This window comes from Drosophila montana, unplaced genomic scaffold (assembly GCF_035044405.1).
Source record: "Drosophila montana isolate Dmon_TW-CO22-7 unplaced genomic scaffold, ASM3504440v1 contig_3541_1, whole genome shotgun sequence".
Taxonomy (NCBI): Eukaryota; Metazoa; Arthropoda; class Insecta; order Diptera; family Drosophilidae; genus Drosophila; species Drosophila montana.
In genome coordinates, this window is record NW_026998422.1 from 67,685 (window position 1) to 205,479 (window position 137,795).

Consider the following 137,795-nt stretch of genomic DNA (forward strand, 5'->3'; position numbering starts at 1 on the left):
ACGCTTAAACAAGTCATTTATCAATACTTTTATTCTTTTACTTTGCAAGTTATCAACATTCAAGATTGATAAGCGTATTCGTATGAGTAATGTTCGTAGCACTAGGAATTGATATTTGTGGCAGATAATTTAAGATTGGTTTTCCCTATGAAGGTCGGGTAGATAATGAATACTTGTAATTTTTGTTTATTTAATGAAATACACCCAATGTTTGTTACATATTAATTATCATTTTATTTATATGCATTTCCATTTGACTTAATATACATAAATATATTTTCATACAATTAGATTTACGTCTTTAAAGTTGCTTTGCCTGCATTCCATATATTCTTCTACACAAATTTCTTATAAAAGGTGTTACAAATTCATATTAGGTTTAAGCTTAAGAACAGTTGCAAATAAATTTCGTCTAATAAAATTAACTAGAATTTTGTTTTTATTTAGGAAAAATAAATGAAACAGTTAATTTATCATTCTTCTCTTTATAGGGATTATCGGGAAACTAAGTGTGATTAATCCGAAATGTGAACAAAATGCGTACAATATGTGGACGGATATGCGCAAGTATACAAGTAGATATTGGATATGGATGAAGCCAAATCAAGTTTAATTGAAAATAAATAAATATTTACATTGAACCCACTGAAAACACTCCCGGAATCGAAGGGTAGTTCCTTGTATGCCACTCAATCGTAACGCATTGTAAGTAATTTGTCTCGAAGTTATCTATGTTTTTTGTTTCTAGGTAGATGATTTTGTAAAACTTTCTAAATGTTGACTTTAAGTGTACGTTTGTATTCGGTTTCTGTATTCTATTTAATTTTTGTTTCATAATATTTTTGTTGTGGGTTTATACATTTCTCGAAAACAGTAAAATCGCTCCAAAACTTGTTTCTGGTTAGCTACGAAAGTTTGTTGCATTTGTAATCCATATTTAATAATTATATTTATTTACTGATATTTCTATCATATTTATATGTGTGTAAATACGCGCATCTGAGCAGATTGACATTGTTCTTTTTTTGTTTGTTTTGTTGTGAGTTAGTCTTAGTTAAAAACGAAAAGGAAAAAAAAACAAGATCTGTATCTACCTCAAATACCTCCAGCAAACAAGTCTGAAATATGAATTAGCATAACAAAGTATAGACGAAGGTTCCTCAAAAAAAAAGAAAACCAGAATGGGTCGGCAGATCGAGATTGAGTTGCACAGCGATTCTGGGTCTATGCTGATAAACTTTGCCAGACATACGTACATATATATATGTATATATATATATATATATATGGCTTATCAAGCTCCGAGTGCTCCGCGGTTATCAGCGCTGCGCTGCTTTATTTTAAATGGCAGTTCTTGAAGTGAACCAAAAATAAAAATAAAAATAAAAATAAAATAAAGTCAAGATGTGCCATGCTTTCAACTGAGATAAGTGCCAGCTGTTTGGGTTACCAAGTTTCGTAAGCCCCTTGATACTTGATAGGCGCACCAACAAAACTGTCCGCGTCTAAGCCGAACAGTGGCACAAAGTTGTCCAAAAGGAAGTACAGGAAAAGCACCATTAACGGTCAGCTACCTTGGTCTGATGTCTACTGATATTTCCAATTTTGTTTTTAGTCCCAATCTATTGTTTAATAAACTTTAACTGGTTTAGACTTTGCTAATGAAAATCGATTTTACTTTCTTAAACATGTAAATCGTGAAATACTGAGTAATTTTCAATTCTTTGGAACTTATTATGAAATAGAAAATATGAAATAATATTAAATATTCTTTTTGGAACAGACAGAAATATTTAAAATTGTGCTTGTTCGTTCAAGTGAGTTCTCACTGTATTTAGCGGTATCTGAATGCACTGCCCATAAATAGTGTGACCATAAAGTAAAAGTCAATAGATACACACAAATACATACGTACTTCTATCGATAATAATGACAATATGTAAATTTGTTGTGCATAAATAAAAAGTGTCGAGAGTTTTGGCAAAGTTCTTGCTCTATGTACATATGCATGTAGTATGCCTTTATGGAGTTCCAATATTGCGTGTATCTTTTTTTCTTTTTTTTTTTTTGGAAAAGGAAGAGTTCTGTGATATATCAATGCGCACACATACATTTACATAAACACACACATACAGCATAACGTTAAATGGCTTAAGAAACGAGTCTTACGTTAAAGAATATGCTATACATTTATCATAATTTGTTTATAGATTGTTTTTTCTTTCCTTTCCTTTCTGTTTTTTTTTTTGTATGTATTTTATATGTTTTTGCTTTTTTCTTTTGAGTTTTGCTGAAAAAATATGGTAATTTGTTTTGTCTTACGGGCTATATTACTTTTCTCTAAATATGCTTCCTTTTCTTTTTGTAAAATATACATACATATACAATATAGATATATCTTTATGTTCAGTTGTAGATAATAGAAAATGGCATCAGTAAGTATGCGTATTTCCCATACAGTATATATATATACTTAAGAGATTGGTGTGTTTGCTTTCCTAATTTACAGTTGAATTTTATTTCATTGCGTTAACTAAATCCCAAGTAGGAAGTAAAACCAAATACAACTAATGGAGATCTGAAGACCCTGTCGATAGGTAATCGCAAAATGGCAAGTGTATGGCAATGATATGGTAATTGTTATTACTTTAGTAAGTACTTTAAATAATTATATATAATTCATTGATTATTTTCGTGTGTGTGTGTGTGTGTGTGTGTGTCTGCCTGCAAGGAACATAATTACAAATGAATTGGGGAGAACCGTTTCCAACCCCAACACCTCAAAACATAATTAACTAAAATTCAAATAGTTCTATTTGCTCAAGAGGCGCAATGCTCTATCGATGCGAATGCAAATTACTTTCCACCCATTTATAGAGCGCCGTCTGGGATCTGGCCACCCATTCCACATTGGAGGCAACGCTGCTCAGCGTCATGTTCAGCACGGACATGCCCTGACCACGCCCAAAGCGATGTACCAACGACTTCAGCTGGGGGTGCAAATATTTATAAATCAATTTTAGACATATACATATATTAGTTCTCGCGTACCTCATCGTAATCGAATTTCGTTGCGCCATATTGCGTTATGGCCGATATCACTTTGGCGAAGCTAATGGTGCCCGGGCCCAGACGCTTCTCCAGCTCAAACCATTTGGCCTGCAGAAAGCGGCAGGCCATCGCACCGCCGGTGGGCGTGCCCGCAATGGCCTTGAGCACCTGGACCACCTCCTCGGTGGGCAGCATGGTGACATGCGACAGCAAGCGATTCTGCAGCCAGGCGTCCTTGGTGCGCCCCAAGGCGCGCAGCAACTGCATCCGCTCCACAAATGTCTCCGAGGTGCGCTGCAGGTTGACAAAGCGCTCCCAGCAATGCTGCCAATAGATGTACTCGCCGGACAGTATGGAACCGGTGTAGACCACCTGAATGAGAGTAGCGTGTTAAGGTAAATCCCAAAAGTGGCCTCTAATCGAGCTTACCTCACGCAAATTGGGCGCTATGGCGGATCCATTGTAGTACAGATATTGATTCAACATATTCTTCGCCTTCGTAATGCTGTCAATGTCCTCCCACAGCACCGAGGCCAGGAGCACCTCGGGCCGCATGAGCCTAACAGGCAGATATCGTTGATATTTCACTTTTATTGCAAATGTACATTCAGATTGTAGCTCACCTGCTGGCCACATCGCCCTCATCGGTCCAGCCCACCTTTTCCATGACCGTGGATAGTTTCATTTTGATAAACTCGCTGAGCATCAGGAAACATTCCGAGTACTTGAGTATGCGACGCCATTTCTCCAAATGTCGCACAGCCAATGCCATTGGACCGTAATGCGTCTCACTGGGCAAATATTGGATCATATTCATCGTAATCTCGCAGGGCAACAGATTCGCATGGCACAAGGTAAACGCGTCCGAGAGCAGCCCGAGACGATCCTACACGAAATTACATGAAATTACATTTGAATCCATATTTCATGGATATGTATACAAACCTCGCTGCTAAAACGATTCGGATTGTTGGAGAGCTCCTCGATGAGACTAGCCCAATTGTCATCGTTGTAGACGACGCGATAATAGCCATTCTGTATGGCATTCACCTTGATCCATTTCACATTCTCCGGCACATTGAAGGTTACTGAAAATGGAAAATTAGAAATTTCAAGATGGTTCTTGTTAGGCAATGCTTAGAACTAAATTATATCGGAATAAGAAGAAGAATTCTCTTCTTCTACTATAGGTATTATTTTGGCCAAGCCAAGATTTCTTCCATCGGAAAGATTTTCCAGACCCAAACCAATATAAACACTAAGATGAGTAACGCCATACAACAAAATGCTACTATGCTGCTTGATTTTTTGAAAATTGAGAACAAAAACGAAATCAGTATCATTGCGACCTCTCAACTGAAAGAGCGAAAAAGCTAAAAATAGAATGTACTCTCAGCTTCGGCTCTACGAATCGACGCCGAGCACCATCAAGGCAGGCTGGCGACTAACTTCGTCGTTCGTGTTAGCATCAACAAGCCGCGACTTCGGCTGGCATGTCGTGTGAAGTGGAAAAAGCCAGTTGAGAAGCCAGGCTAGAAATTTTGCGTCGCATTCAAATGTGTGGGCATTATTCATCTTAGTGTTTATATTGTCTTTGCCCAAACTGCGTCCCAACTGAATTAATTTCCACTATTCCGATTCACCATATTTCTGTTAATGAATCTCTTGATGAGAGAACTGAGCAGATTGCCAAGTAGATCGTTTGGGTCCCAGGCATATTGAGGCATATTACTGCAAAGCAGATGAACTACTGAAGCTGGCAAGTATGGTATCTCTTCTTCCATACAAGCAATATATCTGTATGCAAAACCAGAACCCTTTTTCAGAATAATACTTCCTCTCTGATCTATGATCTATCTACCAGGTTTGAACTCAGTCCGCCTAGATTACAACCAGGTCTTAGGGAGGACTTAGGTCCTTGAAATAACCCAACCAAACTTAATTCGGGCTACTCACCATCGATGTTTTGCATCCAGAGCGTCTCGCTGACATTGTTGATATCGGTGACATATGTAACCGGAAAAATCCATTTGAGATGTGGCACAGACTTGTGCTTGCTGGCATGGGTCGGCGCCACGGTGCTGGGCATATCGGTGGCATTCACTGTGGTCTTGTTGTAGTTGTTGCCATCGTAGGATTCATCGTGAATGGCCAGAAAGTCGGCTGGCTTGAAGGGTCGCTGCGATATGGATATGGTGTTGCCCATTTTGGTAACGGTAAGCAGCGGAAATCCGGGCTGATGTGTCCACAGCGTCATCATGTCCTTAATATTCTTCGAGCCGTTCGCCTTTTTCGTGCATATGGTCCAGAGATCCGTGGGTTCGGCGGTCTTGAAGCGGTTCAGCTTGAGGAAGGTGCCCAGGCAGCCGCGGAAGCGATCCTCGCCAATGGCCGTGTGCAGCATGGAGAATATAGCTGCCGTTTTCTGGACAAAAAACTCCTCGTTGTTGCCATCGTGTCGGGTGCCGTTCATGATGCTGTCCCAGCCCTGAATGGCGTCGATGTCCAGCGCCGCGTTGGCCATCTTCAGCAGGTACATCTCGCGCAGGGGCCAGCTGTCTTGGAGTGGAGCCAGCGCATGTATGCCCAGATATTGAATGAGACCCTCCCACAGCCAGACATCCTTGAGCACCTTGCGCGAGGTGATGCCGCCGAAGAACTGACGCACCATGGCCTCGGCAATGCGCAGCGCACTGAACTGATACTGCTCCGAGGTAATGGAATGGGGATCGGTCAGAAATGAAGTCTTCAGCGTGACCAGACCCAAGGAGGAGATCAAATTGCGGTCCAGCGAAGGCAGCGCCACAAAGTCCACCTTAGTCAGGGGATAACTGATGTCCAGCCAGGTCTGTAGATACTCCAACACATCTCGGGATGTGTGCAGAATGAATGAGGAGCGCGGCAGCAAATCTCTAGGCGCATAGAAGGTATACGACGGTGCACGCTTAATGGAGGACCCGGTGGACTGTGACAAGGAGGTCAGATTTGTGGGTTTGCCGTTCCCATTGATGGTCATGGGCAGCGCTGTGGTCGTCGAGCTGCTGATATTGTGGAAGGGCGTCAAATTCACGTTCAGCGAGTGCGTCAGAGCCGTAATGTTGCGCACCGGCGGATTTTTGCTCTTCAGCTGCGTGTAGTTGTTCAGCTGCGAGGGCTTCTTGCCGCTGCCGGCGGTGGCTGGAGCCACCGTGGTGGGTATGTACGCAGCCGAGGGCTGCAGCGATTCCCGCTGAAAGTCGCTGACTACCCAGGCAACGGCATCGGCGGGCAGCGGTGGCGTCTCGATGAAGTCATCACGCAGCTAAAATAAGATTAGCAATAATTGGTAAGACCCTACGAGATGATTGGGAGTGCACTTACCAGGCCTGTGCCCATGTAGAAGCCGACATCCTCTGTGGTATGCACTATGGAGTTGGATAGACCAATGTGGAAGCGGTCACGGAATACAGAGATGCGGAAAGGCGCACGCACGTGCGGCTCATCAAAACAGGGAAAGGCACGACGTGCGCCATTTGGCCTGAAGACTGTGGCTGCCAGCAGGCTGTAAGCGATTAAGGATTAAGGATTACTCTAGACGCTTTCCACTTGTGAGCAGAGCCTGAAGTTGAACCAGCTTCCACAACTAAGCTGGGCTCGAATCGAATCATAATTGAAATGCAATTGACTCTTACCGTTCCCGTCCATTAAAGCTTTCGTACTGATCCACATAGAAACCCTCCGGCTCGGGATTCAACTTGGAATACCAGCGTAAATTCAGCGTATAATTTGATTTCTTCTTGAGCTTCTCCTTAACCTCAATGTAAAATTGCTGACGTGGCGGAAATTCCAGCACCTTGACTATCTTCAAGGCATAACCCTTGGGACCGGGCGTAACCAGCGCCTGTGCGTAAAATGCAATTAGTTGGGAGTCCCCTAATTGGATCAACTCACTTCACTCACCTTCTCGGTAACATTGAGGTCCTGTATGTGCAGCACAATAAAGTTGGTTTCCCTCTCAATGAACAGATCGATGGTCACTTGACCTGCCGCAATCAAAGTTAAGTAAGAGAATTGCATTAAGGGGAAAGGTGGTTTACGGCTCACGGCTCACCTTTGACGTCGAGCGTTGTGAGATTGGGGTGTATCGTAACCATGTAGCGCAAGGGTCGCACACTGTTGGGCAGCATCTTTTCCAGCCAGGGGAAGGGCTCCCCGTTCGTTGCAATTGGATTGAATGGCTGTGTGTTGTTTTCTTCATCCGTTTCATAGTCAGACGCCGTTTTCGCCGCGCAGGAACAGTCTGCAAAGGTCAAACACACAAACGTAATGTTCAGATACGTGGATTGGAATGGGGCTTTATTTATTAATTCGTTTTTTTATATGGTTTGGGGATCTGTGGATTGTTGTTAATCAACTGCGTTTTACACGGTTAACAAAGAGAACAAACTTAAAAGGTAGGGCTTCAGAAACGCTAGGGTTAAGCAGGGTTAAGCAGAGGGTGGAAATAATAAAAAGCTAGCATACAATCTGATGACTGGCGGAGGAGTTCAAGACTTTTGACTGGGTTCGCTAGCACATTTAATGGGAGATAAACAGAAATATTATACAAAATTGTTCTATAAAAGATGGATGGCTTTTTGTAGGTCCAGCGCATGAGTTGGGAAATGATTCTTTAATGGAATGTTTTTTTTTTACTAATACCTTTTTTCATAATTTCTTAAAGTAGTAAAAATAAACTCAATCAAATTCTGTGAAATATTGATTTTGTCAAAAAAAAAATTGTCTTTCTAATTATACTACAACTCCATCTTATTATAGCTGGGCAAATAGATTTCGGTCTACTCTTCTTTCTTATAATTTATTTTTTTCTTGTTTCTGCCCTGAATATTTAGGGTTGGCATAAAGGAACGATCGGTAAAATATTTTTATAGGGTATTATGAAAATTAACTCAACAAGTATGATTTAATTTTTCAAATTTTCCGACTATGCATAAATGTGTATTTGCCTTTTGTGAATGGGTAAAAAATTTATGTTTCTAGTGTTTTAGCTAATGGTATTACTAAATATATATATCTTAAAATGTAGTATTACTTGTCAGGTATGAGAGAGTATATAATAGCTATGAGCTTGGAAATCGAAATGATATCTGTTTATGTAGATTCAAAGAATGTTCCTACTTTATAAAATACTACATCAAATACAAGCAAACAATTTTCGGAAAAAAGTAAGATACGATTGAATATGTTGATTTCAGTTTATTGGTGAATCGAAATAAAGAGAAAAGTCTTGGATTTAATTATTAGTTGCACGATAATTAAAAGTAGATCAAATACACTAAGTAACGAAACATATAGAAGGGGTATTTTAAGAACAACATTGGATGACAGCAACATGCCGACAGATTATATTATATATCATAAAAATACTATATATGAAGATATATATGTATGTACTAAATTTTCAGGGCTAGTTACCGGTTAGAAGAAGTGGGTTTTGGAAAATTTGTTACTCACATTTTTACCAATCAAACAAGCGTTTAAGAGAAATTTTCATAAATATGTATATAATATTTGGTTTTTACAAAAGACAACAAAAAAGAAACAACAATATGAAAAGAAAATGGTAAACAATTTATGTATACATATTTATTTATATATATTTATATATCTATGGCATATAGAAGACGTATTTTAATTAGATTATGCTTACGTAATTTTAAAAGTCAATTAAAAGCTGGCATTTTAAGTGTATTTCCGAAGTGTTGCATCAATTAATGCCAATACAAGTATGCTGGGGAGTAGGCAATGATAGACCTTAAAACTTTTATGCCGGCTGGCCACACCGTGTTGCATATTTCATTTGCAAACATGACACACACACGCACACACACACACGCGTGCGGACTACATGCATGTCTGGCTCCGGCTACGGCTCCGTAATGCAATTAGCCTTCAATGCATTTTGCCCCATTAAGTATGCAACACAAGGTTTATGTTTGTACTTTGCATACATTTTGCAACGTAATATGCAACACTGGAGCCACCAGCCTCCCCAGCCAACCGCCCCTTGCAACAGAAGCCTCCTCCTTGCAACCTTGCATGTGAGTGTGAGTGTGCCCAGCATATATTTTAATGGTATTTGGTTTGGGTTAATACTATTAAAGGCAAGTTACAACCGACTGCGACTAGGCGAAGGAGCAGAGAGTAGGATGTGTGAATGCAGCTGCTGCTGGCTGCAACCTTCATCAACTTAATGCGATTATATGGCTTCAATATGGATAATATGCTGTTTACTGCAGGCTCTAAAGAGGCACACCAAGCGCAAAGGCGTGCTGGCATGTTATAAAAAGCTTTGACTAGTATGGAAACATATAATGTAATTGATTAAAAGCATATTTATAATTGTCTAACAGCAACGAGATCTGCATACGTTGTGGAGGTAGCAGCTGAATATGTAGAGCTTCACATGTCCTGCTTTCATTTGGAGCAGGCTAGCATTTTTAGTAAGCTTTTTTGGAGGTCTGACTTGCCCAAGATCAGGTATGCACAGCTACACTGTGATAACCTGTTTTTGGCTTTTGACCTGGTCAAGATCAGCCCTCTCAAGGTTCACTTCACAAGCTGCAGCTACCTTATGAAAATCTTTCCCATTCGGATACATGAGTCTACCTTCTGTTCCTTAGAAATCGTATTACAAATAACTGCTTATTGATTGACAGACTCTTTAAACTATTAGGTCCAAGCTCGAGTCCACCATATCGAATTCCCTATAAAAACTTGAAGGAACTGCAGTTTTATAACATTGTGTCAAGTTTTGAAGGAGCCAGGACCTAGTTAGCAGAAGTGAAACAATCTTATTGAACACAATCACATAATATGACTTGTTTCTGGAACATATAAGATTAGTTTTCCTGCCTAGAAACACAATATAGTGTGTGTGTGTGTGTGTGTGTGTGTGTGTATCTTTGTTACAGAACCTGTCAAAACTGTTTCTCTCTTTGCAACATATCCGGCAAGCGGAAGCACAGCTCGCCGGTTGTCGCTGGCTTTGTTGTTGTTGCTTGTTGTGGTGGTAATAAAATTAAAAAAAAAAAAGAAGAAAACCAACAAAACGAAAAGAACGCAAAGAAATGCAACCGAAAGGCAAATATGCACAATGGAACCTACCATTTTGGGGTCCGGCGTAGGCAATGATAACGGCCGTCAGCAGCAGGGAGCCGAGCACGATGCCGGCGACGAGAAGGGCGCGTCGCTGCGAGCAGACGGCGACTCCGGTGCGCGTCTGGCGGCCTCCACTCGATTCGCCACCTGGAAAATGTAATTAAATGTCAGTCAGAGATAAAGGACGAAGTGAGAAGTAGCGCACAGAGTGGCCTGGGAGGGGCTGAGAGGTCATATTAAATTATGTAAATATTTGCACGCGAAATGTTTGCATTGCGCCCACTGTGTGGACGGATTGAACGTTGGATTTTATATATATGTATGTATATATGGATTACCTGATAGAAATGCACAATCATCCAAATCCGGATCATTTGTCATTTCGATGCGCTCGCGCCGCCAAATTTTTGAACCTTTACGACCACCGCCAACGACCGAAATCTTAACGGGGCCGATATCTTTTGGTCTTCCGGCCAATACGTTAACTTAATTGCGTTGCTTAAACGCCGCGTTCTTCAGTTATTTATATTAACTATATACTATTTAAACGACACATAAATTAACTATCACAAACGTAGATCAACTGCTGATATTTTGTTTAAATAGTTGGTATGATTATGAAAGCAGCATTTGATATGCCTCAATTTGTGTCCCTTTTTTTACCCTTGAATTATTCATAATGATATTTATAATTCATTATGATATATATATAGTGTATGATCTGTTCATGTTAACTAGTCTTACAGTTTTAAATCTACTATTATGAAACTTTCGGAATTGGCAGGGTCCGTCTACTATATCATATAGCTACCGTAGAAATGATTGAAATAAATTCTTTTAGAAAAACCTAATGGTTTTTCAAGACGTCTTGATCAAAATCGGCATTTTCTTGATTGGAAATACTCCTGACATATGTGCAAATTATTATTAGCATCGGACTACTATATCATACAGCTGCCATAGGAACGATCCATGAAAAATTAACTTCCTTTATGCAAATCTGTTTTTTTTGTCATGTCAAACTTGATATTTACTAGATTCCCTAAAAAAATTTTATTAACATCGGACTTCTATGTCAAATAGAAATAGAACTATTAATTAACTTCTTGTATGAAAATATTGCTTGTTTTTCAAGATATCTTAACCGAACTTGACATTTAATAGATTCCCTGACATATGTTCAAATTTGTAGTATGATCGGACAATTATATCATGTAACTGCTATATAAGCCAAAACTTAACTTCTTAGGTGAAAATCTTTTTTGATTCCCTAGGATTTCCAATGCTCCTACTATTATCATATAGTTAGAACCAATTCATCAAAAATTAAGGTCTCGTAAAAAAACTTATTTGTTTTTCAAGATATCTTGTGCAAATTTGACATTTACTCGATTCTCTATGCTCCTGCAATATGCGAAATAATCAGCCATAGGTAAAATCAATCCAAAATTAACTTCTTGTAAGAAACTCTTGTTCGTTTTTGAAGATATGTTAAGGAAACTTTTACATTTACTAGATTCCCTAAGCTCATGGCTTTATTGGAAGAATCAGTCAGTTTTTGGCTGTAAAACATTTCTATCATTCAAGACATCTCAATCAAACTCAGCATCTACGAGCTTTACTATTCGCATCACATATCTACAAAGCCGTAGGCCATATGTCTACAAGGGTATTTAACTTTGGCGTGCCGAAGATAGCGGCTTTTTTTGTGCCTCGCCCAGTCAAGCCACGTGCGCCTCATGCATATTTTATGCACTTGCCACATTTATATAGCCAACTTTGACTACGTTAGCCCCATAAAATTCTAAAGGTAAATCAGTTTGAAATTGACAGAGCCGAAAAACTCTCATCGACGCGACGAGTTGATAATCTGACGGACAAATAATCGTAATTTATGCGCCCCCTCAAAAGGCAGAGATGAAAAGTAAAAAAAAATAAAAAGGAAAATATGTGCGTCGACTTTCCACCCGCCTTTCTCGATATTATTTTCTCTTATTTTTCTTTTATTTTTTTGGGACAGGCGCCAAAAGCTGCCGCCCTTCCGGTCTCGACTCCTGCCGCCGCACAGCCGGCATCCCGTCTAGTCCATCGCCCATTTGGGCTTTGTCTGAGCCGGCGGCTGCGACGGCGGCAGCGGCCCTGTCCATGTCGTTGTCTGCGTCTGCACTTTTTGAATGTTGCTCGCAATTTCAATGTCGCATTGAATTAGTGAAAAGCGCTTTCAACGCCCCAAAAATCAACCCCCGAAAATGGTGAATGCTTTCTGTGTGTGTGTGTGTGTCCATGTCTGCTTTTGAGCAGCACTTGAGGTTCAAGTTGAGCATCCTTGGCGAATTTTATGCGGTTAAGACTTGGCAATAACAAAGTAAATATGCTATGCTTGATATTTGGGTAATTTACTTGCATTTGCTTTAAAAATCAAAACTTCTATTCAAAAATATAAATTAAGATTTTCAATTTGATATACATTAACAAAATATTTAAAAAATTAAATCTTCTGTTTACAGTCATACATTTGCGCAATATCAAATGCAATTTATCAGCCGATAAGGCGATAAAGCGAGAATATATTTTATGGTAGAAATTCGTAGTATTTAATTTTTTCCGCTTGATTAGATTCTACAGGTCGGCAACGGGCTATAAAAACCTGGGCATGCCTGTCTAAATTAAGAATAAATATTGCTTTTTTAAAGGTTCGATTAAGTCTTAATAAAAGCTTTTTACTATTTTCTTATCTGATGGATAATTTCGAAGAAATTATATTGTTTAAAAAATAATGTAACTATCTGACATTGTTATTTTTATTTAAGAATAAAATTCATAATTAAATGCTCTTAAAATTCTCTAAACATTGAAAAACACACTAAATATACGCCTGTTATCATTCTTTAAGACTTACAAAATGTCCATTAACTTTCTAATATGCACAATGCTTGACTATAACAATTTCTAAGGACCTGCAGTTGTTGCGGGAATGTAAAAATAGCCTTGTCACAGTTCCTGTTCTATTCTTTGACATGTCAAGGTCAACAGCCATGTAAATACAATACTATTAACTGCATTGTTAAGACGCTTTCTGCATTTGTTTACATTTTCATGCATGTGTTATTATTGTGAATTTGTTGTTGTTCAACAATTGGAAACAAAACTTTAGTGCTTACGCAGCCAGCGTCGCAAGAGCGCAAGAGAGCAAGAGAGAAACGAGCGATAGCAAGTGTAAGAGCGTATGCGTGGCACCTGGAATGCCAGCTGAGAGCGCGCGAGAGAGAGCAACACTTAACTGTGCGCTCGCATTGGAATCTGTGTTTTGAAAATGAAATGTCAGAAAGCAAAGCTCAACAGCGCGCATTTCCTCACATGCGTCAATTGAGTATCAGTGTTAGTGTGTGTGAGTGTGAGTGTAAGTCGGAGAGTATAAGTGAATTTCCGGCTTTGTCTTAGCTTTGATTATGCGGCGTTTTTCTTTGCGAGAAGCGAGCGCGTTTCTGAGTGCTTTCTGAATGCGCGTATATATGTCAATAGTGCGCTTTCCAGTCCAATTCGAGTTTTTTTTCTTTCGCATTTTGCTTTTGCTTTTTTACTTTGCTATCCTTTTTTTTTGCATCTGGTCCCTTTTTTGTTTGCCACTTGACTGAATTGGCGAGTGCATTTGCGTACAAAACGGCAGCGGCAGCGGCAGCGGCAGCAGCAGCACCTACTCCTCTTCCTCTATTGTTGGCTCTAGAAATTAATTCTGACATTTTGGTCGGACGCCCGACCCGTTTGTAGGCTATATAATAGTGCAAGCAAGCGTGTGTACATATTTGCTTTGGCTTGTTGCTGTTGGCTTTTGGCTGGCTATGAAAGGTCAAAATAGCAACAATTAATCAATGCATGTGACGGTTTCATTAGGCCAAAGCCAATTTATTTATATGGCTCGCCCACTTGGCCCAATATTGGCTTTTACTTTGTACACTTTGAACTTAAAGCTTTGCTTTCACAATCAAATTCACTAGTTTCACTTGAAGTACCGTTGAATTTCCGTTACCGAACTCGATTTGTTGCCAGAACTTTATTGCTAATTAGCTTCAATTAACAAAAAGCCGAATGAAATTGATTCGTTTCATCAGTTGCCTTCTCTTACTTTGCTCCTTTTCTTTCTTATTTTCTTTTCTTAATAATTTTTTTTGACAATTTCTATGCTCTTTTCGTTATAGACACGCACAGCGGGCAGGGGCAGTGTGTAAGGGCAGCACGCGACTCATCTGTGTGCGAGTGTGTGTGTTTGTGTGTGGGTTTATGAGGAGGTTTTTTTTTGTCAACACGGGCTTTCGTTTCGTTGTTCCGTTTGTTTGTTACGCGCTTTCTGATGCGTTTGACTGCGCGTACATTTTCCAACTGGATGCTGTTGTGGCTCGCCGTGGCGTCTCCGGCTGCGAAAAGCACTTTTGCAGCAACCCCTCCGACAATGGGCACTCTGAGCCCAGCCCCCGACCTGCCAGCCAACAACACAGCTGTGCAGCGCATGTCCACGCGCTCTCGCAAGCTCCCTCTCTCGCTCGCTCTCCTTGACGCTCTCTCGCTATTTGCAAATATTGGCTCTCACCTGCGAAAATGAAAATGAAATTTCTTTGGGCCCTTTTTGCCGGTCCCTTGCGCCAACAAACAGCATAAATAGTGGAGTGTTTTGGTGTTGCCAGGCACATCGGAATCAAGCGAGCATGCTGCAACCCTTAAGCACCACCCACCAGCAAACCCCACCCCCTCCCCCCTCCCTTCCCCCCTTCCCTCCCTTATCAGCCACACCATCATCCGTTTATTTCTCCCCAATATGCAGCATTATCTAGCTGCTGTTGTTGCCACTGCTTCTTTATCATGTGCTAGTCAAAGGTTCAATCGGCGAACAGTTCTTGTTGCTGCATGATTAGGGGATGGATTCCGGCTTTCAGCTATCGTTGCCTCGTTGCCTGGTTGCCATACATACATATATGAAGCGCATTCCGCTCGAGATTTACGAGCGCACGTATTTCTCGAATTGATGCTGCTTTTTATTGCCTACTTTGTGGCGCCTTTGGCAAGTCCAACACACACTCATTAGTTTCTAATGGAGGCTGCAACTGCAGCAAATAATTCCACAAAATTGGAACACATGCTGAGCGCCTGCAACTTCCAAGTGTTTATGATAGAAATAAACCCATTATTGCAATGTGAATTGCTCTGATTGAGTCTGACGCAGACTGAGGAGGATTCACCCTGCTGACCAGTTGGATTTGATTCCATTATTCTACATTTAGATATGACCATATTCATTTGTACATGCATGAAGTTGACTTCTAATTTACATTTTTTGTTTATATCAATATGCTTTGATTGCAAAATAAATAAAATTAAGGAATCGAGAAAAAATAAAAGACTTTTGGTACATTCTTTATATCAAAATTCGTACCCATAAAACACAAAGGAAAACTAGAATACAAAAAGAAAATTAGAATATTATACTTAAATTAGGCAGAAAGTTTGCCAAAACTGCGCAAAGTCAAAATTTTGTAAATTATGTTTAAATTTTAAGAAGGAAACGGTCTGAAATCTTTGATTGGGGGTATCCGAATTTGGAATATCATTTTTCTTATATAAGATTTCTTATATAAGATATATATAAGATGCATAAATACACTTCAATTAAGCAGGTATATATATACAGAATTCTTAAAAGGCGTCAAACTTCTAAGGATTTAAGAAAAAGAGCTATGCCATACATTTTCAAACAATTTATATATGAAAAAATTATAAAAATTCTTCCACTAATGAAAGAAAATCATTTTTCATAAGGTAAATTAAAGCAACAAGATGGCAGATAAAACATATACCGCTCAATTAAACCAGATTTCAAACTAAAAGGTGGGAAAATTAATGAAATTTTGGTAACATTTGGCACCTGTTTTGGACGTGCTCTAATTTGATTTGGGCATTTGCAGCCGCAAACAAAACGAACCGTACTTGTTTGTATATTTTTTATTTGTTGCGAACTTAAAAAAGTTACGCGTAAACTAAGTAAAAAAAACTTTTACAACGTATTGATGAGAATGGCAAAAGTTTTATTTGGGCGCAGCGCCTGGTCACGAAAACTTGTTTAATGTCAACACTCAAGGGGTGTGGGGGAGGTGGCAGGGTTGAGGTTTGAGCTGCTCGAACCCGAGCAGCGGGCTTAACTCAATGAAATCTTTGTCACGTCGTCGTATTGCCACAGAGAGCACACAATTAAATGATGGAATTGCTAATGGAAACACAGGGTGTTCATTAGAAAAGTCGCACCTCCCATTTACATGCCGCAGAGAATTGCCGACGAGGCGTTTTTTCAATGTCTATATAAGGTCGTCGCTGCGTACAATTCAGTTAACAGGGCTTTTCTTTTCAATTGTAATCGCAACCCAGCTTTTACCCCAAATCGTTCCGTCTGTTATTTAACGCATTGCACGGGCGTCGCCATCAGCGCACCATGGGATATTTTTAAGCTTTTTTCTGACAAATTGCCTGGGGCTTATACCTTAACATACCAAAACAGTTAACATAATCGTCAGCTGTTAAGCATAACAGTTCTGAGCAAAAATCCCAGGCTTCAAATTTATTAAATTGCATATACTTAACCCTTAAATGATGAAAAACCCGCTGACAATATTTTAAATATATTTTGATTTTTAAACTTGACTTTTATTTCTGTGACTTTTATTTAATATCTTCGGAATATATATGGAATTTTTTGAGTAAAATATATTCGACTGTTGATAAGGATAATTTATAGCCCACGCTTATTTATACTTATTCCGAGACTTTGAGTTTTACGACCAATCTTAAATGCTATTTTTAGAGCACAAAGTGTACATATTGCCCCATAGTACAGCGTGTCCAGCATTGAGTATTTGCTGTCGCTTGCAAATTTACAGCCCACAATTTGTGAAGAGCACACAGATGAATGCCGTGTGTGTGTATGTGTGTGAATGTGCGTGTGTGTGTGTGTGTGTGCTCCCACTTCAAGGGCTTTGACTGTCGTTGAACATGGCCACAAGTGTCTGTAATAGAGAGCGGGTGGCCCCTGGGCGCCAAATCGAAATGTGGTGGTTAAATAATCGCTGTTTATGAAACAATCAATAAATTTAAGCTGCTGCGATGGCAGTTACTGCGTCATGTGGCTGCTATTGCTCCTGCTGCTGCTGCCTTAGGCGTTGATATACTCCCCGACACACACACACACTCACACACACAAACATTCGCACAAAACTTGCGAACCTTGATGCCAAGAGTTGAACGGGGGGCTGCGGCTGCGACTTGAAACTCGTAATTGCTCGATTAAGTGCTTGTTAATCTCTGTACTTCATTACGTTTACATGAACGATAAGAGAACAACAATAGAAATAGCCCGAAATGGGCTGGATTTCATATAACATTCAATGGTTTTGTCGAGTGTCAAAGATAATGTTATGATGGGTCGAAAAAAGAGAGAGAACAGTGGAAAGTATTCTATAAATAGCAAGTCAGAGTGGTCCACTCAAGACTGTTCGAGTAGAAGACACACACAGACTATTAGTTATGAACTTTAAGGGTTGAATGAGGTAAGGAATCGAAAAGTGAAATATTTTAAACTGTGCAGAAGGGCGTACTTATTAAATTTGAAGCCTGTAGCTCTTATAGTGACTGCAAATCGATATTTGCCATTGTTGGATTAACCGGAGCATATTTATTAAAGTGTTCCTTATAAGCTCTGGCAACTGCCCAACATGGCCTATGCTTATTGCCTACTGTGTATTGCAGGAATATGTTATGAGAAAACTATTCGACACGTGTGCTTACATATGTTAACTTTAGCTGTTAACTTAAGCATGTTAAGCAATAACATCAGCCCCTCATATAAAATATAAAAGTAGGCTTGCAGATATCTTCTGCTCTGCGCCTAATTGATTGAGAACTCAATTATTATTATAATTCTTAACAGTTAGGACATATTTATAGGAGGATATACTGGTGTTGACTTCTTCTAGCATCTGCCAAAGCTTAGGGAATCTTAATAATATAAATATTTAAAAAAAATGATTAACTTTAAATTAAAGTCGTCTGACAAGCAAACACAAAAATATAGAAATTGACTGCTGACATAGCAAACAAACAAAGTTAATGCAAAGTAGAAGCTTTCCCAATTTTCCGCTTGAATGACAAATGTGCATTTGTGTTTTGCGCTCTTAAAGAACCGTGCCCCACCTCCCCCATCCCTCACTAAGTACAGTGGGCACTTGTGCAGTCAATTTGTGGAATGTTCAATAAATTCATTAATTGGCAGCTCGTGTTGAAGCGGCACTCCAAAAGGTCTCCATTGCCAGCATAGGCATCCTTGGCCCAAGTACTCGACTGTGTGTGGCAGCTGGTGCATGCAACAAATGCATTCGATGGCAGCCAGCTGCCATGAAATGAGCTTGCCAAAGGCCCCAACTAATTGTGCAGAAATTGGACTGAAAAAAAAAAATCATGAAGAAAATGCAAAAAAGGGAGCGAATGCCTGGAATGTTTTCAAGTGCTGCGAAAAGTGTGCTAGACCACAGCCAAGTTGCCAGCTACTTCTCCTCACCTCCGGCGGCTGGCATTGTTGTTTCCTGCCTGACTGACAGACAGATGGACGGACAGACGGGCCGACGGAAAGACGGACAGACTTGCCTTTGCGAGTCGCATTTTCCATTTTGCATTTTCCATTTAATTACGTGGGCCGCCTTAGGGGGGCGCACTGCGTGCTTTGTAGTTGCATTTAATTGTGTGTTTGCCTGTGTGCCTGTGTGCGTGTGTGTGTGTGTGTGTGTTTGTTTCGTTTGCGCCATTTTGCAACAATAATTTGTTGCACTGCGGCGCATCGCTTTGCCATTTGCATCGCCTTCCGTTGACTTCCTGCTCGCAATGCTTCAAGTGGCCTGACCCAAAAACACATTTTATCCATTTCTATATGTCTTCACTTTCACTCGCACACACACACACACACCCCACACACATTGCATTGTTTCTGTTAGCCCCATTTTTATGCTGCTATTTTTACTTGCAATATTTTTTTTTCATTTGCTTTTTTGCCGGGATGCGCAGGACTTCTTTATTTAAGTCAAGTTGCTTCAAGTATGCGTGTGTGTGGCTGAGCGTGTGAGCCCATTCAGAATGCAATCAACATCAACGCATCCTGCAATTATAAACGTCAGCGGCAGCAGGCATCGACAGCAACAACAGCTGCTGCCACAGACACTCAGTTGTTGCCTGCCACAAACCGTGTTGCTCGAGTGTTGAGCACATTCGTGCTGCCTGCGGCTGTCATTCGAGTGCTTACTCCAGTTTGTGCATTCTTAATTGCAACAGCGACAGGCACACACGTCCTGCTCCCGTGACACTGATTTTGCATAGGTTGCCATGCCACCGACCATTTTTCCCATTTTTCCCGGTGGCACACTTTAGGCGTTGCCTTGACGCGTCTCCCCACGTGCCCAAGAGCTCGCGATGTGTTGCACAGATAAAAACCAATTGGCTTTTATCATGTCACATGCAGTTCCACGGTTGATGAAGTCTTAAGACGCCAGCCGGGATTTCCACTATGTTTGCACTGTCAGCCTCAAACTGTTTAATAATTCATCAAGTATTCTGATGAGCTAAACGGGCTAAGCTTGAGATCTGCCTTAAAGGATACTTTTTCCACGAATTCTGCCAAACTTAGTCTTAGTTAGTCTAAACATTTCCTGCGGAAACCAGTTTCCGTTTGACGACTCCATAAAATGGTCTCCACGACGCAAATAGTTTGGGAAAATCAATTCGAACACCGGCCGCCTCCAACCCCAGGCTGAACATTTACTTACTTAACAGGAAATGAGCCAAAAGGCCTCAGGCTGTCGAGCTTAACTGAGTCAAGCCAACCTCCCAGCTAGAGTTGGGCGCGTGCTTTCTTGCGTGACACGAACACGCACGACCCGTTCTATATAACCCAATTTCAATACAGAAATACAATACAATCCGTGTTGCTTGAATAAATATAAATTCAAGAAAAATCTTAGAATTCGAAAAAGAAATTTTTTTAAGCATAAATATAAATTAGGGACAAATTAGTTAGGCATTGCAAATATTTATATAAATAACAGATTACAAGTGATAATTAAAAAATTAATTATGAAAATGAAGCATTGTTTGTATACATAATTATTGTTTATTGGCATAAATAATAAATCTATGAATAAAAGTTTATAAGTAGAACTTGCTAAATTATTAATTTTAAGCAGAAATATAAATTCAAGAAAATATATGCAGGGTTACAAAAAATATATAAATATAATTTAAAAACAAAATTTGTTTGCGCTCAAAAAAAAAATATATAAATAAAATATTACAAGCAGTTATTGTAATTAATATTATTATTATTATAATTATAATACAACATATAATTATAATTATTGAATATAAATTATGTTAAGCCCTCAAAAATATATTAATAAATATATAAAAATACGTGTTTCTCGTTTTGCTTCGCATTGACTTACAAAAAACCCGACCCCTCTCTAGCAGAAACCTTTTAAGCCTGATGTCACCCAGAGCTTTCGACGCATTTCCCTCGCTAATTAGCCTCAACTAAAGTCATTATCTAGTTCGTATTTAGAGGCCAGAACGTATTAGGCTTAAAAGATTGCTAAGTACCTGCTGTAATTATCGTGTGGTCATATTTGGTCTTAAATTTCTTGGTCATTTTTATTATTCTTAACTTTTAATGTTCTTGTCTTGAAGGTGTCGCTTATTCAGGCATAAGTTTATGCACAACATAATCTAAAATTAATATTCCCTGGGGCACATTTTCTATTACCACACGCACACTCACACACACACACATACACGTGCGAAAACAAACACAAGTCTGCATTGCAAATGGGAAAAGAAACAAAAACCGAGAATTCTAAATGTCTGAAATCTGAGCCAACTGAAGGCGTGCCTGGCTGCAAATGTCCGTCTGTGTTTCCAAGTTTATGTGTCCAACTGAATGCCCCCCGGGGAGGTGGTGGGCGTGGTTAGGAGCTGGTTTGTGGCATCTTTGAAAGCAGCAACACAGGCAAAACAAAAAATACAAAAATGAAATATGAGAGCATTGTGGTCCACAATAGAAAAATGCACAAAAAATGAAAAAGCAAACAAGAAAGTACAATTTACTTCGACCTGACGAAGATTAAATTCCCTCGAAAATATATAGCACATTTGCAATATACTTTCATATTCAGATATACAACAAGATTAATATATATATGTGCGCATATATACATATATATTTAATGTATATATGCAACATTTGATAAACTGTTTCTATTGTTGACAAGATTTTTTTATATGTATTAAGTAAAGGTTGGTCCTGTGTTTGTTCAGAATATCTTGAAAAACAGAATGGTTTTGACATGGGAAAATATGATAAAGTAGTAGGATATTGACAAGCTTTTAGTCATTATATAGTAGTCCGATATAGATAAGATTTTAGTTGCATATTAGGAAAGTTTGATATACTAGTCCGATATTGATATTATAATATTTAAGTTATGTGTTAAAGAACAAAAACGATTTAATAAGGCAAAATATGATATAGTAGTCCAATGTTGATAAAATTTTATCTTTATATGGGGTAAATATGATACAGTAGCTTGATATTGAAAAGATTTTAGCTACGTTTTTGGTACTTAGTAAGAAGATATCTTGAGACAGATTTCTTTAGAAGATATCTTGAAAAACATAAAAGTTTACCACACAAGAACTCTATTGTCGATCGATAGCTACAATTGGCAGCTATATTAAATAGTAGTCTGATCCAGAGGACTACGATATATGAATTATCTGCCATAAAACTTAAAGCTATATAGATTTTTCTTAGATAGACAAATATGGTAACATCGACTCGACTCTTGATACTGATCAAGCGTATCTTGTATATATACTTCATAGGTTCGCAAATGTCTCCGCCTATGCGTTACACAACACGTCAGCAAATAACAGTCCCCTCTGCTAGGGTATAGGGAGTAGAGAATTGCCGCAGCAACAGGCGAAGGCAACGACGAGACGGAGACATTGCTGACATTCATTATATTTACTTGCGGCTGGGCTCGGCTGTTGCTGCAGGTTCGGGCTTGGCCAACGGGGCGTATGAGCATATGACTAACGGTTTCCTGCAGGATGCAAAATTAACGCCACAGCTCAGACAGGGGGGAGGAGAGGGGAGGGGAGACGGGAACGGAAACGGGACGAGCCGGCATTTTGTCTTGCGCATTTTTTAATGCTTTTGTTTTGCATTTGGCGTAATTAAGAAAACAACCTGATGGATGACAGGCGGGGTAGGGGGCAGGTGACAGGTGGAGCAGCCGGGCGAAATTGGCAGCCGCCTGTGGCAACAGGAGCTTTAAACTACGTGTGGTGCGTCAAATTATGCACAAGTGCAATTATGCACTTTGCTTTGTACACAGGCGCCCAGCGGGATGGCTTTGATCATGTGCAGGGGCCTCGAGATGGCCCTGCTTGGCAGCTATTGCAATGCAAACAAACGGATTGGGTTGGGCTTGGTCTGGTTTGGGTAGGTCACTTACCGAAGGTGACGCCATTCGTTTGCTTCTCCTTGTCCTTATCCTTGTCCTTATCGCTCTTTTCGCCGCCCAACGGCTCCAGCTCGATGCCATCTGTGGTGGCCACTTTGTAGTCCCGTTTCGACATGTTGCCACAACAGAAGCCACAACATAACATCTGACCAAATTTGTAGGCTTGTGGCTTAAGCGGCGCCGTCTTGAATGGGTTTACTTAGCAGGTGGACGGGGGGAAAGTTGGAAGTGGAGCTTTGCTGCAATCACAGCACAGCAGCTCGTGCACCGTGTCCTCTGTGTCCTCTGTGCGTCCTTTGGCGATATGTGTGTGTATTCAATAGAATGACTTTATAAAGTACGGGTGTGTATAAGATTATAAGTCGGTGAGCAGAGTTCTAGATTGTTTGTTTAAAATTGGTCCAGTTACAGAAGAGAGACAATATGTGTTGTTCTTTATCGTAGAAACTATGAGAGAGAAAATAGATAAGGTTAGATTAAGTTTTATCAAAATGAACAGTAATGATAACAAATATTCTTGTATATAAAAAAAGCACAAAAATTGAGTCAATTTATGATTTGGATTTCGAGATATTGCAAAAGCTTTTCAGCCTTGAGCTATACCGACTAGGGGATACCCTGATACCCATAAAATAAAAGATACTTGATATGTATATAATATTCTAGAAGCTACATGTCAAGTTTGGTGACTTTACCTCTTAAAAGCTAAGTGGTTTTTTTAATAAAAAAAAACAGGATTTCGATAGTAATTTTTGTCGAATGGGCACGTTATCGATTATCGGAAACAAACTATTACTAACGCGGGAAGGTTCTGAGAACGACGCGTTCATACAGACGGACGGACAGATGGACAGAAAAACGGACATTGCTAGATTGATTCGGCTATTGACGCTGATCAATATATAAAGTCTATGGGGTCGGAGATGCTTCCTCCTACCTGTTACATAAATTTGCACAAAACCTCTCTTTTACACATTCTCAATGGGTTCAGGGTATAAAAAGGATAAAAACATATTATGCAGGAGGAGCCATCTACGACGTCTATATGCGTCTGTCAGTCTGGTCGGCCGTCTGTTTGGACGCGCAGATCAAGTTAAAGTTATCGATTACTAGCCAATCGATAAGTATCGACCTCTCAGCCGAGCTTTTTGGCTGTCTGCCATGAATGACGGATAACAGCAACTGCACCCAGTTAAAGGGTATTTCCTAGTCGGCCAAACTCGTTTGGAGCACTCTTGTTCTTTTCCAAATTACAAATATTTTATGCTTATGCTTTAATCAAAAATTAAACCTTTTTTAGAAAGTTGTAACTAAGTTGATTCATGTGTTAAGTAAATTATTTATTTATGTCAATCAATTTATATTTTTTCCTCCTATTTTTGCCGCCCTCGAGTCCTGCTGGAAAATACAGACACAGGCTTTAAGGTTTAGGCTCATTTCCCTTAATAATAATATATGTATATCCATAAATATATATATATTTTATTTAGTGCCCCACACACTTTCCGTATCGCAAAGAAACTGCATATTAAAAGATAGAGACTTTTGAATATATGGCCAAAAGTTATAAGACACGTTTAGTTTTTGTTGCAGCGAATGGCAAAAGAATCTGTGTGCGCACAGATTACAATCTGTTGTTGCATCCACTTGCATAATATTCATATATTTACATATAGTTAATGTATTCATGAAAATGGTCTCGACTGCAACTTTTTAGACTGGCACAATGAGCCCGTGGCCCGCTGTTGCCGACACTTTGGAGACCGGTGACGACATTGTTTGGGGGCAAACAAAACGAACTTTAATAAGAGCACTCACTGCTCTTAGGCAAACTCCAGCCTCTCCTTCTGCCGGCAGAAGTCATGCCTGCCATTTGTAGTCCAGCACTTATTGCTTGTCTTAGTTGTGGAACACTCCAGAGTGCTTTGTGTGTGGCAACATAAAGCGTTGGCAAAAAGGAGCAGCCGGCGCTGGCAACAATGACAATGCGCTGCATTCGATAGCCTTGGGGCAAAAATGGGGAGCCGGCAATAATTGCGAGCTGAACTCACAAAGCGCACAACGGGGCGCATACGTAATGCGGCTGGCATAAAAATATCGAAGAGGTGCGCCACGCGAACAGTTCAATGCACGCCCATGTTAAATGGAGCAGTTCGGAAGTTGGAGCTGCCGTCGAAGCTGGCGACGCTGTTGGAAATGTAGTCGTGCGATAGGGCACTCCATTCGTCGGCGGCACTTGGCACAAAAGTCGATGCGAGCCAATTGTTTTGGACTGTTTGTTAAAACACAACGCTATAAAGCACTTGGTGGCAGCCATCGCCATCGCCATTGCAATTTTAACTCGGCCCAAGACTGGTATATGGCAAACCAAAGTACACAAAAAGCCAAAAGCACAAAAGGCCACAGTCCAAATGAATTCCGCAAACAACACGTCGGTAGCAAAAGCAGAAACATGCGGCGAACTTTCAATACACTGCCCAATTGTTTGGGTAAGTTAAATTCGGTGAGAAAATTTAATTCGAAATGGTTGGAATTTTAATTGAGCTGCAAACTGACAAAAGGTTTGTCTTCGGTTCCGATTGCCCCAGCTTTGGATTCGGTTCCTGAACCTGGTTGACCACATTGAGGAACCCAGTTTCGAATCTTGGCTCGTCCCATTTCTTACAATTTTCAATAAATAACTCAATTTACTTTATTTATACATTTTTTTCATATTTTCTGAAACTATTTTAAGCACAGCTAAAATTAATTCAATTTGAGCTTCGGCTTAAAGTTAACAAAAGCGTCAAATTACGAGTTCAAATAGGTTTGTTCATTTTTTAAAACTGGTTCATTTAAATCTTCAGAGTACCTCAAATATCGACTGCACTTTACAATAAATGTTGTTACTATATTATTATATACTCAAAAATTAAATTTTCTAAAAACAAGAAGAGAAAAGGTTTGCCTGCTTTATGCCTACTGACTGGGCCTAAGACTGAGTTCCAAGCAGAGTTACAAATTAGTTCCGTTCCGGTTCCGAACCGCTTTACAGCCTTGCATTATGTCTTTACGAACGAAAGACTTGTCATTCTTAATAAACTCATGGTTAACCATATATATATTTAAGCTATAATCTAGGCTAAGCTTTAGTGCACTGCAGAGTGTATTAGAAAATCCGAATACCCTTTAATGGCAACCACTCGCAACGTAGCGCAAGTTTGTTTTTCCCTGGCCATAAAGTGGTCAGAATTAATGGCAAAATGGCGTCAGCTTGTTTTGTTTTTTTTTTTCCTTTTTTTTTTTGTTATGCTTTTTGCTTGTTGCATACAAAAAAGCTTGCGGCATTGAAGGCCGGCCCAGGCCCAAAAGACAATGCAGCCGAAAACAGACAGCATTGCATATGTATGTGTTTTTGGTTGTGTGAGCGTGTGTGTGGTCTATGCGACACGTGTGCAAATTGTGCCCCAAAGTGTAATTTGCTATGTCACTTCCGGTCTGCCGCGACAGGATAAACCAACAGTACGAAACAAAAACTGGTTTTGATATTCAGTTAGATACCCTGCGACATGCTTCCAATAATTTAAATAGCTTATATACTATATAATTCATAAACAAAATTGTGGCATATATAAATTTAAGGCAAAGCTGTGCAGCTTGTAAAACGTTTGCGAATGCGACACAAAGAAGAAGAGACATTACAGCTGCTCTCGCGAGAGAGCAAAAGCATGAACACACTCTGTATGCACATAAGTTTGTATGTATGTGTGTGTGTGTATGCATGTATTTACCTTTTCTATTTTGACCAATTGATTATTTTTACACAGCGCAATTGCGCTTTAGCCCTGCTCTCAGCGAGCGTTATGAGCCCAGTTTTTGTTTTAATGAAATATTAAAAAAAGGGCACATCAGGTGCAGTTTTAAAGCTTTATTTCGGAAAAGCTTTAACGATGCACAGCACAACACGCGCACACACACACACACACACACACATCTGTAGGCAGTCTGGAGAGCAAATGCAATTTTTTTTTGCAATTCTGAAGGCCAATCGACAATCAGAATAGTCCTCAGAGTGCTATTTGGGATTGAATCCCTTAACTCGTTCTGTGTGTGTGTGCCATTAGCTATGGCCATAGAAGAGTTAGTGGACGGTCGGGGGAGCGACAAGTGACCTCGAGCTGAATCCTGTGTGGGCTTTAACCACGCACTAGGTAACTTTTTTTTTTTTTAGCAGGTGTCACGTTTTATTTTTAGCTTCAGCTTCGGAAAAGGTATTCAATCGCTGAAACGATTGTGGGTAAATTCTGTTTGATATGCATGTTTATGAGCCTAACACAGCGCATACATGTTCAAATATTAATGCCAACAATCGTCATAAATAATTAAGGGACACACACACACACACACATGCACGCATCGCTCCTGTGGTTGGGAGTTGGAGTGCGGTCCTGTTCGCTGTGTTTGGCTGTTTGGCTTTTGTGTCTGGGGCATGTCAATTAACTTGTTCCCGTTGCAAAGCCAACATGATAAACACATTTGTCAATGCCACGAGGCAGCTAACAAACAATACAAAATCCACTCTGAATACAATGAGCAAAAAAACAAAAACAAGTGTAAGCAAATAGGCCTCTTACCGTGTTCAAATTGAATGCGCAAAAAAAATCCTTCGTTTGCATCGAATTTTATTTTGCTTACAGTTTTGGGCGCCAAGTTGTTGAAACAATGCACAAAATATATATAATTGGATATGCTTGGAAAGCTGTAGAATATGTGTATTTATTAAACAAAGCGCGCAGGGCAGTACAAAAACAAAACACCGGCAGCACAATTTTATTTGGCCTCACTTAAATAAAAATCAACCAAAATGTAGACGACTGTTTTATATATTATTATTATTCTTATTATTATTTGATGCACAAACGCGAACAAAATGCGACTAGTTAGCACGAAGGATAAACTCGTTCTGCTCATCGAGTCGCCCAACTGGCAGCTGACCAAGCAGGAGAGAGCTTCTGTTTTCTATTCTCGCAAAAGCTGCGCGTGAAAGCTTTGCTATTGTCCTGTGTCAGAATTTGTGCAGCGAAATTCCAAGGGAAGTTGCACAGGGTTGGGGCTATCGAGGGAGATCCAGAAATACTGAGAGCAATAGCCGGTAGTATGGGCCACCAACCCCCTGGCACACACACACACGCATACACCCCACAAAACATCATCTGCCAAGACGCATATCAACAATAATTTTGTTTTGTTCCGGCTAGTGTGTGAGTGTGCAACGCTCTATGCTAGATAAACAAAATATTAGGGGTGTGCAAAGAAATCTTAGGGTGTTGGATGCTGTAATGTGCGCTACTTAAAGAGCCCTTGTCATTTCAGCAGCAGCTTGACACCAATGTAACTCTCTAATGAACCAAAAGTTACCATTAAACATTTTATTTGCTAGCTCTAGAAAAAAAAACAATGTTTACAGATTTTGCGATAGCCTAAGAACTTTGGGTTCGCAATGGGTTGTTCGTTAGTCGAACCTAAATATTTACAAAGTAAACTTAATATAAAAGCAAAACTTATGAATATTACTTTTAATACGTATTTAGCTATTGGGCTCTTATAAATATTTAATTTAAATTTAAATAAACTTAAAAGTATTTTTTATCATTTCGAACAAAAATCAATTACTTCATTGCCTTCCATATCCTGATTTTTGGGCGTATCGTCTGGTTCCAGTAATTCGCCATCAAAACTACAAAGAATAAGTAGATTATTAAATAACAAACGTATTTATAGTAATAATAATAGTATGCCTACAACAACTTGAAACCCTGAACATCGCATTCCATTTCTTCTGCGCACTTGATGTATAAAATCTTGAAAGTTTCCGTTTTTTTCATTGGTATTATCAACGGTTGCTTCCACTTATCGCATTGCACTTTTAACTGAAATTTCTTAGGTTTACACATAAGATTTGTATCTTGCTTGGGTTCAGTTTTATTTTTATTCGATTTTATAGCGCGACCACCTATAAAAATAAATGTAATCACCAAATAAAAGCTAAATTCATATGTAAATTAAATTCTGTACTCACTCAATATGTGATAGACTTTCACGCCCACGCTTATCGGTGACTCCGTTGGGCTTATAAAAAGATCATCCATGTTTATAACAATATCATCTACAGGTACGACGTTGCGTTTCGAAACTTCCTTGAACATGTGCGCAAACTTTTGATGTTGCCTCAGCTTATACAATTGCATTTCACCAAGCCTGAAAAGAATTTTGATTAAGCTATGTTTTAAGTATGGGTTTCATATAAGTGCACACCAATTCAAATTGATCTCAATGATTGGATTATCATCATCAAAACTATTAACGGCTTTAGCTGACTCTTCTGCCAGGGCCGAGTGTGAATCCTCCTCGTCCGAGTCTAGGTTTACCTTCAGTTTCAAGAGATGTTATGTTAATATCTACTCGAATATAGTAAAACTGTTGATTTACTTACAAAGCCCTCAATGCGTGGGAAAACAGCTGAAACAAGATCAATGGAATCCACAATACGTGATCGGGCTGCAAACTCAGCTGTCTGCTGACGACTTCTACTGGACGCAGGTATATTTACTGTCTCCGAGTTTCTTGTTTTTGCAGCCACTGTGCTCTTTTTGCCACGAACATTTCGTTTCTTTGGGGGAGAGACCTTTACAGCTACTGGAGCTTCTTGATCATTATCTTGTTCGGGTGTGGGCAGACGTTTACCCAGCGATGAGCGCGTGCGCCTGGCAACTGGCAAAGCATCAGTTGCTTTGGCGTTAGTTTTGTCTTGCCTTTGCTCCATTTCATAAATCAATTGCGAGACAGGTGACAGAGCAGCACGTGTAGCAGGCGCCGGCGCCTCCTCCATTTCATTATTGTTGGATTCCTCCTCATCTGTTTGCTTTTTTCGATTGCCTGCTCTCGCCTTGGACTTGGGCTTTGTGACTTTTGCTGGTTTCTTGATGAAATGATCGCTTTTAATAAAATCGTAGTCCGTTTGCCTGGACTCTTGGTCCTCCACAAACTGTTTTTGAGGAGCAGCTGCAAGTCGAATTATTCAGTTTTGTTAAAAAATTACGCCAAATATGCTGCTAAAAATTTTGCACTTACCATTTAACCGTTTTACAGGCAAATTAAAAATATCACAATCATCGTCGGACATTTTGGGTTTAAAGGGTGCGTAACCGCTAAAATTAAATTCTTTGACGTGCTCTGGCTGGAAAACTCCTGAAAACCCTTAAGAATAAAACCAATACCGCCAAAAAGAAAACTGAGAGACGCTGCTGAAAATAAATATTATATCTATCGACTATTGATAACTTAACAGCTGTTGCTCTCAGCAGTGTTGCTGTTGCTGTCAGTGTGTACACACCAATATAATAAAACGCAGTATTAAAGTTCTTGATTTAAAATACTTAAAACCTGCATGAAAAAGGACTATTTAAAATTCTTATATCTAAAAGCATATATATTTTTAAATTTCAAAAGGCTTCTGATTACAACATCGAAATTAGGTTTTGAAAACTTCAACTTCATCGACTTGAAATGGTATAGCTGGATCCAAACCAAAATTCATTTTTATAATATCACAGAACACAGATAAAAATATGAAGGCATCCACAAAATGATTGACTGTATAAAGTATTGAACGATTCTGCGACTTGGCAATGCTGACAAGAGATTGAACAACTAGTAAAACTCCTGCAGCCACCTGCATATAAAAAGTAAACAAAAATAACGATATTTATATACCGTTTTTATTTGTTAGAAATCTTACAAAATATGATTAATGCTGTTTTACAAATTACTAATCATCTTAATTTTTAAGTCTACTTTGTACTATAACTACGGTACTTTAGCATGCTGATCGATGAGCCTAAGAGGCTGTGACGAATACTCGATGCCGAAACCAGATATTATAACATTCACAACTGATATTACAAAGATGACCACCAATATGACATCGTTCAATATTATTGCTGCCGTCTGGTCTTGCTGCTTGTTAATATTCAGACTGCCGATGGCCACAAACATAATTCCGACCAATAGCTGTTCAAATGAAAATTGAAATTGTTTTTAGAGAGCAGCGAATGTTCCCACGGATCGGATCAGTTATTAATTTGATATAGTTTCGTAAGCTCTAGATATACAATTTTAATTGACATCGTTCAAAAGATTGCCCTGTGGCGGGGGCAGGCGACTATCAAAAGCCGATATGAAAAGATTTATCATTGTGGTAAAAAACGCAAAACCGGTGCGCACATGATTGATCACATTGGCCGATTGATGGAACTCTGGCTGATGCATTCGGCAATCCCGCAATAAACTGAGAGACAGGCTTAATACGCCCGACAGTATCTATGACATTGGAGAACGAGCCGTTACAACCCCAAAGCCAAGGAAATCAAATAGAAATTGACTATTTACCTGCATAACAATTGACAAGCTAATAAGTATAAGCATTAGCTTGTAGAATTGATGCTGTTCCCCGACCTGAAGTATATATTTCAACTGAGATGCGTTTGCCGTCAGCAAAGCTATATCCAGCATGCCCTGGGCTATAGTTTTTTTGGTCGCATAGCGATTGGCATCCATGGCTTTCATCTGAAAATATGCATCAAAAACAATAGACAGGTTAGTTCCAATAATTCGAAATCAAATTCTCAATACATTTACACACTGATGATGCCATCTTTAGAAGTATGTCTGTTCCCCTCAAGACTCGAACTAGCTGTGAAGTGAATCTGCTCTTGTTCGAATTTTTAAAATTTCTTATCTTTGCAATTGTTCTGATACATTCATGTGCCTTGCTGATAAACACAACTCAAACCAATTAGTTAAAAGTGCAAATATATTCTGCTGTAATGGGTACAAGGATAGAGACAGCATCTATTGAATAGTTGTACGCCTTTTGACAATCTTTTTAACGTAAGTTTTAATCGAAGAAACAACTAAATATCGTACCTGCCATGCATTCTGTACAGGTTTCTGCAAGAAACAAATGACATATCAACAAAATTACGGTATTCAAATAAATAAAGTTATGTAAACAAAAGAACATATTAATTGCTTTGATTGCTATGCTAATATATTAGAATACTACTAACAAGAATTACCCGGCTTTGCGCAGGCAACGTATTCAATTGAAGTTGGAAATCTGTGATGAGAGGCTTGAGTTTTCGAAAAGTGTTTAACAAATATTTAATGAATACTTCCATGGCGCAAAAAAATAGGCAGTAATACAGTCAAGAACAAAAGATTTATAAGATATATATATATAAATTTCCATAATTATCTTCACGTGCCCTATTTGTAATTGTTTTGTAAATTATAAAATCAATAAACTGACACACGCCTGTCAGGAATAAATATTTTATTCGCACAGCACATCTGAATTGTAGATAATACAATATGCATTAATATATGTATATCTATGCTGAGACATACACACACCTATGTACGTATGTGTATACGCAAGGCAAACAGGTATCATTAAGGTGCACGAATAGCAATTGCAACAAAAACAACAATTGTAGAAATATTTGTTTTTACGAAAACGTGCGAGATTCACAGGATTTTCTTTCTAGTACAGGTTTAACAATAAGTATAGTATGTGAAAAGTCAAGTATGATTATAATCTAGTCTCGAGCTTATCAATCTGTATATAATATTTGAACTTGCCTCCGTTTCGATGACTCTCCCCTCCAGTTGAGCCATTGTTAAGTTTTATATGCGGTTCCACGTCGATGCGTTTGCGAATGTCAAAATATTCAATTCAGTTGTGTTTTTACAGTCCGTGACGAAAATTTGCAGCTCGAACAGAAACTTGTATAGCCGTTGCCATGGAGATAGTTGCCCGAGACACAACCGAACGAATAAACAACCGAAAACCAACTGAAATCATTTTGCGCGTCATCCATGAGCTCAGCTGAACGAGAGAGCTCTTCGTAGCTGACCAATTAAATAAACGGCTCAGATATGGCATTACGTATGACTAATGTATGGGTCTATTAATTGCCCACTGGCAAACATTCAATTCTGGCTGCATTTGATATCGATTTTAAAATATTGTTTTTCGAGTTTAGTCTTTATTTTCTATGCCGCGTAAGCAAATTCAATAAATAGCATTTTTAAATACTTTGCGCCTATTTTATGCATAACACATACATGCAAAATTATTTCAAATTTGTTTAAGGGATATTTGATGTTAGCTGACACATGGTTTTGATACAGAGTTTAATAAGCCTTTTACACATAGCGTTTAAATGAATTAAACAAACTAAAAAGTCTTTCTGTGCACGGCACGTTGCCCTTCCTCCTCAAACTCTCGCTTCGATACCCACATCTTTTTAAAAGTATCCAGCGATGCCAGAATTGAGCCACCCATCCATGTGGAATATAGACGTTCCTGTGGCGCAGCAATCTAGGAATCAGAACCATAAACATATTTTAATATACTATTGCATAATGTAGTCAATCCAATTACCCTGATTTTCAGATCCTTTGCAGAGTGTTTTCTCAGTTCGGAAAGTAAACGATCACCGAAACCTTTGAAAAGCGTTGAACCACCCGACAGTACAATGTTTTGATAGAGCATTTTTCTGAGATCCATATCCGACTTTTCAATGGAATACATAAGCACATCGTGTATTCCTTCGCACTCCTCGCCCAATAAATCTGGTCGGAAGAGCACCTCGGGCGCACGGAAGCGCGCCTGTCCAATTTCGAATGTCTTGCCATCTGGCAATTTATATGCAAACTTTTCAGTCTCCACAGCTTCCTCCTTTTGTGGATTGGTCGCCAAGTAGCAGACCTTCTCCTTAATCGATCGCACAATCTCAAACTCGGCTGTCGAACGGAAATTAAAGCCCTCGCGGCGTATGAGTGTTTTCAGGTAGCGCGTAACGTCCCGGCCGGCGATGTCCACACGCATAATACTGTGAGGCATGGCGAATCCCTCATAGATGGGAACTGCATGCGTCACACCGTCACCAGAGTCCAGCACAACGCCCGTGACACGACCAGTGGCATAACTGATGATATTCAAAGTTAGAAATGTTTGATGTGTATTGAGATATCGAATTTCTTACAGACTGAGTACTGCCTGCATGGAGACAAAAAGAGCTGGCGCATTGATGCCTTCAAAGAAGAATTCAGCGGCCTTTTCGCGATTACGACGCGGATTCAATGGTGCTTCAGTGAGAAGAACGGGATGATCCTCCGTAAAAGTGGCCAATTGTTCCTGTGATAGGCGTACAGCAATGAGTAACTGTTGATTTAAAAGCTATCTTAACTTACTTTACTATATATATAGCTCCATATGCGTTCCATATCGTTCCAGTCCGTCACAATGCCATGCTCCATGGGATAACGTATGCTTAGCAAACCGCGATGCTCCTCCGCCTTGGGACCAACAAAAATGTCGCCCTCCAAGGCACCGGCCATTACCCGAACATGCTTCGGTCTGCCAATGCTAGTGAAATACCATGATTAGCTTGATTCGGACTTGCGTTGTTCTGTAGCAATACTTACTAATTGGGAAACCTGCACTTTGGAATGTGCTCGCCAGCAAAGCCGGCTTTGATCACACCGGAGCCCTGTAAAAGTATTCATTTAATATTTGTATCAGACATTCAAAAATATTTTTGTACACGCAACACACTAGTTGTTCATTTGTTTATTTTTTTTTGCTTTCATTAATTTAAATACAGAGCACAGCATGGGCTCCCGAAGTATTCCCCAGGTTGACATGCTGGGTGTGTCAAAGAGCTTACGTCTTCAGCGCAAACCGATCTTGAAATTCGTGCCGCTAATTGGACTTTCGTGCGTCAACTACAGGGTTCTGGAGGAACTTGATTATTTCTACTTAGATTGTCAGAATCACAGGGATTACTATCGTGATCCGGTTAATAAGATGCAGCGGTCGAAACTATTTGCCTATCACCACGATAATTGTGGCACCAAGCCAGATAGAAATTATGAGGCTTTAATTAGACCCGGCTATTGGGTTAAAGAACGCCAGCCGGTGGTGTATCCGGAGAAATATAGTCAACGCATGAATCTGGGCGGAAGCATACGCATAGATGCCCACTTCTCAAGGAATTCGTCCACGGTGTTCAAACGTTAACTGCACCAAACATTATTTTGTCACTCAATATTTTCGATGCTAAATTTTATGCACTTCTTATTGGGCACTTTCAGTAAATTGTAGTAAAAATCAAGCTTTTGGCCATTAGTCATTCTTCACAGTTGCATACATAAACAGTTGAAAACTTCACGGACAAAGGGACGGGCAGTGGCAGTGGTAGCTTGGCTTATTCGTGTTAGTTGGTGATGTCACTTGTCAGTGCCAGAAAGGTTGACAGCTTATATGGCAATTGCCTTTGTTTGGCTTTATTTGATGTTCTATGCTAGGTTTCACTTACGTTATCTATGACCACAGGCTGATTGACTACGACATCATAGGGCTCCATTTTGTGCGTTTATAAAAGTTTTGCAAATTTTTCCTATTAAATCGCGGTGTCGTGTGCAGTGTGACCGCGTTGTGCATGGGTGAGAATACCAAATAAACAGCTATCTAAAAATACTAGAAATTAATACTGCACCTTTTCTTAACTAACCAAACAGCAGGTTAGAAACAATAATATAGTATATATATAGTTTAGAATCAGCCTGCAGTCACTTGCTCATTAATTACTAAGCTGCGTACCTATTGTGTCTATCGATATTATCGATCGGGTAATCGATGATTTTAGTTTATTTTTTTTGTTTTAACACGAACGTTTTGTTATTATGGCTGCACCAACAAATTCAGAAAAGAATCCAGAGCTGAAGCCACCGCCTGGATTGAAGTCTCTCATTGATCACTTGATATCTGTCTATCCGGATCAGCCGAACCCCTTGCAGGTGACGACACTGCTTAAATACTGGCTAGGTGGCTCCGATCCGCTCGACTATATAAGCATGTACAGCAACAGGGGCCAGGGCGAGGGCGAATCAGAGAGAATACCCCCGCACTGGCATTATGTTAGCTTCGGGCTCAGCGATTTGCATGGCGATCAGCGCGTCCATCTTAAAGAGGAGCACACCACCCGCTCGGGCATGGGTTTTGAGCTGACTTTTCGGCTGGCTAAGACTGATGCTGAGCTACGCCAGCAACAGGAATGCCCAGAAAAACCGCTCAGGCCACCAACCTGGCCTGCAAATCTGCTGCAATCTATTGCGCGCTACTGTTTCCAAACTGGCAACGGTCTGTGCTTCGGCGACAACATCCCTTGGCGCAAGGGTTTGGACGGCAGCACCAATTCGCGCATGCAAAGCCTGTTGGTGGCACAGGATCCACAATTGGGCTCAATTGACACGCCTTTTGGCACTGTCGACTTTTGTCAAATAGTTGGCGTAACCGAGGAGGAACTGGAACAGGCTTCACGCTGGAACGGTCGTGGCGTCTTGAATTTTTTGTCTAAAGACGCACAGACAGGCGGCGATTGGCTGGTTACCAATATGCAGCGCATAATGAGCGTATTCGAATTGTTTCCCGAGACATTGCTTAATCTGCAAGACGACCTAGAGAAACAGGGCTCCGACCTGGCTGGCGTGAATGCAGAGTTTACGTTTCGTGAGCTTAAGCCAACCACAACCATTAAAGAGGAGGTGGATTTTCGGTGCCTGAACGAGCGCTGCGCCAGCGAGGAGAATAATCGACAGCTGACTGAATCACAAATGAAGCGCGAGGAGCCCAGTTTTCCACAGTCTATGTCGATGAGCAGCAACTCGTTGCATAAATCATGTCCGCTGGACTATCAGCCACAGGCGCCCGATTGCATATCGCTGGATGGCATTGAAATTACGCTGGCGCCTTATGCGGCTAAGTACTTGCTGCTGGCCATAAAGGTAGACGCGAGATATTTTTGAGCTACAGTGTATCAAGATTAATGTCTTTGCTTTTTAAGGATCGCATACGTCATGGCCGGCATTTCACATTTAAGGCACAGCATCTGGCCTTGACCCTGGTCGCAGAAACTGTAACGGGAGCCGCCGTCACCGTTAGCGAACCCTTTGGCGTGCTTGGCTATTGGATACAGGTGCTCATACCAAATGATCTAGTGCCACGCATGATGGAGGCCTTTCGCAATGCACAACTAGATGGCAAAACGGAACCCACACAGCGTCTGGAATTCGATTGGCCTGATAAGCACTTTAAGCTAATTGTAGATCAGCCGCCCTGCGCGCTGCCCACGGCCATGTCCATTGAGGCGGCGCCTGTGAATTGAAGAGCGACTGTTTAAAAAGCTCAATTCTTAGTATTATACTTACATATAACTAAAATGAATCTTCCAGTAACACGTAAGTTTTAAATTTTACTTTTAAATCGAATATATTTATACTATAGCATATTATATAGTACACACGTTTGTGCGAAATACATAAAAACTCAAAAACCACTTTGCGTACTCGCATTGTGTGTGGATTTCTTCAAAGGAAGACGCCACAAATGCTTCAATCGGACTCATCTTGTTGAGTTGAAATGTCTACTAATGCTGGGGGGACTACTTTGATGTGTGGCTGCCACAACGGATATGTTCAATTTATAATATACAAAAAAAAAGAACATGTCTCAGTGTTGTCCGTGGACAATAAACTTCAGTTTCTAATTCTGGGAATTGAAATCAATTGAACCTTTTTGGTCGCACAAAATCCAAACCATTTATTGATATGTTAGATACACCAATTGATCATGTGATTTGACTAAAAATAACGGATGCATCCCAGTTCATATAGTTGGGAATATTACGTTTGATTGGAGTGCGTTTGTCTGCTTTGGGTATGTTTTGTTTATGTGTCCATCCTCGCGAGGCCGTTGCCAACGTTACCGCAAAAACAGAAGCAGCCGTCGATTGCTTTTTGTTTACTACAGAGAACGCTCGCAATCTCACGGTGTGTGTGGGTTGTGTGTGTTGTGCGTGTGTGTGTGCTGTGCTTGGTCCGCCGTCTCCGATTAGGCGCCTCGTGAGTAAGTGACAAATTTGTGCAAAAAAAAAAGAAACAGCTCGTGGAAAATAATTGAATTATTTTTCATTCCGTTGCCGGCAACGCAAGCGCTCGGTTGTGTGTGGTTTCGTTGGTTTCGACTCGTTGGCGGCTATCAAAAAGTCTACGTCTTGGCATCCAGTGGCGGCGAAACGCGCCGTACAGTTCCCAAGGGGATCAACAAAACGTTCAACACAAAGTTCGAGTGCATTTAAATACGCTGTAAGGCAAAAGTTTCTAAACCAAATACACGCTCATCTAGTTACATCAATCATATCTAGTTGGTTTATTGCGTAATCGCGTGCTACCTTCGATTTTTGGTTGTGACCCCCCCTGAAACGCACATTTTGGCGCTTCGTCGGACACGTGCGCCCTGATAATGCTCCCTTGCAAATGGGTGCAAACAGAAACCGAAATATGAACAGATTTTACAACTTTGTTGAGCTCGCATATCATTGAAAATTTAGCTGTTTGTCGCGTCGTTGACTTTGGCATTGTTGTGGGCAAATTATTTTTGCATAGTTTTAACTTTTCGTTTGGCTTGTAATGCTAGCCAAAAGTTATTATTGATAAAACATTTCTTGTGGTCGTGTTAAAAGCTTAAATTCTTGCTGACACGATTGTCTTAATATTTATATTTATATGTGTAGGCTTACATTAGTATCTGTGCTTATATATGATGTGTAGAAAATTCCATTAGCCATGGCCATTAAACTTCACCATTTAAATAAGTCGCTGTTCTATGTTCAGTCAATTTCTAAGATATACTACATATATAATAACTAAATGTTGATAAACTGCGTATTTATCCCTTTAAAAAGCAATCTCTATTGTTTCTAAACGATGCCTCATAAGTAATTCGTTCGTCTTAACTGAAAAATTTCAAGACATTATCTTTGAAAGTTGTGAATCAAAAAACATGTGTATGCGCTGGCAGGGAACAACTGGAAGATACCCTGCACTCAGCTGCATCTTAGCACTTGCTTCTACGTATGTACTTATATACGAAAACAGACACACGTAAAAACACAAGTTTTGTACTTTTTTTCTACTGTACAAAAAACGTTCTTAGATAACTTCTGTGTCAGATCTTGATAAAATTTTAAGAGCATAAAGAAGGAATTTAAATATGTTCACATTCCAAAAATAAGGAGTCTTCTATTAGTAGGGATATGGGCGAAGATATCAAATAATGTAACGTTCTTGATTTGCGTAGACTATTCTATAAAATGTCAATATGTTTAACTCTAACTTCTACAAACCAAAAAACTAGGTATTGAAATGAAAAGATATTCTTGTTCTGCATGTAATATTCAAGGAGCTAAATACATTCCAATTTTAAATCGTGACCTCTTCCATTTTCTGAAAGTATGAAAAAAAAAACTGATAGATTGCCTGGGTATAATAAAAAAATGTATACAATACATAAACACGTAGAAACATACAGATATAGTATTCTTATATAACAAAGTATTCATATGTACAATAAATTATTACTTAAAACAATTAAATTTTCAATTCCTTCATTTATTGATTGTCGCATACGGTTTCTCTACCATCAAATGTTCTCGAGCGTTGGAATACTATAAATACCATTCCATCACAAAAGTCTCAATTATAGTTGAAAATGCGCCGTGCAAATAAAGATAATTACAATTAAATCTAAAATCGCGACGGTTTACGGTTCAGCAACTGTTTGAGAACCCGTTCAGCTTGCGCTGCTTAGCCATAAACCGCACAGACGGATCAAATCGTAGATAGTGCCGGAGGCGAGGCGTGTTGTAATCAGTTGAAATTTCAGAAACCGCACGGTTTGACATCCAGCCGCAGCAATGGCCGAGAACGAACCGCTAGACGAGTCAGCCAGTCAGCCAAATGGTCGGATTGTCCGTGCCGAAGAACTTGCCAACGGGCACGCATCGTTGGCCAACAATGGGCAGCTGCACAGAGCCACAGCCAACGGCAAGAGCCAGGCGAATGGCGTCCAACCACACATCGAGGCGCCCTGCTGTCGAGATATACACGGCAAGGAGCCGCCGGATGGCGGTGCCAGGGCCTGGCTGGTAATGGTCAGTGCGTTCCTATGCAACGGCGTCATCTTTGGCCTAATCAACACATACGGCGTGCTGCACAAGCTGCTAACGGAACGGCTGACGGCACAGGGCGATGCGGAGGCCAACAGCAAAGCGGGTAAGTTCGAACCGAGCCGGTTTGAACCCGGAATTCAAATGTTTTTATAAGCATAAGCTATACTTTTAAGCGAATTAGGCAGAGATAAACTAAATAAGTAAATGTGAATAGCCAAGTTTTGAACCAAAATTCAGTTTCATAGATGTGCTTTGGTTCGAACCGTGAGCCATAAACCGAACATATTTGCTGGGCCTGCAGCCCTGGCTGGAACCTCTGTTCACTTTGTCTAAGCAATAACGGGTTGTGGGCGAGGGGGTGAGGGGTTGGGGCAAACAATTTGCACACGGGCTTAATCCCTTCAGAGCAGGGCCAAAGGCAAATTGATTTGGAAATCGTGACACTCCTCGATTGATAGCAATTAGTCAAAAAAGCCAAAACAGATTAGTTGAGAACTGAACACTTGTTTTTCCCATCGAGTTGACAGCAATTCGAATGCATATTAATTACTTGGACAACATCTACACATAAATGCGTACAGATTTATGACCATAAACACATATGTACATACGTACAAACATACATACTATATGCATGGAAATAGTGATAAGAGCTCTGAACTCATAGCCGGATTTCAGTATATTATATGCGCTGATTTATGCAGGGAGACCAAAAATAATGAATATGTAATATTTGTATGCAGTTGTGTATAAGTATATAGAATGCGCAAATTTCTATTAAACGTTATCGGGCTGTATGTAAAATTGTTTGTAAGAATTTTGTTGATTTCCAATAGAATTTATTTGTAAAGCTAAACAAATCTTAATTTGTTTTCATTTGATAAGCAAGTAAGAGGTCTCTTGTCGGAAAAGCTCGACTAGGAGATACCCTGAACCTGAGTCGAGCTGTTACAGCAAAGCTTCTGATCTGGCGTACTTCTTCATTTCTTAACCAACTATAGAAAAAAAATTTTTCATTAATTTCGGTGCTTATTGTCCGATTTTTAAGCAATTTTCGTATTTGGGGGGAATGGAGAAAAGTAAAATATTATTAATCTGTCTACACTCTTAGAGAACCTACAAACTAAGTTTGATGCATTTAGCGACAAAAAATGTTAAACACGTCCTGCACTGATCATGAATATATACTTTATGGGATCAGAGCTGCCTCCTTCTTCCTTCTTCATACCTTTGCACAAATCAATCAAAGCCTTTTTCGGTATTTTCAATTTGTTCAGGGTATTAAAAATACTAATTTCAATCAATTGTCTTCAATAACATTAAGTTAACCAAAGATTTGCGTACAAATCTAATATAAGATAAAAGTTATCAAGTTTTCACACTTACAAATGCATAGCAGATGTATATATGTATTTATAATCGCAGTCACTCAATTGTAATGAAATGCAACTAAATATACGACTTGTTGTTTCTCTGGGAGTAATGTATTTTAGTAGCCCGATTTTGATAAGACTTTGTTAAAGATCACAATTAGTTAGCTGGGGAAGTAAACTTTTGTGCCAATTCGGGCTTTCCCTTTAACAGCAACATATGTGATGTAATAGCCCGATATAGCCAACATTTGCTTATAGGTCTTGGCTTTTCATAATAATTAAATGATAGAGTATGCCTAATATAAAAGTAGGCCTTGTTTTTTCGAGCTGTGTCGCTTTTGCATTGCTTATAATTCCCAATGGGTTATAGATTCGAGCTGTGGATGAAGGCTAGCAAGACTTAGTAGCAATGTATGCTGATGATAGAACTGGGCGGGCCTTTTATTAAATTAAATTAAATTAAATGTTTACGTCTTGTTGTTGCTTGACGTAACCTCTAACTGGCCAGCTTAAAAGATGTAAATATATTTATATATATGTATATATATATGCAATCAGAGATATGTATATACTTTTTACATTTTGTCAAACTACATGCTAAAATCAATTTTGTAGTTTTTGCAGTTAAATCATGTCACAGTTATGCGATCGATTTTCAGTCCAATAGCTAAAATTTGATATTTTCTTTCGGATATTCTCTTTGAAGAGTGTCCAATTAATTCGCATGTCTGCCATGTCTAGGATCATTTATTAATTTCCAATTGATTTTGTTAGTGTCACAAGTTTTGGCATGTTATTTGATGGAATGTGTTATTTAAGTGTTGGAATAGCTACGGACATACGATCTAAAGCGATATTTCTGTATATCTTGAGTTCAATAAAACTTGGCAGATGTAAGTGCTATGTGTGCATACAATTTATGTGTATGGATGTATTTATGTACGTATGTGTGTATGTGCGACGTCAAGTGAATTAAATTGCTGAAAGTTTATTGAATCACAAAACGTTATTCAACACCGAGTCGGCAATGACGATGTCAAGTCGCTGGAGTCGATGAGAGTTCAAAATTGAGGAGAGGCAAAAGGTCGTTTGCTGGGAATAATTTTGCGTGCTACACACACAAACCCACACACGGTGAACTATATTCTAGGAACTGGTGACGTCTCTGGAAAAAGCAAACAAAAAGTTCAATTGATTTAAGATTTGTTTGTCAAGGTTTGTCCATTGCTCGGCGACATCGCGCATACGCCGCGTAGAATGCGAGTGGAACGATGCTTTCAAAGAAGACCAAATGCAGTTGGACAAAGACAAAAGCCACTACCAAAGACGGCCGGCTAGCATAATGGGCACAATTGCGCATGCCGCATGCCACATGCCGCATGCCACTGACCCAGTTACTTGGTAGACTGGCGCTGACAAACGGCTCGGGAAGCCCCGCAAGTGGCGGCGCTTGACAGCGATCCTCTGGCGTTGGGTCGCGGTTATTGCTGCTCTAGCCACTGACTTGGTTGAGTGGATTAAGTTCCGCCATATGATTCAAGCTTCATGTAATCCGAATCCAAGCCGTCAAGCCAGCAGCGAGGTGTGCATCTTAAGAACTTTTGCATTTGACGCGCTTGCAATGAATTACCTTATGCCTAAGCCTTTAACCGGATTACACAGCTGAGCCCCAAATAAAACCAAATAGTATTATTTTTTTTTTCTTCAAAAAATAGTGTAATATATACTCTCTATGCTCTACTTGAACATTAGCTGCTAATCATAAATGAAATACAAATACTAATCTCTATATATAAAACTGTTTGTCCTGACTGACTGACTGATTGGTGATCAACGCACAGCCCAAACCGTAAGAGCTAGGAAGCTGAAATTTTCACTGTAGTTACCTTATGTGATGTAGGTGCACGTTAGGACGGGGTTTCGGGAAATTTTACTCGCAAGTGTGGAAAAGTCGCGAAAAACGTTTGTATGTAACTTTTTTGTTTACCATCCGATCGGCCTCAAATTTATTTTCAAAGGTCTTTGTTCAAATTCATTTGAGGGGTGTTTCGCACTTTTCGAAAAATCCGTTCCTCCTTGGTGGAAATGGGGGTCAAAAATTTGGTGGGTGACGTTTCGCCCTCAAAGAATTTCCAAGTATCTATATGAAAATTCATTTGAGACATGTTTTTCATTTTTCGCAGAATTCAAACTTCTTCGGGGGCAATGCGATTCAAAGATTTTTTGGGCGAAGTTTTAAGTTGTGTCCGATTTGCTTCAAACTTATTTTCAAAGCTCTACATAAGAACTTAATAAATACGTATTTCAGCGATTTGGGAAATTCCACCTGCAACAGTGGTAAATTGGCGGAAAACGGTTGTATGAAAGTTTTTTGTTTACGATCCGATCAGCCTCAAACTTATTTTCAAAGATCTTTGTTCAAATTTATTTGAGGGGTGTTTCACACTTTTCGAAAAATCCGTTCCTCCTTGGTGGAAATGGAGGTCAAAGATTTGGTGGGTGACGTTTCGCGCTCAAATTCGTTTCCAAAGATCTATAAGAAAAATCATTTGAGACGTGTTTCACATTTTTCGCAAAATCTAAACTCCTTCGGTGGAAAATGCATTTCAAAGTTTTTTTTGGTGAATTTTAAGTTTGCTGATTTTACATTGATTTTATAACATACGTGCCACGGGCAAAGCCGGGTTATACCCGCTAGTCTAATATAAATATTAAACAGATATAGAAAGTGATCGTGTAACTGATAACCCTTTAAACTGATAACAGTTTAATGAATATATAGCGATTCCATTTAATTCATTAAACCGTTAAACGAGTCAATCACCTTTCGATTGTTGGGTGGAAAGTCAAGGGCTCTGAGCGATTGCTATTTGTAAAATAGACTCCAAAGACGTCACTAGTTTAATTTATGAATGAAATGACAGATCTTTGTACCATGTATATTCTAATTAAAATACTTAAAACTGAGGCTCAAATATTTTACTTTTAAGTTTGAAGCATTTGTTGGCATTTGATTTGAACTGGAATGATTATGTATTCAAATTTATTCGTATATAAAATTTACATACGTATTTTTAAATATTAATTTTAAAACGAGACATTCTTTAATACATTCAAAAGAATATATGAGCATTAATTACGACTCACTTTTTATTTAAAAATTACAAATATTTAGATTAGTTGTTGCTAATTTTTTATTGTGAAACATTTTGCTTTAAAAATTAGTAATAATTTATCTCAAGATTTAACTCTAATAAATTCAATTTAATATAATCCAATTTTAATTTTAAAATATTTTGTATTCAATATTGTACATATTTAACTAAATAGTATATTTAAGGCGAAACGCTTTCACCTTTTTAATTTTTTGGAATTTGTATTTATTTGTATTTTATTTGAATAAAAAGTGCAGCCGATATAAATATTTGGGTAAACAATTTTTTAAATCCGATTCCTTTAAAAAATTACTCATATTTTATTATACTTAGTAATAATCTTGTAATACAATTGTCATGCCTTCTTATAATTATAAAACTTGGAAATGGTTACTCAACTTGAACGAAATCAAGAAACAACCCTTTACTTCTAACAATCGTATTGTTGTCTAGGCTTTTATTGCAATTTTTATGCACATGTCCTATATATGAAACTGTTTCTCATGCCCGCCAAAAACTTGATGCAATGCGGCTTTTACTGCCGTCAGCTTTGTTTAGTTTGATTTTAATAGACCTTTGGCAATGTTTCAAAAAGAAAGATAGAACAATTTGTACAGGTATTATCTAATATGTTGCCTGCACGCCCTCTCTATTTCTCTCAAGCTCTCTCAAGCATGCATGTGCAGGTATGTACACAAATGCTCTCTCTCTCTCTCTCTCTGATTGCTATTGCTGCCGACACCGGCTCCGTGTCTGGCTGTGGCATTGACATTGAATGTGCCCGTTCTCGTTGCCGGGTTGCCGCCATAGTTGCCCAAAATGCACGAGTATATCCGGCTAGCTGCATGTGGCATATGTGTGCGTGTGTGGGTGAGCGTATGTGTATGTGTATTTGTTTGTGTTTGTTGTGGGGTATTGATTTCATAGTTTGCTAGACAAATTGCGGACATCGTTTTCTAGCTGAATGTAGGTCAAGTCTAATTTTAGGTTAATGAGCCCATGCAAGCAGTCTAAATAGACAAAAATATATTGGTTTTGCACAAGACGCAGATACTTTTATGAGTTGCGCGGTTTTGGCCAATATTTGCAGCAGTCTTTAAATATGTACATATTTACATGTAATCTGCTGTTTATTTCTCGTGCGGAAGTACATATGTGAACAATTAATGCTCTTTCTTTTGAGCTAATTTTCATTGTTGACAGCTGCACTATTTACATCTGGTATTACTGAAAGTCGTCACCCGATTAAATTAACTTGTATATACATATACATATATGTATGTATGTGCATTATCATGGCTTTCGGTCATCTGCGAACGCTTATCAAAACTGGGGCGTTTATGGAACAAAGAATTAACCCAAATGTGTCAGTTAGGTGTTATTTCACGTGTGATTAACGATTGTGGCTTAACGCATCGTTTGAAAGCAAATGGACTAAATGACAAAGTACAATTGAAGATTATAAATAATAATGTTCAATAATCGAGGAAAACTCTCTCTCTCTCTCTCTCTCTCTCTTTCTCTCTCTTTCTCTCTCTTTCTTTCTCTTTCGCTTTCTCTCTCTCTCTCTCTCTCTCTCTCTCTCTCTCTCTCTCTCTCTCTCTCTCGCTCTCTCTGAAAGCATATCTTGGTTCCCAGATCTACTTGACACCCGCATAAATCCCATAGCTAACCCGTTGAGTCAGCGATCGGGCCAATTGGTCAATCGAATTAGGTTTTGAAAGCCCCTTTGACGGCACTCGAGCGTTCCAGCTTCAGCTATCCGGTTGGAAAAAACAGTTCAATTCACAATTAATCACAATTGCGTGAGATTCGATTTATTAAACGCAATTTGTCGGCTTCTATGTAACGATTATTGTTAATTAAAGAGAAAAAACAAAAGTCAGTAGAGGTGTCAAAGATTAAATAACCCTGCGGTATTTTGTAATCTGATAAAGTAATATAATATGGTGCTTTGAAATGGAATCATATCATTTAAAGGAATCATATTTAAGCCCATAATTGCTGAGACCGTGAGCGATATGATAAAGTGGTCCGATGTCTGTAAGAATTTTCCCTATATATTAGAAGCATCTTTCTATACCCTGAACCCATTAAAAATGGGTAAAGAGGGTATAATGTATTTGTGCAAATGTTTGTAACAGGCAGAAGGAAGCATCTACGACACCATAAAGTATATATATTCTTAATCAGCATCAATAGCCGAGTCGATCTAGCCATGTCCGTCTGTCCGTCCGTATGAACGCAAGGATCTCAGAACCTATAAGAGCTAGAGAGTTGAAATTTGTTTAATCGGTTTTTAAAATCGATATCGACATCCTGTTTTTGGACCAATTTCGGTCAATAATAAGCGCTAGAGTCACCAAACTTGACATGAAACCTCTTGTTTAGTATATATATATATCAAGTATCTTTCATTTTATAGCTATCTCCTCCTCCCCACTACTACCCCAAAGCTATAAATCAAGTAAATAAACCAATAAAAATACAAGCCACAATTCAAATGCAATTGACTTTTTGAGAAATATTCTATAGCACAATAAGATGTACTATAGAAAATTTTATCAGGATCGCCTAAGAAACACAGATATGATTAAAGAAAACGTGTTATGGCATTGCTCAGTTTAATATGATATAGTTTTTAAATCCAGGCGACTTCCATATAGTTCTGCAGCAAAATTACAGCCTTTTAATATTAATTATATGTTGCTTTGCTTGCAGCTTTGGTTGGCTCCTTGGCAATTGGCACCACCTTCTTCCTATCACCAGTCGCTGGATGCCTGACCGACAAGATTGGCCTCCGGCTCACCACCTTCATTGGCGGCATGCTCGCATCCGGCGGGCTGTTGCTTTCGTCATTTAGCTCGGACAATATCAGCGCCCTGTACTTTACATATGGCATCATGTTTGGGCTGGGCGGTGCATTAGCCTACACGCCCACGCTGGCTATACTGGGGCATTATTTCAAGCGCTATCTGGGCAAGGTGAGCGGCTTTGTAACTGCCGGATCAAGCGTGTTTACGGTTATACTGCCACCCGGCCTGGACTGGCTGCTGGGCAGCTATGGACTGGAGACGACTTTAAGGGTAAGCAACTGCCATTCGAATTGACCTGAACTTATCTAACTGCATTGTAACCTACAGATGATGAGTCTCATGGCGGCATTTATTATAGTCTGCTCGTTTGTGTACAAGCCGCTGCATCTGCCGCTGCACTCGACCAAGAAGAAGGATGGTCGATCGCGCTTAAATGTACTCATGCGCTCCATTATCAACGTGGAGATCTGGAAACGGAAGCGCTATGTCATCTGGGCCCTGTGCGTGCCACTGGCTCTGTTTGGCTACTTTGTGCCCTATGTGCACATGATGAAGTTTGTGGAGACCTCCTTCCCCGGCCGGGATGTCAATTTGCCGGTCATGTGCATAGGCATTACCTCTGGAATTGGCCGTCTCATATTTGGTGTCATAGCTGATATGCCCGGCGTGAATCGCATGTATCTGCAGCAGCTGTCGCTGGTCTGCATAGGCCTGGTCACCTTGTTGCTGCCGCTGACCAGCTCGTATGTGGTGCTTGTCTCGTTCGCCTTGATAATGGGCCTATTCGATGGCTGTTTCATCTCGCTGCTTGGTCCGATCGCCTATGAGATTTGTGGTCCCTCGGGCGCCACGCAGGCCATTGGCTTTCTGCTGGGCCTCTGCTCGCTGCCATTGACCATTGGCCCGCCCGTTGCTGGCATGATATTCGAGCGTACCGGTTCGTATACGCTGCCATTGATACTAGCCGGACTGCCGCCACTGCTCGGCTCTTCGCTGTTGTTCCTCATGCGTTGCGTGAAGGATGACTCCGCTGGCAATGATACGAATGGAGCTGTTGCTCGGCAAAATAGTGACATTGAAAACTCCTCCAATGGCGACTATCGCATGAGTGGTAAGCATTCAGTTATAAGTCATGCCATATGGGTAATTTAATAAAACTCTCATTCAATTTGCCTTTCAGCTGTGAAGTCTAATGCGCCGCTTATGGGCTCAAGTATCAGCGAAAATGGCGCCAAGTCCATTGGATATGCGATAACCAATGGATCAGCAACTGGTACGTAGGGTAACTAACATTCCCATAACCTTTGTTAATATGATGCTACTTTTATTGAAGCTGTCAAGTCGCAAGCACCTCTCATGGGCTCGACTACAGATGCAAATGGTGTCAATGGGCATGCCAACGGGCATTCGGATATGACAGATCCAGCAACTGGTTCGTACTCAGAACTCCAAACTAGTATTACTGCCTGCTGTTGCACAGATATTTGCGTTCATCCCAGTAGCTCGACTAACCCGCACTTTTCAAAACCCATCTCATCCCACACTGCTTTGCTTAATCACACTTCTAGATCCTTAACTGCATTAGACAATTCTAAGAAACGCCATTATAAATACTCGATTTACTGAGCCTTTGCGTTCTATATATAAATATAAATATCTTTCACTGCGGGTTTCAAGAAAATATTGATTTCTTTAAAGACACAACTTTAGATGATTTCAAGAAATTTTTTACCTACTTTAAGATGTGATATTGGTAGTATTTTATTTATGTTTTCTTATCTTGAAATTTTAACCCACCTTATAAGTATAGTAATTTTGTATGCACATAATTTTATTATAATTTGTTTAATTTGTGCAAACATTTTATTTTCAGAATAACATTTTCATCTTCATTGCAAAACACACGCATTCGAACACATTCATCTACAACTTTTGTATTGTTTAAATAATACCGATCTAGATCTAAGTGCTTTTTAGTGCTCGCTAGTTGCACCGAAATCTCTTATGTAAATAAATAAATGCAAGTTTACTTTATATATTATTTGTATATGCATACCTTTGTAATTTACTGCTGCACATTGTGTTAAATATTTTGTTTATTTTATTGGCTCACATCTACTATTGCATGGAGATTGTATATGATTAAATAAGATGATATCAATTAAACTTAATAAACATGTAATTCTTTCAGAGACACCCATCGACAGGCCAGGATCCTAGATAAAGTCGCTGTCGTCTGCTCAAAACTCAAAATTCCACAAAACTTTATCATTATTATTTTCTGCCATTTTAATCTATGATCATATCGCTAACAGCATATCTAGCGCATAAAGAAAGGTGTTCATTCATTTTTGACTACTGTACATATGGGACGATGTACAAATATTTTGAATAGACCTTTTGTTGGAGAGACTCTCGTGTACTTTATGTACATATTGTAATACTTATTTTTTTCATCAATGTGTATACTATAGGCTAAGACATATTTGAAATGCAAAATAAATCAATAATTATACAAATTAGAATTGGAAAAGTGTAAAGGAAGTTTATATTACTCTTAGAATATGCATATTTAAATCAGGAATCATAAACCAGAAACGAACTGTATTACGCGCACCACAAAAACCATATAACAGTGGATATAACGAATATACCTCCATGATAGCTTACATAAGTCCACTTACTTACGCTGGCACCTGACTGGAATTGGCCAATTGATGACGTATGAGCCGAGTCGATTAGATTCGTAGTGTATTTTGGCTGGTTACTGTTAGCCATTAGTGCAAATTATAGCAATTTGTATGCAGGCACTCATCGATAAATCACAATAAAAAATTACTTGATATGTTGGGTTCATTGATGCGTACCCGCACCTCGTCCATTTCCATACAACGTCTATATGATTGCGACGTTTTCTAGCCGAGTTTTTTTTTTTCGACTGGGACTCGGTCAAGTCACGAGTTAATTCGTGACAATACACGCATATCTCTTGGGCCCCAAAATAGTCTCAGCGTCCGGCATATAAAAACTGGGTGCACACAAAAATTTGTAATTATAGTATTGACGCGCTTTCAAACGCTCGGTTCGGTTCGCTCGATCGGCAGAGAGGCAATCAAGGCTCTAAGTGATTCATTTTGACACCTTTGGGATAGCTCATTATGTTAACGTGGCAATTGTGGTGCGCTCTGTTGTTGGTATCGTGGTTCTATTTCTTGTGGACGCGTCGCAGATTCTATTTATTAACGCTTAAGATACCTGGCCCACAGGGCTATCCAATAATTGGCATGGCACATAAGCTGCTCCGCAGGGAAAGTACGTGGTTGTGTTGGGAATTTTAAGTGGATTCTAAAAACCAAAATATGTTTGTGTTTTCTCAGATGTGCTGAAAGAATTTGGTTTCTATTTGGATAAGCATGGACCCACTATTTTTTCTTGGCTGGGTCCCATACCATTTATGATAGTGAGCGATCCACAAATTATACAGGATATTTTTACATCCCCGCATTGCATCAACAAGGGCATCATCTACAAGGCAGTCGATGATGGAGCTGGCTTGGGACTGTTCAGCTTGACAGGTATGCAAAGCGTCGCAATCGTTGTAAATGAGAAAATACACAGACTCTTGTCCAGATCCTCGCTGGAGCGTACACCGTAAGCTACTGAATCCGGCATTTGGACACAAAGTGTTGCTTAGTTTTCTGCCCATTTTCAACCACGAGACGAAAGCCCTTCTTGAGCTATTCGACACATTGGTGGATGATGGCGAAAAGGATTTGATACCGTTGCTGCAATACTTTACCTTGGGCATAGCAACGCGTGAGTTAAGCATAAAATAGCTGGACACAAACCAGTCGCTGCATTCTATAATACTTATATACGCATTTTGTTTTTATTTAAGTACAGAAACCACAATGGGAAGTGATGTGAAGTTGGTTGGGGGCATTAACAACAATCGGCTGCTCGAGGATTATCAATGGTAAGTAATATCGGCCATCTGCATAAATGAGTTTTGCTATCCATTAATAGTGTTTTGGAAACTATGACAGATATGTGCTTTTCACCATGGCTTAGTAGTAAAACGTTACGCCAACTTTTCGGCAAGGAGGAGCGTTACTCGAGTGCTAAGTCAGAGATACGTGGGTTTATCAGAAAGGTAGTACGAAGCATCCACTACAATTGTATGGAAATTAATAGCCCCCTTATTGTTTTAGCTAATAGAAAGAAAACTGGCCAGAGACGCAGAAATTGCTGAAAAGGGTAATCCTTCCCCCTTAGATAAAAACATATTTTTAAACCTAGCAACAGATCTGCTGAAACGTGGCATCTTCAGCTGGAAAAACGTGGAAGATGAATCAAATGTTATTGTCTTTGGAGCTTTTGAAACATCTGCTAACACGGTCGCCTACACATTAATTCTACTTGCGATGTTTCCCAAATACCAGGAGAAAGCATTTGAAGAGATTCTCGCTTTGTTTCCCGACACTGGCGACTTTGAGGTAACCTACGCGGATACACAGGAAATGGTCTATTTGGATCTTATTCTAAATGAATCGATGAGAGTGATTCCGCCTGTGCCAGTCGTCTCTCGGCAAACGTCCCAGGACGTGCTGCTTTCAAGCGGAGTTGTTGTTCCAAAGGGTGTTCAAATTGCCATCGATATATTTCACCTGCATCGCAGTAAGCAAGTTTGGGGTGAGGACGCGGAAACATTCAATCCGGAACACTTTCTGCCCCATCATTATCAAAATAAGCATCCATACGCATTTATACCTTTCACAAAGGGCATTCGGAATTGCATAGGTAAATGTATATTTACTTAATACAATTAAATTTTGACTTATTAGTCAAATATTGATTTTATTTTCAGGCTGGAGATATGCTTTAATATCTGCAAAAGTTACATTGGCGAAACTGCTAAGGAACTACAAATTCTCAACTAGCTTTAAATTTGAAGATCTTTATTTTGTTGAGGATATAACTATAAAACTTAAGACAGTGCCGCTACTGAAGCTACAACGGAGAACTTGATAGCATATGCTATTATTCTATTTTCTTACATTATGTAAATATGAGTAAATAATTGTTATGAATATACTTTGAATCTCTATAAGTATAAGAAAATTCAATTATATATAAAAAAAAAATTCTGTTGGTATTTCGTTTGCTAAATATATGGTGTTTTTGACTTTGAATGTATTTTTATTTAATATAGTTTTGCTTTCACTTGGGTTGGTTTTAGCAATTTTATTTACATGCTAAAAACAAAGTTCGTGTTTAAATAGAAATAACGCATAAATTGGTTTCAAATGATGCCGCTTCTTATCGATAGTTTCAGTGCTATACAACACTATTTTCAGGCGCTGCACTATATAATAATAGTTATCGCAAAGCGCGAATTATCGATATTTGTTGTCATATTGCCGGCTGTAATATAATTGTAAATATTCTTTCAATTGTGCTGCAATGTCGCTGACAGATGTCTTGGAACTGAATAAAACGGAACTGTTTGCCAAAATACGCAATGGCCTACCGATTGTGCCGCAAACTCAGAACCTACTTGACTGCAAAGATGATCTATTGTACGCATGGAACTCAAGCGATTCCTGCTTGCTGGTCACAAATTGGCGCGTAGCGTTGCTTCAGCCGCAACCAAAGCGTGCCAAAGTCAGCTACCAGAAACTAATACCATCCAACTCAATTGGTCTGAATGTCGATCGTGTTGTGGTCTCCAATGAGGGTTCGCTTGTAGCGCTGAGTGGACCGCGAGGTGTGACAATATTGGATGTACCACGCCGCAGTGGGCCGGACGGCTGTTTCATGGATGGCAAGCCGCAAATCACGTGCCGCACATACAATCTGGATGCGCTGCTGTTTCAAAACAATCCTCAACTGGAGGTGCGTCAGCTGCGTTGGCATCCCGACTCCGTCTCTGACTCCACGCTGTTGGTGCTGCTTTCCAACAACACAATGCGCGTGTACAATCATGCAAAGCTGCGCCATGTGTGGAAGGTTGGTCCGTACACAGTCAAAACTGGTGCAAATACATCTCTATCGGATTTTGGTGAAACTTCCGTTGACTTTGATATTGCGCCGGCTGTTAAGTCTAGCGCCAGCGATGAAACAAGCACTAGCCTCTCTACTACACACAACAAAACGCAGTCTGCTGCCAAAACGGGCAAGGAGAAGGTGGAGTGGCCCATTGTTATATTGCGTGAGAATGGCAACATATATATGATGCTCGCAGGCATCGATTCGGAAATAACGCGTTTGCAGGGACCCATTACCATAACACCGCAGACGAGCGCCAACTATGGTCTGGAGTCGTGTGCTCTGCTAATCATACCATCTTTACCGCCCACTGTGATCATTGCCGAGTCAACGGGCAAGCTGCATCATGCGCTTTTGCTGGAATCGGAAACTAAAGAGCACTCGTTCAGCGACGTGGATGAATGCTTGGTCATCGAGCCATCGGAGTGGACCTTGCACGTTACTGAAACCGTTGAGCTTGAGTTAGGCCTCTCCTCGGGAACTGCTAATGATACAAACGGTGCCTATAGCTGCCCTATCCACCTGAAGCGAGATCTGATCAACGAGATGCGTTATTTTGCCTATCACAATGCTGGACTTCACTCGATAACTGTTAACTTCATATCTGAGCTGCAGCGCTTCTTGGATAGTGAGGCCGAAGACGATCAGCTGGTATTATCGACACCCTCTAGTGCCGAATATATTTTGTGCACTAAATTTGATTCAAGCGATCGCGTCAATGCTGTCTTTGGCATCGCCCTGATGCAAATGCCAGCTGGACTCGTGCTATTGCTGAGCAGCGGTCAAGTAATTAGCCTTAAGCTGGTCATCGATGCTCAATTGCTGGTTACGGCCAAGCAACAGTTGCAGCGCACAGCCACAAATGATGCACTTGGTCAGCAGGGTGAGAGTCCTTCATTTACGGACACAATCAAAGCATTGCTGATGCGTAGCGTAAGTCAACCGATATTGGCCGACAAGATGGCATCCTCCTCCGCTCACGAGCGCTATGAGCTGCTCAACCAAGCCATAGAGGTGCTGCGCTCACAATACCTCAAGCGACATGAGCTGGTGCGCGTGGAGTTCGCCAAGCGCATAAACTGTATTAAGCTGCAGAAACAACAGCAGCTGCAGGAGATCAAGAGTCTGGAGAATGAACGAGAAATCATAAGCGAGCGTGCGCACAAGCTGGCGGAACGCTTTGAAGAAATAAGCGATAATCAAGAGATCCTGATGCGCCGTTGCCAAAAGCTGATGCAGGACGCCAATGCAGTGCTGCCCAACAGCGTTTTAGCTGAGCGCGAGTTTGCCTTGGAAGTGGCACGCATCAACAAGACCACCAAAAGCATGGCAGCTGCCTTGGACACGGCTAAGAAGACGTTCAACAAACAACGCTACCACATTGCCAAGTCCCAGGAGATAGCAAAGAGCAACGTCTACGAGCTCCCAGAGAAGCAGCGACGCACCATTACGGAGATCCTTACTCAGCTGTCCAGTGAGATTGATCGTCAGATAACTGATGTGAAGCGAATAAATAAGATTATTGGCCTATGAAAATCCAAAACATCCAATAAGATCATTTTGTATGTGTGCTTTTGTTTAAAATTAAAGCAACTTTATATTAGTATTTTTGTAAATTGTTATTTTTTGGAATATAGGCCCTCTCTAGGCTTTGGCATTTTGAGCATGATGTGTCTTAAAGATTGATTATGTATTTATATTTAATTCAGATTTGGAATACATTGCACTCAAATTTTTTCGATGAGAATCATTTCCCCTTTACCAGATAATTGTTTTAAATCGATTCCTAATAGCAAAATTGGTATAATATTTTAATTTTAAAATGTTTCTTGCGTGGTCTAATGCCAAAATGATAAAAAGTTTGTTATTTAGAGCCCTCAGTTCCCTCATTATACGTTCTTTCTATATTGCACATATTTTCCCATACCTTTCACAAAACTCAACTTATTTTCAGGATTGAACACACTTTTGATCCTGATTTGTCCTTTGGACTGATTCTGTATCTAAATTTTATTTTAATTTGTTTTGAATTTTTAATATGTTGTTTTTGCTGCGCGTGCTTCAAAACTGTAATAGACGGCAAAAAAAAGTCCGAGGTAAACAGAAAAATCGAATAAACATCGGGAATGGGCTTGCTGACGACAATGACGCCGTTAAATAGAAATAAAAACAACTAATTTCACATATTGCCTGGGTTGGACCGTGGGATACGGAGTACTCTTGAGGGCTTCAAAAACAGAACGACAAGGCTTTCCCATATGCAGTACTTTTGGGCAACTCTAAGCAAACGGGGTCTGTTTTATTGAGGGGCCTCTTTAGACTTAGGTATATAATTATATATGCATAGTTGTAGTGTATAGGTATATTGAACCTCGATCGAAAGCGAAAATGAATTTCGCATAGCTAATGAATGGCGCGTATGTATATGCTTATATAGGTGAATTTAAATATGTTTTTGCGTTTCAGTCCCATTCCGCGGCCTGCCATCAGTTGCGAGCGTACCTTTTGGAAATGACATCGGTAATTCTGGCCAGATTGGCATCAATCTGTAAGCAGATGTCCAACTACATCAAAACAAACTCACCCTTTGTGATCGAGGTGCTGATGGTGTCGCTCTGCTTTGGCGCTATAATCAGCAGATATTTAATACTGACCTAGACGGAATATACATATATACAAATATATGTATTCAATCAAACCATGTAAATAATAAAATGAGTTAACGGAAACTTTCTCTAATTAGAACTAATATTGTATTTGTGTGTGAAAATACGAAAAAGTGTCCACAGTGGCAATACATTATGATGGTGCTTAAACCCTAGGCTTCTCAATCAGATGTATATAGAATGCTGGATTCTGCACAACATTCATATCCTTGAAGTCGCCGTACAGCTTGTGCTTGGCCTGGCTACCGAAGATTTCTCTAAGGATCTCAGTGAAACGCTTGAGCTCATGCGGGTAATAGGAGAGACGGAACTCGCTGGCCAGCTTATTGCCTTCGATCTGGTAGTCCATCGAGACCAGAGCTGCCTTGCCACAATAGAATAAAACGGATGTTTTGATGTCCGCCGTATGGCTTGTCTAAAAAAACAATTCAACATGCAAGTCATTCCAAAGGGCGATTAAAACTGTTATGATGACGATGATGATGATGCTGATTTTTTCCAATATTTTAGATGACTTTAAATGAGTTATCAGTGAAACGGTGACTGGGCATGTTGTAAGCCCAAGTCAATGAAATGTGTTGTTTAATTGTTTTTAATTGGCGCCACGATGAAAGTGTGAAACTTACGTTGTAGTAAATGCTCTTGGCTGGCGTGGCGCCTGTCTCGAGGATGTTGTCATAGTTGCGATGATCGATCAGCAGAATGCCGCCTGGCTTCAGGCATTTCTCAAAGTTCTTGATCGCCTGTTTGTGCTCGCGCTGATCGCCAAAGCTGTCCATTAAATGGGCAAAGGAATTGCCCAGACAAATGACCGCATCGAAACCCTCCTGACGATGCTCCCGAATATCGTCGAACAACGTCAGCCAGTTGGCCTCCTCAATAGCTGTAAAAAAAACTAGATCAGATCTGGCTAAAAATATTTAGATATTGCTTAGAGACTCACTCCATTGGTCAAAGGCGGCTTCCTTGCGACGATTCCAGCGCTCCTTCAGCGCGTATTTCAGCATTTTGTCCGAAGCATCAACGGACACCACCTCGAAGCCCTCCTCCAGCAGCATTATTGAGTCAACGCTGGAATGAATCATAACATACATTTATTTGAATGTGCATAAAGAGTCGGTGTGATTCTTGTGGCTTACCCCGTGCCGCATGCCACATCGAGGATGCGTTTGCAGCCCTTCTGGCGCAGCAAATCAACCAGGAAGTTCTTGTAGTTGTCGGTGCGGGAGTTCTTGTCACCAATGAATATCTCCCAGACCTTGGCAGCCTTGCCATCGGCATACTGGTCGCGCACTCCTTCCGCGGAGATGCCCTCCGATCGGGTTACGAACACGCTATCAGCCGAGGTTGTCATTTCAAGTGTTTAGCACTGGCCAGCAGATCAAACTGAAATAAAATTTCGTTGCGAATCCACTTGCCATGATATCTCCGGTGGGTGAATTCAATCACTAACAGCTGGCACACCAGACACACACACACATACATGTTCACTCACCCGTAATCTTATCATTGCGCGTCGAGATTGACCCGTGCTGGCAACGGTTCCGCTGAGCCATGCGAGGCGAGCGCCAAATCAACATCTGCTACACGTTTCGCTCTTTTTTTTTTTGGCGACCTGACACTGACCTTGTGGTGATTAGTTGAGATTACAGTGCCTCAAAATAATAGAAATTATTTGACAACCATACGTCAGACCTTGCTTTTACAGCCAACAACAAGTGTCCTTTTTATGATGCTGTAATGCAGTATGATCTCGCTAAAGCGGACAGTCAAAAACCAGACAGTGTCCGAAGTAACGAGTTGCTTATCGAGATAAGCAACCAAACACTACTCAGAGATTTTTTAAAATTTTTAATAATATATGTTTATTTTAAGGCTTAAGGTGTCTGGTTTTCATTTAGAAGGGCGTGAGTGTCAATGATTAATTAAATTCTTTGTTTAATAGGTTAAAAAATGTTTTTAAATACTTTTAGATCTGAATTGAATTTTTAACATGTATTGGACAGTCATCTTTTCCTTCATATTAATACCCTGTAATGGCTTAAAGCGACAGGCAGATGGTACCTTTTCCGACCCCCATAGATATATTTATTCTCGCACTCTCTAATTGTTGATATTGGTATCTTCTCCTTCAATCGTATCGTCAATAATAATTAATTTTTTTAAAATCGACGCATTTTCTAAAATCCAGAAGAAGTACCCATGGGTTTCAAACATAAACAAAATCTTCCAAGAATTTCTAAATTTTAGAATTATATATATCAGAGAATATAATAGATATACCATAATTTTGGATAATCGTGATCCCTTCCTTTTTTTTTTAAATTACCAAGTGTCCGTATTAATGAGGACGTACTGTACCAAGGGAAGCTAACAACTAGAATCCAGTTGCTCCAGACAAAATGTGCAGAGTATATAATAGATATACCATAAATTTGGATGATCGTAATCCCTTCCTATTTTTTTTAACCAGCAAGTGTCCGTGTTAATGAGGACATACTGTAGCAAAATGCTATACCAAGGAAGTTAACAACTAAAAAATACAAAATTTCATATAAGTTCGTGTTTATTTCAAGCTTAATAAATATTGCACTGCGTTGAAATCTAGGATTATATATTGTTATCATGGTATTCGTATTGCACCTTGTTTTAGTTGAAATTGCAAGTCTTAAGGGATAAATTCACGAGTTCATATATATATAACTAGGTAGTATAAAATTGTAAGAATATTAATAAATGATTACGTTTCGCAAGATAATTAACAGATCAGCTTCAATTATCTTGGGAAACATAAGCTGTCATTATAGTTAGAAAAGATTCTTATAAAAAACTCATGCATGTAGATGTATATGTATATGTATATGTATGTATATGTAGATGCTGTGTATATGTGTGAGTTGTAGCTAACTAAGGGATTTGAGTATTCTATTCAAATTCTATGGCAAATACCCCAGCGAATCCTCGAGCGAGGCGCTGACCACCCGCATTGATTGATAGCTCGCCATGCGGCTTCTGCTGACATTGCTGCGTATCGAGGCGGCTTTCTCCAGGGCCTTGATATTGATCAACAGATCGTCGGCGCTGCAGGATTTCTGTGAGGCGACACTGGAGGTCATGTGCAGCGGCAGGGATAGCGGTATAACCATGCCATTGCCATTGCCATGGCTCAGACGATCCGTGCTAAAGGATTCGCGTGCGCGATACAAGGAACGCCGCGTGGATGCCTTCGAATGGCAGCTGCCATTGTTGGGCCGCACAATGGAAGACTTTTGGCTGTTCATCGGCGGGCAGAGGCTCTTGATGTCCGTCGTCTGACTCAGTTTCATGTCCGCAAAGACAGCGGCCGCCTCGACGCTCTTCTTCACACTGAGCGCCTCGTGCGGCTGCACCGGCTTGCTGTTGCCCCCGATCGTAAAGAGTTCATAGTCCAAGCCCAGCTTCTCCGAGGACTTTGGCTTGCGACTGGACGCACGCGACTTGTGCTGTTGATTGAGTGAATCCTCGCTGACAGTGGCTGCTGCTGCCGCTGCTGCTGCTGCTGCTGCATTGGCGCGCTGTCGGCGATGCGTGCGCTTGCAGTAGCATTTGCTGGCGCTGATGCAGCTGTCCGAATCGCACCAGGTGGTGGTGTCCGAATGTGCATTGGCCGAGTCGTGCTCGAGTGTGCTATTCGGCTCCTCCTCCACCATGGAACAGTAGCACTTCTCATCGGACTTGCACGAAATCAGCGAATGCCGATTGCCAGCCGCCGGCTTGCGAGCGTTGCCCATGGCCATGTTGCGCTCGTTCTTCTGGCGCAGCTTGTGGTTCAGATGCTCCGTGCGCAGGCTGCAATAGCAGCGATCGGCTGAGGCGCAGGTGCAGGATTCGGAATCGTAGCTGCACTCGGAGCACGAGACATAGCTGTTGGCATTTGAAAAATGATCACTAGACATTCAAATTTGAGGCATCCTCAACCATGTGCTCACCCACTACTGCTGTTCCGGTTGAGTCCCTGCAGTGCATGCTCATTGCGCACCACGGACACATCGGAGCCGCTGGTGGCAGCGCGATTGCGCTGATGCTGCTGCTGCGCATGACTTTGGCTGGTTGGTGGGCCAATTATAATGGGCGGCGTCAATCTGAGCTTGTTGGAGCCCTCGTTGGGTTCCTTGGCTTGTGGTTCCTTGGCACGCGCGGACTTGGCCAATTTGCCGCGGCAGGCGCGAAACTGTCCCAGCTGAAAGACCTTCTTCAGGCTCTTGGTGCCAAAGAAGATGCTCTTCGGCTTCTTCTGTAAGGCAGCAGTCGGAGTTAATATTGAGCATAAGTGTGCGTCTTCTAGAGCATCTCACCTGTGAGCCATTTATGCTCGCCTTGCGCTTCTGTTTCTTCTTCTTCTGGCGTCGCATAATGTTCTTGGATCGCTGAAAGAGCTCGTCCTGTGTAAGCGTAACTGCCAGCTTCAGCAGGAACTCTTTGTAGATGGGTTTTAGATCGTTGAAGGACATGCCATCTGCATCGATTATGGCATAGAGTATATCGTCTAGCGAGTGCAGATTCTCGTGCAGTCGAAATTCATTGAACAGTTCGCTGAAACCAAGTGGGGAACTAGAAGCACAATTTAAACGATGCCAATCAACCAAACCAAACCTTTTCACCAAAAATGCTAACTACGTTAGGCCAAGCCACAGGCCAGCGCCAGCTGATGCTTTGGATGCACCCCGCTGCCGCTGGCCCCGCTGGTTAGTATAACTACTCACCCTCCGCCACCGCCACTGCCCAGTTTTCCAGAATTGGTGCGACGCGCCGCTCTCGACTTGTACCTGGTCAGGCCACCTGTGTTCAGAAAACTGCCCGATCTGGGTATGGCCACACGCGTCAGTATGTCCCCATCGCCGGCGGCTGCCACAGCGCCAGCACCCACTAGGTCGCTCAGTTTGCGGCCATTTGGTGTAGGCGTTGAGGGTTGCTTTGGGTGCGCGTGCTGGTGATTCAGGCGATTCACATGTCCGTTGGTGCACACAATGCTGTTGCTGCGGCCCGAGCTGCTTTTGTAGCCGCCCACGTTTGGAGCCGGCACTGGCGGCGCTCGCTTGGTCTTGTGCGATTTCCGTTTGCGCTCCTCCGTTGAGGTCTCAATCTCCGCAGCCTCGTTAATCACGTTACTGTTGGAGCTGAGCGAGCTGCTCGAGACGCGCTTCTTGCGTGCCGATCGTGAGGGTGTCGAACCGGCCACGCCCATTTGCTTGGGACTCATGCCCGCCAAGCTGCCGCCGCTGCTGCGAAAGGAGCTCCGACGGCCACAAGCGCTGGGCGCAATCTGCGATCTTGACAAATAGTTGGAGCTGGTCATTGCCGAGCTGCTGGCAATGCTGATGCAGCTGACGCCATTCTGCTGCCGCGGCGTGCGTCGCTTGGTGCTCCGGTGCGAGTTGGTGCTCACATGCGCCATCAGACTCTGGTAGAGCGTCGCCGCGATGACAATGGCATCCTCGGTGCTCTTGCAAATGAACCCGTGACATTCCAGAATCTTTGGCGCACTGGCTGACCGCATGACCACCGCAAATATGGGCGCATGCATGTGCTCGCTTTGCTCCACAGCCAGCTGCTCATTGGCGCTGCAAATAGATAGTCAAGAGTTTCTTCAGTTAAGCGGAGCTAGAAAGAACATCTGTGCCAACAACTGATTGTTTCTATAGCGCCATATAATACGATTTGATACTATTTGATATGATTTGATCAAAAGAAGAACAAAAACTCTTTCTTTGAACGATTTTGCCTATATAACTTTATTTTCGACCGATTATTCAGCTCTATAACAGGACAGTCGGACACGATAATATCGTTTCAATTGTTGATGCTGATCTAGACTATTCGTATACACTTGATAGGTTCGAGGACGTCTTCGATTATGCTTTACATATTATATGAAAAATGTCTAATACCCACTGCAAGATTATAGAAGGGTGTCTGTGATTGTGCTTCTGCTCACCTTAGAGGCTGGAATAGTGCAGTCTTGTCAATGTTATCGGGATCGGTAATGAGCGGCAGAAAGGCGGCGCCTCCATCCGCCTCGGAGATGACAAACTTTACCGCAGACCATACGGCAATATTATGGAACGGTGTAATATTGGAATCGCTATCCTCGCTGCTCGTGCTGGACATGGCGCTGATCTTAATGCGCAATCCGGTTGCACAAATATCCAAAGATCCTGCTCTTAACTTCTGCAAAGATCAATTAAATAAAGGTAAATTTGCTAAAACGCTGATTTTTAGGTCTCTCACGCACCTTCTTCGTAACCTCAGCTAGATAGAGCTGGCGCAGTGGCTCCTGCAGACCCTGCAGACTGGTCACCTTATCCTTTAACGGCAGGCAGCCCAAGCACGTGACATCGAAGCTATTCGTCGCATCCTTGGCCACGTCGGTGAAGAGCTGCTCGATCTGCGCCTGCACGCTGTTGCTAATGCGCTGCACATCGTTCTTGGCCGCCTCGGCTAGCACCTTGGCCGATTCGCTTGTCTCCTGCAGGAAGCTGCTGAGCGATCTCGGCTTATCGCCCGAGGTGCTGGCCAGCTCACTACGTCCATACATGATGATGGAACGCGTGCGATGCGATCCCCTGGGATCGTCGAGACGGCTGCTACGCATTGATCTGTGGCGAAAAATTGGTCATATAAAACATTTAGATATCAATATTTTCTGAATATTAGTACAAATAAAGGGAATGAATGAATGGGTCTATTAAATTTGAGTATTATCAGAATTCATTTGTATAAATCATAATTTATAAGTATATATATTATACTATATATATACTCAGCAGCTAGTCAAATAATATTTTGAAAGTTTATCTTAATTTTCTAAACTTCTGCAACTGTTTATGATAAAATTTGCATAGTATTTACATACATAAAGTCTAGAACACTATAAAGTTCTATAAAGGAAATTACCTTATTTCCTTTCCCTCTGTGCTTATTTGAATAATATTTTTATTGATCGGAGAACAGAAATGTGCAACTCTAATAAACATACTTTTATGTTGATCAAACACACCTTGTAAAATCATAAGTTAAATAAAACTGTCAAAATATTTAAGGCCTTCTTATGCAGTCATAAACATATGAGTCGTCTAAGCGAATATGTTCACATTACAGTCTAGTATTGGGATATATTATTTATAAGACGATGTCATGTAGACAGTGCTATATGCAAATTTAGGCTTATAGTTGACTATTTTCTATAATAATAATTATTTAAAAAAATATATAAAAATACTTGTATATTAATAAATAATAACACCTATAAAACTATATTCACCCAAATTGCAGTCCTAATTCAAAAATGTTACTCACGCCTATTAAGAGTTTCGCCAATTTTCAATTAAGTATTTCGTTAAACATTTACAAATAAATAAATAAATTTTTGACAACGATGGAACAATAAATAATAATGATAAATAAGTTCATAATTATAGTGATGATAATGATAATAATAATAAATTATATATTTTTGTTTACAAATTTTTTTTTTAATGAATATTACTGTTTTTTACATAGGAAGACGTGTCAATTTGGTTTGTTTTAATTTATTCAAATTAATGTAATATTTAAATGCGCATATGGATACATATGTATATGTACATACATACACTAAATGCATCTATTAATTCGTTGAAATTCAATTAAAATAGCATTCTAATGCTTTAAGTGGTTCTCTCGCATGTGCGACAAGCATTGAAAAGTTTTGTGAAAGTTTTGCTGATTAACGTAAAGAGCCACAAAATTTAGCAAGTCTATGGAGGTGTGTGTGTGTGTGTGTATGTATTTGTATATGTACAGCCACAAACAGACACACATAGTTCCTGCTTTGTATGTGCACAAGTGTGCGTGCTATTGGGAGGCCATGAATTGGCAGCCAGCCACCAACACCAACAACATCCTGCTGGAAGAGAAGGGAACATTTTGGTTTTGGGGACAAATGATAAACAAATGAATGGCGCATTGTGTACAACTTTGACAACTGGTCTGGCGTGGAGAATAGATCTGACGAGCAGGGGAACGCAGCTCGCAGCATGTTCCCAATAGAAACCATTTGGTTTACCGCTAGTTGACATCAAATCGGAAATGTTTCTTTTGGAAGAACGTTGGCGCGGCCAACTATTTTGAATATGAATGAAGCTGAGGCCACCGCCAGCGCATTAGATTCGAGTGGACCAAGTTTTCATCTGTATGTGTTTTTTTTTTCCGCTCATAATCAATTAAGTAGTTCACCGGGCGAATGTGTGTCAAAGCGATCGATGAATATTTATACATTGGCGCAAGTGTCGGCTGGCATACGCTGTAGCTGTTGTCACCTCTCTTTTGCTCTCAGCACACTCTGTTTCTTTCGCACATGCATCAAACTAGCTCGACTTGTGACTGCAAAGCTTTTGCTTTGTAACTGTATATTTGTTGCTTATGGAAATTGGAAACGGTAAAATAAACGCTGGATGCTGCGACGTATTTAAAATTGTGTATATGTGCGTGTGTATGTGTGTATGAGTGTGTCTCGATCTTTCTGTTGTTTTTTTTAGTTTCGAGAACGAAAGTGCTGAATTTACTGCAGTTGAAAGTTGGTCTCGAATTAAACGTAAATTAAAACTGTATATATATGTATATATATATATATATATGTATATGTATATATATACAGTTAAAAGTCGGTATATATAATACAGTTAAAAGTCGGTCTCTAATTAGAATATGTATATAAAAAATGTCGCTGCTGACCGGAAATGGTGGGAAGCTTAATTTTTCACATTGTAAACTTTTAGCTGTCGCACATTGTTATCGCAAGCGTAAAAAATTGAAGTAAATCCTGAGAGATTTTTTTATTATCTGTATAGCTTTCAGTTCATTCTTAAAAGTAATTCGATAATGTTCAAGACTTCAACCTTTTTGAAAATTTTAAGATATGCAGTTTCTAGTTGAAATTCAATGAAAGGTTTTATGGCCATACTAAGCATTGAAATCTTGCTAGCATATATTTTAGAGAATATCTTAAAGGTATTTTTCACTCACCTGGAATCGTCAAACATTAGATCGATCTTAAGTTTGTATATCGAATTTCGACTGACACTCGAATTGTTCTCGAGCTGATCGCCGTCCAGTAGCCGAAAGCCGGATGAGTTGCTATTACTGCTGGCTGGTTTATGGGTGCGCACCGAGTTCATTTTTGGAACAGCCACAGCAGATTGGGTGTCGATCTTGCATGAGGTTACCATCATCAAGAGCGAGGTGATAAGCACACGCGGAATGCAGCTGCAATTGCCGCTGAAGTGTGACAGCGGCTGTGGCAGTGGCAGTGGCAGTGACTGTGGCTGTGGCAGTGGCAGTGGCAGTAACTGCGGCGCATGCCACTTAAGCTCTTTGTTTAGCCGTTTGTCTGTTTCGTTTGTTTATTTGTTGTTTATCTATTTTTTTTTCTTTGTAATTTGTGTGCAATTAGCGGCAAATGAATTTCAATTATGCACATTGAATGTTAATTTTCAACATTTTAAGCGAAATAATTGTTGCCTTTGCACACACACACACACGCGCGCACGTACACACTGCACGAGAGGTTCGTATTTTTAACACTTTGCATAGGGCGCACTGTGGGATGAGGCTGGACCGACGTCTTGGAGGTGTTTGTCTGGCGTGTTGTGTGGCCAATCGCGTTGGCTCATTAATTAGCTGCTTGCCGGGCTGAAAACCGACAGTAAAAATAAACCAAATAAAAAACAGATTAATATCGGTTTAAGGCCCATGTGCATATATAGCGTGTCTGGGGGTGGCGGGCTTTTCCTTCAGGAAAAACTATTGCAAATTTTATAATATGGTTGCTTTGGCTTTGGTTGTTGCCAGTTTGCCTGATAAATTGCCCCATAAAATGCGATTGTTGTACTGGAAAAATGTTAACAATTTGCGCCGCACAACAGTTGCAGTTGCAGTTGCAGATACACACACAGACACACAAACACACACACACACAAACAAAATACAACAAAGCAAACGCGTTAATTCGACGCTGTGTGTGACGCGGCTGTGGCTGCATCTATTAGATACTTTCACTATAGAGAGATATTTGCTATAATTAGCAAATGCCGTCTGCGGCAAATACATACAGTCACTAAAACACACATACACACACACACATGCACGCGCACACACATATTGCACCCATTGACACTGACATTTACTTTTGCCTTATTTGAACTTCATTTGACCACAAAATTAACCGCACTTCGAAATGGTCAAGAGCTGCAGACCCGGGCCCGCTTTTAGTTCTGATGCTCGTAATACTCGGTCTATAAGCTATGTCTATGTTAACATCTGGACGCGTTGCTTGCCACACGACGACTGCGCGAACGCGTTGGCTGAAATGTCGAAGCGCGTCTGAAACTAAACTTCAAGCCATTCGAGCCCGCTGACGACTCCAAACGAAGTGAAGTGGCCAAAAGAAATGGCCAAGCTAGACGGCCAACAACGTAACTCCCATGTGTGTGTGTGTGAGTGAGTGTGTGTGTGTAGCTGGGCGCACAATAACAATAACAATATAATCTCTGGCGTAAGTGGGTAGCGGCGCAGCTCACCTCTTCATATGCCCCTCATATTTATGAATACATACATACATACTATGCTATACTGTGCTCTGTATATACATACATACATATGCCCCTGCCCCTGCCCCTTCACCCACCGTAGCGCTCCCGTGTGTGGCTGCTGCTGAAGACGAACGAGACCGCTCGGATTTTCAACATCAACAGCAACAATCACTTGGCCAATGTTGAATGGTGCTTTATGTGGCCACAACTCCATTATGTACCCCAACAATGTTGCTATTATTAACACTTGCGCGTGTTTTGGCAGGCCCAGCTAAACCAACAACAACAACAACAATAACACGCTGCACCTTCTATTTGCATAGATGAATGGCTCGACATTTACGCAAAGATTTTTGTGCAATGCCCTCTGCCGGCTGCATTCAGCCAATGTCAATACCAACTTTGGGTCTGCGCTTGGGCTTGGCCTGCAGCCGGCGCGGGGCCAACAACTTGAACAGCTTGGATTTGGTTTATCGATGCCTGGTCCCGGTTTTGCTATTGCCATTTGCGCAAGCGCAGATCTCGGACGCCGCGGCGTCCATTGGCGTCGGCGGAGACGGCATTTTCGAAATCAATGACCGTGGTCAAGTTTATACAATAATTACTGTAGCTGCCTGCTACTGCTTCAGCTCCTACTGCTGCCAGTGGACCCGTTTCTGTGCTTGACTATGCAATCTCATAAACTGCTTTTCATTTTGTTTTCCTACCTATTCATTTTGCCTTTGGTTGCGAGCAGTCTAGCATAGAAATAAACCTTAGCAGAATATGAGTACACTGTTCAAAAACAATGTAGCGCAAATATAGTATAATAAAATATTACATGAAAATTAAGATATTATTTGAATGGTGAATATGGTACTTTAAACATAAAACACATTTATAATATATAAATATACGTGCATATGTATTAGCTAGAGATATAGCCCGTATCTAGGTCTAAAATCACAGACATGCAGAAAGAAGAAAGAGAAGTAAAATGACAGCGTGAAAGAGAGGGAGATGTGTATATATATATATATATCATATTCATGCAAAATATTCTATTCATTAAATACATTCTATTTAATTTTAAAGTGTACGATATTTTTCCCCGTGTATGGTAGTACGAGTAATAACGTGCAATAAGTGTTTAGCTTATTGCGATCCGGTGGATAATGGAATATGTGAAAATGAATTATTAACCTCATGTTCTCAGAAGATATTCTCTGCTAAATATGGTTTGAAGCACAGAATATAAACTCCTTATCTAAATTTATAGTATCTAATGAGAAGGCTGTCTAAATAAGCTCTTAAAATAATTATACATATTCTATATTTATAAAGTATCTTCAAAGGCACTATTAGACAAACTCGGGTTAAGATCTTTGATCCCGCAGTATTTCTACACACTCGTATGATAATGTAAAATCAATGTAGATTAAAATCCAGAAGAATTTTAATATGGTTAAGAAAGGTGCATAATTGCAGGAAAGGAGTCGTGCCACTAATGCTTTTTTCCAGATAAATTCAGATATACTGACCTATATATATACATATTTTTTAATTTGTTTTGGCTAATATATGTATAAATTTACATAATTAATTTGGCCGCTATTGTTTTGCAATTGATGTGATGCAGCTTGAAATTGACATTTATTCATGAGATAACAGTTCAAAGTTACGACTAATTAAATTGTGTCTACATAAAACAAACGACTAATAGCCGACTATTGTGTACGAATGCCTTAATAAACTCTTACTTTTATGCCAGATAGCGATGATGGGGCCTGCGGGTATTAATTGTAGTGTTTCATCTGAACCTCTGCCGCTTTTCTTTTCATATTTGATTAGCCCAGTGAAAAGCCAAAGCGGCTGATAGGAAAAACCTGAATTTGTAAATTATAGCAAATGGTCATTTTGAACAGTTATAGGTTTGGGCTTAATTAAAGCATGTAGAACTTTCTGGGTGTGCATTTCTTTCTACATACTTACTGGATATATCTGCTGTTTAAAATGGCAACTGATTTATTTAACTGCCACTGGCGTATGGTTTGGCGCCACAAATGTAATTTATCTAACAAATAGCATGATCATGATCAACACTTTCTCTGTCCAATTCTGCTGGCTTGTCTGTCTTTAATTGTTTTCGGGTTTGTTTTATTTAATCGCAGAGGCAAACACAGCAATTTAAAAATTAGTCATACATTATACTCTGCTACCAGGCGCTGTACCTATGCCGAATGCAAGCATGCTTGAAGATACAGATACAGCTACAGGTCCAAACGCACATCCACAATCTGCGCTCGCACATATTGCGCATTGTAGCAGCCAACCCACCCCCCCTCCCGCCGCACCCCGTCGGATACGGTTGATTCCTTGGCTAGCCTCTTGTGTCTAACATTGCGTATCTGACATGCGCTCCTAGCGCACACTGAAGCAAAAGTATTCAATAGAGATTTTTATATATACTATATATTTACAAGCGACAGTTTTGAACCACGAATGCAGAATTTTTCTTTATGTTAGATGAAAACACTTTTTAATAATTTGCAATCAATAATTAAATAAATTATTTGATGACTTAAAGGGAGTTTGAGGGGAACTCCAAGCTTTTTATGTACTCTTCTTCTTCTTATATAGAAACTTAATCGAGGTACTTCCCCACATGACATTAGATATATAGTTAGATAATGTTAAAAAATTGGTTGGACTTTCCAGTTTTCTTTGAGGTTAAGATCAGTTGAAAATGTTAATTTCGCTATTCATAGATTGTTGGACTTATGAGTACCAACTACCAATGCCAGAACTTAAGAGCCAACTGAGATCTTAAATTTACTGAAAGATCTAAAGGCTTACGCCTGGTCTATAGATCATTTATTCCCATTGAAATTATAGCGCAATTATGAATTAGTTGTAAGACAAGATTTGGTAAGAGTGAGAGGAGCCTCCAACGTCGCGGCGTTGGCAATTATTCTTCTTATCGGGATCTGACTTTCTTTTGACATGTACTTATGTACCTCGGTTAGTTAAATTTGGGTTATTTGTTGAGTTGGTTTCGAGCTATGAACGACTCGCATTGCATCACGAGCTGCGACAGACACACGAAAAATGCTCCACGACAATTGTCACATTGTGCTGCGTGTTACGGCATTTCTCTATTACTTGTGCACTGCTGCTGCTTCTCCCTCGTCATCGTCATCGTCTTCTTCTTCTTTTTCAACACGTTTCCACTATTTAACAATAACAATACAAAACATTCGTGCAAGTCAAGCGCCGTCGCGACAGAGTTGCGCATATTAAGAAAATTAAGTTCGTGTGGTTAATTTTTTTTTATTTTACAACTCGCGAAAATGATTTTAAAATTGTATTACAGCGCGTGGCAAAAAAAAAAATAAAAACCATTCACGACTTTATTCGCCAACTATTCACTTAATAGATAGTGAAAATTTAAGATCCAAAGGTTACCAAACATTGGAGGGATAATGCCATTGTTGAGTAAATAGGTTTATTTAGTTAAAAAATCGATGGATACATGTCGTACAGACAAGTTGGTATTTTTATTGAAGCTTTTTAAAAAACACACCAACAATTTTGAAGGTAGGGCTAAAACTCTTGAATATATGCGTTAAATATAGCTCCGTTGAACAACATTTTTAAAATATATCATACATCAGTAAGGTTTTAAATTGAAGCTTTGGAAAAGAAACTTTGAGCTTTAATTTTGAGCCTCAACTCACACTTTTTTAATATAGCACTCATTTAAATTTAAAAGGAGGCGGTGTTAACTCTGAATTGTTGACATCTTTTGAAAGGATACACATCAATTAGGATTCGAATTAAAAAGAAACAACAAGATGGTTAAATTAAACCTGAACTTTTTTAAATGTATATTTTTAATTATACCACTTTTGAGCACCTTTATACTAGATCATGATTCGACTTACAGAAAACCCAACGAAGATTTAACAAGAGACTAAATATGTTTTCTTAAACATGTTTGAAAAAAACATTTTAATTTAAAAGTAAATTGTTGACATAATTTGTAAGGATACACATCTATTGGGACTCGATTTGAAAAAAACAACTAGAAAAATACCTAAAATTGAAAAAGAAGTTCGAATTAAGGCCAACACTTTTTGAGACATATATATTTGCTTTAATTATACCACTTTTGAGCACCTTTGTACTACAAACATATAGTTACATACCTATATTTTCATACTTTGAAGATTTGGTTAGCTTTGGCGAACAATGCAGCCATAAGGTGAGCATTACGGCGTAGATAATGAAATCCAACAAAGAAATTGCGCAAAAAGCGTGACGTGTGCCGCTGCTCATGAACTCTGCGCCATAAATTGCCAAGAGCCAACACACATGGATGCCATGCCCCTAAATATGTATCTACTACAGGCATATCTGTTGGCCATTTGCTTGCAACCTTAGCGGTAACTACTAGACGCAAGAAAATTCTTATGGAAATTCAACATGTTTTATTGCTATAATTGCCCGATGAATGAGATTTTCGGTATTTCTTCTTTTTTGTTTTGTTGTTTTTTATTGCCTCGTTGCAATTCAGGCAATTTTCTTTCTTCTGGGTGCTAAAGCGACTTTCATTTATTTCGGTCAGCTGGGTTCAAATGGCGCGTGCTTTGTGGGTCAGTGGTGTTCCACACACACAAACACACACACACGCTGCAGAGGAGGCGGCACTTGCTTCGGGCTGAAAATTATATAGAAGCCGGAGTGCTCATTGACACCATCAGATTGTTGGGCTTAAATGCTAACTGTTCTCTTATTGTTCGGTTCGGGCTTTGTGCCGTTGTCAGTAGTTTGCTGCCAAGTTTGCGGTAAGATATAATCATAATTCAAGTGCTGACTGTGGATCGTTTAACACGATTTTGGGGAAAGTTCTGCGCCCGCACATTTATAAGATAATAATTAATTTATTCTTTGAAATTGTAAGCACACATGTTAAGTTGCCATGAGATTTATGATATATTAAATAATTTTGGTTTTTCCCGTTTGGCTGTTTTTATCGTTGCTCAACGCTTGCAATTCTTAACAAGTTTAAGCTTCGAAAATCTATCCCTTATGATAGAAAGCTCTGTTGTCAATAGATCTGAGAAGTTCTTGGAATAGCTATAAAGACAAACTGATCATTTTTTAATGATCTCAAGCTGGCCAGCTATACATTAATATCGGAATTTATTATATTATATGTGCTGTCAAAATATATTTGATTGTAAAAAGAAAGAAGTGTCTATGTCAAAAGAACCTCTACTCGATCTGACTAAGCTCTCACATTTAAGCCGGGATAACTATGCCATCTAGCTGGATTGCAATCAAAAATATATATTTTAATTTTTATCAAAAGAATCCTTGGATAAAAGATGTGCTAAGATGCATATAACATATGTCAGACATGTAATAAATAAAATTGCAGCTCAACTAATTAATTGCGATACATGTAGGTATTGTCTTGATTAGCACATTCTTATAAGTTGCTTGATTAAAATACAGTTAAGTAGCAGTAAAGCGATTGGAAATGTCTCGACGTGACGCCAGAACTCGTATTCGAGTTGCCCCTACTTACGGGCATGTGTGAGCCTGTATTGATGCGTTCTGGTCGCCACTGGCGAGGAGTTATGGCGGTGACCCACCTTTAGAACTGGAAGCCAGCGAGCTGCCAACAAGTTGCACTTGCACAGCTGCCACAAACGGCGCATCGATGCTCCAGTTTCTAAACCACAGACCTGTCACGCAGCAGCAGCAGCAGCCGAGAGGAGAAAATCTGAAAATAATTGCATGAAAACTCGAGATCCCTCCTTGAAAGAAGCGCGAACAGCAAATGCGGCCAACGGACAGATGATAGCGGGGAGGGGGAGGGGGACGGTGCAGGGGCAGGCAGCAAACTGAACGAGTTCAGCAGGAAAATGGCTTTTGTCGATCTTGATACAATCGGCTGGAGGAGGAGCAGCAGCAGCAGCAGCATGCAGCAAAAGCATAAGAGATCCCGCTAATCGAAAGATTGTATTTGTCGACACTTTAATATGGCATTTACTTCTGGTACCAAATATGGACACAAGTACAGTTAGCCAGTGCTCGGATTGGTAACAGTCTTGTATTTAACGATATTGGCTAATTAAGTGGACAGTAGTAAGAATAATTGTAAAGACAAGCCATTATTTTATGGATTCTAAAATAATGTGACTCAAATTGTTTAACAGGAAAATGTATAATAATTTTATTTTACAATATAATATACTTATTAATATAACAGCTATATTATATAATTAAATCAATTTATTTTATATTTTCCATTCGAATGTCGTTAAATATAGTTAAATATTTATATTCTCTGAGATATTTATTATTTGCAATTTATGCAGTTTGTAATAAAATTGTGTGAATTCGGATTTCTTTTAACTTAACTATGATTCAGTTTTGATCAGCCATCTAGCCGTATGTGTAATATTTAAAAATATTTTCTATTGTTGCGAATTTTAGCTGCGAAATCTCACAATTACTTACCTAATTTGCATTATAATCCCCACATATGATTTCTATATCCATCTCAAGAATGTATAACTGATAGACTTCCAAGTTTCGTTTTAGGTAAGAATAATTATCGATTAAAATAAATTCTATTGCCACAATTATTGAGCTCACTTAAAGTTCTTGTTGAATACACAACACTTTGGGCTGTACGTTTTTTAGTATTTCCCAACCGAAAAAGCTGCGATGGAAACTGCAGCCGAAACAGCGACCGAAGCGCGTGAAGCCATCAACAAGACTAACTGCTCGAGAGCAATTTAGCTGCGTCCAGAGCGCCATCCACGCGACGTCCACTTAGTGTCGGCCAGCCAAGCGCCAGCTTCATGGCCAGTTTTCCGAAGCAGCAGCTGGCGGCAGAGGCGGCGGCAGAATCGGCGGCTGTATCTGTGGCTGCGGCAGAGGCTTCGGGTTATGTGCAAAGTACTCGTAATCTTGTCACGCATTTGTCGCCGGAGGCGTCCAAGTGACGCTAGGCGGCTGTTAGTGACAGCTGACGTGGATTAGCCAAATTTTGTGTCTCCACTGTCAGCTCAAGCCCATAATTAAGACATTAAAAGCCACCATTTATTTACCATAATCCAAAATGTCCACAGTAGACGATTTTTGGGATTTAGTTTGACTTCCTGCATAAATTGTTGTCCAGAAATTTTCTATTTTTATTGGAGCAGGTCAGAGTGGTCCCCATACCTGTCCACCTTGACCAGCGATCCCAATATTTGAATACCCGTCGCCGAAAAGTGGTTAAACCTGCGTGGGTAGTGTCCCAAATTTGGCGTGTGCTCATTTGGGAACGTCCCAGTATACGAGTATTTGGCCAATATTTGAATGAACCGTTAGACAGACGCGCTTGCACCTCAAGGCGGCCTGGTCATATTAATTTATGCCTGGCCCGGACTAACTTACTCCGTCAATTGATATGGCCACCTGAATGGAAACAGGTTCTACGCGCGCATTCGTCTCGAAATGGGTCAATCTCTAAGAATGCTGTTGTCAGAATCTTTGGCGTCTGCAGCTTCAAACAAGTGATGGTCTTTGGTGCAGCCCCACAAAAAATGTGCTGGCTCCTGGTTAGCTCTTTTCTTTGCTTTTTGTGCTCCAGGGAATTGTGTCAGTCGACTGAGGCGGCGGTTCTTTCTCGTTTATTGGGAGGATTAGTAAAGATTCTTTGGCAGGCAGCTTCGGGCTCCAGAAACGGCCAGTTTTTAATTAGGGCACCACGCAAAGTGTCACCTAATTAATATGAACCGGCTGTTTACTTCTATTCGATTTGATGTGTGGATAATCAAAATCATAGTTTTTATGGTTTTTATTCTGGAAAATGGAAATCTTGTTCTGTTTAGACTGGGCCTTGATAAAAATGGCATAACAGCTAAAAAGCAATTGGGAGTGTAAAAAACTACTACTACTACGCAAATATCTGTCCACAGTTCAATGCTGGCTATGGTGACTATATTATCTTTTTGCGATTTGCTGTATTCGTATATATGTTTTTATATCTTCTAAGCAACATGTTGATTTGCACGACCGACATGACTTTATCTGAAAGACGGGCTTAGACACGAATATACTTTTCACTTTTGGAATCTTTAAATTGTGTTCAAATGGACAGACAGCTGTAAGTGGCCTTATTATTCTCTTACTCACTTTTTAAAAAATATTAATATAATTTGTGCATGTTTAAGGCTGTTTGAATTTGCCGCATATATAAAGCCTGCCTGTCGTAAGCTGCCTGCTACAATATGTTCATAAAGACTGTCATTTACTTACAGGTGGAGCATTTATGTTAGCACGCTGTTGCTGCTTCTTGCCCAATGTGTGATGCCAAGATTATCAGAGTAGTTGCCTTGTGGAAAATATCTCCAAGTGCAATCTGTTGAAGCCTTATTTGAATGAGCTCATAAGTTTCGACATTTAAAATATGTTTCACAGAATACTTACATGCTGGAAAGACAAGGTGCTGCAAGTAAATAAATGTTACCAAGAAACTACCTTAAACCTGGTCATATCTTTGAAAATACCACTGCTGAGAAAAACAGCAAAATATTATTATCAGGTAAGTTTGCGTTTATTCATTCATAACAGAAATAATAAACCAATTATATTGAATACTATTTTTTCTATGAATGAAGTGCAAATGCGCCCAGCAAAAGAGCATATATGTAAAATAAATTGCATACTTTCGGGAGTGTACATTAAAAAATTCCTCCTATTTGGCTACCAGAAGTACACAAAGACCTGGATGTCTCGGCAACTGGGAGGCTTCTGATTACCGTTGGCCAGTTGATAGTCAAAATTACAAATGGTTTGACATGGGGTTTGCCAAGATTTGAGTGAGCCATAAGTAGACAAACGTAATTTGATATTGATATTTTTCATGTTCCGTTCAAAATGATCGATCTGCCTTTAAGAATCAGACGTTTGGAAATTTCATTCAACCTAATCAGAATCGGGTGGCTCTCTATTTCGTTAAATACATAGCATATCAAGCAGCTTTTGTGTGCCGACTCTAAGGCAAGCAGTGTGTGGAGCTATTCGTCAAGTGAGGAGCGATCAATGCAGTTCCATTATGAGCTACAGCCCGAGGGTATGCTACAGTTGTATTAAGCATTCCCTAATGCGCACAGGTAATAAAAATGGATGACGGAAACTTAACTTTAAAGTATTGCATACTTTTACGTGCCAGTTGCAATTTGTAGTTTCTAATGTGAAATATTTACCTTAATAATTGGATTTAATAAAAATATGATAAAATTTCCTTTTATGGAATGCAGAATCTTTTTATTCACTTCAAAATATTAGTTGTAGCCAGGATTATGTAGTATAAGTTAGCATAAGTACGCATTATTTACAAAAGCAATTCGCTCCCAGATCCCCATATTATGTAGTCGCATTAACATTAGCGTCCAAATCGCATATGGCCGTAGTCGTCAAACTGGTCATCGCCGCCCCGTTTCCCAAATCTCATGTGACCGTAGTCATCGAATCGCTTTGGGCGCTCGGCCTCTTCGTTGGTCACCAGCAGTTCCAACTCGATGGGATACTTCGAGCGAGTAACGGGAAAGTACTTGGACCCAAAGCCTACGGATCTTTGATTCCGTCTGTTGCTGCTGCTGCTGAAGCGTGTCAGGATTGGGCCTTCTCTATTGCTATTGAGTGCACCACTATCCTCTAGCTTGGGTTCCATGTCGCGCAGTTGCAGTTCCTCCTTAACGGAGTCCATGCCCTCCGCTTGCGATGGTGCCGGAACAGTGAGAAGCAAGTAAGCCGTAAGCACAGCCAGCGTTAGAGCGCTTGAATACCATTTGGGGCTCCAGTTGGGCAACATCTTTACAGTTGTTCAACTGTCGAACGAATACCAAAACTTGGCCAGGTGCCTTAGCTTTTATAGTATGCACTCCTTGGCATCCTTTGACTTATTTACGCAGAACTCAATATTTTTTCACGTTTTAATATTCCGCGGCTATTCTCAAGGCCTTAAGCGAAGCAGGAAAAATAATTTGACAGCTGATTGACGTGATTGAATCGGCAGAACAAAACCCACACAGCCTCAGAAATAATTAAATTTAAACAAGTTGGGTGGCTCAAGATGAGAGTGAAGCACAATATTGTTGTTGTTGTTGTTGTTGAGTTTCTAGAGAAGCTGAGATCGCACTCAGACGGAGGTACATGGCGAATTAGTTGTAGTAGATGCAGTTCAGTTATTGGTATTCATGAAGCTAAGAAATTCATTCTAAACGCAGGCTATAAATATAACTGAGCCAATTATTTTTGACGTAAATATTACAAATATTTAACATTCTCTTCTTAACAAGGCTGCAAACCAAATTTGAAACGCAAACGTTTTGTATTCAACTGGAAATTGGACCTTGAACTGAGGCAGCTGCTCAAATAACAGAAATAACTAAATGATTTGGCCTTTAAATCAGCATAAATGAAAATTGTAATAGAATTTACCTCACTTCATTTGTCAAATAACAGCGAATTAAAAAGTAACTCCCATTTCAAACTCTGAGCCGCACTCAAAAGTGACCCGAACAGATCAATTACAAAGTTGTTGAAGGCGTCCGATTTAATAACGAAGACACGACTTTTCGCCCTTTTTAAGTGAGTTCATTGATGACAGGTTTAATTAAATGTGTGCCGCCGTCTGAGGCTCCACAGCAACGGCCATGCTGCATTGGTGGGCAGCCAGGCAAGCCCAAGTTGAGCAAGTTGGTCGCCGGAGACTTGCGTTGCGTGTCAAGTGCCGACTCCCTCCTATTGACCGCATTGAGCCGTTTTGCTGTGTCTATGTGGTTGTGTACAAAGAATTCCATTTGCTGACCGGATTGTCCGCATTCCAAAGATTCAATCGAATAGTAGACACACACACACACACATGTATGCACACACACACACACACACAAACACACACACTCATAGTCAGTGGTACATAAAAGACCAAATTAACAGCTATAGAGAAAAGTATCTACGAGTTTATCAATAAACAAACCGCAATCCAAAGCCGCAGTCGCAGCCCAATGCAACGGTCTGAAGACTTGGACACAACACACACACACTCAGCCACTCACACACTCTCAATTTGTCAATACTCCACAACCAGTCTCGGAGAGTCCAAGTCGCAACCACTGTGCGAAAAACACACACAAACTGTGAGCACAACAAAAGCCTATGCCAAGAGACAAGCATTAGAAACAAGTCAAAATCCACAACACTTTTCTGTGGGCCGTAGCCGGCACATTTCTGTCCATGGGCATGGAGAGCTCTTTGCCGTCTTGGACACCACTATCAGTGGTGGTGCTCTGTGGTGCTCTGTGGTGCCGTGTGGTGACGGCAACGGCGACTTCTTGCTGCTTGCAGGTGTTTCGAGGTCTCGATTGCTGCTCACGCAATTCAACAGAGCGGTTCTTCGGATCGGGCTGAAACGCTTTAAGAGCCGTTTCATGGCTTTGTCACATGAATATATGCATAATAATAGGTTCTTTGTATAAGCAATCTGTTTATGTAATATCTAAACATGCTTGAAAGAATGGCTTAAAATTATTCGATTTGAATACTAATTAAATATTAAAAGATTATACACATAGTTTGGCTGCTATCGGAATAAAAAGCTGAGCAGCTCTTCCAAAGTTCTTTCGCTTTAACCATATCACAGTTGCTTTTTGTACTCTCCGATTTTCTAGTCAAGCTTTGATGTGTCTTGTACGTGAGATAGGTGGAAATTATTTATCCGCTTGATAATACTTAATAATAAAACGAGTTAACTTTGAATTAATAGCTAGTTGTGATGATTTTTTTTTAGTGCGCTTAGTAAGAAACTGGAGCAACAATTTCCACTTTGCTGCGATTAAGTCGAATGTCACTCTAATGTTTAAAATGCATTTGTAGCTAAAAGTTAATGGCAAATATTTGCAATGCAGATTCGAAAATAATTGCAATTCCAAGCTCAGTTCTCAGTTTGAAACGCAATTTAAGGTTGGCCAAGCCATTCATTTGGGTCAACGTGATTGCGCCCAATGCCTTTTAGCCCTCGGCTGGGTCAGCCGTAATCGGCTAGACCAGCTAGTTAGTTATAGGTACTTAAAAGAGACAAGTTGCGGCGTGGCGTGGCGTGGCGTGTGTTCAGTTCAATTTGCCTGCTTGACCAGCTGCCCAAGTCGGCGTTGGTATTCGAGTAAAACTGGAAATGGAAAACATTTTCTTGCCGCATTTTCTTGTTGCATAAATGTGGAATATCCATAAAGCCAGCGCTGGCTGTGCCGCTGACACACACAGCGAGTGCCGCCAGCACAAGATGCTACAAGAGGGATATGCCTGTCCTCGTCACAGACGACCACATCAGGCCATGCCAGGCCAGGCCAGGCCAGGCCAGACCAGGCCAGTACGCGATTTTAATTGAAAATCTCTTACGCAATGCTTAAGCAGCGGTCCCCGGATCCCAGCTTGCAGCTCCCAGCCCGAGCACTAAGAGGCATAACTCCTGGGCCACGGCAAACTGGAACTGCCAATTTTGATTTATACGTTAAGCGGCTGGCAAAATATACGTTTCGCGCCTGCCGGCAATTAGGTAATACGCACATAAAGGTAAATGGCTATAGGTGCAGGTAATAGGTACAAACCCAGCCTGCAATTATTGTGGCCAAAAAAAAAAAATATAAAAAATAAAACGAGGACACTGATGTAACTCGCTTTTGACTTTTGTGTAGTTATAAACTGCTTAAAAATTAACCTGTTCACCTGAGACGATGCATCGGTATCTGTATCTGTATTTGTATCTTTTAATATACAGCTCACACATGTTGCCCCCATAAGAAGTGGAAGTTAAAGTTGAGCTTGAATTGCGATGATCTTTGCTTTCGGCATTATAAATAAGTAGCGTCGAGCCAAAAACTGGAAGTGAAATCGGAATTGGAATCGCTCGCGACCAACGTCGCCGTCGTCGTCGTCATCTCTCGCCAGTTAGCTTTCAGCTCTGCCGAAATTCTCGACAGTCTCTCGACGATTTCATCACTCAAAATTCGAATATGCACATAAAATATGTTCGTTGCAACTTTCGCTTGTTTATTTATTTTATTTTTTGTTAACTTAGTAGCTTGCTAACAAATATCTGAACTATTTGTGTTTGAAAATGCCAGAGAGCAACCTTCGCGGCCCTCGCACGCCTCTGACATTCGCATGCAAATCAGCAGCCAGCGACAGTCAAAACATGCAAGGAATTCGCATGCAAATTCATTTATGAAGCCCACGACAGCCCATATGCTGAGCTAGAGTCTAGGCATAGATCGCGATCGTAGATCCACATAACCTCAGGTAATATTCTGTTGGGTGTCCCAAGCCAATGCATACACTGTGATAAAATTGCAGCATACAGATAAATATTTGATTTAATTATGATCAATTTTAAAATATATACGAACTGACAGAAATTACAATTAATTAACTGAAAGTTCCATCTATTTGACTTTTATGGGAGAATAAATATTTATGATTTTGATAAAATGATCAAGTGCAAAATATTCAAAACTCAGATGAAGACTTCAGTTTAAGTATGCATTTTTAATCTGCTAATGAATTTTATGATATTTTTTATCATTAATAAATTAATAATTTATTTTATTAAAATTTATTAAGGTCTTCTAAGCAAAGTTCAAGTTTTAATCCGTACTTGACTTTCAATCTTCACTTTACCGAAATATTAAAAGATATTAAAAAGTTGTAACTATTGAAATTTCATTTGAATCGTATTTAAGTTTAAGATTTATAAATTGTTTTTTTTTTCCAGCGTGTATCGGCTGTCAGTCGGCTCCACTCGCAACGCGTTGTTGCCCCTTCAACACCACCCGCTATGCCAATCAGTTACATGCTGACTGACGTACAGGGTATACAGGGTATGTATGTAAATGCCGTGTATTTATTCATGTTGTGCCCGCGCATGCTAATTGACTTGAAGGTGTGCTTAGGCCTACACACGAAACCCGCAGCACAAACGGTCGTCAGATTTTATAAAAATAGATCTTGGCTTTTAGGAGAGACCATTTTGCAAAACACTTTTGTGAGAGTCCCAGGCAAAAACATTTCGTTAACATTTTATTATATTTATTGTACATATTTTTGAAATTATGTTTACACACACATGTGCATATCTAATACATCTGCGCCTTAAGATGCTAATATGGACAGAATGAAAGATATGTATTGTAGGTATGTTTTTTATGTCTACTCGTAAGTGCTTTTTGCTAGCTCTTCTTTAACACTCTATTCATTCGAAAAGATATTTTACATTTGTGCTCGAAAATAAAAACAAGGGAACAACTTGTTTGCCGCATTTGATTTACACGTTGTCAAGTGTTGTTGTGTATTATATTATTCTACATTATTTATTATAGTCGATTATATGTTGTCTTTGCTTTTATCTGGTTATGGGCAAAGGAATTTTCATGTTTAATATATATACTTAAAGTATAAACCTAATAAGGCACACATATTCATTGTAGATAATTGATTTGATTTCGATAACGATATCGATATCGATAACGATTCCGATTCCGATTCGATATCAATTCCAATATTGGTTACCCAATGTGATTAAAGTCTGTCGCTGGAGCCCAGCTTGGTCGCTTTTAAATTTTATTATTGATTCGATTCCATTTCTAAATTGACCAGCATCGCTATAATGTTGTAATATTCTATATATGTATATATATATATATATGTATATATAGTTCTCCTAGTCCATATCGGGTGTACTCATTCAGATGACAGCATTCCTGGTGCGGAATAGCTTGGCTTAAGCTCAAATCGTTTGGCAACTTATCTGCGCGGCTTGCCGAAACTACTTGCGGGACCCAGTGGGCCATATATCGCATGCGGATGCTGGGGATGAGCATGTGGATGTGCTGGACCTGGTCCTCCGTTCGCCATGGCAGCCTGTTTGCGCTGCAGCGTGGCCGGACCCGGCGCCATTTGCCTGCGCTCGCCATCGTTGAGGTCCAGGCCAGCTACCATTTGGGCTATTTCGCGCTCCTTCTTCATGTCCGGAGGATTGAACTGTAGGCTGGCCAGTGAGCCGTGACTGCGACTGCGATGCTCCTGGCGTATTGAGTAGCTAAAGGCGCGCTCGTTGAGATGGCCCTTGCGCCGATAGATGCCTGTGCCGCCCGGTGATGGTGACTCGGCGCCCGAGTTGCCAGAGTCGTCCAGGCCGTTGCCCATGGACGCGGCCATTTTGCGGCTGGACATGCTCAGTGGACGCGGCTCGCCGATCATTGACTGTGCCATTGGTGGTGGCGGCACACCGCCCATTGCCTGCTGATAAGCGTAGATGGGCGGCACAATGGGCATGCCCACGGGCACGCCAACGCCGCCATTCTTCTTGTCCTTCTTCTTCTTTTTGCTGGTCGAGCGCGAGGGCTGCAGCGTCGCGTACTGCTGTGGCGGCATCATCATGGGTATCTGCAGCGGGGGCATGCCACCCAAATGCTGTGCATGATGCATTTGCATCATGTGGTGCTGATGCTGATGCTGATGCGAATGCGGATGCGGATGTGCGTGTGGTGGATGATGTGGATGTGAATGATGCGGCGGCGGACCGGGCGGAAAACCGCGATGACTAATTGTGTGATATTGGCGCGCGGCATGCGGCCCGGACACGGGGCCATAGATAACGCTGGCTGGTCCGGTACCCGGCCCTGGTCCGGCGTGCAATTGTGAGCGATGCAGCGCCGCCGCCGGGTGCATGGGCTTTGGTCTGATTAGTGTGCCCGACAAGCTCTGGCTGCCGCTTGACTTCGACGACTTCTTGTCGCGCTTCGTCTTGCGCTCCTCCTTAACAGGCGGCGGTGGCACGTCTATGGGCGCGCTTATCTGACGCGCTCGCAATGGCCTGCCCAGCGTGGAGCTGTTGCCGGTGAACAGCTCATAGGGGCTCTCTACGGCACCTATGCTGTCCAGCTGATCCTGTGAGCCGCTCCACACCTTGTGATTCTCATCTCCATTGTACACAGAGGCCTCGCCATCATCCACAGTGACGTTCAGGTCGGCACTGCTACCATAAACTGTAAGTACATAAAGAAATTCAATCGATCTTAGAAACTTGGAACCTTAGTCACGTCTTAAAACTAATTTCTCTCTCAAAATAAATCTTAACTTAAAGCCGAACCGTATTCGTTTTCTATGACTATTCGAAACTTTAAGTGTTCGGCTATTATACAATTCATGTGCATTTTGGTATGCTTCACTGTTTTGGCTGACTGATTGACTGACTGACTGATTGATTGACTGATTGATGTTGAACGAATCAAGTTAGCCCAAAAAATGCTTTCGCTAGGGGTGAACATTGTTGGTAAATGGTTGCATGCAACTTTTGGACTTGTCAAACTCATTTTCAAAGAATATTTTAAATTTTCATTACAGAATACTTTCACTTATTTGGTAAATCCATCAACCTGCGTGGAAATTATAAAATTTTAAATGAATGAAAACGTTGTCAATGTTCCAAATCAAGCGGAAAGTATGAGAATAATTGATTTTAGATTTAGGTGAAAATACTTTATACGTGCAAAGAAGCGAAATACCCGCCATTACTGTATAAAGCATTTACTTTATTTAATTATATAAGCAATACACTGGTAAACATATATATTAAAAGGGAAAAAAACAGCTTTCTGTTAAGAACAAGTAAAAACGTATAAGATATCATTCGATCGACTGATCTGAATGCAGGTCTTGGGTTTCAGTCGATAGCTGGTTGACCTTCGCGGCCAATGGATGCTGTCCACTAAACTATTAATGTTCGAAGGGAGGGTTGGTGGCGGGGTCATGGCTGCGGCGCAATACCATGGCCGCACTTGTCTCACATTACCGGTCATCGTTTTGGCTGTTGCCAAAGCGCTGATTCACGCGCCAAGTGCCAAGTGCCAAGTGCCAAGTGCCAAGCGGCAACAGGCGAGCGGCCCAGTGCCGGGCCAATGGCATTTACATTAACCAAAATGCTGGAAATTAGCCGAGCGCGTCTAAGCCAAAAATGTTTACAAAAAAATAAAAGGCAGAAGAAATATATGGGCCAAGACCGTCAAGAGTTGACGGCGGTCGCATTCAAATGAATCGATTGTGAGGCAATTGAATGCGTTTCGATGTGGCTTTGACGACTCTTAACTGTTCCCATCGCACGTACGCGTGTGTGTGTGTGACTTGGTCAGTTAGGCAATGCGAATGTGTCCAACAGATACAGATACAAATATACTAGCTACACACACACACGAGCATGTGCGAAGCCGTTACTATCAACGCCGTCGTCGCCGTCGCCTTTGTCGCCGCCGATGAAGGTTGGCGCGGTTCTGCAACGCATTTGGGCCATGGCAGCAATGGCAACGGTTTTGTAATAAATAACGGTAATTTAATAACTTTAGCGCGGCGGCTACACCTGCGGCTAACGTTGCGCCCCGCCACCCAGAGTTCCTGCCAGAAAAAAACCAGCCCAGACCCAGCCCCAGTCGCAGTCGCCGCCCAGTCCGGCAGACGACAACAAAGCGACGAGTCAGTTTATTTGTATACCCTTACTGAGAGTATTTTAATTTAGACACGAGCTTCGTAACGCTTAGGAGATGCCATCTCAAATAGATTCTCTATAGAATCAATGTGACCTCTAAGGTTCTTTAAATTGTTGAAAAATGTGGTAAAATTTAAATATAAATCAAAGCTCTCGGTACGTACTACAAAATTAACTTATTTAAATGATATATACACAATTTTAAAATAATATTTTCTATAAATTCTAAATGCATTTAACTGAAGTAATTAAAATCTGACCTTTGAAAGATGTTGCATTTTGAATTCGTGGAAGTCTCTAAATTCTAAATGTGCCATTTTGAGAATCTTCCAAGTACTATGATCGAGTTGGATGTTTCGGATAACTTTAGTACTTTTCTGTTCAGATCGTTCGGAAATAATATATTTGAATGAAAACCATTTGTACTTTTCAATATATACTTATACTTTCAATATATATATATATCGTACATCTGCAAGGGTATATAATCTTCGTCGTGCCGACGACAGCTGTTCTTTCTTGTTTTTCTTCTATTTTTTGTTTGTGTATCTCTTTTTATATCTTTGCTTCTTAGCCATGCCATAATTTGGTTTGGTTCCAATGTTTTTTTGCCATTCTGCTGGGGCTTTGCAGCTCTTTTGCTGCTTTGTGGCTTTGTCGCCGCTTCTAGCATGAGAAATGTGCGCTCGCTTTGGGGTCTATTGACCCCCGAGACGCGGCTAACGTACTCGACTGACTGCCGTTGAAAATGAGAGCGAACTCTTGGGCACATCTTGCCCTCTATATATATATATATACTTATATATGAATGTAAACTGATTGTTTGAGCGGCACAAGCTGCAAAACTTTTGGTGGGAAACGCTTCATTTCGGTTGTTTCTTAATTAGCGCGCTTTTCACATGGCCAAATGTCAAATGCATTACATATATAAATTAATGGCCAAAGAGCTGTCCGACCCATTTCGCCAGTTCTCACATAACTTCTAGGGCTGGCTCAGTTGCGTTTTATATATATTTATATATATATAGATCCATATCTTTGCAACTTTCATTTTTTCAAGCTCAGACCGATATTCGAAAGTGAGTTTAAGTGGTTTTGGCTTAACGTTGAAATTGTGTATAAAATTATGCGGGCAGCCGCGGCTGATATATATCATTTACCATACGATATATTGGTCAGATATGAAAAATAAGGATTTAAATTAAGATATTGCCCATATTCCAATTAAAACCGATCGTTAATATGGAAGCTATATGATATAGTAGCAACAAATCTCTGCCAACTGTGATCAAGTTTGTCTAGACAAATATATCGAAAGATCTATTAACTTTACAGGGTCGGATATGTCGAATATGGAGTGACATATGTACCAGGATACAACAACTTAAAATTTGTTTGGTAAAATATATTTAAGTTCATCAAATTACAAATATTTGCCCTCAAGAACTACCTAGTTAGTTATATTTACAAAGATTATGGCCATGGCGTATCTGTATCTCAAGCCGGTGAAACTCACACCACGATTTCACTTTGAATTGGTCTTTAAACAATCGATTTGTAGCTTTTACCACGCTCGGAGCATAATCTGCGTAAATGTTTTGCGGAAGTCAATCAAATTCCTGAACATTGTATTGGCCGAGCAGCCAGTTAGTTGGCTTTGATTTTAAGTGCTTGGCAAAAATGCAAAATATAGTTGGTAATTACACTTCCAGTTGCAATTTACGCTAATTTTGCTTTGAGCGTGGAAGTTGATTTATAATTTTTAATTGTTTCGCATTTCGCTAGCTGCTATAATTACGTGAAATTGTTTAAGCCAGCTGCAAGCAGAGGCCCTCTGCTACTCCTGCTGCTTCGCTTGATCCTCTCCCCTCCCCCCCCACCGCTGCTCTATCGCACACTCTTTATATATATACTTATGTCATAAGCAATGTGCACCGCACCACACTCCATTCACGAAAAGTAAAATTAATACTCTCACTTAATGTGGCGAGTGGCCGGCCGCAGCGCATGCGTGCGTGAAAATTGTATTTCCACGTTAAGCTGGCCAACGTTTTGAGCTGGAGCTGGAGCTGGAGCTGGGGCAGGTTAGTCGGTGAGTCACTCGGGCGGACTCAAATCGATGGCAATCTGTGCAACTGCCTCGAAATGAGAACTCAAGTTAAATATTTAATGTTTCTTAAGTTGGCCAAAACAAACTGTTGGCATTTAAGCGTGTTTGCCATTCAGCTGCCTTTGCCACAGCGAAATTCCGAACGGAAAGGGGAGTGCCAGAAGCCCAAATAGCGCCTTTGAATTTTTGTTTTTCTTCAGTTTGTTTTTGTTTTTGCCTCCACTGATGCAAAAATGGAGCCGCAATGCGGCTTGGAATTTGGTTGTTGTTTTTGTTTGCCATTTCGTTTTCCGCTGGCAGCCAGCCGCGGCTGGTTGCCCCAATGCCCCAAACCGCCATCGACTCCAGCGTGCTGCAGCTGCGCAGCTAGAGTCAGATCTGAACTGGGACGACGCCAACGTAGAATGCCAGACGAGTGACTAATGGAAGCACCTACAGGCCCATAGATTGTGAGTTATTCATATGCTCAGGCACCAATTGAAATGTATTGGGGTCTGGAGTTAAGTGTGTGTCGCCAGGCACATCCGACAACACAAGACAATAAAGATTGAAAAGATTTTTTGGCCTTTTTCCATGGTGAAATCAGTCGACTGACGTGACTGCAATTATTTTTCGCAGGAAAACCCATTTGAACTAAAACAAAAATGGCTTCAGGAAAAGCTGATTAAATCTAACTCCGGCTGAGTACACTAATCAACAAAAATTGCATATACTTAAAGATCTAGGTGAAAAATCGGCTTAGGCAAGTCAAGATATATTTAATTATAATAAACAGATATGAAAAATATTCTATAAAACCTGGTCTTTTCTTTCTGATCCAGTACTATGTACAACAAATTCAAAATATCGCAAACTCACAAGCAAAGAAGAAAGATCTCTGTAACAAAAAGTCGCCATTTATTATTAATCGAAAGCTCTTAAAAACTTTTAAAAATTCAATTATATCATAATTTTCTTTAAATAATTGTACATGTGAACTGCACATTTTATTATTAAAACAAAAGATTATATTCTTTATATCATGACTATAACAACTTGATTACGGAAAATTGCTTTCGTTTACAATAGAGAGAAAGAGATGGAAAGCAATATTGAGAGAGAGAGAGAGAGGTGGCATGCAAAGTAGGTCAAAAGTTGGAATTCGCTTGAGTTTGATGGAAGCATTTTTTGTTGTGCCACTTCAATCACTGAAAATAATCAAAATCAAATTTCTGTAATCGAGCTTTGCTTAAATGCAATTCGACATGGCAACAACAAAGATAGACCGCGGAAAAAAAAAATCATAATAAAAAATGTTGCAAGTCAACAAGAAATTTTTGCCGAGTGACTGCAACATGCAACCGGCCGAAGTCATTCAACTGCAACTGGATTTCGGTTAATGTGCCTGCCACTCGCTTGATCTGCCTATCCTCTCTGACTCTCTGTCTCACAAACTGTCTATCTGCATATTTCACGCTCAGTCTTTGGCCAGCTTCTTTGCATAATAATAATGCAACTGCAACAGCGATGCAACAACAACCACTAGAGATCGTTGCTCGTAATAGCAGCAAAAAAAAGGAAAAGAAAAAAATACAAAATTGTTGCACTGCCGCTCCTAGAGATGCCGCATGCTGCCAGCGGAAGTTGGAACCTGTTGGCACTTCTTTAGCTGCTGCGCCCACCACTGTTCGATATTTCAGTCATGGTCAAGTGGCCATCCTGTTGCTTTTGTTGCATATTTGCATGCCAAGCAGCGACTAGTTTTTTTTTCCTATATATAAATACTTTTCTTTTAAATATTTAATTTGGATTGCAACAGCTATTGCTGCCTAAATGATTTCCACTTGATTTCCTAATAGAATTTCCATTAGTTGATTACATCATGTCCAGCCAAACGAGATTTGTGTGCGCTTTTTCCCCCCTGGCTATGTAGGTCAAATTTTGGTTAACTGTGCCGTTGTCTCATTCCGAAACTGGAATCTGGTCTTCAACAATGTGCAACTTGTTTCGGTTTGGTTTATGTTTTTCGTTGTTTTGCCATTTAAATGGTACCACAAAATCTGTCGACAAAGCCACCTGCGAATTGCTTGGATCAACAGGCTAGAGGCGCGGCCAACTGCCAACGGCAACGGTTACACTCAAGTGTGGAGACTGTCGCGATACCAAATTGTTGGCCATGTTGTTTATCAATGGACCTGAACGTACGCTAACTGACTTGGCCAACAATTGGCAGTTGAGGTCGTGGCATAAACTTGAGAGGCAAAACAAGCACACTTTCGCGCCATTCAGCTGCAATTTAAATTAGTTTATTCAATTAAGAATTAAATGCTAGAGTAGGAGCGAGAGAGAGATGGAGAGAAGCAATTATGTAGCTGTCGTACGCGAGATTCCTTCACTGATACCACACGGCGACACAACCTCAATTCGCATAGAGAGCAACAATGAGCGGCAGCAAAACCTTAATCTCGAAACTGTCTTCAAGCAAATTAACAATGTTAATTAATAGAAAATCTACGACCTGGACAGAAACACACAGACACACACAGATACAAAAACATATACACGTGTATCGTATAAGATTTTATCATACATAAATAAAGTTTCACTTGCTCACACGCTCAAATTTAAGAATTCCCCCCCCCCTCAGAGCTGGCTCTTGCACACTTAGTCACGGGTCTGGCTCTACTTCCAGTCGATTTCACACTTCCCAGCAAGCTGCCATATGTGTATATATATATACTTATATATACTTCCCACCACCGACTCCGACTGCGACTGACACAAGAAAGTGGCGAGCAGGGCAATAACCAAACCAATTCAAGACCAAGACCAAGACCAAAACCAAGTCCAAAGCCCAGCAAATGGAAAACAGTCATAACAAAAATAAACCCTAACCCAAAATTTTCTCACGCGTTCATCTCAATTTATGTGCTCACTGAGTACATATATATTTATACTTATATATATATATACACGATCATGTGTATAAGACTTATGTGCGCCCCCCAACTGGCACTGGGCCCACGGCCTGAAGTTGGCAGCGTTGGCGGCGCCGACGTCCGCTAATCTGCACGCGACCACAGTTCCTGCACAGGTACAACAATCAAGTTTGGGTGTGTGTGTGTGTTTGGATGTGAGTCCACCAACTGCACTTGAGAATGACAACAACAACTGTGAGAGAGGCTGTGAGAATGCCGCTAAATAATAAATTATGTGCCTGCCATGGTCAGGTATAAGATGGTATAAGCCTTATTAATTAGCTTAGAGCAAGTCACTCGCTTTGCATAGTTAGTTTGAATGATAAGGCAAAAGATACTTGAAAAAGCAAAAAAAAAAATTAATTAAATAAAATGAGTAGAAACAGTTAGCAGTTGCCTTTAAGGTATTTACTCATGACAATTACAGCCAATTTGGTTAGAAAGTGCTTTCATTCGGATGGGTTTATTGGTCGCATTTCTACTTAATAAACATGCAGACATTTAAGATTTTCCAGCTGGGCCCAGGGAGGGGCTGCAGGTCGAAAGCGAAATGCGGCTAATTTGCATGGCATGAGAGTAGAGATCGCGGACGTTGGTTTGTTCGAAACACATTTAACGTGGCTGCTGCTGACTGCTGCTGCTTTCCTCAGCTCTAGCAATTTACATGCTAATTATCATAACTTTGCTATAACCGAGACAACTTCAACTTCAAAGGCAGTCGTTGACCAGGCGAACAGCAGCAACAACAACCAATGCCATAAAGCGGCGATTTTTGTGCCTCTGTCGCTGTCGACGAAATTTAAATAAGTGGAAAGTGTTTAAAAGTCTGCGAGACAGCGCACCGTCGACTACCCGTAAGTGTTTCTCTGTTACCAGACACCATCAGCAACATCACCATCGGCTAAAGGTTCGTGTCTGGCACTTGCCGGGCCCTCCATCAGTCATCAGTCCGAACGACAGGCGTCCGAGAAACGTGCATAAAAAAAAACATTGTCAATAACTGAAAATAAAATAAAATACCTGTACTGCACCCAAATACTTTCGACGCTGTGACAACATTTTCTATTTTTCAACAATGTCTGAGGCGTGCTGAAATGTTTTTTCTTTGTACATATTGTTAGGCAGCAACTGTGTGTGTCTGTGTGTGTGTGTGTGTGTGTGTGTGTGTGTTTCAAGGTGAGGCTCATCTTTTGTAGCTACTTTAATGATAAACGATAAAGCTTCAACATTGTTGCTATTTATATAAAATCTTAGCTCATTTTATTGATATTGCACTTCTAAGTAATTAACTAAACAGTCCAAAGAAAAGAAACATTTGGGGTTCAGCGACTGAAGTCTCCATTGAACCATTTTTTCGTTTTTTTCAAACAATATTTGAGGTACTTTTTGTATATAATAATAACTCAAAATCAAGGAACACATAAAATACAAAATTCTTTAATTTAAAATTGGAGCATATTTGAGGAACCAAGGTCCGACCTGAGAGGAATTGTATAACACAAGCTCAACCGAAAAAAACTATCTTTTATATATGTTGCGCATTTAAACAATATTTCCATATTATTATATCCGATTTGTGATTTGGCTGGAAAAAACCCAAGATCTAGAGCCAGCTAAATAAAAAATCATATTATATATCAAAACTAAAGTTAAACACCATCATAAGGACAAGGGACTGCATTCAGGTGAGCATTCATATAGAGAGACATACCTACAGAGAAGTCTAACATAGCTCATTTAATTTATTACAAATCTGCTGACATATTTATAGGAACCAGTAAAAGGGTATAGAAAGCCGTCTCATCTTAGCTACCTGATTGCTGAGATCATAGCTGAGATGGGAGACAAAGCAGTTTGCGTTTTATCTCAGACTGTTCTAACGTTTCGTGCCGGTCACATGCAGCTAATTAGATGACATGCCAGCTATACTTAGGCAACTGTACCTGGGCGAGTAGCTGTATCTGATGGGGCAAAAGTTCTCAAGGCGCAAGCTACAAAGCTACAATGGCAGTGGGTGTGGCAAAACGAAAGACTTAGGCAACAAACTCGATTGTTTGAAATACTCACAATTCTTGACTGATGTGTAGCCCTCGGCGGCGCTGCCAGTGCTGCCTCCATTCATGCCCAGACCAGAGCCATTGAGCACATGTCCATTGGATGTGCGTCCCAGGCTATTTAACGTTGTGGTGCTGCCGGCGCGCGATCTCCAGCCGCCCTGCCCGGCCAGATGATGGTGACCGTTACCATGGCCGTTGGTCAAGCCGACGCTGGTGAGGTCGCCATTGGACTTGCTGCCGGCCCCGCTCTTAAGCGTGCCATAGACGCTGCTGCCGCCACCAACAGTGCTGCCTGTCTCCAGCTGGCGTGCATATGAGTTGTCAGCATAGGCATGGAAACAGCATCTGACTAGAGCGTTGGCCGCCGCCTCGCGTTTGCAAATAAACACGTGGCACTCGAGCACCTTGATGCCAGTGGTGCGACGCAGTATGGCTGCAAAGATGGGCGGGTGCTGGGCGCGTGGCATGCGCGCAAATGGCGAATCCAGCGGCAGAAACTTTGGCTCCGGATGAGCATTGCCGCGCTCCGGTATAAGCACTTGACGCACGGCGGCGCAATAGTGCAGCGACTCGATGGGAAAGAAGCGCGTGATCTGCTTCAGATTCTCGTCCACATTCTCCAACAGTATGCCGTTCGACCAGACGCTCAGCCAGCTATCGATGCCCTTGGCGCCCACAGCGCCCTCTGACGGATAGAGGCTGCGCAATGGCTCCTGTATGCCCTGCAGGCCATCCTTACTCTGGCGCGGCACAGCGCTGCCCAGATAGAGTACACGGCAGCGGCAAATGGGCGTGGAGTCGCCCATTGTGACAGTAACAACAACAACAAGAACAACAACAGCAACAACAATAACAAACAAAACGTCTTACGTTATGCGCGTTCTTTACGTAGCGTAGGCAACGTAGGCGCGCACCGAGACCGAACAATGTGGATTTTCTGGTTTTGCTTTATATGTTAGCCACGTACAAACACATACAGGTATGCGCCAGTGTGTGCGTGTCTGTATGTGTCTGTTTGTGTGTGTGTTTTGTGCGGTATTCAAGTGTGGTTCTTAAGCCTTTGCGAGAGAATTTGTACGCTTAGGTAAGCGGATATTTTGTACACTGCCAGTCGCATTCACTAACAAAACACGCATACACTTGCAACATCACACACACACGCTCTGCCGACCATAATATCAGCGAAAAAAACACGCGCACACTCCACAAAAGTTGACGGGGCTTTGTTTTTTCTTTTTGTTGTTGTTTATTCTTTCTTCGTTATTTTAATTTTTTTTTTTAGATTTTTTGTTGTTTTGAGCTTCACTTATTTAAATGAATTTTGAATTTCGTTTCACACAGAATCTTTTCGTTTCCGCCTCGAGATGATTCTCTTTGGCATTCACAGACACTTCTCACACGAACACGGGACGTTCACGTTCAATCAGGTTGAAAAAACAAATATGGCGTCATGGGATTCTGAGTTTTGCGGTTCCGTTTCGCACACTCCGTTGCGACTATATGTATGTGTATACTATATAGACACTTAATAATGCAATTGAATTTTAATTAACAGTCGTTTCATCTGCTGGCCTGACTCTTCAAGCTTTGCCTCTGCTCGATATTTGTGTGTGCTCAAGATATTCGCTCCGCTCGAGACTTGCGATCGCGACGGCGTCTCACTGTGGAATGAATTCCAACAACGTGAGCGGCGGTCTACGTGGTCTTTTTCTGCCAGACTTCGATTCGCTCTTCTCAAGTTGCTCAGCTGCGCTCCCTCAGGTACCTGTTGCTGCCCACCAGCTGGAAGGTGCCATGCAGGTAGACAGGGCACGAGTACTGTGGATTGTATTGTCAACATAAGCCAAGTTTGAGTCTCCCTCCCTCTCTCTTTCTCTCTCTCGCTCTCGCTCTCTTGGCTGAATGCCTGAGCAACTATTGTTGCTGAGAACTATTTCTTTGCAGAGCTCGGCTAGATTACCGGTTTTTCAGCTTTGCAGCAACTACATGAGTCCGTCTTTTGTTTGTCTCGCAAAGCGGACTCGATCAGCCGGCTGAGTTCTCTGCAGATAATGAATATACAATATAAATTAATGGGGCTTGGCTGAAATTCTTGATAGAGAATCAAAAACAATGCTGGCTATTCTAACTTTAAAGGCTTTAGGATTAATTCAATAGGCAAATAAATTTTTTTTTATTTTAAATGCAACATATTAACAATTTTTTATATATTTAAAAAACTTTATATTTAATATGAAGGTTTTCATATTCCAGCAAAGGGAAGCCATGTTAAGAAAGAGATAAATAAATATTATTAATACCTTAAACATCTTTAAATTAAATAATGTAAATTATCTAGTCAAATATGTTGTATTTATTTTTTATAAATATATATTTGTTTGCTTATTACTATGCGTCGCTTAAAACATAAAATATGCTTCATCTTTAAACTTGACATACATTTTAGATACATATTCAAGTAAATATAAGAAAATATGTATAACCTTACTACATATTTTTCTAATATGATAAGAGGTTTTATAGATATATATTATATGACTTTAATTTATCAAAAACCTTTATGATAGGGTAGTTTTCTCCGCTAAAAGCTTCATTCATTTCGCAGCGTTTGCAAATACGTTTGTGTCTTCGATAGATCGCAGCACTTCTCAGCATTTGCAACACTGACATAACAATCATATTTTCAAATAAAAATATTTACACACCTACATACTGGGTGACTCGAGGAAAATCATAAAATTTTGTTAATATTTAACTTTCATGTAACCAATTTTTTTTTTTTTCATTCTCCAGAATCTGTCGAAAAATCCGACTCGTTAATACGTATATACGATAAAAGAAGCCCTTTTGATATTGCATCAACTAATAAACAAGATTTCATAATAATGAAAAGATATTATCTGTGACTGTAAATTGACTAATTGACTGTGAATTTATTGTTGTAGTTACTCGCTTTTAACTAATAAGCTTGTCTAATTTGATTATTGCGAGTTACTGGGCTTATCACGATCAACAACATGGGTATGTCTATGTCTGGAAAATTTTAAGTCCCGGTATTTGTAGTTGTGTATGAAGTATTAAGCTTTGCGGTTAGAATAGGTTAATATACTAGTTGAATGAATATTCTGGCGCTGGATTAAAATTACTTTAAACAGATTTACGACTTTATTGTCAACAAACAGCTATATGAAATACGCGACATCCGCAATATTATTCATATATATGATTCATAAATCTACCTACATAATTATTTGTATGTATGTATGTACACCTACGCATATCTCGTTCATCAAACTTTCGGGGATTTCAAAAAGCTACAAGTGCTGGATATTTCATTACCCCAGAGATGACATAAAAACAAAGAAAAATGTGTACAATTTGCGGGGATTTAGATTCGTGGGATTTCCGAAAAGAAGTTTGGGCAACCCGTGCAATTAGCCAGATCACTGCTGCATGGGCGTGGGCAAACGACTGTGGAAGCTGTGATAGCAATTAGAAAAATAGCAAACCCGTTGAAAAAAAAAGTACCCCATCTGGCGTACTTACCTACCTTTACTTTCCCAACGCATCAGAGAGCGAAGCGACTGGGATTAAAAATGTGCGACAGACAGCGAGAAGCGGGAGAGTGAGAGTGAGACAGAGTGGGCGGTCACTGGGGGGTTTCCTGGAATTTAATCGCTTGCCCGACGCTCACCTGCACCACATAACGCCAATCTACTAAATCAGTGACATTGTGGGTAAAAACAAATCCATGATACGTTCTAGTCTTGGCACCGGTCACACGTGCTGCATTGACGCTAGCGGCAAACCTGTTGGCCAGTTGAGAAAAACATTATCTCAAAGGTGGGTAAATTATCATTAATGCATTTTAATAAGCAGCTAACCCAGCACGCGAGCTGAGGGTACAAAAGCGCGGCACACGTCGGCGTGTGCCTCATTCACAGTTAAGAGCGCGAGTTGAGCTAAAGATCAAGAACCGAGATCGCAGCGAGTTTTTAATTACGGGAATCATCAAGAGACTTGGACAGGATGCAGCTTTTTATGGGCGTCTTGAGCCTAGTGCTATTGGCCGTACCAACGCTGGTCTCGACTCGTAAGTGGCTAGAATTGGCAACTGAATAATTGAGTAATATACGACTACCAAGCGTATATTTCTATTATGTTTATTTGATATCGGCTGCGCGCATCTTTCAACATTTATATTTAACCAGTCAAACGAGTTATGTGTTGATCAATCAATTAATCGCATCGTAAATGTAAACGTTTGTTTTCATTTTAGAGGCAGACAACAGTTGTTACACTCCCATCGGTGAGTTTGGTTATTGTGTGCCTGCGCAGCAATGTCAGTTTGTGCGGAATCTGCAGTCCACATATGGCCGGAATATTCCACGTTTGATACAGAATCAGCTAAGACAAATGGCCTGCAATATTGGCCAGCGTTCGGTAATTGCACTTTACAAATTAACCAGACTGGCCCAGCACTCAATAATCATTCGCCTCTCAGGTCTTTCATTTGTGCTGCCCCAGCGCCGCAGTGATCACTGCTCAGAGCGGAGGTAACGACAATCGGAATACGTTTTCGGCACGAAATCCCACAACAACTGAAATCCCGCAAAGCACAGGCCAAGCAACTGGCGATCTTAAGCGCATCGATTCGCGTGGCATGGAGTTACTGAACTCTGTCACGGAGTGCGGCAAGAAGGCAAACACGAAGCTAAGCGGAGGAGAGATTGCAAGACTCGGGGAATTCCCTTGGCTGGCACTGCTTAAGTATGAGACCTCCGAACGGCCTTTCCTTTGCGGCGGCAGCTTGATTGCCGATCGCTTTGTTCTGACCGCAGCCCACTGTGTGACCAGGAACAAAAAGCTGTAAGTCCACGCTCTCTATTCTGCCACGCACCTTTAACTAACTGCTTATATTCTTTCTCGACAGCATTGGAGTGCGCTTGGGCGAGCATAATCTGGGCACCGAAAAGGATTGTGAATTTCTAGGCGGTCGCGTTGAGCACTGCTTGCCACCCTACGAGGAGTTCGGATTAGAAGATGTACGCCCTCATCCTAACTATAATTCAATCAACAATGATATAGCCCTCATCAAACTTGATCGCCCCGTTCAGTTCAAAACTCACATTAAGCCCATCTGCCTGCCGATTGATCGTAAATCGCAGGATATATCTTATGACCAGAGCTTCTTTATCTCTGGCTGGGGTCGCACCGAGAATAACGAGCCATCCTCCGTGCTACTCAAGGCGGTGGTAAAGCGACAGAATCATAATGTTTGCCGCAATTTCTATGATGATGCTCACGTCAACCAGAATCACATTTGCGCTGCTGGAGAAGGCGTTGTACATACCTGCCCTGGTGACTCTGGTGGTCCTCTCTTCTTCCGCAATTCTTTCAAGGATACGATACGCTTTGTCCAGTACGGCATTGTCTCCTATGGTGGCAGACGTTGTGGCCAGCGACAGAATCAGCCGGGCGTATTCGCGTCAGTCTTGGACATGTTACCCTGGATCACCCAGAATCTATATTGAAGACCCCAATCTGACTTACGTGTTTGCATCTTATTCTCATCATAATTTATGTCTTAGTTTAATTCTCAATGCCATTGCAATAGTCACAATTCAAGATTGTTGACTTTAGTTTGTAGTCTTGTAAAATATATGATATATGCAAAGTGAAAATGAATTCTTTTGATGGTTATTATTATTTTTTTGGGTGAAGAGATTACTCGAGCCCAGATGGACTAAGGGAAGGTTTTAATATAAAAAGTATATATGCACATAACTGCACTCTTCCCAACATATGCGCCTAATCGGGAAAGATACAAATGCAGCAAGAGCAACAGATATATAAGCAAAATGTGGGCAAGGAAAATAGTTGCTGAAATATGTGAAATAATATAGCAGTTTAACTACGACACACTATATACCCTTCCAAAGAAAGAGAAGAACACCTTAGAAAACCCGAAAATTAAGGATTTTGTATAATAGCCATAATATTTTCATTAGATATTTAAACTCAGTTTCAATACGCTTATTACATAAGTGGAAATTCGTAACTATATGCGACTTTCTCGTTGGACCAGATTAGACCTGAATTGGTGTTTTGCCGGTATCCCGAAAACCTTTTTATTTCTTTGATCAGCATCAAAAGCGAATCCAAAGTATTGAACAAAAATCTTGTAAATTATAGCCATATTCTTGGCGATGCAGCTACTGTATATTTTTAGTATAGTCGCTACGTAAGTACATATAAATATTCATAAGATAACATACCTCACGCCTTGTCTTGCTAATATCAAGTTGGCGTCATGATTCACTGTTGATCAGCAGAATGCGCTATAATCGGAATTGTTAGATTCAACTATGAGTTATAAGAAGTTTGATTCGCTATAAGTTCTACTGAAATTCAATCTTTTTCAAATTCAAATAATTGTTTCTAAGATATAGTTAATTTTCAGAAACAATACAAATTCAAGGAATGCGTGACCAATTTTGATCTAAGTCCTGATCTTTACATATATAAAATTCAGTCTAGAATTGTAAAGCTGGGTGTGTTCAACTATCCGCAGCGCTAATTTATATATTTGCATTTTAGCCCTAAAACGTAGAAAGAAGGAAGAATATTTATTGTCGCAGTATCGTAAACTTTTATGATTCATATGGAGCGTATGTTGGTAATACCCCTCAGCTCACCTTGCAAGTGTGTTGCCCTCTTTAATAACTTCCAGCTTGTGAAATTTCTATGTGAAATTTCATTCTGATTCAGTTTCGATTTTATCGTAGTGAATCATCAGAATAAATGCTTCAGAATGCTTTAATTAACGTCTTTTATTGTTTGCGGTTCTAGTCGCACCCAGTCTCTAAGCAATGCAAAAATAAGGTTTAGCAATTATTTAATCGCATTTTAATTAAATGCGAAAAAGCTCAGACACTAGTTTTACATTATTCGTCGTTTATCACGAGGGGAACTCCGGTAGCACGACGTGTCACAAATTAATCTTAATTTCCATAGGAATCAATTGCAGTCCATAAAAGAAATAAAAAACGTAGAAAGAAATTAGAAATTATACGCACACATTTTGTATCTATTAAACAGTTAAAAGAAACTATTAATCCAATTCAGGCTGCACTGAATAACAACTGAGAAAAATATACACTGTTAAGTTTATTCAGTTTATTTGAATTTGGAACAATGTGTAGATGTTATCTGAGAAAATCGCTTCCTTTGTGTTGCATTGTGTGGTCAACCACCAAAAAAAAATCCGTCAAAAAGCGACATGCGCCGCATAAATGTTTTGCCTTTGGTAGCAAACGTTTCACAGACAATGAACTGGATTATTTTTTTGTCGCTGGCGCTGAAAGGGTAAATTACAACATAGAGCTAACTCTTACATAATATAGAATAACCCATTTACGCGAAATAGGTCACTTTATTTGGCCACATTTTATAACACGTTGCCGTTTATAGGGTCCGTATCCAGGTCGTTGATTGAGAGTTACTTTTCCTCATCTGTTTCCTTTAACTTGGATACCATTTAGTAAGTTTTAGACGAGGGACTGTATTAGAACCTAACTCATTCTAAATTACAGCCTCAATTGGAATACTTCGTTTCCAGCCATAACCGTCTGCGAGCTGTACAACTCGGAAAAGATTTGGGACCTGAGCGACACTTACTTTGGCATGGAGCACGACATGCACATCGATGACTTCGTCAGCGAGATCGCATTCTTCAGGGGCATCTGCATCAGCTGCGAGAACTGTCATCAGTTGTACTGTCCAGACAACTTTACACTGCTGCTAGATGTGGTAGGATACGAGTTCTCCAAGCTCTCTTAATTAATCTAATCACATATGTTTGCAGTTTCGCACCAAATGCCATGAGCTTATTGTGGAGTGCCGCTACCTCAATCAGATCTTCGAGTGCTGCGAACAATTTTTACCCATATTCACAGAGTATGGGGTCTGTTACTCCTTCAACTCGCACCAGGCGCGCAAAGTAGCGCAGGTGCAGTACAAAAACAATCGCATGACCGGAGCTGGGCATCTTAAATTTCTTGCCACCGCCGACATTCAGGTGCATGTCCATGCGCCCATCGACGTGCCCTTTCACTTCTCCGAGGGCATGATACGCGAGACAGTGCTCTTGGGTAACAACAAGGAGCTCATACTGAACGTCATCGAGGTGTACAATCACGAAAATGTTGAGGAGCTGAGCCATGAGCAGCGACGATGTCGTTATAGTCACGAGCATGTTGAGGACCGCATAGGAATTTACGAGTTCTACAGCTACTCCGGCTGCATTGTGGAGTGCACCGTTGCGCTGCATTTGCTGTACTGCAATTGCACCAGCCACTTTATGGCTGTGCCGAGCAAGAATTCCCTGCCTATGTGCGACTTTCGTGGCTTAATCTGTTTGACGCACATCCATGAAAGGCTGGTCGCAGAGCGCAAGTCTTGTGATTGCATGAGCTCCTGCGAGGAGCCCGAGTACAACATAATCTACAATACAGCAGATGAGTATGAGGCGAAAACTTTCCAAAAAGTGTGATTTGATAATAAATATGTATGTTACTTGCAGCAAGCAGGATGCCGAAAAGGATGTCTCCGATATACATGTGGCACTGGTGGAACTACCCACACAGCGCTATGTGCGTCGCGTGGCTAAAACACCTCTGGACTTATTGAGTAAGTCGGTGAATTAAGAGTTTACTTAATTACATGTTAACTTCTCCAATTCAGTTTCTTTCGGAGGCCTGATTAGTCTGTTCTTCAACATATCGGCAGTGCGCGTTGTTGAGGCCATATTTATGTGCTTGGAGTACAGAAAAGAAGTCTTTAAATGGGCAAATAGAATCTACATTGGCACGTTCAATTATTTACAGATTTTGATAAGGTTAAAGTAAATCACAAAATGTTTTCATTAAATTCTAGTTTTCTACCAATTGGGCAAGTACTATGTGCATATACATATATAAATCGCGGTTGTAAGTGTATTAGAGAGTTTTTTTGGGTTCTTAAATGCTGCTGATTCTTTGCGGCACATATACCATATCTGGCACTTTGTTGGATCCACTTGTTGGGGTTATTACATCGAGCAGCGTGTCCATATAGCTGGGCAAGTAGACGCAGCTTGAGAATATCAAGAGCACAAACATCAGCAAGACGAATCCATCTGCGTACAATTGAACAATTTTATTGGGTTGAAATATGCTGATATGTCATTACTTACTAATCAACTTCTTCTCCCAGGGCTCAAACATATTAATGCATGTAACAAGCTCATATTGTCGATACAAATTTGCAGCAAAATGTTTTAAGTTCCACATCTTCACTTGCTATTTTTTTGTTGTTTGTTTTTTGTTGCTTGACTCAGGCGGTTGTTAACAGTAGATATTCAGAAGAAATCCCACGATTTATCAACTAATCCCTTTCCAGTTTACCTAATAAACTGTCGCAGATTGTTTAAATTTATTTCATTTAGTTTTATGCTTAGATATTTTATTGTTATTAATTATTTCACATAAACTGCTAACAGCTGTTTGCGGTGTGACCATATCAAAATTTGTAGTGCCCGCTCAAGTGTTGAACAGCGTTATTCGAATTTCATAGCAACGAGCTCTTGTGAGCATTGAGAAGCAGCTATTTTGGCGCCATGGAATTAAATATATTTTTTCAAAAAGCGCCTTCGGATTTTATTTGTATAAATTGAATATGTAAACAAACTATGTAGGTGAGCAAAAAATCGAATGAATATTGTGCAAATATATTAAATCAAGTGAACAACATACTTTTCGCAAATGCATTCAGCCAATCCGCTCACGTTTTAGCCTAAAACACCAAACACTTTATTTTTACCCAATTAAAGATAAGGTCAATTTAAAAAGATAATAATATGCACTTCGTTGCGCCTGGACCCGTGCAATCGAAAATCAAAGATGTCAAAACAAACTAGGATATACATTAATCTTCGCTTGGCAACCGGAACCAGCTGAAATTCAAGGGGAAATAAACATTTTTGGTTAGTACCATTAATTATAGATTGCTATAATCAATATTATCCTACTAGAGTGAAATTTTCTTCAATTTTTGGTGACCCAAAATGCTTCTTGCACTGGATTCAAGAGTCAAGACCATTTGCCTGTTGAATAAATTTAAGTTTGGACGAGAGTTTGGAGCGTCTTCACATGGTGAGGACTGCTGTAAGGCAAAATAAAAAGAACAACAGAAACAGGATTTAAAGCCATTGCGCCATAATTTGCAATGGGAAACTGGCACACTGCCGCATGTGGCCAGCTGTGTTGGTCGAGCACTTGCCAAGAGCAACGTTGGCCATGACGACGACGACGACGACGACGACGACGACGACGACGACGACGACGACGAGGCTATCAATGCTGCCGTTGCGGATTGACAGGCGAGCAGTGGCTTGATTTATGCGCGCGGCAGAGGAATGTGGCAAAGTGTAAAAAATGTTTACACAGATACACACACATACGTTTGTGTACAGCGACACCCAGTCTCAATCTGTGTCTAAGTCGAGTCCAGACCAGGCCGGACCAGACCGGACCGGACCAGGGCAGGCCCGATTGGAGCCGAGTCACGCATATGCAGCGACAACTAATTCAATTTCCACTTGCCGAGGAGCCAAGTGGCGAACATGGCGGCTGTTTAGCCAAGTGTGCACGCCTAATTGGTAATGCGATCGGCTTTATTGAGGCGCAGGCGCAGGCGCTGTAACTGAAGCTTTAGCCATAGCTGAAGCTGTTGCTGAAACAGTCGCAGTCGCAGGCTATCGCTGTCGCTCAGCGTAAATCCCATTACGTGCAATCCGTTTCGAGCCATAAACATGTTGCTGCAGCTGCAAGCACCACTAGCACCAGAGCACCAGCAATGCCGCCACCGCCACCTGCTCTGGCCCGCCGCTATCCTGGCTTCCAGCAGCGCAACTTGTCGCTTGAACTTAATTGCCTTGGCTGCGCTTATGACTTTCGTGTGCAATGCATCCACATCCATATCCACAACCCCTGCCACATTCACATCAGCCCATCGCCTTTGTTGTTGTTGCTGTTGTTGCTGATGTTGCTGTTGTCTTCGCTGCATTATTAGAAAGTAACTTGCAAAAAGCTATCAGCATCAGCCTCGTATCGTCGTCGCCGTCATCATCATCATCCTTGTGCTTGGCTGTTGGCCTGTTGTTGGCGCTATTTTCGACACCGCTTCGGCCTGCCATAAATTGCCAAATGCCAGCGTCACGGGCCCTGAAATGCACTCGACGCGCTCTCAGCCGCAAAATTAGAAAAAGTCGGTTGGCTAATTTAGTGAGCTGCTCCACAGCAACCAACTTACATCCCGCCTGCCCGCTCGCCTTCTCGAAAGTCCATTTTCCATTTCGTACGGTTTTCAATTAAAGCAACTGAAGCAACATGAGGCTACCACGACCTCGCGCGCCCAAAGTTCAGTTTGAGCCTGAACCTGAACCGGAGCCTGTGCTTGTGCCTGTGCCGGTGCCTGTGCCTTTACCTGCGCCGAGCAACTAATTCCGCAACACCGAAGCGACGATGACAGCGACCGATAGCGAGTCCCGGGAATGAATTGCAGTTGCCCAGAGATAATCTAATTTTTGGGTGCCAAACGGACTCGCAGTTTGCATTATTGTTCTGAGAAATTGTTATTAATTGAGTTGTATAGTTGGCTTTCTGCAGACGGTGAACAGGAGGTGGAGATCCATTGGCCAAGCCAGTGGGTGGTCCATGGCCTGACAAATATTGACCGCTGCTCATTTGCCCAATTTAATTCAGTTTGGCCATCAATAAGCCAACTGGCTCGCCTCGAGCGCGCCGAAGATCGCGCCATTTGGCCCATTGGCTTATTTGCATACGGTTAATTTATGCTCATCAATTAGCTGATTAATTTATTTGGCGTGAGACGTTCAGCCAGTTGCTGCTGGCGAAGTGAGCGAGGCTCAAGCTTGGACTTAAAACGCTTGTCTAATTAGATAAATGCGCTACATTAATGTCCCGTCTGACATTTATAAAGCGCTGCCTCTGACCGATGGGCTATATTTTAAGAGCATTTCGATTTATTACTGGGGAAATTTCGCAGTAAGTTTAACTGATACAAATGCGGCAAAAGCCTGTTATTATATTATCTGCATGTGCCTCTTTCCAGAAACAGATCTATGTATGCCAATCAATTCCCACCCAAATTAGCTTTTAATACTGTTTATAAATGCCACCTGTCCAACAACACGGACATGGCTCGATCTCAATCCGGCTCCTTGCCCGACCACTTAATCGCTTTTGTCTGCCAGCGAGGGAAATGGAAAATATTTTAATTAAAATACAACTAAACGTTTACTGTAAGCGATGTTATCCGTTTCGCTAGAGAGCTCCAGCTCTAGCTACCGGCTGCGTGTCTGGCGCTAGGCGAGTGCAACAAATGCTGCAATTGTTGCATGCAACAACATCAACATGTGTCGCACATCGCCTATTTGAATATATATCAAATCAGTTTAAGATAATTTTCTATAACAGCTACTCGCAACACAGCAAATAGCGCACATTTGTACATTGGCAAGTTTGTTGCCTAAGTCTTTCGTTTCGCCCGTCGACTGGCTGCCCGGCTGACTGGCTGGCTGGCTGGCTGGCTGTCTGGCTGGCTGGCTAGCAGTGCATATTTTACGCGCTGCATTGTTGCAAACGTTACGAGGCTCGAAATTAAGTTGTTTTGCATAAAAGCGCCATAAAAAGTCGCATGGTTAACGCACGGCCGGCAGCCGAAGGAGGCAGCTACAATTGTGATTAGAACGACACGACAGGCACGACATGAGCGCAGGGCACAGACAGCGCAGACACCAGCAGACAAGACATATGACGCTGCTGCTCCATACGAATATGGACAACAATTGCCCCAGCAACGACGACAGCGACGAAAATTGCCAAGTCAACACGAGCGACGTATGTCAACAAATGGCACTGCCATTAGCGGCCAATCCGGCCGAAGGCTACATGAGATTTTGGCTTCCTGTAGCTGGTAGGCAAATGCTAGGACAGCAATTCGGGCTGCCGATCGCCAGCAGCCTCAGCCTTAGCGGCAGTGGCAGCCGCTTGTTGCAACTATTATCAATTTAAGTTGGCTAATTGGTTTCAAATTTATGGACCTGTATTTGATATTTATGTCGTCTGCTGAGAGCGAACGGCCAAGGCAGCGCCAACCGTCTCTGTCTCTTCCTCTGCCTCAGCCTTTACCTCTGGCTCTACCTCTGCCTCTACCTCTGCCTCTGGCTGTGGCTGCAATTTTGCCAGTTTGCCTTGCCATTGCCGTGGCATGCTGCAAACAACGTAATTGGCTTTCAATTTGCAGCAAATTGTTGCAACAGCCACGACAACAACGAAAAGCAGCGCACAGCGCAGCGCTATAGCGAAACATATTTAGATTATAGACGGATAAAGTTTATGTACGTTCTGTTCTGGCCCAGACAAGTTTTGCCGCGGCCTGGGTGCCTGCCGACTGGGGTGGACGTTTGCTTTTGCCATCCGCTTCTTCCATAATTCCAATGAGTTATTTGCCCATCATGTGCACTCGGGACCCTTCAAATGTTCAAAACGTAGCGCGCGTTAATTAAAAAAACAACAACAACAAGCCACCAACATGCAGCGCACAACTTGCAACAAAAGCGCCAAAAATGCTGCTAAATTTTCGCTTCTTCAACCAAAAAGGGCGACCGCCTTGTCGCTCTTCTGGCTAGCTGTTCTGGGCCTGGGCTTAGCCGTTCAATAACTAAATAAAACACTCAGTCCGCAACTCAAAAAGCCGCCGCGTCGATCGTCGCGTCGCGACAGCCACAATCAAGCGAAAATTCCAGGCATTTTCTGCTTCATTAACAACGCACAACGCGGCCATTTCGTTTTGTTCGAAATCTACGCACACACACACTCACACACACACACACGCACATATGCACATACACGTATGTACACACAAGGCAGGCAGTTCCTCTGGAGCTCTCAAGGTACGAAATGGCCCAGGTTTTCGACTCGTTCAGCTCAATTGAGCTTAGTTTTGTTTTCGGCTTTTTGGTATTTTAATTAGAAACCAAACAACGCAAAATGCATTGCTCTTTGGCCATTTCGCTTTCTTTGGCTCCTTTTGGCCAGTCAGTCTGCCTGCTTAGCTCCACGCTGTCTCGATGTCTTGTCCTGTCTGTCCTGTCCTGTAGTTCCAACTCGCATTTTGTTTTCACATTCAATTAGCGCATATTTCAAATGCGGTCGCTGCAAACGCGACTGCGAATATTTCAGTTATGCCAAGCAAAACGCACAGGAAATGGCATCGATAGTGGATAAATCGAAGAATATTTATAGAATGGAAAATATTGGGTTAGCATGCAACAAAATATAAACATATTTTCGTATATTCCTATTAATATTAATGTGTCAAAATAAAAATTAAAAAATAAGAAATTTTAAAAAATAAAAAAAGTCATTTCTACAACACAAATATTTATAATACCTACAGCTTGAATATATGTTCTTTCTTTATTCTTTCTATCTTTAATTCCCTTCTTCTATCTATTATTAATGATATGGCTTTAATGTTAGTGCATGTGATATTATTTAAATAAAAAAAGAAAAAATTTTGAATAAGGTTCCTAAATAACATTTTATATTTAAAATAAATTTTAATCTCCCATTGGAACTCAGATTTTGAAACTATAAAAATTTCAGAGCGACTACTTTACTATAATAAATAGCTCGAAGAAATTTAATTATATGGTATGTTCCTTATATATTTTGTACACATGCCCAATTGTAAATCGATTTCAATTATATGTTTTTATCATTATTGTTGATATTGCTTTATTGCTGCTAGATCAAAAGTAACTGCTTACAGAGTGCACTGGCGCTATAGTAGAATAATAAATAAATATTACTATATATAATACATACAGTACGTGAATTACTTAAGAATATACACATTATTTATTGCGAGCGAAACATAAACCATTTGTTGTTGTTGTTGCTGCTGTTGTTAGGTCTAACTTGTTACGGCTAAAGTTTAGTTTTTCGATAGACAAAATACAATAACGGTAACTACAATTTTACAATTATTTACAACTTAAGAGCTAAGTCGTTTTATGTAGTTGCTAACTATGCCTAACTATGTAGCTCTATACCGCCGGACCCTAGAGCTATGCTATGTACAGGCTTGTGCTTGGCCAAAAACTGGATAAACTATATACGAGTATATGCGCGTCTGGGTTATACTAAATATCACACTGTGTAGGATGTTGCTTAGCGTTGAAGAGAAGAATTTGAAATTACACTAACAGAGAATGCAACACAAAATGCTAACTACGCAGCCAAACTAACTAACTAACTTACCCACTAACTAACTATGCAACTAGCTAACTAGCTAACTAACTAACTAACTAACTAACCTTAGGCTAATTTACACTACTAATGCACTTGGAAATCGCGCCCGTGCTGTGGCAATGGCTGGCTGCACATCAAGCGGAAATGCCAGGCTAAATGCCAGGAACTTTAAGCGGAAATGAGCCTAGGGCCTTGGGCCTGTGGGCTGTGGTTGCTGAGATCGCTTGCCCTAGACCACCACAGTGGCTAGCACATCGCCGCTTTCATCGCTGGCCGGCGGCGGCAGCGATTTGCAGTTGATCGAACGTTTGCCAAAGTCCTTGCGTGGACTCTCCAGCGAGCCGACCGTATTCTTTTTCATGTCCGAGTTCTGCGTCTTGTGCAGCAGTATTTGTGAGCTGCGCTTGTGCGCCTGCTTCAGTCCGGTGCTTGCGTCCAGCTCCCGCTCAAAGTCGCAGGGTGGAAACAGCGGCTGCGAGCGATGCAGCGCCGAGCCGCTGGCCGCTGATGCCGCCAGCTCGGGCGCCGGATTCAGGCTGAGCTCCATGCCGGTGCCAGCGCGCAGTGAACTGGTGCTGCCTTTAAGGGGATTCGTATATCGCCGCAGATTCTCTTCGTTCTGCAGATTATTGGACTTCTCCTCCTCGTGGCGCAGGGCGTCAAGTGACGGCGTCAGATTCATGCCCGAGCTGCTGCGATACGCCAGACGCTGTTTCCAGTAGAGGCTAATGAATACGGAGAAGCCCACCAGGACAATAAAGATGCCGCACAGCACGCCAATCAGCAGGCTGTGGCTGTTGCCATCAGCCACGCGCGCCGTCTCCAGCTTGACCTCCAGTATGGAGGTGAGTGCCGCCAGCTTCGCATGCTGCAGCTGCAGCTCATTGCGTCGCTGTATACCATTCAGTTGACGCGAGCTGAGCAGCTCACCCAGCAAGGTCACCGCCACGGGCAGCTGCTGATCGTTCAGCTTGCTGGAAGACTAAAAGAGTAGGAGATAAAATCGATTAAAGAGCTGTTGCTGCAGTGCTGCTGCTCGTCACTTACCACAGTCAGCTCGATGGTGTCATTGGTGCCTGTCTTCAGATCGCACAGAACCATAAGCATACCCTCCTCCTGAGCCGGACTGGCCTGAGGGGTCAGCGGCTGCTTTATCAGACGCGCCGCCAGGAGCACTCGCACTAAGGAACACAGCCCCTCCACGGTGGCGCCCTTACCAACGCGCTCCAGGTCCAGCAGTATGGTGAGCCGCGCGCAATTCTCGTTAACCAGCGCCTGGTTGGGCCAGCAACTGGCCTTGGCCGGCAAACGGGGCGGTGCCACGCGCCGCGAAGGCTCCAAGGCGCGACAGTCACCACGCACGCTACAAGGCTGCGACAGGCAGGTTTCGCCCAGGGCCGGCACACACACCTCATGCTGCTTGCAGACGCCCGACAGATTCGAGGATTTGGACAGCGGGTCCAGTTTGAAACAATTGGCCAATCCGCACCAGAGATTCGTGCAACGCGAGGTGGCGTTCTCACAGACGCAGGCATTACAATGCTCATCCTCATCACTGCGTCCGGTCAAGGCAATGTCCAGCCAATTCTGGCTCTGATTGAGCGCCGCATATGGTGAGATGGTATTGCTAGCATTCAAGCAAGCGGACTTGGGATCTGAGAGCACTGTGGGCGCGGAAGCGAGAGGAGAGTTAGTCAACCAACTGCTAAGATACTTCACTAACAACACTCACATATCTCGCAACGTAGTCCATGCCGACCTGGTGGACAGATGCAGGTGTAGCCGCCAATGCCATCGATGCAGGTGGCGCCGCCCTGGCAAGGCTGTGGCGAGCACTCGTTCACATTAATACGGCAATCGGGCCCCGAGAAGCCCTGGGCGCACAAGCAGCGAAACCAGCCGGCACCCGACTCGCAGGTGCCGCCATTATGACAGGGCTGGCCGCGGCACTGGTCGATGGCCTCCGCGCAGAACAGGCCCGTCCAGCCGGGTGCACAGCGGCAGTGCGGTTGCAGCGCCTTGTCCGGAGCGCCTGGCATGCAGGTGCCGCCATTTTGGCACTGGCCCGCATAGCAAACAGTGGCGCGTTCCGAGCAGCGTTTTCCTGTTGTCGTTCGTGTTTGAGAAATATCAGAGCAAAACAAAAGACTTAGGCAACGAACTTGACAAACAAAAACTGCGATAGGATGTAGATCAGCCATGGCCAATTCAAGGCTTCAGCTAATTGAAAATTGTAAAAGTAAAAGTGCGCTGACATAGATCGATGTAGCCGTAGCCGTAGCTGTTTCTATCAATGTATCTGTATCTTTAACCATGTATCAGTATCTTAAGCTATGTGTCTGTGACAAAAAAGCGAAACGCGTGAAATATGCAAATCGCATATCGAAAACAAACATAAATCATGCAAAAAACTTTGTGCGTTACCCGGGTGGATGTAACACATCAAAGCTCGGCTATGCCCCACAGCTCTGCCACATGTGGCAAAGTGAGACCAATGCGCAGATTATTGCCGCTCACAGTTTGCCGCATTCGCCACAAATTGAAGCTGTAATGACTGCCGACTTTCAATGTTCAAATAAATGCGACCGACAATTCGAGTATTTGTGTGTGTGTGTGCGTGTGTGTGTAGCTCACTTAACGTGCTCAACTCTCGTCTCGCGCTCATTTAAAGCTCCCAAAGCGTTGATAATGCGCCAGTCAGACAGTCAGCTTATATCAGGTTTGTATACACTAACAAAATGCGTTTTTACTATGTGAAACAGTTGGCAACAAGCAGCTTAATGCTCGTGGTAATAGCACGAATAGCGTCAAATTGAAAAATTTTTTAGAATGAATTGGGTTGAATAGAAAGAAAAAAAGCTAAGCCAAAGTATAATTTGTAGCTAGAATCTACACACCACAAAAACTACCCTTTGGCTCGTTTCGTGAACCGAGTTTTCCAAGTTGGCAAGCAAGTTATTTATGCGATGGGCACAAAAAATGTTTGGTTCTGACTTCGATTCAGCTGTTTTCTGTTCAACTAGTTTGGTTCAAGGTTCGGTTCATAATAAAAAAGGAATTGGAGTTTCGGGTTCGATTCATTTCTGCTTGCACTAGTCCTTAGCCCGAATTCCCATTAAGGATCTTTCAAGGATAGTGTATTCAGGATTCGCTATGATTACGTATAATTTGGCTGCACTTGTTGCGCCCGGGTTTTGACGTTCACTTAAGCAGCGGCTGCACTGCAGCGACTCACCTGTCCAGCCCGACATGCACTCGCATGTAAAGTCGCCGTCACCGTCAAGGCAAATTCCACCATTTCGACAAGGATTCGGCGAGCATTCGTTGAGATCTGCAGAAAGTTAATGAGTTTGCTGTTTCTGTTTCGGTTTCTGTGTGTGTGTTTGTGTGTGTGTGTGTGTGTGTGTGTATGCGCATGTTGCTGCCGCTGTGGATTACTCACTGTGCTCGCAGAAGGTGCCGGTGTGGCCCACATGACATTTGCAGAAGGTGCCCACGTCGCTCATCTCGCAGCTGCCATGTCCGCTGCAGGGCTGGCCGCCTGCCGTTGTCGTCGACGTGGTCGTCTTGGCTGTCGCGCTGACATTAGCAAAGCAGCCCTCTGTGGTTGACAGACAGGAGTGGATTAGGCTTATGGTTGTTGTTTGGCCTTCAGTTCTATTAGCTACTCACCATTGCAAGGTGGCTGCGAGCAGAGCGGACGCAGCTGCTCGCAGTGCTTGCCCGCGCGATCCGGTGGACAGTGGCAATAGTAGCTGCCGGGCGTATTGAGGCAGCGTCCCTGAAGGCACGGTGAGGGCGTGCAATGATCCTTGGCCTCCTCGCACAGGGTGCCCGAATAGCCCAGCGGGCATATGCAGTTAAATTTGCCCACCATGTCCACACACTCGCCCCCGTTGCGGCAGGGCGAGTTGGCGCACTCATCGATATCCGTTTCGCAGTCGCGTCCCGTGTATCCAGCGGAGCATGCGCAACGGTAGTCGTTGACCAGATCAATGCAACTGGCGCCATTCTTGCACTGGCCCACACAATCATCCAGATTCTCCGCACAGGTGGCGCCGCCCCAGCCCTCCAGGCAGAGGCACGAGAACGAGCCGGGCAGATTAAGGCATTCGCGCGCATTGATGCAGGGCCCATGCGCGCCAGCCGAGCTCGAGGCGGCCACGGCGCTGGTCAAAGCCGCCAGCAATGCGGCCGAGCTGCTCAGATTGTTGGCAATAATGGCGCTGGCCGTGGTGGTCAGCAGCGTATTGGCCGGCAAGGAGGCCGCATAGGATGCCTCGCATTCGTTCACATCCACCTGACAGACATCGCCGCGCCACTCGGGCGGACATTCGCAGCGAAAGCCGCCGATTAGATCGACACAAGTGCCACCATGCTCGCAGGGACCTCCAGCACACTCGTCGATATCTGTAATAGAAGAGAGAGAGAGAGAGAAAGGGAGAGAGAGAAAGAAAGAAAGAGAGAGAGAGAGAGAGTCAACGATTGGTTAAGTGGCATTCGAGGCTCAAGTGCAAATGTGTTGATTTTGTTGTTCAGCCCGCTCGACTTGATGCGGTCCGGGCCCTTGTCAAGCAGGTGGCTTAAACGCTGCCCAAGTCATTGAACTGCGGCCAAGGGGGCCAAAAGTGACGTGCGGATTGGTAGCTGCGTGCATTGCTTATCGTTTGCCTGAAATCGCTGGCCACCACTCGACAGAGACGCTGCCTCTGCTGCACGCAACTCATTTGTTTGTTTGCTGATAAATGAAACCCGATAAGGTGAAACCCCCAAATAATGTTGCTTTGACCCTTCGGTCGGCCAGAGGTCAGCAAGTTTCCTACAACAGCATTTTGCTGCCCTCTCTTTACAGCTATTTCAATATTTTAGCATTTTTCTTGCTTTAAGTATCTCACAAAATGGTTGGTCAGCAAGTTCGTTGCCTAAGTCTTTTGATTTTAGAGCGGCAACTTAATTAGCTTACGGCTTATTGCACTAGCTGAAATGGTTTAATATGGTTAAAGTGGTTGAAATGGTGAATGTGTGCTTCGGTCGTGCTCCAATTGGAATGCAAAATCAAATTTGCCAGACCACCGTGGCAACAACAACTACAACAACCCAAACAACAACAGGCGGCGGTGCCTCTGCGTGCGTGCTACGTTTCATTTCATTTCGCTACAGTCAAATGCGTGTGTGCTCAATTGCATGATCGAGTGGAGCTCGACTGTGGATGTGGCTGTGGCTGTGGATGTGGCTGTGGATGTGGCTGTGGCTAATCGCGTGCTGCAGCCCGCTGGCAAATGCGAAAAATTAAATCAAAACTCACTTATTTCACATGTTGGTCCCGTCCAGCCGGCCACACAGCCGCAAGTGAACTCCGCGGCCAGAGGCGGCAGTTGCTGCTGCTGCTGCTGCTGGGAGCCATTGCCGCTGGCATTCTGCGACTCCTGGAACAGGCCCGCCAGGCTGCGTATTGAATTGCGACGGCTTATCGGTTTGCCCATGGAGGAGCTCATGCCACGCATGACGCGATATGTTGGCGGCCTGGTTGCATTCGTTAGCTGCGGAGTAGTAGAGCCAATGTGGCAGTATTTTTAGTAGATGAAGTACAAGAGCATGGCGAAAGCCGGCGGCATATTAAATTATTTTATGGCACTGCGCGAAAATATATATATGTATAAATATCTATAAATTGAGGGCTTACCTTGAGCGTGCACGTCCCGCCATTGCGACAGGGCTGTGTGGCGCATGGATGCTCCACAATCTCGCACTGCTCACCCGACAGTCCCTCGGCGCATGTGCACCGATATTGATCCGGTGCGGTGTTCTCGCAGGTGCCGCCATGCTTGCAGGGTTCATGGGTGCCACAGTAATTTAAATCTGAGCGAAGAAAACCAAGCGATACTTTAAAATATGCAACAGCATCGAGCAGGCATTGATACTATCAATGTCATTGGCCATGCCATGGACCAGGTGTTGGCTGCTTTAGTAATTGCCAAGGCTCAGCTGGGCTCAGATCGGTTCGCTTACCTTGATCGCATAATATGCCACCCCAATTCGTATCGCATACGCATTTCCAGGCGCTGCCATTGCAGGAACCATGCTTACAGCCCGGATAGACCATGCACTCATTGCACAAGGGGCCACGCCAGCCGGGTCGACACCTGGTTAAAATGATGGGAAAGACAAGCTTGTTATTAGTTTTCGAGCTACAACGAATGATATTAAAAGGGAAGAGCTGATCTACTATATGTGAATTTTCAATTTAGCATGCAAAGCAATTTGTGTGGAATAGGGGGATAAATTTCAAACTAAAAAAAAATTGTGGTATTGGAAATAAATATGTGGACTATTATTATTAAGTAGAATCAATTGTCTATTGTGCTTCTCACTGGCAAATGCTATGAATTTCCCAGGCTTTAGAGCTCAGGTCTTGCTAGTATCTCAGCCCGCTTATGGCTGGACACTCCTCTATAAAGTGTTCTGAAGTCGTCGCTGGGAAACTCAATCATTTATGCATTTCCAAAGCCGTGGCGATGTGTCAATTTGCATGGGAACGCATGTCAAGTCTTCGAATCACTGAATTGGGTCACTTTGAACTTTAGCCTTGGCTGGAAGAGCATTGAATGCTAGGAAAGGTCTTTTCCACTAACCGAATGGATTTGTGTTGCCGTTGATGCTGCGATTTTATCGCCACAACACGCCAAAGTGCAGGGATCAAAGTTAAATTGCCTGGCCATCGAGTTATCGCCGGCAACCGACAACCGACAACCGCCGGCCGCCAGTCGAGGTGCTAACTCTACAAGCGGGCATGGCGTGGCCGGAGATAGCCGGGTGGCTTGGATACGTTTGAGCTGAATCTTGGGTCCGAGCCGAGCGCTGTTCGATGTCTATAATTTATGATTTCATTAAAACAGCAGCCTGTTGTTATCTGTAAACGAATCTATTGCAGTGCGGCGAGCGCAAATGGGCCAGCAACGTGCAAACAGCAAAGTAATTTTTCTTCTGGCTTATAATTGTTGCTGCTTGTTGCTGGCTGTTCGCGAGGCTGTGCGAAAAATCTGTGGAGCGAGCGTCGGAAATCTGCTGCAAGTTGTTGCAACATTTGACTGGTTTTTGATGGTTTCTAGGCCACGCTAATTATTGCTATTTAGAATCAGCGCGCCAGGACCCAATGCCAAGGCGGTCTTGGAAGAGTGGTTTATGGCATAGGGGAGAGGAGTGGAGTGGATGATAGGCGAGGGTTAGGGCAGGGTAGGGGGGCAGCCGCTGCTGACTGACGAGCGACTGTGGCACTGTTGGCTGAGAAATGCAATCATGGCCGCTGGCTCACGTATTCTGTGTTACGCTCAAACATTAACAACGGCAACAACAACCACAACAACAACAACAATTCCACAAAACCACAAACGTTTTTTCGTGCTGCTGCCGCCTGCGGATGCAACTGCTCGCCAGCCGCGCTCTGCTCCTGCCTGGCTGGCAACCGTTCATGTTGTTTTCTGGCAGCCGGCATGACCATTCACTTGGCGACGGCCGCGGCCGCGGGCACGGGCACGGGCACAGGTACTTGAAGAGAGTTAGTCTGCGAGAAGGGGAGGGGGCGCGCAAAGCCAAAGGTAGAGCAATGCAGTGCTGTGGAGCATTGGCCATCGTGCGGGTGTTTGATTAGCAGCCAAAAGCTAAGAGGCCGGATCAGACTGTGGCATTGCTTGAAAAGCCGCAGCATCGCTTTGAGAATGGCAGTGTGGAAAGTGCAACATCGATGACTCTTGATTGCAGATTAAAGCTGCTTACAACTTCATAGCGATAGCTAGCTAGATTTTCCTATGGATCGTTGCTAAGGCCATATACCTGATGGGGTATTTTAAAATTATTTTTGCGGCATTTCGGTTAACAATAATGTGAACTCTACACTGAGAGGCGACTTCCACTTGACTATATTGAAGCTGTGCTTGTTATGTGCCATCTATAAATCGATGCAAGCTAAGAATTTCGATAATTTGCCTTCTTTTAAGTTTCTTCACATTAACAATTAGTTCCGATTCAAGAGGTACTCAGTAAATATTCTAATTATAACTTCTCTCAACTAAAGGTGCCCAAAACTTTGAACTAATTTATGTTTGTCGACAGCTTCCTTAATTCTAAGCCAGGATAAGCTACGATTACAATTTCCTATTATCGATTATTTTATTGACTCAACTGCTGGACAAATGATTATCCTTGCTTTCTTGGAAATAATCATGATTTTCTTTTTATGCTCAAGATTATTTCTGAACCGTCGGAGAAAGGTTTTCCATCACTTGGGCCAATAAAGCTATCGATAAGAGATTAGGTTGTCTTAGAGCAATTCCATAGTCCTGAATATTGAAAGGCCAGTTGGAGTTAGTTACTCGACAGAGTAGATTAGCTTTAAACCCATTTACACATATTTTAAATGTTATCCTATTAAAATGCCAGACCAATACTGTACTATCGATTATAGCTAGTTAATGCTTTGCTTAGGTATTTTTCTCATGTCTGTCAGCTGGAGTCACTTTAAGCGTATTGCAAAAATAGATGTAAAAGAAACTTTCCCAACCCTGAATGTGGTACATCAGCTTGACAACTATTTACACATCCGCTGGGACTATTATTGTGGCCTGTGTGGCTGAAAAAAAAAAAAAAACACCCAAAGAACCCCCATTTCACTGCGGTTAATCGTGCTATAAAAAGAAAAGCAGCCATTGTAACTGTGTCTGTCTGTGTATGTGTCTATGTCTGGCCAACATCGACATGGTGAGCAATCTGCCCCAAGGGGGCCAGGCCATTAAGGCGCCCCAAAGTTGTTCGACACACGCAGACGCAAAAAGTGTCATAATCATATCGTTAACGGGAAGGGGGAGTAAGGGCAGGAGAGATGAGGGTAGGGTAGAGAGGTAGAAAGATAATTACAATGTTGAGTACTTACTCGCATTCACCGGGTCGATCACATTTGCCATGTATGGGATCACAGCCGGGCTTGCAAATGGCCTCCTCACAGTTGACGCCCTGCCAGCCATTGAGACAGAGCTTCTGACCCTCCGAACCGCAGGCATAGTGACCAAACTGATCGTCGCGCGGACGACAGAAGGTCGTGCAGGTCGTGTTGTAGTAGGTAACGGCGCATTGCACCCGGACGCGGTAGGTGATGCGCGCGTTGCGGCCAATGTGGTCCAGTGTCTTCCACTCCGGCGACGGCAGTATCACGCCCGAGTATGATGTTTCTTCAATTAACCTTTCCGCATCTGCATTTTGGCATTGTGTTGTATTTGCATGGCAATGACAATTGTTGGACAGCGGCAGCAACAGCAACAGCGACGACGATGATGGCGACGACGACAACAACAGCAGCAGCGGCGACGATGGTGGCATCAACGTTGGCGTTCCACAAAAGTTGTCCAGGATTTGTGTAGATTGGTGGGTAAGGAAAGGGTTAGCAGCGGGGAGGCAAAGATTTAGACATGGCTGACAACATTTTGCGCGCAATTGGCTGGCAATAGTTGCTGTTGCCGCTGTTGGCTCTTATTGTTATGGGCTGCGTTTGCGCTCCTGATTCTGTGCTAATTAAGCCAAATGGTGTGCACAACACAAACGACCAACAACAACCGCAACAACAACAGCGGCAGCAGCAGCAGCAGCAGCAAGAGGCACGTTGAACAAGCGGCAATTGCAATTGCCACCGCACTTACCTGGATAGGATGTGTTGTACATGTCCAACGCCTGGAGTATCAGCGTAAACGACTTCTGTAATTGAACAATGCAGGGGAGAAGAAAACGAAAACGAATAAGTTAGAAATTGCAGCATTAATTCGATGCGGGGCAGAGGCAGCGACACAAGGTGGGTTTGGCATTCGTCTCGGCTCAGTGTTGACGCTAATGGACAGTTTAATCTCCAGTTGCCGAACTGATGCAAATGAAGACAACGCCAGGCAAACAACAAGCAAACAAACAAACGAGCAGACCAAAAACCAAATGCACAAACAAACACTTTAATTTCACGCAAAACAAAGCAACAAAAACTTTCTAAACACTGTCGGCGAGTGCATGTTGTGGCATTAGAGCTGTCTGCGTGCAGTCTTTCCTTTCGTGACACGAACAGGCAACACGTCATGTTTGAGTTAAGGATAACAGAATAACAATCAGTAAAAAAGTAATTAAAATAATGTTAGCATTAACATATAGAAAAGAGCTTAATTAGTCTAATAAATAAAATTGAGATTTAATTGCTGTTAATAATAAAATTGGTATATATTATCACCTTTTCATAATTATAAAAAATATCCAATTGATCAACTGATTTCATTTGATATAAATAATAATAGAATAAAAAAAAAAAATAAATTAATTAAAACTAACACTAATATTCAATAAACTATAAAGGAGGAAACATGAAAAATAAGCATTAATAGCAAAGATCTCATAATTTTTAAATATTTGTATTTGAAGCCTAATAGAGATAAAAAAAAACTCTTAAAAGTAAAATTAAATTAAACTAAAGTTAACATTTAATAATAGAATTAAGAAAAGATAATTATTAAATAATTTTATTGAAATAAAATTCGTGATAATATGAAATTTGGCATGTTAATAATAAATGAATAATTGAAAACAGTTAAATTAAATTAAATATATAATAATATATATATTAAAAATACATATATTTAAATGTTAAATAAATTAGACATTATTAAAAATTGGCATTTGATATCAAGGCTCAATAGAAAAACAAAAAAAATATCTCTATAAATTTGGAAAGTTGAACGCCAATTAAATTATAAGAAGTTCCTCGTAGTGTTCTTCCAAGCTGTGATTCGAGATAATTCCGTGTCGTATTAGAGACCTCTGACTCGCGTTCATCTCCAATCCACAGAGTGGAAGGCATTCAGTGCAATTGGCCGACCAAAACAAATTTTTTGCTTTTTTCTGCATGCGCGCATAAAAATTGAAGACTCGCTGTTTGTGTTGTTGTAATTGCCAACTGGGCAACTGAGGACCTGGGCAACTGAGGAACTGGGCAACTGAGCTGCGCCAGAAGATTTCTCGTGGCACAAAAAGCAATTAAACGTCCACTACTACGTCGACGGCGTCGTTGTCGTCTGCGCAGCTGGATGCCAGGAAATGCTCATTTAGCAATCGAAGAAGGCGGCAGAGGAGGCCACGAAGGCGACGACTTGGTTGCCTTGTTCCCATGTAATTGGCCTGGCGGCGCGACACTAAATCAGTCCAAAGCAGACATTGGCTAATTACAAAGCAGTCCAACTGTTGTCGCTGTAGCAACTTGACACAGTTTGTAACAACAAAACAAAAACCAAAAACTATCCAGCAATTGTGATGCTGCTCGAATTTCCATTCAATTTCCCGCTGTCATAATTTCAGATCTCACAGCGGTTCGCTCTTCCGGGCGGGCGCATGCTAAAAAATCTTGACTTGCCGGCGCGCATGGCCAGCGGAAGTTTTTCAATTGAAAATGGCGTTGAATTGGTTTCGGATTTCAATACTCCGACAAACAGACACGCGCCAACTGTCACTAATCGCAAAGTCTGCTGCGGGGGAAGCACGAACATATAAATGATATTATACACATAAATTGAGTAAAGATGTAATACCCTTGTAGACATTTAGATGATTTGCTATAGATTAATCAATTTTTTAGAAGAGTTTAACATTCTTTTGCATAATATTCGCTTCTTATGCCACTTTTATAAGTTATAAGGCATAGAAATATTAATTCGCTCTGTTACTAACAGTTGCTCTTCTTAACATATGTTAATAGCATAATTCAACTATTTCTGTAAACTAACATTTTATGTTAAAAACCTACATGTGTGTAGAAACTTAAAGTAGCAAAAAGACTATTGTTGATCTATATATAAATAAACATTTTCACTTAAGATCTGATCAATTCTGAACAAAATCAAGTAGCAATCAAGACAGCATCATTGAGCTTTCAATTGGCCACTGAAATGTTTACAAACTGTCAAGAAGATGACCATACTTGGCAGCCATTCGGCACATCGACAACAACGAGAAGACCAACACAACAGCTGAGCTCGACAAATAACCTACCCACTTTCATTCGTGGTTTTATCAATGACATTGGACCATTTACGTATGTTTCTTTATAAACGAAAGCTTCTTTTTTTTTTCTGTGTAAGGGGACAACTCCAAATATAGCGCTTCATGTGGGGGCAGTCCGGCTGAAAATGGAGCCTAGGTAACTATGGGAATGCCATTCATCTGGCCCATACACTCGAATATATGTACATGTATGCATAAAAGTGGAGCAAGAGCAGAAAATTCCACTCGAGAATTTTGATGATTGCGCACGCGCACTCCAACAAACAGTTGAAAATATTGTCAAGTGAAATTCATAGAGTATTTATATTATTTTTTTCATGCTTTCAAAGAGTTCGATGGGCCTGTTGGAGTTTGTATTTGACAGTTACATTGAAGTTTGGTTCGCTGGCGGGGCTGTGTGGGTACTACTGATGATGTTGTAGCTGCTGCAGCTTCAACTTGTTCCAAGTGTTTGAAGTATTTCATAAGTCATGTTTATAAGTTTTAACGTGCCATTCACTCAATCAACTCAGTCGAAGACCACCGCCCCCCCTCCCCTCCTCACCCGAAATTAAAAAAAAAAAAACAGTCATTCAATAAAAAGTGGGACAATTGCGACGCATCCAACAGAGAGCAACAACAAAAGTAACAACTCGCTTATATCGGCAGCTTGATTTTTTATTTTTTTGAAGATTTCGTGATTTTGTGAAAGGCTTCTTGAGATTTGTCTGTGCGCCCGAGCAAATATTGCCGTTGTATGCAGAATTTGCCAAAGCCGACGCCAGGGCAAACATTTGCCAGGTTTCGTTTGTGGCAGCAAAGAGTCGCGCATAAGGCACACACACACACACACAGAATTCACATTCACACACATGCAGACATATGTGAGCACTGCAGGCAGGCAGCCAAGCCAAGATTAAAGCGAAACCATAGCGAAGCGTAACGTATCGCCATCGGCCAAGCGACAAGCGCGACAAGGTAATGTTCCCACGAAACAGGTTGTCCGCACTTCAGGCCACGACCACGACACTGCGCCGGCACAGACTTAGATTCAGACTCGAACTCGGACTCGAACTCCAGAACAACAGAACAGCAGACCCCAGCCCCAGCCCCAGAGCCGGCTCTGACGCATGCGCGCCGGCAGCTCCCTAGCCGAGAGTCGCTTAATGTAAACGACGGCGCATGCGCATGCCGACGTCGCTGTCGCAGTCGCAGTCGCAGTCGCAGTCGCTGTCGACGTCGCCGCCAACGTTTGGCTTATGGCCATCAGCAGAATTAGTTGGCAGTGTCGACGAAGGCGTGTAATTGTTAACCAAGTTAGTTTTGTGTTTGTACATTACCAAAACATTGCCGTTTTTTAAATAAGGCGGAAAAAAAGAAAGAAAAAAAACCTAGCTAACATTAAAGCATGTAACAACGTTGCAGTCGGGTGCAACCAACTGTGCAATACTCTGTTCACAGTCTTATTACCGATTAATTCAAATGGAAAGCTCAATTTGCGCAATTCGTGGGAGCGTGCCCAATATTTGTATCAATCTTTAGAGGAGCTCTATAGAATTCCAATCCAATAACCCTAGCTCTTAATTTGGTGTAGTTATAGATTCCTGCGCCTAATGGGCGTGCTCAAAACAACTTTAACACTGTGTCAGACGCGGATATTCACGCGCATTTATGGCTTGTTAGCTTTATTAGCAAGCAGCTGAAACCAATATAGGCTTTTCACATTGTGAACAGAGTATAAAATGAAGTTAATTTCAAAACTGGCAGCTACGCCCCAGCCAGGTTACATTCGAAGGCAGCTGCCTCTGTGGACTTGGTTCATGTTTTATAGCGCGACGGAACCAGAACAGTCGAAATATGCCACGTTTTAGCAGTCATAAGCCCGCATTATGCGCACTTAATTAATGCCAGGCCCAGAATCAGAGACGAGGGTGAAGGCGCTGTGCACTGAAAGAGGCTTAAAAAAATACAACGAAGAAAAATATACTAATAAAACATAACTTTTAATTGCCTTTTATATGCGGCTACCGCAACGAGTAAGCGGCTTTTTAATGCCACCGGCCTGTGATTTATTTGCCACATAACTAAGTATAGGGTATAGGGTATATAGTATATATATTTTCCAAAGCCATAAGTCTAAACATGACTCGAACTTTTATTTTTATTTTTCATAATAACCCTACTTCTAGCCAAGTAAACAACCCACGCAAGCGACTCTATAATAAATCTCTCTTTTTATTTACTTGGGTTTTTTTTCGGGGTTTCTTAGTTTAGCGGAAACTGCGATACACTCTCCGTAGATCGTAAGAGCAATAGACTACCAAGTACTTGCCCCAGTGCTTATCACTGTTGCAGTTGCTGCCGCCGGTTGCTAGCTCTCGGGTTTATCGCTAGAAATTCCGCGATGACGAGCAGCGTCTGTGTGCTCCATGCGGAACAGCCACAGTTCTCCAACAGCGCTATCAATGCGCCAGCTCGTGCCAAAAGTGTGCGTTTTTGTATACAGGGGCAGGGGCATGGGAAGAGGGGATTACGGGCTTTGGTTCCGTTTCGTTGCTCACAAAAACAACAACAACAGCAACAAGAAGAAGAAGACGAACAACTTACCGTCCAGCGAAATGTGAAGGGCAAGACAATGGCACCCACGCCCGGATCACTGAGCACAAAGCTCGAGCCGCCAAGTATCTTCGTGGTGGAGTTGCCAAATGAGCAGCCCGTCGATATGCTGACGCCTTGTTCCGTTGTCTGATACTCCTTTAAGCACAGTCTAAATGCCGTTGTGCAGGGCGAACAGCCTGAAAAAGTGAAATATATATTTATTATGTAGAATAGGTTAACAGAAAGAAGGCCAAGCACTTAAATATGTTGATTACTTAAGAGGGTTAAGTAAACTAAAACTAGATACTTTTACTAAAATGAATGCATTATATAACATCTGCTTTCCTCTTTTCTTTAATATCTACAAAAAATAAGACACAAATTATTGATTATATTTTTTATACCTATTCTTTCAGTCCTTCTGTATGATTATATAGTTTAAATTTATCAATCGAAATATTAAAAAGTTCTGTAGAATCTATTTACGAAAAACTTGAACTCGAATTAAAACACATAACCTTTAGTAGATTGGCATCTATATAATATAATTTAGACAAGATCAATTTGTCTCAAGATTCGGTATAGATCAAGTTTTTTAATAAATTTGAAAAATGCTTTTCAAAATGTTAAAAAAAAACCTTTTAACTCGATTAAAAAATGCTCCGCTTTGGTATTTGACAAAAGTCATGTTTTTGAGTAAATATCAAGTTCATATTTCCAAAAATTTTAAATATTGTTTTAAACTTTCTACATGCAAAAAAAATGCCCAATCTTCCAGAAAAATACTCGCACATATATGACCTTGAGCACAATACAAATAATACTTAGCGATAAGAGAATTATAATATGAAAAAATTATTGTGTGCCAGATTAAAATGTGTGTCAGTTATGCAACGGCTATATATGTATATACTTAGTATAGAGTAGATGATAATTATACTTATATATTTTTGGATGGGCGTTACTTACCCGTCGTCTTGGTGGCGCGTAATTCTGTGGGTACACCGCAGCAGTAGCCGCTTAGTAGATGGCTATTCGTATTTGAGATTTCTAATATTTCCAGCTCGAAGTTACCAGCTGCGGATATCTGTAAAAATCGAAAGGTACATCATCAGCAATAAGCCGCAGCCAAAACATAGGAAAAAACAAATCAAAAAAAAACATGTAAACACAAATTTCGAATCGTTCAAATCAATCACGGCCCATAACGAAGCCATAAGCTAAATAAGCGTACAAGACCAAAATTCCCCCCCATTTCCCGAGAGACTCTTACCCCGTGCCCCCTTGCCCCCTTGCCCCTTACCAATATCAAATAATATGCTCAACACCGCCGTCTTTCGCAGCGCTCGTTCGCTTGTTGTAAAAACTAATAAGCCACCTAGGGCGCTCTGATTGGGCTACGGTAGAGGTTTTAATTAAAAACACGAGAAAGAAATTCAAAATGGATGAAAATATATATACATCTATATATGTGTGTGTATATTTCTTGATTTTTTTCTTGTAGGCAAATGAAAGGAGCGCCAGACGCAGATTGGAAACAGGCATGGAGGCGACTGTGTAGTCTGTCTTGATAAATCTGCCGGCAAATGAAACATGAAAATAATGAGAAATATTTTCAAACTCAAAGGCGCTTTAACTGTACACAAAATTGTTTGGCTATTCTCTGTGGTTGTGGCACACTTAATCAAACGAGATATCCAGCCGCTTGTATAATTTAGAATGTCTTTTGTGTTGCCCAACTGGTAGCGAGTCACCACTGCAAATCAAGAGCCTATCGATAAGCGCATTTGCCATAAAATTAATAACACATTAGATCGCCATCCATTGAGAGATTGCACATAAAGTTTAACTATTTCTGCATAATGGTTGCTCATATTTTAGACCCCCCCCCCTCCCCCCTCCACACACCTCTCTTACTCTCTTTCACCTCGCCAATCCTCGCTCATGGCCAGTGCCATCAACTTTGTAGTTTAGGGTTCATTACAAGTCCGACTTTCAGGCAGTCGCCTGGGCCGCGGCTCAGAAAATATGCTAATGAAAACTTTTAGCTGGCAACTTTTATGGTTTCATATTTCACGAAATTTATTGTCAAAGGCGGCGGCATTTGTTGGCTTTTTGGTTGCTGGTAGCTGGCAGCGTTGATAAGTTTATTAGAAATAAATTGCAATTTAGCCAAAGGCCTGTCGCAGGCTCTGCTCGGGCTCAGGACCAGCCTAACGGCAGTTGCCCGCTTGGCCAGACGCACTTCTTGGCGTGCACCTGTGCGGCAAAAAAAGCAGCATAAAAAATGTTAAAGCTGCAGTTGAAGTTGTTGTTGTTGTTGTTGCTGTTGTCGTTCGTGTGGCTGTTGATATTCCAGTTGAAGTTGTCGAGCAGCCGCGCGCATTGTTGATCAACCCATAGATCAATCAATGCAGTCAATGCTTGCCACTTGCCACAGTCTTGGCCGTTGATGCTGTTCTGAGTTCTGAGTTCTCAGTTCTCAGTTCGGAGTTGTGCCTTTTGTTTGCCGCATTGTGCTGCACGTTTGGTCAGTGCCCCAGCGGCAAGTTGATTGGATTCTTGATCGGATCTGTCGAACCGGTTTGCCTGCATATATTCTGTGCCTGCTTACTTATTTATTTATCACATTTCTTTTGCGCCTGTATTTTCATTCATGAGATCTGCCGCTGTCGCTGCCACAGTGCGGCAAGTGCAGCTGCCACAGCTGCAGCCACCGATTTTCACATACTCGCAATCAAGCGCTAATATTCGAGACAAACTTTGACGTTATCAATTCGATTAGATAATGTCCATGAAATGCCCCTAACGATTAGTAATGCGGCGCCAAAAAATCCCAAAAAGTGAATTGGTTCACAAAATATATATTAATATAAAAACAAGTAAGAGTGCCCGAGTCGGGAGTAGACGACTGCTCGATACTCTGTTTCTACATTCATACCAATGCTTCATACCATGAGAAATGTATATTGGAATAGCTTCGGTGCGTATAAGCCGATCTTTATGAAATTATCAGCCCCCATAAAAGGTACCCAACTGTTTGTATATAACAAACTGCAAGGCTTAAGCTTTAAAAATTAGCCTTATCCTGGGTAAAATGGGTGGAGATATCAAAAAATTCCCAATTGCTATATACCATACGAAAAATTATATACCAAGTTTGATGTGTCGAGCTCCTTCAACAATCGAATAATGCTTAAAATCGGACTTATCGGTATTGTGAAAATGGGAGAAATGGTATACGAGAATATGTATTTAAAGTCTCTAGCTTTGGTTGTCTTTGATCTCGACAGACTAACGAAAATAGCTGGATCAACTGAGCTCATCGTTCTGAGCAAGAATATACATACTTTCTGCCTGTTACATACATTCGCACAAAAACATTATACCCTTTTGCCCTAGCTAGTTTAATTCCCTTTATTATAAAATTTGTAACTATTTTTTTTTTATTTTTTTTATATCTGGTGTTAAAATTCTTTTATTTACAGCTAATCTTCTGTTACTATTGCTTAGCAACAAAGTTTGTAACTATGGATTGAGATTTTATAAATAAATAAATAAATTATTGCCTCTTTAACAATTTTCAATGGGCTTAGGGCATAACAAGTTAAATATTTGGTTACATCTTGAGCCTTGTGCTACATATAAAAAAAAAAGAAGCCTAAATGTAGTTGTTAATGAAGTTAAATGCAAATTTATGTGAAATTACAATTTAAGATCACGTAATTATATTTTCATCAGCTGGCGCCGGCAACAATAATTTTTGCCCTAATGAGGCAGCAACTGCAACGCGCAACGTTTTGTTGGTGCTTAAAGCGATGCGATAAACACCAACAACAACAACAACAGCAACAACAACAACAACTTGTACAAACAAAACGATCGTGGGAGCTGAATGCGCGTTTCGCCAACTCATTTTGTGGGACTTTCGAAAGGCAAAAAGAAAAAAAATCTTTTTGAATATCTTCAACAGTTGCCGCCGCTGCCAGTTTAATACGCAGCTTATGATCAATAAATGTCAGGCCTTATGAGGGTAGCTTTAACAAGTTTTTCTTTTCTTAAGCTCAGATTCCTGGCCAAGCTGCAAACTGGGTTAATACGCCCCGTGACCAGTGACACTCACTGAGCAGTAATCACTGCAGGCAGCAGTCAGCAGTGAGCAGTAAGCAGTCAGCTGTCAGTTATTGTTGCTGTTCTTGTTTCCTGGAAGCGAACATTAATCGCTGCCACAAAATGTTGAACTTTTTATTTGCTTAATTAACAACTAAATAGTTGCAGCACCCAAAAAAAAAAAAATGTTGAGTTAACCAATACCAAGTGGAATGCCCATTTAAACAGCCATTTCTCATTTGACGGCAACTTTTATCGCCAGCCTTAACCGAAATCAATGCACTCAAGAGCTGCTGCTGCTGCTGCTGCTGCTGCTGCTGTTGCCGCGGGGACTCAGATAAATGTGTATAATCAATTTGATAGCCCTGTGTTGTGGATTAGGCCTGGGCATTCTAATGCCTGGTCTGCTGCTCGCGTATTAATCAAATTGTTGTTTGTGTTTTTTCTTGATCGCTGGCAACGCGATTAATTTTATGTATCTTTGACCGTTGCTGTTTAATTGCCTCGCAGGCATCTCCGCTGGCATCTCAATACATGTTTAGGCACTTTGTATAACACTTTATGATGTCTACGCCCCTAAAAATCAAAAATGTGGCCAACGACTACCGTTGCTGCTGCCGCTGCTGCTGTGGGAACTGGCCGAACCAGCGGCAAGGTTAAAAAACCATTTGGCAGCCACTTGTAACTTGTAGTTAAATAGTTCCGAGTATCATCATTACCCAAATACTAAGGATTATGTAATGTAAATCCAGGTTTACATACATTAATGTCCGATGTAGATGTTCTACAGTAGATCAATTTAGATCAATTGTACAAGAGAAATTAAATTTATTTTGTTCTTCAGCAACAACTTTTCACATCAATCTATTGTTAAGCTTTATGGCTTTATACCAGCAATAAAAGCAATAATATAAATTTTACAAAACTTAATGGGTTTTAGACAGTTTCATATGGTGCTTAATTAACGAAGTTTTCATTAAGGGCATTCGTTTTTTAGTAGCTTTATTGAGCCAAATGAAATCTAATATACAATTTATGTCCAACTTGTGACTATTGGGAGATGCAAATAATTATTTGACTTAGTTTTAGCATTTTTAAATCGTAGCTCGAAAATTTATATCAATTTTTTTTTATTCTTTTGCAGCTTCAACATATTATGTGGGTTTAAATATGAATTCTATTATTTTATGTTTTAGAATTTGTTTGCATAGATTAGAAAATATTTGAGTTTAAGGAATATATTATTAAGGAACAAGTACATCATAATATAATTACAAATCTTATTTAAAAATGGATAGTTTGCAAAAATATTCAATATTATGAATGATAATCTTGAAGAAACTTTAAATAAGACAAGTTTATTGAAAAAACCAAATTTAATTTCACACTCATTAAAAACAAAAAGCAACTTCTATTGAAAGTTTTAAAACATTTTTTTTTAAGGGCAAATATTTTTTATTATTCAATAAAATTTAGTTTAAAAATGTTCAATAGTTAGTTATATTTATAAGCTATAATTGATTGAAACCTATGTATTTATATATATATATATATATTTTTTTTTTTGAGGGTTTAAAAATCTGTTCTCTTTATTGTACCACTAAACATGTTATGCCGATTTAAATTTGCTTTTAATATTTTTTTGATTTGATCTTATTTAGGCGAATGGGTCTAAACAATGATGAAGGTAAAAGCTGATAGCTTATTGGCTTTATATAGGATATATTTAAAGCTGGCTAATTTTTAGTATTTTCCGCGCTTAGTAAATGAGATGTATTAAACCAGGAATATAACCAAGTCCGGGCTTGAAACTCTGACTAGTGGACATTGAGGTGTCTTAAACAAAGACCATCGCAGCTATTGCCATTTACAAGTAGGCAAGAGGGCTTTTCACTATATCCCATACTAATAATATTGGTAAACACAACAATCAATTGTTGCCCTTAATTATAGTCCACAATAAAAACTAATATGCACTAATAAAAATAGATTGTCGCTTTGTCATGTTTGCAATTCTACAATTTCAGCACCCTCATCGATCAGTTCCCACATCCACACACACACACACACACCCACCCACACACGCACACACACACACACCCATAGTCGTTTAGTGCCTTCGGCAGCACAACCAGCCAAAAGTTTAATCAACTCAAATTTGGCTAACGAGAAATCAACACGAATTGAGGCAACACCCGCATATTTGGACTAAAGTTATTTTTGTTTTGCTGTTTTTTTGTTTTTCTGTTTTTTTGCATGTGAACTCTTTTTGATGGTTGCTGGTGAATTCTTGGGCTTGTTGTTGGGGGGCTTTGCTTACCTTATGGACTAACAATATTAAAATTAAAGCAATTAAGTTGCAGGCAGACTTTAATGATCGGCAATCGTCGATCAGCGATCGCAGCGCTGTTGTCTGCCGTGGCCGCTGCCGTTGCCGTTGCCTCGATGCAGACATTCTCAGGCTGCCAGTTGTTGTTGTTGTTGCTGTTGTTGTTCTCGTTGTTGTTTCTGTTGTTGCTGTTGTTGTCGTTGTATTGCCTTTTGTTGATTTTCGGCGAAAATGTTTTCTAAACATTTTGTACATTCTGTGCGCGTTTTTCAACGTGTTGCCGCCTGCTTTTGCAGACGATGCTGGTGCGCAGTTTAGTTCCTTCTGCTGGTAGTTGTTTGTTATTGTTGTTTTTGTCGTTGTTGTTGTTGCTTAACCACAACTTTTTGGCACAAGTAACGCACACAAATTGGCCATTAATTAGCCGATGCCCAGATAACAATTTTTTTAAATATATTTTCGTATTTATAACGTTGCTGTTGTTGTTGTTATTGTTGTCGATTAGTCAGGGCATTTTGTTTTGTTGTTAATGTTGTTATCACGAACTTTTGCTTATTAATTCCCTTGTTGTTGTTGGGCTTTGCATATATCTTTTTATTTATTTCTCATTCGTTTTCTATACACTTTACACTTCCACTTGATATGCCGTTGTTATTGTTGTTGCTGCTGTTGTTATTGATATTATTGTTGTTGTTGCTGTTGTTGTTAAAGCAATTGTCAAACAAAATGGAATTGAAACACACTGACAAGTGCCTGTAAAATCCATTTCTCATTGCTTTTAAGCACGCATCATCAACGCTAATTGACACGCATTTGTTGTTGCTGTTGCAGTTGCTGCTGCTGCTGCTGTTGCTGTTGCTGCAACAAGTGCTGGCAGCCAAGCGCAGCAACATTTGCTTTTGACTGCGCAACCGCAACAACCGCAAAGCGGCTCAACGTGCAGCAAATGCAAATGCAATTCAATTTATGTTAATTTAACGCTGCTTCTGCTTCTGCTGTTGCAGTTGCAAGTTGCTGCTGGTGCTGCCGTGTCTTTGGCCACAAGCAATTTGCATCTTGTGCGCATATTAATTTACAGATATTTTCACTGTTGCCCACATTACTCATGCTGCCCCTGCTGTTGCCCCCGCCCATGTTTGTTCTGCCTCTTGGCTTGGCCTGTGCCATTTTCCCCTGTTCCTGCGGCTAGCACACGATGTTGATCGGGTGTTAATTGTCCATTTAATTAAGTAATTTGCTACGCTTCCTCTGGTCGCCCTGGTTGCCCTGGTCGCTCTTCGACCTGCGCGAGCGGAAGTCGTTGACTTTGAGTCAAATTTGTGCATAGGCTGCTGTGGGAGAGCGTGTAGCAACAGGCAGGCAGGCAGGCACGACCGGAAGTGGACCAAAGGGTGCACTTGACAATTGGCGCAATTGAAGTTGCAATGAGAGGGAAATGAAATATGACAACCGAAGTATACAAATTTATGGGACACCTTGCAAAATTAAAGCTAATGAAAGATTTTGCGGAATTGAAAACTATATGTGCACGCTAAATTTGATTGAACGATTTTCTAGTTTTGCAGCGTAGTAACTTAATTTTAATTTCACAGCAAATGCCGCATTCTGTTTTTATCAGCTAATAATATAAGCAGCGCCTGGCCTAGTACTTAGTTATTACATTTATGAAAGCTCTCGCGGCACTCGTTCTGCCTCGGCATCTGCCTCTCCCTCCCACTCGTTTTCTTATTGTCAACTCATATGTAAGCATTGCCCTCGTTATGTTCTAGTGTCTCTCTCGCTCTCCCTCACGCTGTCTCTACTATCACTCGCATATGGAATTGTTGTTATTATCATGCAATATGAGCTATTTACACATCCTATATGTATGTATATGTGTATATATATATATATGTATTTATTTATTGTGCTGCTATTTTCTTTCTTTCACTCGGCGTGTTTCAATTCCATTTCGTTTGTGGTGCGTGTGTGTGGGTGAGTCTGCGTTATCAATGAAACCGCTGCGTTGCGGCTATTGTGGACTCTAGCGGGGGCAAGAAACACATTCGCATTCGCATTCGCATTGTTTGCACTTTTACTTTAGCGCTTTTATTAACAAATTTATTGTGTGTATGTGTGTGTATATTGTACGAGTAATTGAGCGCTATTTCCGTTATTATATTTTTTTTATATATTTCTTTTTCGCACAGAGAATCTCACGCTGAGCCCAAGATTTTGGAAGCTTTGATTTATGTTAAGTTAAATCGACAGTTGAGAAAAAAATAAATTCAGATAAATTTCACATGCACACATAGACACACATAAATTAAGCGGCTGTCGATTGTGCTGTTTTTGTTGTTGTTGTTGTTGTTGTTGCTGTGCTGTGCTGTATTTCTTGCTATTGTTATTATGATGATTACTTGTTGGCTTTCTGCTTTGCCGTCATTTGTTGTAATCAGCAAGCAATTCAATTTAATTGTAACACATTTAACACTTTCACATCATTTTCATTAATTATTGTTGTTGTTTGTGCGCGCTCACACACATGCACACAAGCACACACACACACGCACACATAATCCAATTGGCATTTAACGTTTACCGTTTGCAGCGCTGCAAAACTGCTCTTAACTGCTCGAAGCACGGTGCTCGACTAAACCCGTCACATTATAGGGAGTCCTGCGGCGTTTGGTTAGCCTGCAGCAGTAGCCACAGCAGCAGCAGCCACCACACGGGGCGGAGCAACTCACGCGAGAGCGCTAAGCCAGAGAGTAACCAGCAGCAGCAGCAGCTGCACCACTAAAATTTACGAACCGGCGTACGCCAAAGCTGGCAACTGTTCGAATTCGTATTCGAACTCGAATTCGATATCGAGATCTTGTCTTGTGCTGCGACGTGGACTTCCGCTCGCTGCTTGCGTGCGCTTCAGGCGTCAAGTTGCGACTGATTGGGAACTACTGCTGACGGCGTCTGGCATTGCCGCTGGGCACGTTCACTCCGAGCTTTTTCAGCGGCTCGGGCGGCTCTCTTAGCATGTCAACCGGTTTCTCTCTTCGCGGCGTGCTCTTCAGCCCATCGCTGATTGGTCGCCCGATCGTTGCCAGCGGTCTGCGCTATGACTTGTTAAATGGAGTTGCGCCGATCCGAAGTGGAAGTCGTTGGCGTTCGGCTGCGTCGTCTGCCTGCTGCTGCCTACACGCATGCGTGTGTCTCGAGGCGCTTTTTTATGATTTCAACTTAATTATGTTTATAAACGCTTTGCGGCCACTGTGCCGCGGCTGCTCTAGATCTAGTTAAAATGCCACACGGCAGCGTCTGCAATTGGCCCAGGCGTTTCATTAGCGTTTTATGGCCAGATCGTGGCCGGCGCACGCCTCGGGGACACGTTGTAGTTGCATTGCTGCAAGCGTACAATTAACACCTGGAAAATATGATCTGGCAGCCCACGACGAATATGATACGAGTGCTGCCCATTTTTGGGGCAGCCAATTATTAGCTAGCAGCAGCAGTGTGCCGCTTACCGTTGCCGCTGTAGCAGCCACGCAGACAGCGCGGCGACTCTGCCCAATTATATGCAACTCGAGTGTGTATAAATCAAATTTAAATGCAACTCTGGGCTATCGATGTGCGGCTTATTGTCGTTGTCCAAAACAAAAGACTTAAGCAACAAACTTGGCAATTACATGCAGCCAGCAAACAGCAACAGCAGACAACAGAGAACAGACAAGCGACAACTCCGCGGCAGCATCTTTTGTTGTTATTGTTATTGTTGTTTCTGTTGCTGTTGCTGTTGCTGTTGCCGTGTTGTTAGCGGCTCATATTTCTTAGCGCGCATATCTAAATATCGAATCATGTCGCTGATTTGCTCTGCCGCACCATTGTTGCTTCAAGCTCCAACGAGGCACTGCAACAACAGCAACAACAACAACACACACTAAATCTCATTGTGCCGTTGTGACATGACTCTTGTTCGACAATAGATAAAACAAATTGACTTGGTGTGTGCCCAAAATGTCTTCTCTAGCCATTGGCCTAGCCAGTTGCTCTTGCCGTTGCTGTTGCTGTTGCCGCGGCAGTTGCTGCCGGTGGGCGTATTATACACACAAATAACAACAACAACTTGAAACGCTGCCTGCCGCATTCGCATTGGTTCCTTTGTCATCTTTTGCAGCGGGCACAGTGAGAAAACTGCACCACAATGCCCATTATCAGCAGCATATCTACGAAATCCCAGAGCGACAATTGTCCAACAGCCCAACAACAGCAATTGCGACAAGAAAAAGCGAAAAAAAAAAAACTGGCTGTCCAAATATGTTGCAAGTTGGTGTTATTCTTCACACGGCATCATAAATTTCACGTATAATTGACGCTTTCAGTTATATCAAAATTGGCTAAAAGGCGACGACCAGCGACGCCAACGACAACACCAACCGCAACAACAGCAACAACAACTTTTGCGTTGGTGGCTCTCGTTGTGGCCAGTTGGCCGCAGACTCCAGGGATTACTTTTGCACTGTAGTGTGGCGGTTGTTTTGGTTGTTTTTGTTGTTGTTATTGTTCTCTTGAAGCTGTTGCTGTTTGCTGACTGTGGTTTACATTGTTTTTGGTTTACAGCTAATAATAGCCAGCTAGTCAGACGGACAGACAGACAGACAGCCAGTGAGTGAGTCAGTCAGCAACTACTTGCTGTCTACAGGTGTCTTAATTTTTTTTTTTTTTTTGACTGTTTACTTTGCGTTGGCGCTGCGCACACACTAGTGCCATTGGAGGCGCTTTAATGGCATTTCTTTGTTAAAATTAGCTTTCATTTTTTATATGTGTTCAGGTTTTATGTAATATTTGTTATCTTTTTCTAAGCACATGCACAGTTCTTCACATCATTGACAGCTGCACAAGTGGCACTCGACACATTTTGCAGCACGCGCCATAAATCCCAAAATCAAACATATTGAGTAATCAAAACTGCAGCGAAGTCCGCACAATTAAACGCGCCCTACAAATTTATGTTCAACAACCACCACCACCAACAGCCAACCACCCACCCCCCGACAAATAGAGCACCACAGCGTGATAGTGACAACATTTCGTGCAACCCCCGCGGGCTGGGCTCATTAGGCAAACAGTCAAATATGTTGGCAATTTCCACCAGTTGTTGGTTTTACGCCACTCAAATTTTATGACAGATTTTTCAAGTGTTTGGCGGTTGCGGTGGCATCTTTACTTTATATCGAAATGATAGAGGGCATATTCTATGTCATAGGCATCAAGTATTTACAATATATTTATATTTTTGTTCCTTTATTATCATATAGGGTACTGTGAAAAGCATATTCAAGTTTGTCAAGAAAATCTAGAAAATAACTTTAGACCTTACTTTTCGTCGTACAGAAAAATATAAGATAAAATACCTACCTACCTATATTAATGTATGTTATATAAATAATATTGCGAAAAACTTATAGATATAACATTACAGGATATCTACTTACCAATCATTATCGCTACAATTCGCTATTGCTTCCGTGGCTGCGGTGGCGACTGAGGGCGTTTAACTATGTGGTTAAGTTGGAAGGCAACAGAAGGCTGGCCGGGCAGGCAGGAAGGCCAGTAAAAGAAAAACATTGGCTGAGGTTAGTTGTTTATGAACCTTTTTATTGCCGTCTGTTGGTCTTACAGATTTATGCGCCATATTTTAGTATTCCAGTAAGTACTTTGTGTGGTTTCTCGACAACCAGTTAAATAAAGTTTAAAAAAATATATAGAAATAAATCAAAATATGCATGATGAAATACAAATAAACAAGGATTTAGATATAGATATAGATATAGATATAGATATAGATATAGATATAGATATAGATATAGATATAGATATAGATATAGATATAGATATAGATCTAGATAAAGATATAGATATAGATATAGATATAGATATAGATATAGATATAGATATAGATATAGATCTAGATAAAGATATAGATATAGATATAGATATAGATATAGATATAGATATAGATATAGATATAGATATAGATATAGATATAGATATAGATATAGATCTAGATAAAGATATAGATATAGATATAGATATAGATATAGATATAGATATAGATCTAGATAAAGATATAGATATAGATCTAGATATAGATATAGATATAGATCTAGATAAAGATATAGATATAGATATAGATATAGATATAGATATAGATATAGATATAGATATAGATATAGATATAGATATAGATATAGATATAGATATAGATATAGATATAGATATAGATATAGATATAGATATAGATATAGATATAGATATAGATATAGATATAGATATAGATATAGATATAGATATAGATATAGATATAGATATAGATATAGATATAGATATAGATATAGATATAGATATAGATATAGATATAGATATAGATATAGATATAGATATAGATATAGATATAGATATAGATATAGATATAGATATAGATATAGATATAGATATAGATATAGATATAGATATAGATATAGATATAGATATAGATATAGATATAGATATAGATATAGATATAGATATAGATATAGATATAGATATAGATATAGATATAGATATAGATATAGATATAGATATAGATATAGATATAGATATAGATATAGATATAGATATAGATATAGATATAGATATAGATATAGATATAGATATAGATATAGATATAGATATAGACATCTTTATGGGGTTAAAAATGAGTCTTTCTGTCTGTTACATATTTTTACACAAAACCATTTTACCCTCTTTACCCATTTTCGATGAGTTCAGGGTATAAAAATAAAGTTGCTAACTTTCTGCCTAATAAATAAATAAATATAAAAAATGACATTCAACATTGGTAAGCAGTTTATTTAATTATAGGGCTAGTTTTGTATACATCTAGAGTCATGCAAATTCAACAGCTGGACTAATCCCATAGCCATTTGCTTATTGGTATTCCGAATTAGGTCCAGTTTAATATGTTAGCTTATTGAGTTCTAGTCACAGTGAGACTTGCAATGCACAAGATATTCCGACTTATAAATCCAGCTCCGCTTACGGCTCGAGTGCGTTCCAGGGAATGTTGCACCTACTTATATCGCCTACTGAAGTTCGTTGGATGGATACCGCCAAAGCAGAATTTACAGCGATATCTATACGTCTTTTGGTCAGCCCTAGTACTTACTTTTGGCGAGCTGTATGTACCCATGGGCCTGGCACTGAGCCTTGTTAAGAACTTTACGAATTTTACGCCCGGTGATTTTCTTGGCGTACTGCAAGCATTCGTCAACGCCAATGGAGCGACATTAAAGAGCATCGTGGTCATCTTTTTGTATTCGCGGCTGAGTCAAATGGAGTCGGTACTTGACATTATGGACGAGCGACTGCGCAGTGACAGCGATCGCCGGAGGATCCACAAAGCTGTTGCTGATTCCAACTACATATTTTTGGTTTACGCGATAGTTTACTGCTGCTTTATAACGTCCGTATTTGTGAGTGGCGTACTGAATGGGCAGCCGCCGTGGTTTCTATACAATCCGATCTTCGATTGGCGCAGTGGAGCGATCAATTTTTGGATGCATTCGATCGTTGAGCAGATCTTTGTAACTCTATCGGTGTTGACGGTTCTAATATGGGATACATATCCCCTAATTTTTGTGTTTATGATGCGAGCACACATTAAGTTGCTGAGGGAACATATCCGTAATCTGCGCACAGATCCCCTTAAAACAGAGGCTGAGAACTATGATGAACTCACACGCTGCATTCGGGACCACAAGCTGATTTTGCAGTAAGAAAATCTCACATTTCGAAGCAATTCCTTTTTCCCCAGATTATATTTTTTCCATAGATGCTGTGATATTATGCGCCCCGTCCTCTCGGGCATCATCTTTGTGCACTTTCAACTGGTTGGCGTTCTACTCGGAGTGATCATGATTAACGTTTTATATTTTTCGGATCTCATGCATGGCATTTCATCGCTTATCTATCTAACTGCCATCCTATTGGAATCATTTCCCTGCTGCTACCTGAGCGACTTGCTCGCCGAAGATAGCAATGATTTGTTGAATTTACTGGCCCAATCGAACTGGATCAATGCTGAGCGCAAATATAAGTCCACTTTAATTATATTTATGCACCACGTGCAACAGCCAATTGTCTTTATAGCCGGTGGCCTCTTTACCATCTCAATGAATAGTAACATTAAGGTGGGTAGTATTACATAGATATTTCGAATTATATTGATTGATTGCAACGAAATTTTCAGATGGCCAAATTTGCGTTCAGCGTTATGACCATAGTGCAGCAAATGAATCTGGGAGATCGCTTGAAATAGGCTGAGCATTAAATATTCGTCGAAAGCATAACAACTTTGATTGACTTTAAATATTATTATCTTTTCCTATATATACTAGCGGATATTACCCCGCCCTGCCCGTAGAAAATTTAGTAATAAATATTGTAGATATTACTATTTCACCCAGTTTCCTCCCGTGGGCAATTTAATTGTTCCCGTACTATCTTGCACTCTACTTTTTTTTCGAAAAAATGTTTAAAACGCATTCAATAAAGATGGATTAGATTCATTTCTACAGAGATCTTTGAAAATAAGTTTCAAGCGGATCGGATGGTAAACATAAAATCGCTGAATCACGTATTCATGTCTTTATGTATTGATTTAAGAATAAGTTTGAGACCGATCGGCCGAAACTTACATTACCTTACCCGCATTTCCCACCGAGAAAGCTTCGATTCTGCGATAAAGAAATGAATTTAAGCCCGGAACTTAACCCACCAAGTATTTGACCCGCAATTTCACTTTGAAGGGATTGAGAAAAGTGTGAGTAAAGTGTGACAATCTTGATAGAGAAAAATAAACGTTCGTTTATTAAAACTTTGTCCCGCATTTTACATCCAAGAGCGGTGGATATTGCGAAAAACGTATCAAATCAATTTTCATAAATCCCACCAAGTCTTTGACCCAAAATTGCAGCAAGAAGGAATTGATTGTGCAAAAGTGTACAAAATTAAAGTTTTCGGCACAAAAAAAGGTGCTCTAATATATTTATGGACAGTCATTAGGTCAAATTATAGTTTAAAAAAATTAGTGGGCTTGGTCAAAGGCATCTGCAATCGCGGGAATAAAGCAGCTGGACGGAGGACATGTGACTCGACAAGTATTTATTTACAAAGTTCTAGGGGGAAACAGCTGCTCGAATCTCATGTAAATTTAGCGGCAAACTATAAAGCTAAGCATTTATCTTGGCCATATATCCAGCTGCACTTTCGCTGCGCATAAGCTCCAAAGAGTATCTCACATTATTTTATTAATCTATATAAACGATATCGTGCGAATTGAGCGATACCAAAAGCAGATCAAGGGAAATGATTCGTTGACTAGGTTATAAGGGGCACCTCCCCTCAGCTAGGGGTGTTACTGAAGCGCTTCAAAGTTCGGCTTCCAGGGTGTAGATTTTGCAACATTCTTGCACACATATTGCTGGTCAGCTCAGAGGAAAGGCGGTTGCAATGCATCCGCAGACTGTTGTTATAGTGTCAGTTGATTTGGGCACAAGCTTCGAATATTCCAGAGAGCACCCAGCATCCTACTTAAAACTGAGCTTCGAGACGATTCTAACTGCTAGAGAGTGATTCGAGTCCAAGCTGGCATTTTACACTGTCAAAAAAGGCTCTCAAGAGCCAGTCAAGCTTGCGTGCTGTTGATATAGATACCACTGAACTCACTTTCTGGGTGCTCTACATATGATGACCCACCCTAATAATAATCACGTGGACAGCATCATCCATCAAAACCACCTGATCCAGCAATTTGCACCACCTCGCAGCAACTGCATTTGTTCTGCGCCGCACTTGTGTCGCTGTGAAACGCGCACATGTTGCAGGCAGCATAAGGGCTATCATGTCAGATCGGGGCAAGTTCATCAGGGCGATCAGCGCACGCCTCATTTAACCAGTGCGCTTCCCCCTTCGCCAGGCCGCATTGTCAGCCTGAAGAACCGCCCCTAAAGTCTATATAACACCCGAATT

General features: G+C 41.0%; 19 protein-coding genes and 2 long non-coding RNA genes across 36 annotated transcripts; 11 read left to right on the top strand and 10 right to left on the bottom strand.

The window, feature by feature from the left end:
- Positions 1-2,020: 2,020 nt before the first annotated feature.
- On the bottom strand, positions 2,021-27,700 carry LOC135435279 (endoplasmic reticulum aminopeptidase 2). 4 transcript variants are annotated; one of them, XM_064692255.1, is made up of 13 exons: positions 27,407-27,700; positions 22,785-23,240; positions 10,198-10,338; positions 7,142-7,282; positions 6,991-7,073; positions 6,723-6,931; positions 6,412-6,592; positions 5,008-6,352; positions 3,997-4,139; positions 3,675-3,937; positions 3,481-3,610; positions 3,052-3,423; positions 2,021-2,990 (listed from the first exon to the last, which is right to left on the bottom strand). In XM_064692255.1, the coding sequence occupies exons 2-13, from the start codon at positions 22,936-22,938 to the stop codon at positions 2,838-2,840; spliced, it is 3,315 nt and encodes a 1,104-aa protein (XP_064548325.1). In that variant the 5' UTR covers positions 22,939-23,240; positions 27,407-27,700; the 3' UTR covers positions 2,021-2,837. The 4 variants fall into 4 exon arrangements, with proteins under 4 accessions (XP_064548325.1, XP_064548324.1, XP_064548326.1 ...); XM_064692254.1 differs by having other exon boundaries at positions 7,142-7,330; XM_064692256.1 differs by lacking the exons at positions 22,785-23,240; positions 27,407-27,700 and adding an exon at positions 10,530-10,731 and having other exon boundaries at positions 7,142-7,330.
- A 486-nt stretch (positions 27,701-28,186) lies between these two features.
- Positions 28,187-30,036, bottom strand: Rad60. Its single transcript, XM_064692265.1, has 6 exons — positions 29,904-30,036; positions 29,266-29,834; positions 29,088-29,200; positions 28,852-29,030; positions 28,575-28,785; positions 28,187-28,509 (listed from the first exon to the last, which is right to left on the bottom strand). The coding sequence occupies exons 1-6, from the start codon at positions 29,953-29,955 to the stop codon at positions 28,422-28,424; spliced, it is 1,212 nt and encodes a 403-aa protein (XP_064548335.1). The 5' UTR covers positions 29,956-30,036; the 3' UTR covers positions 28,187-28,421.
- Positions 30,037-30,303: 267 nt separating this feature from the next.
- NijC (Ninjurin C) lies at positions 30,304-32,735 on the bottom strand. 5 transcript variants are annotated; one of them, XM_064692269.1, is made up of 3 exons: positions 32,475-32,735; positions 31,221-31,397; positions 30,304-30,504 (listed from the first exon to the last, which is right to left on the bottom strand). In XM_064692269.1, exons 1-3 carry the CDS (start codon positions 32,508-32,510, stop codon positions 30,304-30,306), a joined length of 414 nt encoding a protein of 137 aa, XP_064548339.1. In that variant the 5' UTR covers positions 32,511-32,735. The 5 variants fall into 5 exon arrangements, with proteins under 5 accessions (XP_064548339.1, XP_064548338.1, XP_064548337.1 ...); XM_064692268.1 differs by lacking the exon at positions 30,304-30,504 and adding an exon at positions 30,533-30,842 and having other exon boundaries at positions 32,475-32,698; XM_064692267.1 differs by lacking the exon at positions 30,304-30,504 and adding an exon at positions 30,948-31,151 and having other exon boundaries at positions 32,475-32,699.
- LOC135435289 (uncharacterized) lies at positions 30,377-31,851 on the top strand. Of its 2 annotated transcripts, XR_010437362.1 has the most exons (3): positions 30,377-30,517; positions 30,622-31,427; positions 31,492-31,851. It is a non-coding gene; the product is annotated as an uncharacterized LOC135435289 (long non-coding RNA). The 2 variants fall into 2 exon arrangements; XR_010437361.1 differs by having other exon boundaries at positions 30,622-31,851.
- A 126-nt stretch (positions 32,736-32,861) lies between the features above and the next one.
- Arp1 (Actin-related protein 1) lies at positions 32,862-35,371 on the bottom strand. Its single transcript, XM_064692266.1, has 6 exons — positions 35,219-35,371; positions 34,326-34,390; positions 34,092-34,266; positions 33,884-34,035; positions 33,280-33,826; positions 32,862-33,216 (listed from the first exon to the last, which is right to left on the bottom strand). Exons 1-6 carry the CDS (start codon positions 35,264-35,266, stop codon positions 33,073-33,075), a joined length of 1,131 nt encoding a protein of 376 aa, XP_064548336.1. The 5' UTR covers positions 35,267-35,371; the 3' UTR covers positions 32,862-33,072.
- LOC135435288 (uncharacterized) lies at positions 34,421-35,014 on the top strand. Its single transcript, XM_064692272.1, has one exon. It carries the CDS (start codon positions 34,513-34,515, stop codon positions 34,918-34,920), a length of 408 nt encoding a protein of 135 aa, XP_064548342.1. The 5' UTR covers positions 34,421-34,512; the 3' UTR covers positions 34,921-35,014.
- Positions 35,372-35,495: 124 nt separating the features above from the next.
- Su(fu) (suppressor of fused) lies at positions 35,496-37,471 on the top strand. 2 transcript variants are annotated; one of them, XR_010437360.1, is made up of 3 exons: positions 35,496-36,686; positions 36,746-37,139; positions 37,198-37,471. XR_010437360.1 is itself a non-coding variant. In XM_064692264.1 (2 exons), exons 1-2 carry the CDS (start codon positions 35,586-35,588, stop codon positions 37,064-37,066), a joined length of 1,422 nt encoding a protein of 473 aa, XP_064548334.1. In that variant the 5' UTR covers positions 35,496-35,585; the 3' UTR covers positions 37,067-37,181. The 2 variants fall into 2 exon arrangements, 1 of the variants encoding a protein (XP_064548334.1); XM_064692264.1 differs by lacking the exon at positions 37,198-37,471 and having other exon boundaries at positions 36,746-37,181.
- A 396-nt stretch (positions 37,472-37,867) lies between these two features.
- kar (monocarboxylate transporter 10-like protein kar) lies at positions 37,868-49,779 on the top strand. Of its 3 annotated transcripts, none has more exons than XM_064692261.1 (7): positions 37,868-38,045; positions 39,625-40,013; positions 47,160-47,524; positions 47,582-48,365; positions 48,435-48,527; positions 48,588-48,686; positions 49,128-49,301. In XM_064692261.1, exons 2-7 carry the CDS (start codon positions 39,656-39,658, stop codon positions 49,130-49,132), a joined length of 1,704 nt encoding a protein of 567 aa, XP_064548331.1. In that variant the 5' UTR covers positions 37,868-38,045; positions 39,625-39,655; the 3' UTR covers positions 49,133-49,301. The 3 variants fall into 3 exon arrangements, with proteins under 3 accessions (XP_064548331.1, XP_064548328.1, XP_064548329.1); XM_064692258.1 differs by lacking the exon at positions 49,128-49,301 and adding an exon at positions 49,446-49,779 and having other exon boundaries at positions 37,869-38,045; XM_064692259.1 differs by lacking the exons at positions 37,868-38,045; positions 49,128-49,301 and adding an exon at positions 49,446-49,779 and having other exon boundaries at positions 39,318-40,013.
- Positions 49,780-49,924: 145 nt separating this feature from the next.
- Positions 49,925-52,446, top strand: LOC135435282 (probable cytochrome P450 313a4). Of its 2 annotated transcripts, XM_064692262.1 has the most exons (7): positions 49,925-50,566; positions 50,632-50,829; positions 50,885-51,070; positions 51,158-51,230; positions 51,281-51,407; positions 51,466-52,054; positions 52,122-52,446. In XM_064692262.1, the coding sequence occupies exons 1-7, from the start codon at positions 50,413-50,415 to the stop codon at positions 52,280-52,282; spliced, it is 1,488 nt and encodes a 495-aa protein (XP_064548332.1). In that variant the 5' UTR covers positions 49,925-50,412; the 3' UTR covers positions 52,283-52,446. The 2 variants fall into 2 exon arrangements, with proteins under 2 accessions (XP_064548332.1, XP_064548333.1); XM_064692263.1 differs by lacking the exons at positions 49,925-50,566; positions 50,632-50,829 and having other exon boundaries at positions 51,008-51,070; positions 51,301-51,407.
- Positions 52,447-52,662: 216 nt separating this feature from the next.
- Positions 52,663-54,908, top strand: mbo (Nuclear pore complex protein Nup88). The gene has a single exon (XM_064692239.1). It carries the CDS (start codon positions 52,718-52,720, stop codon positions 54,833-54,835), a length of 2,118 nt encoding a protein of 705 aa, XP_064548309.1. The 5' UTR covers positions 52,663-52,717; the 3' UTR covers positions 54,836-54,908.
- A 615-nt stretch (positions 54,909-55,523) lies between these two features.
- LOC135435269 (uncharacterized) lies at positions 55,524-56,047 on the top strand. Of its 2 annotated transcripts, none has more exons than XM_064692242.1 (2): positions 55,524-55,627; positions 55,769-56,047. In XM_064692242.1, the coding sequence occupies exon 2, from the start codon at positions 55,814-55,816 to the stop codon at positions 55,958-55,960; it is 147 nt and encodes a 48-aa protein (XP_064548312.1). In that variant the 5' UTR covers positions 55,524-55,627; positions 55,769-55,813; the 3' UTR covers positions 55,961-56,047. The 2 variants fall into 2 exon arrangements, with proteins under 2 accessions (XP_064548312.1, XP_064548313.1); XM_064692243.1 differs by having other exon boundaries at positions 55,580-55,594.
- Gnmt (Glycine N-methyltransferase) lies at positions 56,033-57,356 on the bottom strand. Its single transcript, XM_064692241.1, has 4 exons — positions 57,108-57,356; positions 56,912-57,039; positions 56,595-56,851; positions 56,033-56,383 (listed from the first exon to the last, which is right to left on the bottom strand). Exons 1-4 carry the CDS (start codon positions 57,320-57,322, stop codon positions 56,114-56,116), a joined length of 870 nt encoding a protein of 289 aa, XP_064548311.1. The 5' UTR covers positions 57,323-57,356; the 3' UTR covers positions 56,033-56,113.
- A 1,176-nt stretch (positions 57,357-58,532) lies between these two features.
- LOC135435277 (uncharacterized) lies at positions 58,533-66,400 on the bottom strand. 2 transcript variants are annotated; one of them, XM_064692252.1, is made up of 8 exons: positions 66,171-66,400; positions 65,011-65,676; positions 62,240-62,603; positions 61,943-62,175; positions 60,711-61,568; positions 60,303-60,558; positions 59,937-60,241; positions 58,533-59,871 (listed from the first exon to the last, which is right to left on the bottom strand). In XM_064692252.1, the coding sequence occupies exons 2-8, from the start codon at positions 65,214-65,216 to the stop codon at positions 58,905-58,907; spliced, it is 3,189 nt and encodes a 1,062-aa protein (XP_064548322.1). In that variant the 5' UTR covers positions 65,217-65,676; positions 66,171-66,400; the 3' UTR covers positions 58,533-58,904. The 2 variants fall into 2 exon arrangements, with proteins under 2 accessions (XP_064548322.1, XP_064548321.1); XM_064692251.1 differs by having other exon boundaries at positions 60,303-60,600.
- Positions 66,401-75,860: 9,460 nt separating this feature from the next.
- Dsk (Drosulfakinin) lies at positions 75,861-76,470 on the bottom strand. Its single transcript, XM_064692245.1, has one exon. It carries the CDS (start codon positions 76,432-76,434, stop codon positions 76,006-76,008), a length of 429 nt encoding a protein of 142 aa, XP_064548315.1. The 5' UTR covers positions 76,435-76,470; the 3' UTR covers positions 75,861-76,005.
- A 3,235-nt stretch (positions 76,471-79,705) lies between these two features.
- LOC135435273 (uncharacterized) lies at positions 79,706-80,667 on the top strand. Of its 2 annotated transcripts, XR_010437358.1 has the most exons (4): positions 79,706-79,919; positions 80,033-80,155; positions 80,392-80,497; positions 80,570-80,667. It is a non-coding gene; the product is annotated as an uncharacterized LOC135435273 (long non-coding RNA). The 2 variants fall into 2 exon arrangements; XR_010437359.1 differs by lacking the exon at positions 80,033-80,155.
- A 41-nt stretch (positions 80,668-80,708) lies between these two features.
- Positions 80,709-93,060, bottom strand: LOC135435272 (uncharacterized). Its single transcript, XM_064692246.1, has 2 exons — positions 91,291-93,060; positions 80,709-82,663 (listed from the first exon to the last, which is right to left on the bottom strand). The coding sequence occupies exons 1-2, from the start codon at positions 92,084-92,086 to the stop codon at positions 81,420-81,422; spliced, it is 2,040 nt and encodes a 679-aa protein (XP_064548316.1). The 5' UTR covers positions 92,087-93,060; the 3' UTR covers positions 80,709-81,419.
- A 2,155-nt stretch (positions 93,061-95,215) lies between these two features.
- On the top strand, positions 95,216-96,964 carry LOC135435266 (phenoloxidase-activating factor 3). Its single transcript, XM_064692238.1, has 4 exons — positions 95,216-95,373; positions 95,560-95,723; positions 95,785-96,149; positions 96,214-96,964. Exons 1-4 carry the CDS (start codon positions 95,310-95,312, stop codon positions 96,812-96,814), a joined length of 1,194 nt encoding a protein of 397 aa, XP_064548308.1. The 5' UTR covers positions 95,216-95,309; the 3' UTR covers positions 96,815-96,964.
- Positions 96,965-98,610: 1,646 nt separating this feature from the next.
- On the top strand, positions 98,611-100,189 carry ppk31 (pickpocket 31). The gene is made up of 6 exons (XM_064692234.1): positions 98,611-98,648; positions 98,710-98,823; positions 98,876-99,092; positions 99,148-99,803; positions 99,865-99,971; positions 100,026-100,189. The coding sequence occupies exons 1-6, from the start codon at positions 98,611-98,613 to the stop codon at positions 100,187-100,189; spliced, it is 1,296 nt and encodes a 431-aa protein (XP_064548304.1).
- LOC135435270 (serine palmitoyltransferase small subunit B) lies at positions 100,121-100,983 on the bottom strand. Its single transcript, XM_064692244.1, has 2 exons — positions 100,516-100,983; positions 100,121-100,458 (listed from the first exon to the last, which is right to left on the bottom strand). Exons 1-2 carry the CDS (start codon positions 100,610-100,612, stop codon positions 100,301-100,303), a joined length of 255 nt encoding a protein of 84 aa, XP_064548314.1. The 5' UTR covers positions 100,613-100,983; the 3' UTR covers positions 100,121-100,300.
- Positions 100,984-106,127: 5,144 nt separating this feature from the next.
- Positions 106,128-128,373, bottom strand: Ser (Serrate). The gene is made up of 14 exons (XM_064692248.1): positions 127,743-128,373; positions 122,282-122,399; positions 121,322-121,509; positions 116,347-116,401; positions 115,587-115,902; positions 112,670-112,803; positions 112,344-112,519; positions 111,966-112,200; positions 110,333-111,070; positions 110,103-110,261; positions 109,896-109,991; positions 108,393-108,764; positions 107,708-108,324; positions 106,128-107,642 (listed from the first exon to the last, which is right to left on the bottom strand). The coding sequence occupies exons 1-14, from the start codon at positions 128,004-128,006 to the stop codon at positions 106,890-106,892; spliced, it is 4,221 nt and encodes a 1,406-aa protein (XP_064548318.1). The 5' UTR covers positions 128,007-128,373; the 3' UTR covers positions 106,128-106,889.
- Positions 128,374-134,764: 6,391 nt separating this feature from the next.
- Positions 134,765-136,083, top strand: LOC135435275 (odorant receptor 59b-like). Its single transcript, XM_064692249.1, has 3 exons — positions 134,765-135,537; positions 135,598-135,955; positions 136,015-136,083. The coding sequence occupies exons 1-3, from the start codon at positions 134,765-134,767 to the stop codon at positions 136,081-136,083; spliced, it is 1,200 nt and encodes a 399-aa protein (XP_064548319.1).
- The last annotated feature ends 1,712 nt before the right edge of the window (positions 136,084-137,795 follow it).

Bases quoted from the DNA above. Each gene is read 5' to 3' on its own strand.
- Gnmt (XM_064692241.1), bottom strand. From the start codon at position 57,322: ATGACAACCTCGGCTGATAGCGTGTTCGTAACCCGATCGGAGGGCATC. The intron at 56,852-56,911 runs GTGAGTCTCTAA...TTTTTTTTACAG, and splicing joins AGCCGCCTTTGACCAATGGA to CTATTGAGGAGGCCAACTGG. The intron at 56,384-56,594 runs GTAAGTTTCACA...TTGTTTTTTTAG, and splicing joins CCAAGAGCATTTACTACAAC to ACAAGCCATACGGCGGACAT.
- Rad60 (XM_064692265.1), bottom strand. From the start codon at position 29,955: ATGTCCGACGATGATTGTGATATTTTTAATTTGCCTGTAAAACGGTTA. The intron at 29,201-29,265 runs GTAAGTAAATCA...TTGAAACTGAAG, and splicing joins TCCCACGCATTGAGGGCTTT to GTAAACCTAGACTCGGACGA. The intron at 28,786-28,851 runs GTGAGTACAGAA...TTATTTTTATAG, and splicing joins GAAAGTCTATCACATATTGA to GTGGTCGCGCTATAAAATCG.
- NijC (XM_064692268.1), bottom strand. From the start codon at position 32,510: ATGGCTCAACTGGAGGGGAGAGTCATCGAAACGGAG. The intron at 31,398-32,474 runs GCAAGTTCAAAT...GCATATTTTCAG, and splicing joins GGAGAGTCATCGAAACGGAG to ATGAAAGCCATGGATGCCAA. The intron at 30,843-31,220 runs GTAAATAGTCAA...TCATTTGAACAG, and splicing joins GCTTGTCAATTGTTATGCAG to CTATTGGTCGGAATTATGTT.
- LOC135435269 (XM_064692242.1), top strand. From the start codon at position 55,814: ATGACATCGGTAATTCTGGCCAGATTGGCATCAATCTGTAAGCAGATG.
- Dsk (XM_064692245.1), bottom strand. From the start codon at position 76,434: ATGTTGCCCAACTGGAGCCCCAAATGGTATTCAAGCGCTCTAACGCTG.
- LOC135435266 (XM_064692238.1), top strand. From the start codon at position 95,310: ATGCAGCTTTTTATGGGCGTCTTGAGCCTAGTGCTATTGGCCGTACCA. The intron at 95,724-95,784 runs GTAATTGCACTT...TTCGCCTCTCAG, and splicing joins GCAATATTGGCCAGCGTTCG to GTCTTTCATTTGTGCTGCCC. The intron at 96,150-96,213 runs GTAAGTCCACGC...CTTTCTCGACAG, and splicing joins GTGACCAGGAACAAAAAGCT to CATTGGAGTGCGCTTGGGCG.
- LOC135435279 (XM_064692254.1), bottom strand. From the start codon at position 22,938: ATGTTATGTTGTGGCTTCTGTTGTGGCAACATGTCGAAACGGGACTAC. The intron at 6,593-6,722 runs GTAAGAGTCAAT...AATCGCTTACAG, and splicing joins AGCTTTAATGGACGGGAACG to CCTGCTGGCAGCCACAGTCT. The intron at 4,140-5,007 runs GTGAGTAGCCCG...TTCCATTTTCAG, and splicing joins CTGGATGCAAAACATCGATG to TAACCTTCAATGTGCCGGAG.
- LOC135435275 (XM_064692249.1), top strand. From the start codon at position 134,765: ATGCACAAGATATTCCGACTTATAAATCCAGCTCCGCTTACGGCTCGA. The intron at 135,538-135,597 runs GTAAGAAAATCT...TTTTTTCCATAG, and splicing joins GACCACAAGCTGATTTTGCA to ATGCTGTGATATTATGCGCC. The intron at 135,956-136,014 runs GTGGGTAGTATT...CGAAATTTTCAG, and splicing joins CAATGAATAGTAACATTAAG to ATGGCCAAATTTGCGTTCAG.
- mbo (XM_064692239.1), top strand. From the start codon at position 52,718: ATGTCGCTGACAGATGTCTTGGAACTGAATAAAACGGAACTGTTTGCC.
- LOC135435282 (XM_064692262.1), top strand. From the start codon at position 50,413: ATGTTAACGTGGCAATTGTGGTGCGCTCTGTTGTTGGTATCGTGGTTC. The intron at 50,830-50,884 runs GTATGCAAAGCG...ACTCTTGTCCAG, and splicing joins GGGACTGTTCAGCTTGACAG to ATCCTCGCTGGAGCGTACAC. The intron at 51,071-51,157 runs GTGAGTTAAGCA...ATTTAAGTACAG, and splicing joins TACCTTGGGCATAGCAACGC to AAACCACAATGGGAAGTGAT.
- kar (XM_064692258.1), top strand. From the start codon at position 39,656: ATGGCCGAGAACGAACCGCTAGACGAGTCAGCCAGTCAGCCAAATGGT. The intron at 40,014-47,159 runs GTAAGTTCGAAC...CTTTGCTTGCAG, and splicing joins GGAGGCCAACAGCAAAGCGG to CTTTGGTTGGCTCCTTGGCA. The intron at 48,687-49,445 runs GTTCGTACTCAG...TAATTCTTTCAG, and splicing joins TATGACAGATCCAGCAACTG to AGACACCCATCGACAGGCCA.
- LOC135435272 (XM_064692246.1), bottom strand. From the start codon at position 92,086: ATGGGCGACTCCACGCCCATTTGCCGCTGCCGTGTACTCTATCTGGGC. The intron at 82,664-91,290 runs GTGAGTATTTCA...ATGTACTTACAG, and splicing joins CTACACATCAGTCAAGAATT to TTTATGGTAGCAGTGCCGAC.
- Arp1 (XM_064692266.1), bottom strand. From the start codon at position 35,266: ATGGAGCCCTATGATGTCGTAGTCAATCAGCCTGTGGTCATAGATAAC. The intron at 34,391-35,218 runs GTAAGTGAAACC...ATACTTTTACAG, and splicing joins AGCCTGTGGTCATAGATAAC to GGCTCCGGTGTGATCAAAGC. The intron at 33,827-33,883 runs GTAAGAAATTCG...GAATATCATCAG, and splicing joins ATGCAGGCAGTACTCAGTCT to TTATGCCACTGGTCGTGTCA.
- LOC135435277 (XM_064692251.1), bottom strand. From the start codon at position 65,216: ATGATGGTAACCTCATGCAAGATCGACACCCAATCTGCTGTGGCTGTT. The intron at 62,604-65,010 runs GTGAGTGAAAAA...TTTTCGCCACAG, and splicing joins CTAATGTTTGACGATTCCAG to ATCAATGCGTAGCAGCCGTC. The intron at 62,176-62,239 runs GTGCGTGAGAGA...TGATCTTTGCAG, and splicing joins TAGCTGAGGTTACGAAGAAG to AAGTTAAGAGCAGGATCTTT.
- Ser (XM_064692248.1), bottom strand. From the start codon at position 128,006: ATGTACAAAATGTTTAGAAAACATTTTCGCCGAAAATCAACAAAAGGC. The intron at 122,400-127,742 runs GTAAGCAAAGCC...CGATTTTTACAG, and splicing joins TAATATTGTTAGTCCATAAG to ATATCCGCAGCTGGTAACTT. The intron at 121,510-122,281 runs GTAAGTAACGCC...TCACTTTTTCAG, and splicing joins ACGCGCCACCAAGACGACGG to GCTGTTCGCCCTGCACAACG.
- ppk31 (XM_064692234.1), top strand. From the start codon at position 98,611: ATGAACTGGATTATTTTTTTGTCGCTGGCGCTGAAAGG. The intron at 98,824-98,875 runs GTAAGTTTTAGA...TCTAAATTACAG, and splicing joins TTTAACTTGGATACCATTTA to CCTCAATTGGAATACTTCGT. The intron at 99,972-100,025 runs GTAAGTCGGTGA...TCTCCAATTCAG, and splicing joins AACACCTCTGGACTTATTGA to TTTCTTTCGGAGGCCTGATT.
- LOC135435270 (XM_064692244.1), bottom strand. From the start codon at position 100,612: ATGTGGAACTTAAAACATTTTGCTGCAAATTTGTATCGACAATATGAG. The intron at 100,459-100,515 runs GTAAGTAATGAC...AATTGTACGCAG, and splicing joins CTGGGAGAAGAAGTTGATTA to ATGGATTCGTCTTGCTGATG.
- LOC135435288 (XM_064692272.1), top strand. From the start codon at position 34,513: ATGGGCTCCCGAAGTATTCCCCAGGTTGACATGCTGGGTGTGTCAAAG.